General features: G+C 37.9%; 1 protein-coding gene across 1 annotated transcript; it reads right to left on the bottom strand.

Annotated features, from left to right (window-relative positions):
* Positions 1-8,887: 8,887 nt before the first annotated feature.
* Positions 8,888-99,907, bottom strand: LDAH (lipid droplet associated hydrolase). The gene is made up of 6 exons (XM_054383716.1): positions 99,749-99,907; positions 83,365-83,499; positions 65,498-65,667; positions 42,803-43,043; positions 21,981-22,063; positions 8,888-9,079 (listed from the first exon to the last, which is right to left on the bottom strand). Exons 1-6 carry the CDS (start codon positions 99,900-99,902, stop codon positions 8,888-8,890), a joined length of 975 nt encoding a protein of 324 aa, XP_054239691.1. The 5' UTR covers positions 99,903-99,907.
* Positions 99,908-125,683: the final 25,776 nt, after the last annotated feature.

Here is a 125,683-nt window from a genome sequence, read left to right as displayed (position 1 = left end):
ATCTGGAGCTCCTTTGATAAAACGAGCCTCTCTGCTGGTCAGTCATGGTTTTATTTATATGTTCTTTTCTTTGATTAGAAAGGAAAATATAAAAAAGAAAAAAAAAAGAAAAAAAAAAGAAAAAGAACTCATGTTTCCAGTAGCCATATCTGTAGTAGTTGTAATTTTTGAAGCAATACTCATATCCCTGTGTGTGCCTTCAAACTATCCATGTATTTGTTCTGCTTTTTCAGGTCTGAGTGGGTGAAATATCTCTAAAGAAGAGATCTCTGTAAGTGATGGTGTAAATGCATTGTTTGTATGTATTCTAAAGTTTAAATAGATTGTACATATGGGATTGTAAATGAACTGTAAACAGCAATCTATATTTTCCTGAATATATTATATAGCAGTATATATTTGTTAAATAAGTATTCTTGTATACTCTTCAATAACCTTTTTAATATTTTGTACAGATAAGTTTATTAAATATTTTATTGATAAATAGATCTCTGCAAGATTTTTTTTCTTTTGAAGACTTCTGTCTGTGTCCCAAAACCAGAAGACTCATTTCACAGAAACCTTTGAAAGTCACCTCTAATTCCTGGCCTACTTAAGATGTTAAAACAAAAAAACTTAAAAAGCCATTAGTTTTACACTGCCTTCCTTGGCAACCTCAGGTATTTTCCAAGAAAAAAAGTCACAGAACAGTGAGTGTTTGCCATGACTTTATCAGCAAAATAGACATCCCTTTTCTTTCCTGTGTTTCTCAAAACAGTTCATCTTTGACTAGTAGCTACCCAACTCCACCCAGCCAAAGAGGATTCTCTTAACTGACTTGAATAGGAAGCTTCAAAAGACTCAGAAACATTAAAATGAAAGGGTAATCATGAGAGCTGGAAGAATATTGTCTGCTCACATCATGCCTGTGACCATACAAGCATGGTCAATTTGACTTGAGCACAGCACTCTGCCCCTGTAGGTGCCTGGCTGCCTGCAGCCCCATTGAAGGGAGACCAAGGCAACGGCCTTCCAGCGGGGTGTGGGAGAGACAGGATTTGGTTAGGTTAGGTGAGAGAATTAGGAAGAAATTAGGAATTTCAAAATTTGGGAAGTGAAAACATACCTAGGAAAATGCAGTGGAGAGTTATATTCCCCCAAATCAGATCTGGTAGTTCCATTCCTATGATACATCTAATACTCGAGAGATTAGGCTATTGCTATTGCATCAAAATTATTATCACAGATTGCTTTTCATTGAATATTGTTTTTTATTCCATTACTCTCTTTTTCAAAGTTTTTTTTTTTTGTTTTTGTTTTTTTCTTTAATAGCTAAGGAAAGCACCGTGGGACATGAAATCCTTTGCATTCCTAGTAGGAAAACTTTAAAAGTGATGGAACATCCAGAAAGCAGAGAATCTGTAGCAACCTGATCTAGTGTGAGGTGTGAGGTGCCCATGGCAGGGAGGTTGGAACTAGATGATCCTTGAGGGCCCTTCCAACCCTAACCGTTCTATGATTTTATGGTTATCTTAATCATTTGGGGAGGAGCTGTCAAATAGTTCCTCAACTTTTTCTGATCTGCTTTTACTAGGATATTATAGTGGCAGAACCAGAAGTTTCAGGGATGGTCAGCTGCTTTAGCACGTTGCTTCTGCAATGAACATCACCAATACATCTTGCAGGCAGTGAGTGAAGGTAACAGGGTTAAAACTCCCTCTGTCACATCCCTGCCACATACAATGCCGTGAACATCTAGACCTGGAGTAGGGCACATGTGGAAGCACAGAAATTGTCTTCAAGGCATCAGGTTATGTGTTTAAGTCACAGCAAAGCAACCTCAGGTTTCAAGACCCAAGAGAAACACATGGAGAAATAACAAGAGGTTTGTCCCGAGGGCTTCACAATTAATTGGTCTCTTCTCCCAGGCAACCAGCAACAGAACGAGGGGATGCAGTCTCAAGCTGTGCCAGGGGAGGTATAGGCTGGATGTTAGTAGGAAGTTCTTCACAGAGAGGGTGACTGCCCATTGGAATGGGCTGCCCAGGGAGGTGGTGGAGTTGCCATCACTGGAGACGTTCAGGAGAAGACTGGATGAGGCACTTAGTGCCATGGTCTAGTAGATTGCTTAGGGCTGGGTGATTGGTTGGACTGGATGATCTTGGAGGTCTCTTCCAACCTGGTTGATTCTATGATTTGATGATTAATTCTTACAATTCTGGTATTTTCTAGGCTGTCCCTTTGTCTTAAGCACATCCAAAACCACATGGCTCAGCTGGAGTGAGGCATGGTGATTTCTATTCCCAGTGGCACATGGAGTGACATACCAAGCATGAACCACCTTTGAGGCAGTATCCTGCATCCTCATATGTTTATTGACAGCCTGGTTGGCTGAAGGGGCTCTATTGGCACAGGTTTTCTGGTTAGGACACCACACCCCGTCCCCTGTCAACTGAATATGCAGTTTTACAGGAAAGTATTTAGTTATTTTCAGAACATTGAGGGGCGAGAACAAATGGTTATTTGGAGGAATCCCATCATGTCTGCACTGAAATTAGTGGGAGTGGTGGGTTTGCTCTCAGTGGAGACAGGTCCGTAGTACTAACACAGCACTTCAGACCGCTCATTTGATTTACAGTAAGCTATTTAATGCTGATATATATTCTGAAAGCCAAGTATTGTCATGGCCAGTTTATATTTGAGTAAAATCAGAGATGTAGCAAAGACAGGTGAGATGCCCAAGGTCATACATGGATACAGCAGAAGAAAATGCAGAGTATTACTGAAAAAGGACAGTCGGACACCTCGTGACCTAACCCTAAAGCAAATGCTTGAGTCCCTTACTGTTTTGATTGGGGTTAAATTAACGAGGTAGGAATTACAAAAAGATAGTTATCTTTATTTTCCCAAAAACCCCACCCCAAAATTATGTACAAAACTGATTAATTTTTTTACAGGTTCTATTTGGTCACGAACTCTACAAGGATGCTTATGGGCAACTTTAATACCATTTAGAGAGTTCAGAGAATGGAAAAGGCTAAGGCACAAAATAACTTTACCCCACTTACAAAATCAGAGGCAAGCCAGGACCCTAGGGAAAGCTGAGAATGCCAGTTTTACTCATGAGGATGGAGCAGGAATTCGGAGATAGTCTCCAGGTCTCTCTTCGGTGGCAGGCTCCACAACTGCAAGTTTTGTAATCCGATTTGTGGATAGTGCAGCACAAATCCAAAGGAAAAGGGACCCGCCAAAATCAAAGTGCCCTTAGACACAGCTGCCATGAGGCAAAACTCATGCAGCAGCACTGAGCAGTGCAAGAGATGCTGCACTGAGCATTGCAAGAGAAGCCGCACTGAACAGTGCAAGAGATGCCGCACTGCAGGCCTGTTCCAGCCAACAGCCACAGTTTTTACGGCAAGCAAGGCCACTCCAGCAGCAGGCAGGGAGCAGGACCCCAGGGCAGGCAGGTCCGGGGAGAAGCCAGGTCCAAGTGCTGATTTCTCCAATTTCACCACAAGTCCAGAGTGAGAGCAGAGTGAGTCCAAAATGAGCACCAAAATGAGTGTGCCAAAAGGAGAGCGCCAAAACATGAGCCAAAAATGAGTGCGCAGACCGCTGCCTGATCACTCCTTCTAAGACCTTCCTAGACAATGTGTCCAGTGCCAATATATACTGGATAAGAAGAACCCAGCCAGTCACAGTTCCAAATCCCAGTGTGGGCTTCCCCCACAGGTGAATACATGTGAGGGACCTCAGCTCCCAGCGGGAAGAATGGGTGCCTTTTTACCTGTCCCCCAGCGGGAGGGGAATCTAATCCAAAATCCAGTGAAGTTAGTTTTAATGTCTAACTTTGTAGGCTTCAGACCAAGCTTTAGCACGTACTCAAGACTTACCTGAAGCATCTTATGTACCATTCCATGTTGTTTCCTGTAATGCAGATCAATTTAGAATATGCTTCAGGGTGATCACTGGGACGTGTTTGCCATGAAGCAAAATAGCATACCCCAAGTATTCTAGTATGAGAATTTTACCTTATTTTCAGTAGCTGATACTAGATGGACATGTTCTCATTACTGTGAAAATTTAAATCCTCATTACCCTAAAGTGCTAATTCCACAGGAATCTTGCTGTCTTGGACTGTCCTGTTTTGGTGCAAACTAATTGGAATACAAGGGTAAAAGGAAATACCTGTCTCCTTGCAGGTAATACTCTTGTATTGAAGCTCATTTTTCATGCCATGTCACCTCCTATTCTATTCTCAGTCATTCAGTCACTGGGGTGCAACGGTTTATTCAGGCTGCACTGGAGTTGTAATTGAAGTTATACACTCCAGTTCACTCTGGATGCTTAACATCCTAGCTTTTTTGTGGGTAAAAATAGAGATGAGTTGCAGTATCCCCTGCATGATGAGGGGGAACAATATTAACCCTGAAAAAAAAAAAGTCTGTTCTGCAAATGGTATTCCTGTTTCTAACAAGTTAGACTGGAACAGCTGGATCCTTGTCAGTTTTTACAGGTGCTCATTAAGGAAAAGGAGTAGCTTAGTCCTGACACTGTGAAAGCCTTTCCCCCTTAATTCCAAGCCATCACACACAAAAATGTATCTTAATATATGAAGCATAGTGTATTTTAGAGCTTGGGGGTTTCAAGGTGAGTTTATCGAGGATGTTCATAAACTGGGAGAGTGGGAGGCACACCCTGCTGCCTCTTTCATTGTGAATTGTTTCAAATAGGATGGCAAAAACTCTATGTCAGACTGGTAAACACTGTTGCCAGATACACAGTGAGTTGGATGTTTTAAACAACATTCTGCATTTTATTAGCTGCTGCAAACTACTGTCCACAACACAACTACTTTCTTGCAAGCATGTTCCTGCAATAGGTGGAATCAAAAAGCCTAGTCCATTTACTATCAGCTTAAACACTTGAAAACAGTCTTTAATTAGATCTGTCCCTGCCCATCCCATCTGAGCATGTGTCTTAGTCTGTTTCATAACTTCTGCATGATGCTACCAGGAGCAACAATCACTTCTGGCAGCTGGATTGTACTGTTACTGCTGTTACCTGCTGCTTGTACTCAAGCTCCATCAGCTGTTCCAGAAATATATGCTGGTTTAATAGTTCCTCGTCACTCAAACACTCTGGATTCTAATTTTGTGAATATGCCAGGAAAGAACATTTGCCTGTAAGTGAAGAGCCTCAGAAACTTATTGTAGTTGTGAATCTGAGTGTAACCTGTGACACGGGGTAAAACCAATCTCTTGGGTCTACAAAGTTTATCTAAACCCAGTAATAGGAGCCACTTTAATAATGATAACATTGAATGCCTTGTTTAAAGTCTTCGCTGGAAATTGGCTGGCCCAAAGAAAGGGACAGGAAGTAGATGTACATATAAACCCATTTTCTGTAAATTACATACGTAAATGATCTTCACTGCAAAGAGGATATATCTGTTGTGGCTCATGTATGCAATCTGTCCCCTGTGAGTCAAGAAACTGGTGTTTAGCTTGGATTCCAACTCCAAATTCTTCACCATAAACATTGGACAAACACTCATCAAGCTTCCTGGAGAGACAAACTTCACTAATCCACACACTTTATAGCTCATTCAAAGCAGCAAATATGGAGCTGAAGGGAGCAAGGGGAAACACTGATTATTTTGGAGTGGCTCTGGATAAAAATGCTTAAGTGAGTCAGGTGCTTACCACCCACTGATTTTATCTGTATTTAGCAGATGTCTACATCATATATGAAATTCGGGGTCTGGCAAGTATTTTTGTAAATTCTGTACGCATGAAGTAATGAAGAAGGTGAACTAAGACTAAAGGAGTTATCAAAATAAAGAATCGAGTTATATTTTACCATAAATGTCTTTATTTTTGTTATTGGAGTTGTGCACTTTTTCATAAAAGGTATCAGTCTAGCAAAACACTTGAACGTGAATCCAAGCCATTGAAACTAGCAAGATTACTTGCAAGGTGAGAATTAAGCACAAATGTGAATGACAGATTAGGTGCTACTGCACACAGTGAATTCATTTGTGGTATGTTCCCCAAGAATTCTAACATAGTCTAAAACAGGCAAGACCACGCTGTGTTTTCACGGCAAGTTGGCACGTTTGGACCATAAGAACTTTTGACACTCGGCCTGGGGTCATGGTGAACACTATGGGCTTTAGAGAAGCTGGATTCTCATTGTGTAAAATCAGCTCCTCTTAGGAAATACAGCTGTGAAAGCTAGACCCATGCTTTTCTGTGATGAATAGAGTAGCAAATTTTCAGATCTTAGCCTTACAATAACAGCTTCTAGGAGGAAGGTAGTAATTGAATCAATACGGGTTTTATAATCTTAGAGAAAATTCATTTAAGAAAATTGTAAGGCATTATTCTGCAGTATTCTCAGTTCAGGTCTTAATGCAGTCAGTAGCATTTCATATAGTGGATTAACATTTGTATAAAAGGCATACACAAGTCAAGTACAAGTATTGCTAAATTAATTCCTCATACAAAGTATACGAATAATGCACTGTAAACAACTGCTTCTCATAGGTGCTTCAGTTTCCAGGCTTTAATAGCTGCTTGTCATCTTTGGTTAATGCAAGATTTTTTCTGTCCTCAGGAGATCCACCACAACAGCAGAACTTTTACAAACCGAGTCCTTGCTTGATTACCTGATTCCATATACTTAGAAAACAAAATATTTGTTCAACCAGACCAATGTGTAAACCAAAACAACCAATGAAACTATTTTTCCTATGTTGTTAATACTCAAATGTGCATGTCTGTGTATATATACATCTACACACATGTACATATATATATCTCCACACAGGTGAACACCCCTACTCCCCAGTCCCACTCTGTCCCAGGGAGTACCAAGGCAACAGATGCATTTAGCATCTCCCATAAGGCCATCCAACATGAATGCATGCCAGCACCTGGTGGCTTTTTAAACACACCTGGACACACACAATTATGGTTTTCTAAAGTGAGCACAAGAATTATTTTGATCATGACTGAATATGGCCCTGTAGAAAGAAGAAATGGTTCTCCAGTACACATAATCAGTTGCACAGGCACAGGCCCTTCACCTTGAACCTATCTGGTTCCCCCTCATGCTGCTTTAACTGTGGTCTCAAAACTTCTGCCTCGAGCATCAGTATCTGCTTCACTACATGGCAGTATAATCTGAAAATATGCTGGCTAGTCTCAAAAGCTAAACCAATTTCTGATGCAAAGAAGGTCACTTAAATCCAGTCTTGTCTCCAGGTTTGAAAACTAGTCTGAAATATGCAGAAACTGAAGTCTATTACAAACGTTAGTGAAAGATTCAAGGGGGATTTAGGGAGAAGTGGAAGATGTGTATATAACTGTGTAAGAAAAGAAAGGAATTAATTCTGCATTACAGAGAACATTTTCCAGCACCATTCTCACCAGCACTACATTGAAAGTGTTAATAAACCATTAAGTAAGTTAGATATTCAATGCATCATCTCAATTCATGTATTTGCCAGGGCAGGACTTCCCCTGACTATATTCTGTACTGCACTGTTTATTTATAAATGACTCTGAACTCCATAGGGAAACTATTTCACAGGTTTATGGCTAGAAAGCTTTTCCTGATTACACTTGGCTCTGTTCCCCTTACTTACATTATTTTATTTCTAGCTATTTCTTGTAACTTACTCTGTTATCACAACTGATAGGATGTTTGTTTCTAGTTTTTTGCTGTCTGTAAAGGAGAAAGATGAACAAATGTGAGGAACAGAGTATTTGTCAGCAATCTGCTAAAGCAAGGATTTGATTCTCAATAGTAGCATTTCATACCTTTTCATGTTATTTCATGAGTGCAACCATGGCAAGAATAATAGACATTTTCTCATGGTGGGCTCACCTAATTTGTGGCTTGGAAGAAAATGTCATACTTCAGTCCTTAAAGAACTGAAATTCATGCATGCATCAGAACTGGTTTAATTCTTTAAAGCTGCTGAGCAAGCACTGTTCTCATGGACTTCATTAGAAGAGCTAGGCCACCTATAAGTAGTTATATACGGATTCTGCAATCCAATTTAACCTTTTAAATACTGGCATCTTTAACCAGTGTCCTTAACTTTCTCTATAGTCAATCAAAAAATGAAAGACTTGTAGCAGACAAGAGCTCCATATGGATTCCCTTGCTGAGCAGCTTCATTTACCTTATGGTATTTTCAATATCCTGTGGAGTCCTGGCAGCATCCTAAACCCCTCCTGAGAGTTTGAGAAAATTCGCATCTCTCCTACACATCTCCCTTGTACTCATCCTGAATTCAGCTTGACCTCTGATTGACCACCAACCTTACTTAACCTGGAGGAGATGTTAGGTTTGTCCTGGGACCTTGGGCTGTTCTGGTTGCCAGTGCACTGGAGTTACATAGACAGGTGAGACATGTTGAGAGGGCCAGGTCTTCCACAGCATACCAGGATCTGTTGCCAGGATCCATCCACAGGGAGATTTCTATCCATAGAGAAGAGCTTGGTATTTCTTTGTAAAGCAGGCCATCTGGGCTGCCCCAATCCTATCTGTGACAGTTCTCTAGCAGGTGAGTGAGGTGGTAGTAACTCAGGTACACCTGTAGCCAGTGAATCTAGTATCTAGCCAGTCATGCCTAGAGTGATATAGACAATAAATATTCTATCCTTTGCCAAGTCCTGCAGATTCCTGAAGACACAGGATGAAGGTACCTCACCACTGAATCAATAAAACTATTCTTTGGACCAGCCAGTCTCTCTTTAACTTCCTCTAAAACATCTCAATAGAAAACAAGCCATAATTTATAATAAACAGAAAAAAATATGACAGACTCTTTCACAAAATGTTACACTTTCACAAAATAATTACATCATTTTCTTGTTAGTTACTGAATTAATATTTATAACTTGGTCAGATCATCTTGTAACCAGTCGGTAATCATGGCAGCCATCTCCTTGCTGGCATCTAGCACAAAGGCGTGGCGGAGCCCTTTCTCACAAAGTCGAATGTCCCCGTCTGGAAAATCCATTTTGATCTCATCGTAGTAGTGCTGGGGACACCAGCTGTCCCCGGTTCCATAGTAAAAAATCAGCTAGAAATCAAAGCATATCAAACCATTAAATTGAAAGTTACCGATGAAGCAAGCAATATCCAAACAAAAAGCACTGAAGTGTTTGGAAATAAGCGACGCCTCATGACCCAAGATGTACTGAGAGGAATAGCAAATTGGTAGTGCTTGGTTGTTTCCAAGTCCGCAATTATAATGAAGACAATTAAATGCTCTGTGACTCAGTTTGCTCATCTGTAAAACTATGGAACATAATACAGGCTTAACTCTGAAAACAGATCTGCTGATGAAAGTCTGGCTGTCATAAGAAGTGTGTTATTATGAATCAAAACATCTAGTTGTTCATGGAGTCCACCTCTAACCAGGCAAGATACTGTGTTCTCCCTATTTATTAGCTATTTTCTCTGGTAGCTTTTTAGCTATCGAATCAAATAACAAAATTACCACTAAACTTGATGCTGTGTCCTAGCTGAAGGGGCTAACTGCTACAGATTTATTCAGGATATAAAATAACAGAATGCAGGAGGTTACTCCACATTTGTGAGTAGCTCAGTCTTACTGGTATCTGTTAGGTGTGATCTCAAACGCTCTGCCCAGCTGGGTCCTTAGGAAGAGAAGCACTTACTTTTCTTAACCTCAGTGCTAGATGTGAACTAGAGGTGATTCACTCAGCCATGTCTGAGTAACAGCAGTTATGGTCATTCTCAGAAGTAAAGCTTTATTTACTTGGAGAATTTTATAACCACAGAATCATAGACCTGTAGAATAGTTTGGGTTGGAACGGTCCTTTAAAGGTTATCTAGTCCAATCCCCCAACAATGAATATGGACATCTTCAGCTAGATCAGAGCCCTCAAATGTTTCCAAAGATGCGGCATGTACCTACCACCTCCCCGGGTAACTGATTCCAGTGTTTTGAATGACTCTCATTGTAAACCATTTCTTTATTTTGTATATCATCTGAATCTACTCTCTTTTATTTTAAAACCATTACCTCTTGTCCTATCTCAGCAAGCCCTGCTGAAAAAAAGCTATCCCCTTTTTTCTTATTGGCCCCTATTAAGTACTGAAAGGCAGCAATAAGGTCTCTCTAGAGCCTTCTTTTCTTCAGGCTGATTAATCCCAGTTTGTTATCTTATCTTTGTAATGTGCTTCCTATGTAGAGAAGCAGACACATTCCAGAATCCCATAAGCAACTTTCTTTTGGGTTGTAATATGGAAGTAAAATTCTACCAAAGTCCATGTTGCTTTGACTTTACCCTAATACATTAATAACCTCAATGACATACATGAAGCAGGTGCTAGAGGGCCCACCTAAATACAAAAATCCTAAATTCCAGTCCAATATCATATTTAATAAACTACCTTTTTCCTCTGTTAGAAACACTGAATGACGTTCTTTCCCAAGTCATTATTTCCCCGCATTTGCATCTCAGCTTTTAATGTTATAGCCATGGTTTTAAATTTCTAGAAAGTATTTGAAGGGAGAGTGGTTGTCTGAGAGAAAGTAAAAAATTTACAGATTTAAAACTATATAGGAGTAAGATTAATGACAAGGACTCTTTATACTAAAACTTTTGAATGCAGGTACCTGAAGGATGGTGATTGCTCAACATATCACACATAGCGCTTGGCCTAAATCCATTACTCTCATTTGTTTCATATTTCATTTTTGTACTGGAGTGAATAATTGAGCAATGCTAACATAAATTAGGGGACAAGAAGTTTTCCTTTCATCACAAAAATCCTCAATTCCATCATTTCTGTAGCCCTGTGGGATATAAACAAATGCACCCACTGGGGGAGAGTTGGGCTAAGAGCCTAGACTGCATTTCACAAAATGTTACAAGTTTTTGTCTAGCTTACTTCTCTCTCACTGAAGCATACCCAGATCTTAAGACATTACTGACTGTTGGGTGATCCAAAATACAGTTGCACGAACACCAACATAAATTACACTTTTACATATACACAAAGCATAGAACATAAACCATCCCATGATAATAAACATTGGTTTCTGTTGTCAGTCACTAATTGCTGGAAACAAGGTACGCCATTTGCTTTAGCAGAAAACTTCTTTTGATTGTGCCTTCAAATCGGAAATCACAGGATGTCACGGTAGCAAAAATTCTTCAGAAAAGCCAATGAAAAAATGCCAGCTGCATTCAGGCCTTTTGAAAGCCAAACATCTGACTGAATTATTTTTAACTCTGGGCTCAGTTACCAACAGATACAAAAACAAAGATTATGAAACTGAGGAAAAAAAGAAATGGAGTGACTCCAGTTTAATCGAGTAGTCCTTGGAATTACTAGACATTTTGATAGGCTCGTTGTAGAGTCTCATCAAGTGATCATTTAGGGAAAAAAAAAAAAGAAAAGTTTTAAATTTATGCTTCCAAAGGTGGCTAAAATACTTGGCTTAGTCTGCATGAACTGTGAAATGGGCTGTTCTCCAGGTAGGATTGCAAAGTTGAGAACACACAGATTTGGGAATGCCTAAACAAAAGATTTATGTGCATTCTTAGCTTGACTCTCATATATTTGCATTATGGTTTAATCTTCCACTGCGTGATCCAAAGGATCCTTGACACATTCAATCCACTGACAGAATGACATTCATCTGATGAGCTGCTCTTTGATAGTATTTTTTGTTTTAAATTGTGTGTGTGGTCTGAGGATTTATTTATTATGTATTTCATGGTTTACATACAGAATTTATTTCCTCGTGTGCATTCCTCTGGCACACATCACTACAGGATTTTCATGCTCACATTTATTAATTTAGTTTTGCAACACCTTAGTGGCCATTTTTTTTCCTCAGTTTTGCAGATGGGGAGCACAGAAATTGATGTCAAACTACATACATTAATTTGGAAGTATGTAGTGTAATCTGAAACACCTAGAGCTGGTCTTCCAATGTGTGTAGCATTACACAGCACTGACAATGCTCAAAGGACAGCACTGCTGGACTTCATTTCTGGGTAAAACATTGTCTATCTGTCTGTAAAACAGATTTCAAGGTCTTAAATGAAATACTTAGAAATGTGAGGGCAAACTGTGCCTGTCTATGAAAAATATTAATGACTTCACCAACAGCCTGTTCCAGATGGGAAGTTTAGGCACTTTTACTGTGAAGCCATCCATGGTTTTTTTTTTTTTTACTTCATATAGTTCCCTCTTTCTTTCAATACACATTTTACAGCTTCTGCTACAAATGAGGTAGGAGTTCTAGTCCTGCATTCTTGCCCTGCCAACTCCAAATTTTAGTCTTCTGGTTTCTCCATCCCATTCTGAGCCTCAATTCCAACCCTAGCTGCTTTTTATCCTGGCAATTTTCCACATCATTATCAGTCTAGAACCTCTATTCCTGGCCTTAATACTCAAATATCTCTCAAACTGTCAGTTGTTCCTAGTGCAAAGTTGAGTTCAGATCAGCATTAAAATATTTAAATACAGGTAACTGCATTGTTGTGTTTACATGTGTACCAAGCATCCAAATTCCTACAACACACTCAATAAAGCCATTGGTGCTTAGAAAGCTATGCTGAATCAGCAGGTATCTACTGTGAGGTGGGTGAAGCTGCACTTCAGATTCCACTAAGAACTCCACTGCCTAACTGTAGGTACCTACTGCCATTTGAGATGCTCTAAATACTTGAGGCATCTGCATGAGATTGGTAGGTATAACAGACTTTATAGGAGACCCACAAAGTTCTGGTGCACAGATGGAGCTATGTCACGGTGCCCAAAATTAAACCAGATGCCCATGTTTACAGGCTAAATTCTACCTTGACTTCTTAGATAGATTTCTACTGACTCTAACGGAGTCATCTGCACCTCTAATGCCTACTGCACCTATAGATTCCTACAAGAAAATTCATAAAGCATGATTCAGGTGCCCATACATAACTTAGGTTAACAGTTGTATTCGATGATCTTAAGGGTCTTCTCCAACCTGCATGATTCTATGATCTCATGCAACTTAAGATTTACATACTAGCATATCCTGTTTTGGTCTCCACTGCTGCTACAGGCAGCTCATGTGTCTCATACACCAGACTTGCTTGGATAGCTCAAATCTACCAACTCATAGCCTATCTTTTTCCAAAGAAATAGAGCCTTTGTTTCTTCCTCCCTTCTCCTCTCTGTTTACCCCTTAGTCAATAGTTCCTTCTATACTAGATCAGCACATATCTCCTTAGCACTGGAAGGAATAACTTCCTTCTTCAAGCCAGGAATTTTTGCCATGAGAAAAAAATACATTTTCCCCTGAGACTTATTTGTAGACATTGTAGAACCCTTTGGACTGAAATAAAAAATAAGCAATCAAGATAGGAGAGACACTTGTGTCATACTTACAGCTGAAGTTTGGGTATGTTATAACCCACTATCTAAGAACAGTTTTATAACAGGAAGACCTGGGGGACTTCTATGTGATGCTGCAGTTATTTTGTCTGCTTGAGTGCAGATGTTGATGTGTGCATTCTGTCTGTTTATGTGCAATGCTTGCTGAAACTTTATGTACATGTTTCTTAATTAGAAACTGCCTACGGAATTCAGAATTGTTTTCAAAATGCTTCCCTATTGCTGGATTATGCAATAAAACCTAAAAGCAGGATTGCAGTTAAGGTGTGCATTTTTTGTGATCCAGATGGTGGTATAGGGCCTAAAAAATGTGACAGATACTTGACCATCATTCATGGTGTTCAGGGTGTCCCTTTGGATGAAGAAATGTCTATGTTCTTCACCTGTGCCACATAGGCACAAAACAGACATATCATACAATCATAGAAAGGCTCAGGTTCGGAGAAACCTTAGAGATCATCTACTCCTCTGAACTAGACTCAAGGCCTCATCCAACCTGGCCTTGAACACCCCCAGGAAGGAGGCATCCACAATCCCAGCTGACTGCTGGCAGGTTGGATTACATGACCTTTGGAGCTCCCTTCCAGCCTGGACCATTCTATGATTCTATAATGTTCCCAGGCAGCCTATTTCAGAATCTCACCACCCTTGTACTGAAGAACTTCTTCCTAAGATCTCGTCTAAACCTGCTTTCCCTCAGCTTAAAACTATTCCCCGTTGTCCTGTAGCTAGCTACCCTTATGAAAAGATGTTGGGATGTTGCCAGTTTTCTGAATATATTAAGACAGACTGCTTTTAGACATATTTAGCAACAATTTCCAGAAGTCAAACGCTCTCTTCTTCATTCTAACATCAGGAGCTTTGCTACTGCAGCGTGCTGGCAGGCGTTGTTAACGAACTGTGTGTGTCCAGGGGCACATGGGATCGTCATTAATGGTAGGAAACACTGGCATGCACTGTGTGATTTGCATGGATTTACAGTACGTATTTTCCTATGGACTGTGCACGGCTGTAAAGATGGCTGAGTCAGCACAACCCCTGTACCAGCCATGGAAAACTGCTGTCACCCTAAGCATTCAAACATGATGAGTCAAGCCCCAAAAATATTGAAACTAGCTTAAAAATAAACAGATCTACAAAACAATAAATAGAAGATTCTTTCCGTTTTCCTCTAGGCATAAACTTTTCAATATCTCCATTTTTAAAACTTTTGTGCCATGAAGATGGGAGTATTTTTATTCTTTTGCAATACTGAATGTTGTGACTTTGAGGTATCCATGACTCAGAAGGGAATGGCAGCTACCACTGGACAAGGCAAAGACTTTATATGGTTCCTGATGCAATACCTGGCTTGTTACAAGTGTCTAAAACATGCCCTCTTTCAAGAGCTGATTATGAGGGCAGAGGAAAGGTGTTGTGGGATATCTCTGCCAGTCATTTCAATACCATGTTTGAAATAGTCATGCAAGTTCTAAGTTTCAAATAGCTTTACAATAACAACAATGTTCTCTTAAGCTGTTTAACCATTAAATTGCTCAAAAGTATTTTCAGCCTTAGCTTCTGTAAAATAAAACAAGAGGCAGACTAGGGGTCTCTTGATCTAGTACCCTGTAATATGGTATGTGTACTCAGACACTGCACAATGATGGCAGCTGCTAAGTAAACATCAGAAGAATCTGAGATTCGTATCAACAGGATGTTTACATTTGAAAGAGTTTCTAAGAAAATAATAAAGATTTCCTGCAGTTGACTCCACTGGCACTTGTTTTAGTGTGTATGACAGTTCACAGAAGTATAAATTACAGAAAGATTTCTTTTATGCCTCTTAGGCAGCTATCACAGGTCAGCACTGAAAAACAAATCCAAAAAGTTGAAAAATACTAATCGAGTTTCCTCTATCTCTCTGGAATTTCATATGTACTATAATAAGTTACGGATATTTTTACATGGGCAGGCACCACTCCAGCTGATGGCAAAGAGCAAAGGACTGATCTCTGTGGATATAAACTAGCAGCACACGTGCAATGGCAAGCAAGACTGTGCCAGTGTCCTTGTTGAAATACTTGTCTCTGATACATTAATGTTTTATCAGTATTACTCCCACTTGCACTCGCTGGTTGAGACAGAAGCTTCTCTCTGGGTGACATCTCTCCACAGTAACCAGTAAATAGTTTCATTTGCTCTTGGATGAAAACTAGTTCAAAAGGCATTAGCCCAGAATTAATTTTAGTTTCAATCAAGGTTTATAGAAAATGACTTAGCTTCTCTGGAATTATGACAGTGTCTCCACCTTATCCTGCCAAAAGAATAGTATAAACGACATGGGAACAGACTGGTTTGGGACACACTTTTGTTTTGGACTTGCTTCAGTTGTACTTTGGCTTTACTAATCAGTTTTTGAGAAGCAGTCAAAGAGCTGGCGTTGCCCTAGGAAGCCCTAAATGCTTCGGGATCTGGTTCTCCGAGATACCATCTCTCTCCCCTTGTGATCCTGCTGAGGCTGAGATCAGTCCGTTCAATGGCAAGGTCTTTGGAACTTGCATCTCAGCTTCTATTATCAGAACTGGGATTTCTCAACTTTCCAAGGGCAGCGTGAAGCCAATTTTTTTCCTGCTGGACTGTTCTGAGAAGAGGCAGTTGACAATCTGGAGTATGCAATGCTATTTTTAAATACTAACCTGTAGGGGTTGTAGTAAAAGTGTCGGGGATAGTTCAAGTATTTGTGGTGACTTTATTTAAAATAAGGAACACGGCCAGTTTTGTTAAACCAACATAAATAATAAACAAAACTAGCTCCCGTGTCTGGAAAGGGAACAGGGAGGCTTTTTATTTTCAGATAATTTTCAAAACCCTGAGGCACAGCCAGATGTAGTATCTAGTTTGCATGTGATCCAATATGTGTTACTCCTCTCCCGTGTGTCAAGTACAGTGTTCTACCAAACAGGCAGAATAGCATGCAGGCTCTGTTTTCATGCCTTTGTCAGTGTTAACTGGACATCAAGGAAAGGCAATGGGCTTCTCTTTAACTTTGCTATAGTTTATTAGCAATGCTACTGGCTTCTCTGCATGTAGACCCAAGAGATCAAGAAAGGCCACTTCTATTTCAATTTTCTCAGAGATAACGAAGGGTCAAACTCAATGCAAAGTAAAAATGTGTTTTTAAAAAAGGATGCACAGGATTTATCAACAAATCAGGGCGATTCACTTCTTTATACCATCTACGCTACTTTAGAAAAACTTTTAAAGCATTTCAAGGGTATATATTTAGATGTGTCAAGAACATGAATATTTCAGAAGTCAAGTTTGTATAAATACCAAGATAAAACCAAACAGACCTGAAACCACGCTATTACCAGGCCAGATTCTTCCAGTGGTATTTACTGGAAATGGTATTTCCCTCTGAATATCAGCCTGACACTGTCTTCATTCAGTGGGACTTGATCAAAGATGAATCAGCCAGATCTCTCCTGTAATAGCAGTATCACTATCTGGGTATAAATGGGAATTTTGTTCACTGCTGTGCAATAAGCTCCATGGCAGAGAGGGAAGGTGAGTGATTAAGGGGTAGTAAGAGTGGGATGGTAACTTCTTCAGTATTCTTCAGAAGGCTAGGGAAATACTGCTCTCTTTGCTCACTTAACCCGAAAATCCTGGAAATTCATGTCGTCACTTCTTTACTAGAATACACACAGCATGAATGATGGCAACAGCAGCTCAGTTACAGAAAAAGTCAAATATCATGGGTCTCTATTTTGTGGTACATTAAACTTTTTGAATGCTTACTGAGATCCTTTTCCACTGAAGAAAGAAACTGCTTATCCCTGATTAGGCATTCTGCGTGCTTCAAAGAGAAGGTTGTTCTTGTGATTAAATGACACAGGCACTAAAAGCCCCAAGCACATGTGCAACTTCCCTAACTTCAACTCTGCACCTCCAGGGAGTGTAGGCCAAAAAGGATGTGAGACTAGCCAAAAACGAGGTGTTCTTGGCTCAAGAGAGCACTTTGCACCTATTCAGAAGGAGTGTTTCGAAAGTTTTTCACAAATGTAGTCAAGCAATTCACTCAGGCTGTGGGCAGGCAAAGTATTTGTATTATTCTTTTAACCACTTATCTTCAGATCATGCTCCTCTCACTGGGAATAATTACTAAACCCCTGTGGGTATCTACAGAGACTCAAACAAAAACACTGGGCAACATCAAAAAGCTGTTTCAGGGGTCAAAATAGTTCTTGGTTGCATAGCTTAAGAAAATTTCTCTAGCAAAGACAATTTTTCAAAAGGAAAACCTAGCACTTTTCCGTGGAAAGACTTGCAATTTTCCTTCTAAATCTTTGCATCCCATTATTCATTTGACACTCTTGGAGAACAAATTGGTGTGATTGAAACTTGTATTACCTTGAATTCTAAACACATCAATGAAATAAGCAGGAAGTAGTAAACACATCCTTCATTCATTTACCTTTTTTTTTCCAAATTAAATTTCTTCACCTAACCATATATATTTAAGTGGTTATAAGCAACCCATAATACTTCCTCAATCTCAGTGAAAATAGGTTCCTGTGTCCATAAACTTCCAGTTTATCCTTTTTCCCAATTTGATTAAAAACTATTCCCCACAGAAAGGAGGTTTTTATTTTAATCTTTGTAACTCTATTTGAGATGTTTCCTGTCCTTTTCCCTGCACAATCAATGCATCTGCTACACCAGACCACTGGCAAAGCAAAACTCAAGGAACATATAAACCTTTCTTGGTTTAACATACTGACCAAGAGAATCACAATTTTCAGTTGCTGGAGGAGATGACTTATGGTCTTATGAACTACTACAGAAAGTTCACTGCCAAACTGATTCAAGGCTTCCTGAAGTCCATGGGAGCTCTTTTATCAATTTAGATGGGCTTTGGAACAGATCCTACACTTAAAAATAGGACTGCTGTGTATTACACTTGGAGTAATGAACAAAATATATTGCAGTAAATATAAAATCTGAGGGTGATTTTTTTAAAACCAAATTTCCTCTGTAAGCACCCTGGTTTTACTCTTTAATGCAGTATCATCTTGATTACAACAGGTTTGTAAGTTTACTTGACAGAGGAAGAGTCAATAGGACTAAGTCTAAATGTGGCATGATGTAGACTTAAAAAGCTAACTCCTGTATCCAAGACTCTAAATGGAAATACCTTTGTCCATTACAGACAGGCTAGTGAACACTATAACCATTTTCCCTTTCTTTTTAGAACTTTTATTGCATTTATAAATGCTCTGTGATGCTTAATGCTGATCCATCTTTTAAAAATACAGAATTACACCCACTTCCTTCTGCGCAAGAATTACAATAAACTTCCTCTAGCACAGTAGTATCTTTGCCTCCAGTTTCTGTTAGGAAAGGGAGTTGGTGTTATTACAGTGAAAGAACATAGCTTAGCTGGCTTAGACACAATCAGCTAATTAACCATGAAAGCTGAGCAAAGCTTATATTAGCATCCCCTACCTTATTTGGTTGGATTTTGTTATTTATCACAACCCCCTATATCACTGAGGTAAGAAGCCTACATTCACATACTGCTTGATCCAGACAAATATCTTTAGAGGCTATATTTTACATGCTCTATCATTCTCTTATTCTCTGTTAGAAGGCAGATCTCCATCCTCCTTATACAGTTCCACTGCTATTTACTGGGCATGGAGTCTGTCTTTAGTATATTGTAAGTGAAATGCCTCACTTCATTATCCAAACAATATTCCAGCTCCCATTCTTTCAACATAAATTTGAGTAATTAGCATTGCTAGACTAAGAATCTGAGGTCTGGAGACAGACTTTCTCCTGGTCCCCAAATAGTAATAATTATAGTTAAACCTGGGCATGGAAAGATCGGAATAATTTAGTGTCTCTTCTTCTTTCTTCTTCAGATCACAGAATGCAAATAAGATCCAGAAATAACTTTGCTATTCCATAGCAGCTGGCAAAGTCAGGTGTTAAGATTGGCTTTTAGCATATGATCACAGTGACTACTAAACAGCATATTTTTTTTGAAGTGACAGCTTGCCAGTTCTATAGCAACTTGGACTGTAGTTCCTGTTTTCATAAACTTCCAACCTTTACAAGTTAAGCTCATTTTTACTGTCAATACACTTCTAATTTAACACAATGCTAACTCATTTTTTTCTCCTAATTCTTACATTCCCAGAAATCACTAGAAGATGAAAAAAGAGAAGCATTTAACTTGATTTTTAGACTTGCTTTTTATCTTTAGTTTGCCAACTGCTTGTAAGCTCATTTCAACTTTTTGTTTTCTTGAGTATGTTTGCCACTTAAAAGTATGAGGACATAGAAGAATCAATAAAAGAAAGTTAACACAGGTTTAAAAAAGCTCCTGCCTGCCAAGGCCATGCTTAGACTGACAGAGTCAACAACAGCAGAGATGAAGCAGACTAGGACACCTGCAAGCTCTTAGTGTTGGCTATGGGCCTTCATTCAGTACAAGAAGTAAGTATTTTTGTAATGTGAAGCATCTGAGTAGACCATCTGAAGTCACTGGAACTGCAGCTGACTGTCACCACTATTATCCTCATCCAAGGAAGCTTTTGTGCTTGACTTCAAGCACATATGCTTGTGATTAAAATTTCCAAAAGCACCTGAAGTCTTGCTCCTGCCAACTCTTCACTTTTGTACCCTTACACAGTAGCCTGAAGTCTTACCCTCAGTTTGAGGGCACTAAGAGTCTTTCCTGGGATACCAACTCACATTCTCTGCCTATGGGTCCAAGGTCTCCATCTCTGTCTTTTACCTTTAATCTTTGCCTCTCAAGCTACATTTTAGGAATATGTGTCTTCAGCCCTGGCCCTGGAGCTGGTCCTGTGTCATAGACTGACACTGGCCCTACAATATACACGGCTTGTCCTGTGTGGGATTCTGGATGGACTCTACCTTGCAGCTCCTGTCATGTCTTTGGGTATGCCTCCTGCGTGGACTTTGGACCCTTGTAGCCTTGTCTATAGCCCTGTCTCTGGCCCTGTTTCCTTTTGCTCCAGACTGGACTCTGCTTGCTAATTGCCCTGCTTTTGTGCTGTGAGACTAGACCCTGCTTGGTGAGGGCACTGCCTATGCTGAGGTCACCCCTTGGCTCACAGCTCCCTTTCCTTTGGGGAACAGGCAGACCCTGCATCTGACACTTGAGAGGTGATTCAGTCAGCAAAATCAACCGTTTTCCTTGAATTCTTTGGGCTTTGGATCAACCCATGGAAAGTTTTGTTTAAAACAATAAGAACATTTGAAGTCTGCAAGATCAGCCCTTTAGTTTCTTCACTGAGGTTTCCCTCAAAGCGCTGGAGAACTTTGAATGCTCTGCAACAAAACCGTGAAAACCCAAACATGAGTAGTGCTGTGTAGAGTTCCTTGTTCATGTGTGCTATTTCAACCCCTTAAAAGAGCTAGAACTGAAACATCTGAACATATCTATCAAGGTACACAGAAGGAAAATGGGAAAAGTAAAAAAAAAAAAAAAAAAATCCATTTTCAGCCAAAAAAAGAAGACTGATTTATGAACCTTGTACCATATCTATTTATAAGACACAAAGTAATCATAAGGAGATTTAGGACCTCTGTCCTAGAAAATTCCATTCTCCAAGGAAAATCTCTACCAGTGCAAAGTGCTGGAATCATTCTTCCAGCAAAAAGGCAGGGATGATACAAAAAATGGAGGGAAGGAAGGAATATGTTATACTGATTATCTACTTATACAGAGGCTACACCAACAGGTGTTTACTAGATGTGAGTTTTCTCAGGGTGACCACATCAAAACTCCAATTACAAACAGTTGCTGCCCTGTGCTGAGCCCTGAACTGACTGGAAGAATGCAATCAGTCCAGACCAAAGCTGTACCAGGATCTCTTCAACAATAAATCTGTACAGACAAAAAAGTTCAGTGTAGGAGAAAGGTCGCTGAAAACTACTTCATTTATTTGTATAATAGTAGCTCCAGTCTCTGAGGAACATACTTTCTGTATTGTTCTCTTAGACTACAGTTGAATGGCTGAAACTCTGGAGCCATAATAATTTTGCTGACTTCTATTATGTTTTGCTGCCATGGAGAAATCAAGCCTGCAGAATCCCATGATATTAACTGAAATCACACAACACAGATGGTGCATGTTCTGCTTGACCTGTCCAGCAGCAAAGTCAGAGGATTTGGCCCATCAGCCTGCCTCGTGTCCTGGCTGGCCATCTGCTTGTCTGGTCAGAATCCAGGTAACTACTGGCCTAACTGGAAACCACATCTCAGGCTTAGCCAGAAGAAAAACTGTTTCTCTTCCACCAAGGAAAAACATATTAGATGGGATACTGCAGCTGATAGTGGTGAATGCTTACATCTACAAAGTTATGGATCAATGACATTGTAATGATCAATGACCCCTTTAATGGGTTCTCCAAAGTCAATGGAATGACACTAATACAAAAGCAGTATCAAGCCCATTGAAATTTTGGTTTTACAGAAATATAACTGGATGTAACCATTTCCTCATGCAAGTGGGCTTCTCATGAAAAATCTAAGAAATAGTTACCTTCTTTAAATTTTGCTTTATGGTTGTACTGTCTCTCTCTACGACCTTCATCATTTCTTGGCTTGCCATATATAAAATGTTGGCTGCAGAAAAAGAAACATGCAATAATGTAAGTAACAGACCAAATCTCTCAGAAAAAAACAATATAAGCCCAACCCTGCAAAAACATAAGGCAGCTAGAGCAGTCATCATCTTGACAATCCCAATGAAATAATCCCACTGGTAAAAAAGGTAAAACTTAACTCACCTAACTGAATCTTTGAAAAGGTATATAAACCAAATTAAGTCCTCTTCCATTAATTAGTTCCATAATTACTGGTGAGGAAAAATGTAACCTGGAATGTAACTCTACCCATCTATCTTATAGAATTCTGAATCAGCCCACGGTGATGACTGTCTTCCCTGACCAGAGAAGGAACTTTGATGACTAGCTTCCACTACATAATTTTAGAGAGGTAAATGTAAGTATGAGAAATCATGTATAAAGTGTTTGCAAGAATAGGCTTTTAAATACAAAGCATACATTAAAAATATCATCAATAAATACATTATTATTGACATTTTAATATGCAAGCAATTCAAATATTCAACAGAATAATAAAATACAATGAAAATAAAGGCAAAACTGAGTATCACTGAAAATCACAGTCTTGCATAGTATTGATGGTACTTACCCAGACAGGACTAGATTGGACATCAAATGTCTAAGCCTTACCTTTCTGGAATGTATCACAGTCTCACAGTATAACAGAGGTTGGAAGGGACCTCAAGAGATCATCAGGTCCAACCCCCCTGCCAAAGCAGGATAACCTAGGGTAGTCTGCACAGGAATGCATCCAGATGCGTTTTGAAAGTCTGTAGAGAAGGAGACTCCACAACCCCCCTGGTGAGCCTATTCCAGTGCTCCGTCACCCTCACTGTAAAGAAGTTTCTCCTCATGCTGAGGTGAAATCTTCTATGTCCTAGTTTGAATCCATTGTTCTTCATCCTATCTGTGTGCCACCAAAAAGAGCCTGGCCCAATCCTCCTGACACCCACCCCTCACATATTTATAGACACTGATCAGATCCCCTCTCAGTCTTCTTTTCTCGAGACTAAACAGCCCCAGGGCTCTCAGTCTCTCTTCATAGGGGAGATGCTCAAGTCCCCTAATCATCCTTGTGGCTCTCTGTTGGATTCTCTCCAGCAGGTCTCTGTCTCTCCTGAACTGGGGAGCCCAAAACTGGACACAGTATTCCAGGTGTGGTCTCACCAGGGCAGATTAGAGAGGTAGAAGAACTTCCCTAGACCTGCTGGACACACCTTTCTTGATACATCCCAGGATACCATTGGCTCTCTTGGCTACAAGAGCACATTGCTGTTCCATGGAGAACTTGCTGTCCACCAGCACTCTGAGGTCTTTCTCTGTGGCACTGCTTTCCAGCAAGGAGCCCCTAACCTGTACTGGTGTCTGTTGTTATTGCTCCCCAGATGCAGGACCTTGCACTTGTCCTTATTAAACTTCATGAGGTTTGCCTGCACCCAGGTCTCCAGCCTGTCCAGGTCACATTGGATGGCTCCACAGCCTGACAGGTGTCAGCCAACCCCCCCAGTTTTGTATCATCAGCCAGCTTGCTGAAGGTACTCTCAATGCCCTCATCAGGTCACTGATAAAGATATTGAACAAAACTGGACCCAGCACCGATCCCTGGGGGACACCACTTGCCACAGGCCTCCAAGTTGACTCTGTGCCATTGATGACAACCCTCAAGTTGACTCTGTGCCATTGATGACAACCCTCTGAACTCTGCTGTGGAGCCAGTTTGCAATCCACCTCACTGACCAACCATCTATGCCACATCTCCTGAGCTTTTCTATGAGGATGTTATGGGAGACTGTATCAAAAGCTTTACTGAAGTCAAGATATATGATATCCACAGCTCTTCCCTCATCTACCCACGTGGTCATAACTTCATAGAAGGCTATCAGGTTAGTTAGACAAGATTTCCCCTTGGTAAATCCATGTTGGCTACTCCTGATAACCTTCTTGTCTTCCAAGTGAAGTATTAAAAATAGCTCAGTGTAATTAATTGTGAGTTGGTCTAAAAGATATTGTCTCAGAGCCATAAATGATTGAGTCTAGTGTTTGGACATCTAATTAAATGCAGTTTAATCTTATGAAGCGTTGAGTTCTGGCAGGTCCCATGTATGTTAAACAGCTGTGGGAACCAAGCACTTTGGCACAGAAGGATCACACTGTGTCCATCTAGCCTGGCTTCTGTTACAGCAGAAGCTACAGAAGCTCAGCAGGAAATTTCAGTGCACAGTCCAAAACCTGGCTTTGAACAGACATACCTGCTAAGAGTTCTGCTGCTAGAATAAACCTTATGCATTCACCTGCAGAATCAAGACCTGATACAGGACCATCAATGCTGCAAATAATGAGAGGTCTTCCAAATGCTGTTCACTTACCCAGTTTTAATAGTGACTACCCATTTCTAACATCAGTACTGTACTGAAGAAATGTGCAGATATCACTGCCCAAAGAATCCACACTTCTTTTACCTTTTTCTCCTGCCCAGTCATCTTACTGTGCTACTAAGATGACCATGCCTTTTCTCCACTCACAATCTGAGGCTTCTATGCTTGTTGGAATGAAAGGCAATATTCTTCTCCTTTCTCACCAGTTTACAAAACAAATGGAAGACTCTGACTGGCTGAATTACCTTAAAACATTTCAGTTTTCAGGTCCTATAATGACTGAATGTATTCTAAAATACTAAATTCTCTCTCAAAGAACAAGAGAAAAGGGAAAGACTGACAGTTTTAAAAATCTGAACCAATGAAATTTTGTGCACAAATAGTTAATGACAGTGTTGGATCTGATATCACTCTGAGACAGGAGTAATACAGTCTCACAATGTGTGATAGGGAGGAAATGGCAATCACATAAGTCTTTGCTAGTGACCAAAACATGGAGTTGGCTGAATTCCAGCAGAGCCTTAAGGAAACAGAATGCCACCAGACAGATGAGTGATGGTTCCAGAGATCAAATGTTAAAAGACAAAAACAGTACTCTCAAGTGAGAAAAAAGAAAAAAACCCTAGAAAGTAGTATCTACTTCTAAGCCAGCCCAAGAAGATGCAATTCAGTTATGCCTGCAGAGCTCTCTTTTTCAATTGAATATTGAACACACTCAAATGCTGAGTGCAAGCCCTTCCTGTCCCGGACAAGACAAAAGGGTTGTAGATGTAATATCGTATAGACAATCCAGCAAATTTGCTGTTCCCATCTTTATTGTGCTGGGCAAAGGAGTGTCTGTTCAGCTTTGTGTCTAGCATCCCAGCCATCTGCTCCTGTGGTGCAGCAGGCCAAAGTCTGTCCACCTGCAGCATTGTCAGGTTTGTGCCCTGACATCGCTCTTCTTTTTCTCAATTCAGCTCCACACACGGATGCACTATACACCTTTGTTTTTAGAACACACATCTTAGAATGCACCTTCAAAAATTATCTAGCAAAATTTTAAATGAGAGGTATGAAAGCAGTGAGGAATCCCATAGGCATTTAATTAATTTCAGATTGGTTCTAATGTGATAGTGAAATGAATGAATGAATGAATGAATGAATGAATGAATGAATGAATGAATGAATGAAGCTATCAAAAACACTGTTCTGCGTCAGAAGGAAAGGCAGAACATGGACAGCAGCTGTTGCTAACCTAGGTACTGGTCTTTCAGGTGATGGATGTGGATTACTATGAATTTACAAGATGTCAGTACAAAGTCTAAAAGCCTGGATTTGGCAGGGTATCTGCAGCAATAGCTACTCATTGGCTCATGAGGATTTTAGTATATCAGGGATTTTATTTTCCATTCCAGAATAAGGTGGGTAGCCTATCCACAGTTAGCACTTCTGTGATGACCTTGCAGCATCTGCAGTGGATAGTAGGCAGGGATGAAAATACTGGTGGCCATCAGTGCAGAACCTGACATATACCAGTTCACTCAACATTACTGGGATTCTGCAGGCAGCTCTGTACCTCCAGTTCAGCCACACAGCAAACGTAGGAACAGTAAGTACTTCCCTGTTCGCCTTCTCCCATCTTAGTATTTTCTTTGTCCTACCTCTTGTTCCTTCTGAGTTCTGTTGATATTTCTGAGTTGCTTTTTGCAGTAAAAATTAAGAAATTGAGTGGAATTCATATACTTAGTAAACTTAGATTAGTCATAAAGATCCTAAAAGTAAAACTGTAAGACAGCAAAGGCTGTAATGACACTACTTTGAAAGGAATCATCTTTGAAAGGTTGTGTACTGTGCAAGAAAGGAACCAGGAAGGCAGGATTAAGCTAAACCAGATGAATGGCAAGGTTCAAGAGTCTATTTCAACCAAACAGAAATCCTTCAAATTTTGGAAACATGATCCTAGGGAAGCCAATAAACAGGAACTTAAACTTCAGCAGGCGTTAAGTAAGAGGAAATTGCAAAAAGCAAAAGTAGGTTTCCAAGAACAAACATGAAAAGATTTAAAAATAAACAATAAAATATTCCTTAGGTATATCAGAAACAAGAGGCTTATAACAGAATTTGTACAGGCTAAGGGAATAGTTAAAGAAGAGGTTTGGAAGCTAAATAACTCTCTTTTTTTTTTTTTTCCCCATCCAATTTGTTCAATATATTCAGAAACTTTCAGCTCTTTATATTCTTTTCCTGGCAATAACATTTTTTCTTTGAGTAATGATGTACCAAGAAGTAGTAACAATGGATAATACAGAATATATCAGGGCTAAAAGGTACATTTAAGAGTTTTAAAGAAGCTGAAATACAGAACTGCTGAGTTGATAACAATCCTGCTATGTAAGAATCACCCAGTCCTGTGGGGAGTACAAAATACTAATTACTACTGATTTTACAAAGGAGACCAGCATTTTATTAATATATAATTTCTTTAATATTTCAATAAACACAACCAGATAGCAAAAAATTACTGGTCTTCTAAAAAGTCTGTGTTACATTTCACACAGTAAACTTTGGTTGAAATTAAACAGCTGTAGAAGGAATGTGTTAAGAAATAGTCTGGAATCAAAGAAAAAAGATTAGGATTAGATTGGATTAGATTGGATTAGATTGGATTAGATTAGATTAGATTAGATTAGATTAGATTAGATTAGATTAGATTAGATTAGATTAGATTATCTGGCTTTCATCATAGCATGGAATAAGGTCTAGATTCATTGAAAACAAAAAAATAGTGATTATTACTAAAAATCTGTAAATAATCACTGAATAATAATCACAATAATCAATTGATTTGATAATTTCTGGGGTGGGTTGAATCATCTCTCAAGGTGACTGTCTTTTCAGTGATAAGGCTTTTAGACCTTAAGTGCCTAAAATGAGGTGCGATGAATCCCTGACCAAGATTGTCCAGCTTCATATTAAAATCATGGGCAGCTCATGATCTGGTCAATGAGTAAGCAGTTTATTAACAGGATTTGCTCAGGACACAGTGCTAGTCAGTTGTGAGGACCAAGCAATGAGAAGTGTGAGAGGCAGCTAAAGAGGAGAGACAAAAATCAACTCAGTAGCAAATGAAATCCAAATTGAAGAAATGGTAACCAACATACACACAGAAAAAAAGAATATTCTTTTCCCTTTAAGCTTCTAAATTAACTGAAAGAATGGAATCACAGACCAGAAGCTGCCAATATGACTGTTGTTCACTGTGCACCTTCACTCAAAATTCCAATAAAATCAGATATTATGTTTCATAAATAGTAGGAGGAGGAGGATGATACAGAATTCTATAGTAGCATTATAGAACTCCCATAACATGACCACACCTGAAGAACTGTATATGCTGACAGTCACAACCTCTGTGAAACACTGCAAAAGGTAGTAAAAACAGTTGAAGAACTAAAATTGAAGAGGGGTGATGCCATCATGTCCATGGGACTTCAGGACTTCATGACATGACACAAATCATTAACATACAAAACAATAAAAGGAAGTACTTTTAAATGTGATATGCAATTAACTATGAACCTTACTGCCACAGGAAACTCATAAGCATACATATTTGCCACATTCACATCTAAGAATGTTTCCCTGAGCTCCTCTGACTGTAAATATAGATCATACAATTAATCTTAGGGAAAATGCCTACAAAGGCCAAATAACTTACACTTCCAATGATCTCTCCTTTCAAGTACTATTCTCTAGGTCTGCTATTATTCATTCTTGCTTGGCTTCCTCTGGATATATCCAGTGGCTCATTTCTCTTTAATTTTACTGACACAGTATTTCAGCTCATGCTAGAGTGCCTCCCTCTTCAACACTTGAACTACAGCTCTTTCAGCCCTTGTACCTCTTCATATGGATGAAAATCATACCTCACAACATCACATGGGAACCCACATCAGATTGTGATTCCCAGGATTGTTTCCTGCAGAACTATTGCTTCACCAGTGATTTACCATCCTTGTACTTAATTTACATTCAGAAAAATTGTGTCTTTAGAAGGAATGACAGTATTTTCTTCTTGCCTCCCAACCACTTCTCTCAGCTTGTGAAGGCCATTTTGATCCAGTCCCTCTCCAGTGTATTTGCAGTATACTCCAGTGTGGTACAATCTGTAAACTCAGTAAAGGCACACTGTATTCCATCGTCACATCCTTAACACAACTACTGAACAGTAATGGAATGAAGATAAGACTGTTGCAAAGCTCTACTAGCTACTTCTGATTTTAAAGATTCTCCTGAATCCCATTTTCCAGTCAGGTACCTGTCTAGCATTTGCTTCAGGTCATATTTCTACTCTTTGCTATTAGAACATATTAGGAGACACTGTAAAAATCTTTATTAACATCAAAATTTCCTAAAGCTAGAGCTTCCCTCAAGTCCAGATTACACCATGGGATGTTTAATGGCTATAGAAAGCTATATGGAAGAGCAGGCAATAGAAAACTCTCCTCTTGCTGCTGTGTAATGACAAACTGGGCTTCTTCAGAAAAAGCTATTTTTCTCAAAAGGTTCAGGAAGAAATCTCTCTGCTATTTCCTAATGCTACACTCTGTTAACCTTGACATTTTTGTAATGTTTAGTTCCTTCCTTTAAAGAAAAAAAAAAGTTGTTTAAAGTTGTTTGGTTTCCTTATTTCATGAACATTGAACTGCTTTTTCAAAAGAAACAACTCAGAAGAATTCACTTGCTTTTTGCGTGTAATTAGAAAGCCATCTCAAAAGGTTCTCAGGGACTGTTCCCATGAGCATTTCAACAGCTCTGAAAATCAGGCTGTGAACTGGGCACAACCAGAAGCTTAGACATGCAAAACGAATGGCCTCTGAAATTTTTCGCTAGGCTATACAGAGGAAGGTCATCTTGTGACATCATCTTGTCAGTGCTTGCTACCTGATGTTACAGTCTCTGGAAAGATTTTCAACACTTGCTAATGCTTGCTTTAGCTTAAAATCTCTAAAGATTCCCAGAATCATTACAAAGACTCCTGGTTATTGGTTTTGATTATCATGATTTCAAGTACAATTTAAAATGCAGCCTAGTTTCTGAACTTCCCGAGTAATGATGCTGTCTCACTGAAATCTGCAGAATGAGACCTGGTACCTCCAGGACCCTGCAGGCATGGGGCTATGTGGAAGTTGTATTGGAATTACAACCCTGGAGTCCATGCTGAAGTTACAGTGAATGTGCAGCTGTAACCAGCTTGGCATTCACTATGGCATCTCACTACTTATTGAGGAGAAAAATATCTGGGGCTTAATAAAGACAAAATAAGAGCAAAATCAGTATTCTGAAAAATCATTACATGTGAAAGGTAAGACTGAATGTGGGATGAAAGGTCAGGAGGTCTGGAATTTTTCTTAAATATCAGGGAAGTCCTCTGAGACCCTGTGCAAATTACAAAATCTGTGTGTCTCAGTTTCCTCATTTTAAAAACACGCTTCAGGCTACTATGACAATTAAGTATTTTTTGTAGATTGTCTTAAAAATACTTGAAGTAAAAAGCATTGTGTAAACATAATGGCTATTACTTAGTTGTTGAAAAATATATTTCTTGAACAATAATGAAATTTACAGAACCAGACTGATCATGCCCATTTAGAATTGCCCACTGCTACCTTGAATGTTACATTGTACAGTGAACAAAAATCTTCAAAGCTATCCAACAAAGAATACATCTAAAACAGATCTAAGGGTTAGAAGTGTAAGTACCAAAGTCAAGATTTTCTCTGTGAGAAAATTGTACTTGTTGAAATACAAATCTTTCTCTAAACTGGCTCGGTGAAGTGAACTCAAAAGACTTGGAGGACACAATATTGCACACATACACTTTTGCACATACTCTGCTGCCTCTTTGCTTTTAATGGCAATGCTTAAAAAGAGATAATGTTAAATACCTGAAGGCTCAGAACTACTCTGTAGTTTGAACTAAAAATTCCTTCCACTAATCACTAACTGAGATTTGGTTCAATTGTAATAAGCTGATCTTGTCATAAAACACAGCTGTCTGCAGTGTTTGCATAAGCTTTATGAAAAGCTGTGCAGTTGGATCCAGTTTTCTACTGAATGCTACACCTGCTTGCTGAAGGATAGATTTAACCAGCAATAAATCCTGAAAACACTCAGTGTCTGAAGAACCACACCACAGCACAGTTACAATGAGATGAACACCAAATATATCAGTTCCTTTGGTAGTCTGGATATTCAGACCCCAAGGTGAGAAGGGAATTCTCATGGACATGAATGCGAGTACTTCAGAACTCCTGTCACAATCCCACACAATGACTTGTGAGCACTTTACTTGGTATGGATAGTTTGCAATATCAAGGCTGGAGCTTAATTCTAAATTCTAGCTTTCAGAGATTTGACTCAAGAAGCTACCTCCACTCACTGAGGATACATAAACCACGGTTCTCTCCTGAAAAGACTTTGGCAGAGAGCAACAAAGTTTATTCTTTTCTCATCCTTTGCTGCATGGCAAAAGCTCAGTACCTCTGCAGTCTTGATTCCCATCTAGGGAAACAGGCTCCTAAAGATTTCCTCTTGAATCAGCCTAGGATTTCTAGCAAAGGGATGTACAGAAAATCTTTAACTATTCCTGGCAATGTATTTTTGCTTATTCCATTTGTTTATCTAGTTTAATGGTCTAAAGCACATTTCAGTGGTGTTTTTTTCTTCATTTTTGTGGTCTAATCCCGTTCCTTCAAATCTTTTATTGCATATGCTGCAACATTATGAGTCAGTTTGGGTCAGTGGGATAATCCAAAGCACAGAAATTGAAGCATGGAACATGAAACTTTGCAGTATCGTGGCCTCTGTAAATATTTTCCTGTGAGTTTTGCACACAGCAACTAGGAATGGAATAGCTCTCTCAAAAGAAAAAAAAAAAGAAAAAGAAAAAGGTGGTTGCAAACCTACAGAAACTGGCCAACATACCTGGCAACAGCTGTAGAATCCCAAATCATTTTATTCCCTCTCAAATTGCTGATACCTCTTGTAATTAATAACCAGGCCAATAGTGTTTAATAAGGAAAAAAATTTGTATTGTTAATTACATAATTATCATTAAAAAAAGGCCTTAGATTTCAAAAGTTAAATCAAAGTTTTAACAGACAAACAGAATGTTTATCATGCTTTTAACACAGAAATACTTTCTTAAATATCCTAACTTTTTATATGCAGATGTTTAATATACACAAATATCCCAGGTCAGGCTTATGAAATTAACTGCCAACTTAGTTTCTCTCCATGATCCTGCCAATGACCTTTTTCCTGCCCTGGTAAAATCATTCCCTCTCCATGGATTAAAGGTGATTAAGTATCAGTGTCAGTTTAGTCTCATACACTTGCTAAGCAGAGACAACAAACTATGCCAAAACGTGTTTGATTTATTTGTGGTGGTTTTGTGATAGAGGAACCCTGATTGGGCTCAAATCAAGGATCTAGAAAAGAAAGGAGTGCTTTATGTCATTGGTAGCTCTTTAAGCCAAAGTGTCACAGCAAGGACTTATGCCCTTCAGCTAAATTATTAGTTTTCAGAAACAATAATGACTGAAATCAATCAAGCTTTTCAGTGCTTATTTAACCACCAATTCAATTAGACAGTTGCTGGATGAATACCTGTACCTGTTGAGCTGAACCTCAAACACATTGATATCTCCACTGTGCAGTCAAGCAAAGAGAATGGGAAACAGAAGTCTCCTGATTTTGAAGAAACACATCTAGCAGTGTTATTATTAATTTCTAAAGATTTTAGAGCTATATCCTAAACTAGTATGTTGTCAGTTGACTCTATGGATATCAACAGATCTAATGCTGGAACTTGGGAAGGCTGTGCTGATTTCAAGGAAGAAACATGATCTGAAGTTTCTCTTTATACTTGATTCTTGAAGTGATATAGAGATTTCTTGAACCAAAATATGTGTTTTTTTCTCAAGTCTTTAAACTTCTTCCTTGATTATTGAACATCCAAAGATCATTTGTTTGCTTACTTGCAAGAAAAAGAATAGATTAGAGCTAGATTTATCATAAATTCACATTAGAAACTGAGAAACCATGTTACTTGTGGAAATTCAAGATTAGGTGTAACTGTGTCTATATCGAAAGAAATCTTACGAAGAGAGACTTACACATGGTACACATAACCATAAAATATAAGAGTTTTAAGTATTTCAAACTTAACCCTGATAAACTTTGAGTGATTTACATGCCCTTGACTAATAAAAAAAAAAATCATCTCTGTGTTGTGGTGTCATGACTAGATTCTGCATGGTTTTCCTCTGTAGTCAGTATCTTAATTGCCTAAAACCAACATTGAATTCTTTGCTGGGCTAAGGAGATGAATTTACTGTGACAGAAAGAACTGAGAGAAAGACCTGCCATACTAATGAAACAACAGTGACACTAAGAGAGAAATAAAAGCTTCATTGGGTAATGAATTTCAGGAAATAATTCAGAATAGTTCCTTTTCCAACAAAAATTAGTGGCAGTGAAGATAGTCTCAATCTAGACACTTAATGGATGCACTCACACTCTTTAATAATTTGTTCATCAGACTAAAACAAATATAAGACTACAAATGGTCACCTAAGATCACTTCATTTCCCTACTGCTGTTGGCCTCAGATTATGTTGACTTTATCAACAAGATTGTGGCTGTAGGTGTAAATTTATTAAGTCACATACATCAAAATATTGCTCTGTTTTTGAAGTTAGTAGGAGCTATGCTCTGGAATGGGTACAGGTTAAAACATGATGCCAAATTTTTACTTCAGGGTCCAGATGCCACCATTTCAACAGGATTCATCTTGGAAGCATATACTATATAATTTTCCAGAGTGGACAAATCTAGAGGAAAAAGGAGAACACTGCCCTCCCTTCATCACGCTTCCCAAATGCCACTCCAATGCCACTACTCTTACCATATTTGACCAGCTGATCCCTAGAGCAGCTGAACATAGAGAGTGGAGAGATTTCTTATGCTGCTTTACTAAGGCCTTCATACACTAAGGTGTTGTCTTTTTTCAACAACAAACACATAAATTTTGTTTAGCTATAACTGGAGGAGTTTGTAAAACAGCAGTGATTCCCTTGTGATAATGCTGTAGACTGTGGATATTCCCTGTGCCTTACAGGGTATTCTGAGACCCTGCAGCATGGCAAGTTTTTATCACACCTCCTAACCTCCCTCACCTGTCCACTGCTTCTGGTTCTCTTCATTATATTCCCAACTTACTAAGTGTTTCAACCTTAATCACCTTTTCACGGTTAAGAAAGCCAAAGCCCCCATGACACTGGTCTGACTGTGCTCCAATCTGTACAGCCATGCATACTTGCAAATATTATTTTGAGGAGTACAGTGGTTTTAGTAATAATGTCTTATGTCCTGTGAGAAATAAGCAAACTCATTATGCTGTCATTAGTCTCTCACTCTCTACAGTTTGTTTCCATACATCTTCCATTCACACACTGACATTGCAGCTTCCCAGGACAGTTCTGATGCTCTGCCTTGAATTTTCTGTCAAATTTTTCACAGAACACATCTGCTATTTTACCATTTGCCTTTTAACTGCTATTATTGCTATTACTTTAGACTGTTTGTGTTGGCTAAGGACCACAGAAGGGACTGGGGACACATTTTGTCAGGTACTGGCAGCGGTGCATATAGAAATACCTGAAATAATGCTTTCTTCTGTCACATAAGGGACTCCCACAGAAACTCCTCAGATTCTTGGTCTGCTTCTCCCAGAAGGCTTCACTGATGCTTCCCTTTGTAAATCTGCCTGGCAGCAGGATAATTTCACAATAATCTGGTGTTATGAAATGTTTGAGAAGTATTTTAAAATTTGCAAAACATTAGCAAGTTCTAATTCTCATTTCTGGCCTCTGTAAAGCTAAACTGGATGATGTACAAGTAAATTGATAATTTGATGCAATTTTAGTAAAAGAGGAGTCCTAACTGATGCCTGATTGGATTTTTTTTTTTAACTAAGAAGGAGATATAGTATGTGGACTGCTAAAGCTCCTAGTCAAGAGATGGCTTCAGTATTGCAGAGGCTATTCAGAGAAACATAACTTCTGCTCCACAGTCTATTTCTAAATCCATGTCTGTTCAACACTGTATTGCAGGTATGCTTGCAGAGTTTTGCTCATTCTTCTGAGGGACTACAAGCAGAGGACAGAAGAAAATTTGACTTCAGTGGGATAATTATTGCCAAAGACGATTATTTTCACGTGCAGCAGAGCTCAGCTCTACTTTGACATGCTGTAATAAGATTTTTTCAAAAGTCTTCTAAACTCTAAAGCTAAATTGCTTAAATTGCAAAGTGACAAAACAGTTCAAGGCTGGATTCCCATGATAAATCAAAGTAGATTGAACTTCTGAAAATAAGCTTTCCTCAAGGAATGTACTACTATCTGGTCACGTTTTTTCTTGGTACGGCTGTCCTTAAGTTGAACCTTATTGAACCTACTGTAAGGTTTTTCAGTTTCCTTTCCAGTTTATCTGCTCTTGAGGAAGTAATTTCTGTCATTCTTCAGAAAGACTCAGAGAACAGTGGTAAGAACTAATAATACCAAACAGTAGTGTAATTTCCTATGGGGAAAACATATTTTCTACCACTAATTATTGCCAACAGCAATCTTGGAAATATCGCATAACTTATTGTTTAAAACATCAAACAGAAGGAACTGCTTAGTATCAAGGATGACTAATGTAGGAACATGTGCTTCCACACATGCACACACAGATAAAGTGTTGATGTTTAGAGGTTTACAGGATGTAAACATTGACTTTGGATTCTGCTTAAGTTTACACTTGAATAAAGAATGAAAACATACATAACATAAATAGGCAGAAATAGCTGCAATTGTTATAAGGGACTTCTCCAATCTGCTTGATACTATAGTCGCAGGATGATCAGAATTATGTAAGAAAATCAGTCAGCTGTGCTTGAGAAAGCATAGCAGACTGAAGGAAAAAAAAAAACAACTAAAAATTTATTCAATAATTATACCCAATAGCTGCTTTGTTGGTAAGTGTGAAAACCCCTTATTTAGTTTGTGTGATGAAGCATGTGAAGTGCAGTGTGTGCTGAAAACCAAAACGTCTATGGACTTAATCCTGCTCTAAGTTACTTTGGAACAACTCCCATCTTCAGGTGACAGAACTATCACTTAGCTGGAAAAATTCATCTCCAGTTTAAGATGGACATATCCTGGCACATAGCTGTGACGATGGGATTTCTCCTAGGGTCCAGATTTTGAGGTGGGGAAAGCGTCTGCTCTCTTACTCAGCAAGAGTGGCATAGAAGGGTCTGGTGGAGATGCTGCTCAGTCCATTGCTTGCAGCAGTGTAGCATCTGCACACTATAGTTGCTGCCTGAGCTCTACTGGAATTAATATGCTCTATTAGATAAGGCTTTATGCATGAGAGTAGCTATACAGTGGTCAGTTTCAGTGCTTTTCTGAACTGGGACCCGATGCTAACTCTTTCTTGAGGAACCTTAATGAAATTTAGCAACTGGACCAGCCCTCCTTCGAATGAGGTGAACTTCCTCTCACATGGAGTGACTTTGATTGGTGTGAAAAGTGAACTTTACACAACCCTTCATTAAACAGAAGACACTGTTTTTAAAGTTCATTTTAAATACGTCTGACCATTGCAGATGGGACTGTGTGATGGAAGAGTTCACTGAACCAAGCTAAATGCCCAACCAGTAAATACAAGTTATGACAGCCATGAGCTTTGCCTCAGGTATTCTTCAGGGGAGTTTAGATAGACATCTCTGAGACTAAAGGCATGAGCCTTCTGCAGAAGGCAATCCTTCCCCTGGATTCAGTGGGCTTTGTGTTGGGCCCAGAGAAAAGAAAGTACAAATTTGCAGATGACTACCTGGCACTGACTAACACAAACCAACTGCAGCTTCTAGCTCTTAACTGGTACATATTTATTTTCAGCATCCTCTCTGCTTTGTTGATGTTAGCCCTTCCTTTTTCATGCCATTTGCAACACATCATTAGACTTGCTGCAAATTTGTGGGAGTAAATCGAATCCCTCGGGATGAAACCCTATGAGAGGTGAATAAACAATCTCCTCTTCCCCAACCAAATCCCAACTTTGCCTCACATTTCATGGAAATGATCAGCAATTCCACTACCAAAACATTCACGCTTTATGAGTAATACTTATGATGGGAATTTTTTATGTTGGGTTTTCCCCCCAAGAAGAAAAAGAGGAATAATTAACAGAAATAAACCCAAAGAGAAATTTCCACATTATTACTATTATTTTCACAAGGCTTTCACAGGAAAGTAAAAGCTTTTGCAAGTAATAAAAGTCCTTGTTAAACATCTTTCTTTCTTTTTTTCTTTCTTTCTTTTGGAAATGGGGTAAATTATGAAGCAGATTGACTTTAAAAAATAAATAGGACTATAAATACATAAAAGTCATTGCTTTTAGTCATTGCTAGTTTAATATGAGCATCCGACTCTGAAATAAGGAAAAGTTTAGTTCACTCACAGAAAGAATAAAGCAGATGTGAGGTTTTTCCGTCAGCTTAAGTGCTGCCTTGGTAAGGTGAGTTGTCCGACTACATTAAACAAACATTTTAGTCAGGCATCACACAGGAAAATAAACAGTAGCAGAGGAAACATGAAAATATTAAAGACTGTTATTCTTTGGCCCCTTTTCCTGCAAAGCAGGTGATAAAATATTACTGTGTTTCCACAGGTAAGGAAACACGCTCTTAAACACTTTGCAGAAATACATATTACGATCATCACTTAAAATGTCAGAAGTGGATAGGACTCAACTGTGACAGCACACAGGAGCCTGCTGAGAAACTCTGCAGAAGCAGAGGATTTAGCACGCTGGCTCAAACTGCTGGGCTACCTAAAGCAGCCTTCTGGCCCTTGGCAATATCTGGCAGTGATGAATTTAGATATCAGCAAAAAAAACATCTTCTAAGAGACAGCTGTAGAGGTACCTGATTTCAGGAAAAAAAAAAAAGAAAAGAAAAAAGACTGCTCTTGAATTCTATGTAGTTAGATGCTAATAAGCAGCTAACAGAAGCTAGCGAGCTGTATAATTTTGACCTCTTTCTGCCCCACAGAGTTTCAAGAAATGCAGAGAGGAAGAAGAGAGAAGACCTGCTAAGCTTCATCCTTTTTATCCCACCTGTGATATATGATGCTACATTGTGCAGATGTAACATTATTTAGTTTACATAGAAGTCATTCACATATGATGTCAGTAATTTCTGTTCCTCAGAAATTTTGTATAGTCATGCCTGAAATTCTAAATAAATTTAATTATAAAAGCAGAAAAATACCTTTGAAACAATTTTCACAATACAGACAGAAGTTATGTAAAAGTTATGTTCATCAGAAGAAACAAAGCAGTAATTTTTCACTAACAGGGCTTTGATTTCAGTCAGCCTGGAAAATCAACTTGAAAATGTCCTGGTTTAGGTTCAAAGATCTGCACACTTGCCCAGCAAGGAAGGGAGAGGGAAAGACTTTTTTGTCCTGTCCACTGTGAAAAACAAGGTGTGAGACTGCAAAGTGCTATCCGAAATCCTTTGCAGTATCAGATTCTGCCTGTATTTTGCAGTAACAATTCTGTCTCTGGTTTAAAATACACAGCATACACATCAGTCCATCTAGCCAATATGGTTTGTGGAAGCTGCTCATGACAAACATACAGGCAAATATATCTCATGTTAAAGTAATGGTTAAGCAGGTTCAGCAGATAAACGGTTGCCCTGGTATATAGGTCTATGCTGCTGTTCAGATACATGATGCTACACAATATGCCACTGCTTGTCTTGAACATCAGATCCTTTTTTAAAATGTGCTAGTGTGGGGTTTGAAATAACAAAATGTAGATAAGAACATAATCTGCAGCTCTCCCTTCGCCTTGCATGTCTCAATGGAGATTTTTAGTACCATATAAAGGATTCAAAATTTAGAGGTGTTCATCGTATCTTCTGTTACTTTTAGGAATTAAATTTTAATTTCAGTGGAAGAAAAGAACAACACTTTAATTTAAAAACAATGAAAGGAAAGTTAACTAAACTTTACCTATGTGGTTACACAGCTTTTAAAAATACCCTTTAGGGAGGTGATTTCACTGTTTCAGATGAAATAGTTTATCAAATGCTTACCTGATACATTAAACACTGTTTTTGAACTCTGAAAAACAGGAGCAGAATAGACAGATGAGCTATTGAATACCATGAATACAACAGCATGCACTGTCTCTGCCCAAGTATTTCAATTAGGTATTTCTACAGCATTTTAGTCCCCAAAAAAGAATTCTCAAGAATATGGCCTGCTTACTTTTCGGGAAATGGAGAAGGAGATACAAAATGAATTTTCAAAGAAGGTGGGAAACAAACAAAAGGACTCTCACTAGAAACAAGCAGGCAACTGGAAGGCTACGTTTCATCAGGTTTTGATACAAATTTCTCTCTCTGATGCTGTTTGGTGGTTCTGCCCATTTTATCCCACAAGAAAGGTTTTGACTCTACGGCACTAAAGGGATGTAATTTTGCCATCCTGTACAGCTGAAGAGAGAAGTAGCTACTGCTCTGAGACAAACCTCAATACCACATTTGGGACTCTCTTGATTCTTGTGTAGTCCTGCAAGCATAGGAGTAGAGTGCCTGAAACTGCCTTAGCTCTTTCTTCTCTGTAAAATGAGAGAAATGCAAACACACCACATGAAATCTCAGTGTCTCCATGCTTGGAAGAAGATAAAATTTGAATACAGACTCTGATGTTTAATCTTAGTTCCTTGTCTTCTTACATCTCTTGGATGCTTAAAATAAACTGGAAATCTACTGCCACCAGCTTGCATTCATGTGACAGCCTAAACCCATCTGAAACTCTCCTTGCAGGTTTCTCGAGTTCCCTTCTTGCCAACCTGCCTGAACTGCACAAAGAAGACTTCCCACTGCCCTGGACCGCAGTGCTCCTCTGCTCCCAGAATAGGTTAAAAAAACAGGGGGATTCCTCCAGGGAAGTCACAGGTTCAAGATCACAAAGGACACACCATGTTTGGGCCAGTTGGAGGTTTTTCTTGCTATTGTGCTTATCAGTATCTTCACTGTCATCCAGGCATTAACCTCTGACCTGCAAGCCTGCTTCTTGCAAAAGCCTTGCAGTGTTTACCCATTATGTAATGTCTGTGCCTTTGTGGAAATTTCACAGAAACAAATGGAGGAAGTTTGCCAGTCAAATGGCTGGACAATAAATCCTGTTGCATGTAGATAGAATGGTTTACTGTCACTGTAAGTCTGCTACTGGGATCTGTCACTGAAAAAATGTTTACAAATCTCAATGTGCTGGAGAGCCAAAGTATTCCAGCATTGCAGGACTGTACATGATTTGTAGAACCACCACCACTGTGCCTGATAGGGGTAGCCTTGTTTTGCCAGCCTGAATAAACAGAGTGACAATGTTTCAGATAAGTCAAGGTCACTAATGTAAATTTTTCTGTCTATCCTATCTACTAGTTTCACGAACACAAGAACCTAAATTTTAGTTTGTTCATTGAAGTGTTTTTTCTGCCCCAAAACATCTTTGCTTGAAGTTTGATCCAGGCAGGCAAATTGCCTTCAGACCTGTTTGCTTATTTCTAATGGGTCCTTTATAATTTATACACTATGTTTTCCAACCCTTCCTTACCACGCCTGCTGTGTCATCACAATACCTTCTGTTGTATCATGTATCATCTATGTACTTATCATCAATCTTCTATGTACCATCGAAAGATGAGTTTGGGTAAGAAGCAGGAACAAACATAATTTGAACAGTGGGATAGATAGGTAATGCAATTCTTCCTTCACCCACTCTTTCAACCAAGGGCCTGATTCTGCTGCCACCGAATGGAGGTTTTTAGTCTCCATGTCACCAGGAGCCGCAGTTGGTCTTAAGAGTTCCGCTATGATTAAGTTTTCAAATCTCATTTCCTTTCAGAGGAGAGAAAACATTGTTGTGACTAAGCTTTGGATGTGGTAACAAATCCCTGGCAGGTTGGTTTGTTTGAACGGACGTATTAGTTTTAAGGAAACTTTTACCATCTTCTCTGCCCTTAATCACAGCTTTTATTACAATTACAGTAATGTAACAGATGTACATGCCAAAGGCAATATGTGTATTTTTAATGAGTTGACATGCAACCTTCCTGGAGAGGAGAAACAACTTTATTTGCTGAATGTTTGTGAACTGTATCTAGCAGTTTTAAGGGACAAGAAATCAGTCAGATTTACCACAAATTCAGAGGCTTGAGTAACTCACAGATGAGCAGTCCCATAAGACAGGCTTGGTTGTTGTGCTAGATTTAGTGAATCCTTGCTGACTAGTTACATTTTCTATTGTCCACAAACAATACAAGAGAAGGTTAGCAGGCAATATCCGGAAAGCCTTAAAATTATTAATCCACATATGTGGTCCTGAGTCACTGGGCTGTAAAACACCATCAGTTTCCAAAGATGAAACCAAAGGGGAATTCTGATTGAGAGAGATGGTATCACAAGCCCAAAGGAACTAACTGCATCAATAAGGTCTATTTATGTAAGTTTTACAGGACACTGGCTCACACAGGTTTTCTTTCTGGTATCATGAATTCAGTCAACAAACTGAACATAGGCAGAGGTTGGATCCTATGAGCACAAGAGCCTCCAGTCTGGTTTCTAGCCTCAATTTACCTTGCAGGCTGGACACAGATCAGAGACTTGTGCACACAGCAAATTACAACATGCAGACACACACACACTAGCCAGGCTCATTCACCTGGGGAGTAAAGAGCTCGGAAAGTCAGGTTCCAACAGCAGCACACAAAATCCATTCTGTTAGATTAGTCCTGCCACTGCTGTGGTCTGGGCCAAGCAGCCCTCACAAACAATGGCTTGCCACATTTTTTCTGGAGGTTAATGCAGGCCAAGGACCATTTCCAATACAATTTTGTGTGTGGATAATCTGTTTTGAGAGGTAAAAGTTTATCTGTAGGGACCAGAGAAAGTTTCCTGGCTTGTGGAGATGTGACCTCACAGACCTTCACATACCTTTCTCTGAGACCAAATTATCAAAGGAAGAAGCCTGAAAGGCTAGTGTACCTATGACCGCACACTTGCTTTCCCCTTGGTCATAATAAAACTGCCATAAGTTAAGAGGAACTGAAGCAACAAACCATAGGACTCTATCAGAAATTTACATCATCAACCAGAAGCCTGATTTTGTCAGGCATGGGGTACTGCAGCAGAGCAACTGTTATTATGCCAGGTTTGTACAACAGAAACGGGACTGTCTAGCTTTGGCACTAGGAACCCTCACTATCCATCCTGCTTTCAGTCTCCTCACAGTCCCACAGAGAACCTCAAACACAGACCAACCCATCTGCAGGTATCCATCAAAGGTTGTAGGACTTCCCTGCAATCACAGAGTTACTTTAGCACATCTGTTTCGATGATTAGTGGGTAAAATTTAACTGATAGAAGACAGAGCACAACTGGAAATGTAGGAATGTGTTTTTACAACTATTAATGCAATCAAAACTTCCTTCTCACTATTCTGACTATTAGCATGTCAATTCTATTCCAAATTCTTTTCAACTGCTACCTTACCAAAATACCTGGAGTACAGCACAATCTACATTCTGGTTTTCATTCTAAGCTTAACATAATTTATCTGAAATTATTCCCTTTCTTAAAGCTGTTCCTTTTGCTGGAATGTGCAAAATATGCATATAATATGCACTAGAGGAACATTAATCTTCTCTCTTTCTCCATATGCTCTAAAAACCTGCTGAAATCCTTTTGTGAATGAAGTAACTTCTACGTGTCTTTGCAGGCTGAAGGCCCTTTTCTGAATTTACCAATACTCCAATTTAGATGAAAAATCTATACAGATGGTTAAATCATAGCTTTAAAAGAACAGGTTCAAAGAATCATTTCTGAAACTGATTACTGGTTTATTTTCAACACCCAATATGACTGAAATGCAAAAGTAAGCAGTAACAGACTGCAAACCAGCACTTTAATTACACAAGATACTGTTAGTAGTATAGGTCAATTTTCTTAGGAAATTATATATAGCCTTTGGGAAAATATTTTCTTATTTTCCCCTTACGATTTTTTCTTTTAATTGACTCATTTGAGATTTTCCTGTACCTATGTTCTTAATTTGAGGAAAGATTAAATCTGTCCTTCTTCAAAACTTAGTCACGCTTTAGTATTAAGCTTTTGCCCACACCAACATTTACTAAATGTGAACAACGTGAAAGTTGGTGTAATAAAAAAAAAAAAAAGAAAAAAAAAAGGTGCTCACCAATGCAGTCCACGCTGAAGAGGTTTATGGAGGTTGTTATGGAAGATTCATCACAGGTCTTCATACCTCGCAGAGCAAAGCGCACCAGAGAGGCTTTGACTCCCTCTGGTAGGAAGGACAGCAGGTAGACGGGCATGTACAGAGCATAACGAAGTTTGCACAGCAAAGGGGTCATGAGCTTTCCCTGAGGGGACTGAGCCATCCGCTCTATCGTCGGGAAGAGCAGCACAGAGCGAAGAACCTGTCAGGCCATGAGAAAACAACCGTCAGCAAAGTCCTACAGCACTGGATCCCAGCCTAGGGGACCTCATTTCTAAACGAAGGCTGCTTGAAATGAAGTTGTGTTTCTAGGTGCACTGCAGGTCAGACACATAAGCAGGGCATGCTCAGATGGTTTTTTAAAAGCTAAAGCAAACAAGAGTGTGGTTATGAAATGTGAGTTCTATCAGCTCTGGCACAAGTGCCCAGGAGTGGAGCCTGGCCAGTTGCTCCAGGAGGCCAGGACCCCAGCAGAGGGCAGCAGCCAGGACCAGCAGGCCAGTCCAAGCCCAATCCAGCCCAGGAAGGGTTTATGTCAGCACAAGTACATCACCATTTATTTCACCAGGTATTCTCTAAGTAAACCAACCAAAGTCAGCACAAGTACATCACACCACTTATTTCACCAGGTATTCTCTAAGTAAACCAACCAAACACATTTAAACATGTCAGCCACCGTGATGGCAACTGCAGGATGACAACACATCAGGGTTTCAACTTGCAGTTCAGTGCAGGAAAACTTGGTCAAAACAAGCAACCCCTTCACCAAGATGTGTACAATGCTGTACTTTATTGCTTTTACAGATATATACAATATTTGGCAATTATTTTATATTATGATAATTGAATGCACTAAAACAGAATTAAATTAATTTAAAACGCATCTACACTAACCAAAAGTGAATTAATATACCTGCTGTTAATGGTATTTCAATGTAAAGATCAAATAAATATTCTAAAAGGATAGTTGCCACTTTTTTTTTTTTTTCTGAATAACATACTGAAAGAATTCATACAGGAGAAACCCTTAAAAGCACATGACTACAGTACCTAACAGAAGTACCAAGAAAGTAGAACAAGAGAGATTCTAGATACTGCATTTGGAGATAATTAGGTAAAAACTGCTGCCCTTTGTGGCGACTCAGCATAAATAAAATAGATGTAGTTATGTACGTTCACTTGCTGCACATATTATTCTATCTATTGTGCAAAATAGATGAACATTTTTGTAAAAAACTATTGTAAAGTAATTGTCTTTACTCTCAGGTAAGAGTCAGCTAATGTCAGCACCACTGGTCTCAGCAGCTACCAAATCAAAAGCAGGGCATGCCACCAAGAGAAGTTCACAAGATCTGGGTAATGTAACAAAGCAAACAGAAAAAATTCAGGAAATATCAGTAATTTGCCACATTGTACTTTCTACACTATTTTAAACCCAGACTTTGAAAGTATACTGAATATAGAACTATTTTAAGAAATGTTTCTACTTCCCAGCTGATGCTACTTTACTTTTAGACAAAGAAAAATACCTTCTCAGGGAAATCAATCCTGGGCTTCTTTTTATTAAAGGCAACCAGCAGCTGAAGTACAGGAATGCAGGACTTGTACTAAATTATATGGTAGTTTCGTGATATTTCAGCTAGGAGCTGAACTCAAACTGTTGTGATCTAAAGCAGATTTGACCTGCGTTCCCAGGCATGCATTAATCCTTTGACATTACAGTTTACAGACACAGGATTAGTTGCTTGGAGTGCTGTGCTAAGCACTGCAAAAAGTTGCTAAATCCTGGAGGAAAAAGGAGAAACCTAGAAAGCTGCTACAACGTCCTGTGCATGCCTGCATTTTTAATGGTATACAAATTAAAAGATGGTGGTAAAATGAAGGATACTTTTATTTAATTTATTTTAATTTTTCTTTTTTTGGCAGACATTAATAGATAAATGTAAAATTTGTATTTTTGAAACACTTGTCAACTACTTGTTTACTGATAGATTCCTGAGTCCAGATTTTGAAATGTACATTTGACCACAGAATTGCTTAAAAGATGTAGTTCAATGTCTTTGCAATACAACTGCAGATACAACAGATTTGACGTATTTTATTACAATGACACACACATTCATGAAAAATTGTATCATATTTGTGTCCTGAAACATGAAGCAGAAATATACAGGTAAAATGAAGTAAATAAATGAGATTCAAATGCTCAACACCAATAATTTTTTACTAGCAAAAATGATTTTTTTACTTCTCAAATGCCAGGATCTTTTCTATATGCAGTTTACACTAGTTGGAATCAAGGAGATGGCAAAGAACTATAAATTTCAGTATTATTCTAAGTTTGGTCATTCTGAAGATTGAGGACATTCTCTACCATAAACACCAGTTAGTGTCACACCCATGAATGCCACAGTATACACCATTAAATAATGTATAAAGGTTAATAATCCCTTTAGTCATGGAAACCCTTCTCATATTTAACAATGTTTTTTGTTGTAACAATCAGTCAAAATACAAAAAAATATCATACAGAATTAGAGAGAGGAATTCAGATTAACCCCCCAATTCAAAGTTCAGTTGTTAAGTACATGGAAAGGCAGAGATGGACAACTAGAGACACTAGCCTCAGGGACTCAAACAGATCTGGGGACTACTTAAAGTTGGCCAGTGCATCCACTGAAGGCAAACATGCCATGCGCCCACAGGCTGCTGAGGGCTGTTGGCATATCACCTAGCCTCGAGGTGCTTTGGGCAACCTACTAAAAACAGTCCATGTATTCTTACATCATACTGCAATTGTCATTGTTGATTGCTGTGACAATAAACTGTACTTATAAAGCTGCCATTCAACTTACTTAACAGTTACTTATTTAACATGCTTTTAAATTGCAAGATTTCAACACTCAGGATGATGTATACGCTGAAGTTCACTGAATAAGGGAGCTGCTTCTATTTTCATCATTAATTTTTAACTCTTTAAATTACATAGACCTCAAGACCAGCATGGTTCAAATGACTATAACACAATGCAGCATCCCTGAGGTTTTAAATACTGTCAACGTCTGCAAGCTTTTCACATAATTCTGCATGGGTTCCAAGGCAGCTCCTAGTCCCTAGTCAAGCAGTATATAGATCATAGAAAAATTGGATGAGGTATGGCCTAAGCACTCTAGAAGCCAAATATATGTTCTGCCTTTTATTCCTTCAACACACCCCACAGTAGGAAGGGGGGAACTTTCGGAGTTTCACTTTTGTCACTGCTTGTAAACTCTGGTATCCAGAGTGATTAGCCTGTCAGCTTTGTATATGTACGACCTGCACAGCAAATTTTACAACACAGAGGGAAGAGGAACCACTTATTTCAGAGGAAAGGTGAGCCCTTGAAGCAAAGAATATTAAATGCCCATTCCCCAAAAGCACGGCACTGAGATTTGTTTAGGCAAGATCCCAAAACTAATATGATTCACTTCGTGTGATCATTGCTTCATATATATATATATATATATATATATATATATATGTTAAACAAAGAATCCCTCCAAAGTACCTACATAAAGAACACATATATTCCTGTACACCTGGGCTTTTGACTCAGCATTTAATTTATCTAAAACAAGCTGACAAGATGACAACTGAGTACCTTCATGTCTTCTCTGTATAATGATTATGTCAACATATTTTTTGGATTTGCAGAAACTATTGGAAGTTTTTTGAAACTGTTTCTGTAAATCAAAGTAGCAAAAAAAAACAAACCAGAGTAATTAAGCAGCATTTTTTATAAAAGTTTGCATTTTTTTACCACACCATCATGGTGACTTAGTTCATTAATGGCTGCATAGCTCAAAAGAATCTTCTGTTACAATAACCTAAAGCCCCTTCCCAAGATTCCCTGTGAAACAGGGGCACATGTACTTAATTTCATACATTCAAATTAAATTTTCTACATTTCCCATTTATTAGTGCCCAAATTTTCATTTTGGAACCAGATTACTTTTTTCTGTTCCCTTCATTCTAGAGCTCCCATTACGTACATATAAATTATGATACTGACAGAAAAATGGATTTTTTAATCTATTTTCTAAGAAAACCTTTTGTATATGAGTAGCATAATTTTCTCCCTGCAGTGCTTAATTTATTTTCCAAATAAAAGCACAGTTAGTGTACCCAGCTCTGCAAAAATGCTGTTATAGCCTCAAATACTACACTTACATTTTCCCTGATGGGCTGAAGGAATTGTTGCTCCTAAGAAAAGCAAACTTTTTGAATGCAGCTAACAGCATCATGCCGGGTCAACTTTACGAATGAGTATTTGAGTTTTCATAATTTAGGAACAGATTGGATAAATACTTTTGATCACAGAACCTCATGGTAGAACTTTTACAGGCATACTGAAGATCCAGCTAGGTACTCAGTTATTCAAGGGAACTGACATATGCAGGGCTGTAAAGGCACTTGGAGGCTGTGCAGAAGTTCACAGGCAGAATTTTTCTCAATATTAGAAGAAATTATGGTTCAGTCAAGCCCTGTCAGCTTTTTTACATCAGTGAGAGCACAGTAGCATAAATACAACAGGATAAGAGCAGAGAGCAGAGAGTATTTAAAGATTAGCATTATTTTTAAACTCAGGAATTTTTTTCTTTTATACAGACACATGTGGATACAAACAACAGTGCCAGAGACACATAACATTAGTACGCAAACATGAAATGCACTAAGCATAAAAGCATGCAAGCAATTCATAAGATCCATTTACCAAATAAACTTTGGATTAAATTTTAAATTAAATTTTCCTTGCCATTTTCTATGTGGTTACTTCTCAGGCCTTAGGTCTAGGCATTGCCCTGGACACATAGCAAGCCCAACACATGCACACACACACACATGTACACATACCACCCAGGTACATGCTTCTAATACTTTGCTAAATAAATACAGCAAAACCTAGAGATGCCCATCCAGTACACTGGCTACATGAATATTAATGATGTCTTACACTAAAAGAGCAATTCAATTCTTAATTAAAAGAGCAAATGAATTCCTAATTAAACACAGTAAAGTAGGCTCATGTGCACAGAGCTGAGCTATGGTTAAAACAGGAATATAACAGTTTTCTTGAAGGCATCAGTACAGAAACAACCTAAGCCCTACTATTCTGTGACTGTGTGATAACAGAAGCAATGACCATTGACTGTTCTAAGTGATTTTTTCCCCTTGTATGCATTCCACAAATAGAAATAGGTAAAACTAGTAGAAACATTTTTATCACCTATGAGTGTAGTTTCCAGTTTGCATCATAGCATCCATACTGGCAAACTAAACTGGGCTAGGACGTAGGTGCCAGGACCAGAACTTTTTAGTATGTCCTCCAACATGATCTTGCCAAAACCAGCCAGCACATTCCCACACTATGTCTGGGCACAGGTTAGCGCAGGTCAGGAATTGTTCTTAATATATGGTGCAATCATGTACGGGGCTAGGGGAAAAGAGGGAAAAGAGTTTACATTGGAATATAAACTACATTTTGTGACCTGCTGTCAAGTGCCACAAGACGGGCCCTGATTTATTTTATAAAGAAAATAGCTTTAGCATATTTACCTCACTCAATCAGAAATACCTTGAACTTTGCAGATTAATTAAATAATTGATTTATTTAGGTAAGATTCCGAACACACTGCATGCCATCCCTGTAAATTACACACAGATCCTTTGGTTTTCAAGAGATTATTCATCAGATGCTCAGCAAAGAAAAAACGAGTCACTATCTCCTTGTGTATCTATCCATATATAAAAGGTAATGAAATCACACCATGAATCAGTGGGAAACGAATAAGAATAAACCTCTGCCCTTTTCAGAGTTCATTTTGGCTCACTTTCAGCAAGTCAACTGGCCTTTAACTGAGGTGTCAAAGTTAGGAGTTAAATTACCCAAGATTCCTAACTGAAGTCAGTCATGGAAAGATACTCAGAGGATATCAGATGAACAGAAAACACTGTCATTGAAACAGATTTGCTACATTATAACTTGCATATTGCTATTACTTTTTAGTCAAGCAATTTGTGCTAAAGCACCTCGCCATTAGTCTGCTTAGAAACTGGAAACGTATATCTGCTCAACGTTTGTAAATCTACTTTTCAAATTACAGACAGGCAGGGGAAGAAGAGAAGACAGAGGCATTTCATAATGACTGTTACTACCTCTCTTTTGCAGCTAGATCGTGTTTTCCAATGGATATAGTGCTTCAGTACATGCCAAACCAGCCCTCTGAGATCCAGTCTGGTACCTCCTTCACAACATTTTTCCAAAGCAGAAGTAAAACCAAACCGAAACCAAACAACAAAAAAAACCCCACCCAACTAATAAAACCAACCCCAAAATGGAAAGAAGTATTTTCTGTTAAATTAAATTTGGTCCTTTAATTACTCATCTCTCATAATCAACTGAGAAGACACCACCGTCTCCAAATGTGCCCAGGAAAAATAATCTGAAGTATGAATGATGAGGGAAAAAAATCTAGCAAGTAATACAGCTGCAAGGACACATGGGAGATGATAACAGCAAATGATAAGCAAGTTTGCAATACAACATGGGGCAGAATGCAAGAGAAGCACTGCGCTGGAACATTATATAATGAGGAAACACATCACAAATGCCAGAGGAAGCTGTCTCCTTGGGACACAATGTAGATTGCATTCTATGCTATAAATCTTTCTTAAAAGGGAAGACTGAAACCAGAACCCCGACACAAACGCAGCATAACATTAACGAAGGGCTTGGATGAGAACGTTTATGAAGAAAGTTATATGTATCAAGAAAGGAATATGAATAGCTTGGCAAAATGGGAGCAAAAAAGGCAACAGGGTGGAGAACTGTAACTCAAACTTTTAGGACTATAAATGCAAAGGAAGCAAAGCAATATTTTGGGTGGCACAAGTGATGCAAGTAGATGTGATAGGAAGAAATGAAAAAAATGCAAACGTTAAAGCAAGTATCAGAAGTCTGTGCTGATGCCAACGTTCATTCTGCACGGTCCCTGCTGTGTAACTGTTACCAACAGGAACAGTGCAAGAGAGAGGAATGTCACCTTACATGGATGTGACAGACACTCTGCATTTCCAAACCCAAATCATTAGATCAGGAAGCTGTAAAAATGTTAACTGATAATGTTTTGTACATATTCACTTCTCTCATGCAACTACATTGTCCTATGACAACAGCGTATTATATATCCTGACTAAACTAATAAACCAGGAAGAATGGGAAGTCAATGCATTGACATAAAATATTTGAGGTTGTTTGTTTTTTTTTACTTCTTTCCTCCTTTTGTGTAAATGGTTACCACATTAAAAATAAATTAATTTTAAAAATGAAAACTTGTTTCAATTACACAGCAAGCTGGCAGAAACTTTGCAGAGTGGTTATGCCCAGGAAAGGAACATACCCTTTCAGGAAAAAAACAAAACAAACAAAACAATCAAAGATTATTCAGAAAGTTTTTACACCTCCTCTAAAAAAAAAACAGAATGAAACATAGAATGAAGCACAGAAAAAAAAATTCACTCTAATTCAAAGAATGCTGTTAACAGAATGGACTTGTTAATAATCCAGCACAAGACTCCAAATCCACAACCATTCAGTATTTCCTTCACATCAAACTGTAGGAAATCCTACAGCATCCAATCACAGACTCTATGATGCCTTGGAAAAAGCTCCAAACACCCTAAAATGATGATCCAGCACAGGATGAGAAGATGGCAGACTAACAGCACTATATTGGCAGGTCTCCCTTTTCTGATATAGAAGTCATTGAACTAAAATATGCAAAAAATCCCAGGAAAGGATTCTTGTCAAGCAAAACAAAATGCTACCAAAACAAAACACAGAGATCAGTGCTAACAGACAATTCCTTTTTTATTTCAAATCTTTAATTAATTTTATTGTGAGCATGTAAACAAGACACGCCACTTGCTATCTAGAAGGTTTTCACTGTTTTGGGGAACACTGTCTATACTATCTGTGACCAGCCATTACTGTTTCTAATTATACATGGTGCAAAAATTACAGTAACCATAACAAATGTACTCTCTTACCTTATTTTACAGTCCTTTCCATTAACTGCTCACATTCACTAAAAACAATATAGTTTTCTTGCTGTCACATATTTGGATGATAACTTCAGATTTTTTCATGTCCAGAAAAAGAAGATAGATATAAGTAGATGTTACTTTTAGGTGTTCTTCAATGACAGGAAAACATGGAAAATGTCAGGATTCCCTTGTATAAATCAACAGAACTATGACCAATCTTTGCCAGCAGTGGAGTCTCCTAACTCAGCAGTGCATCTAGTACAGCTTAGCTCCTACACTATGTGGTAAAAAGAAAAATCTAGCAGGAAAAGAAGTTAGAAGGATGCCTTGAAAATAAAAGTTAATGTACCTGTTCAATACCATTAAAAAATTATACTTTCTCCCAGTCTGCCCCTCAATCACTCATACTAACAGTTTCTTACATGCAATATAGCCAGTATTACCATACAAATTACACCAACATCCAAACTTGACACACTGTGTTCAAGTATATATATAAACCACACATTTTTCAAATGAATGAAAACTTGGGTTTATTTTTTTACTACTTTCTTTCAGCTTTTACCTGATGATATAAATAGCATGCAATATTCTCATCTGTTTAAAATGCTCTACAGTGATCACAAGGGTTTTCCATGTCCTGAAACTTTCTTTATTTAACATACATTATCCAGTTTTATTTGAAGTACATCTTTAATGCCTCAGGCCTCCAGTGCTTCCTGGCAGTTCCACTTGGATGGAAACAAAATTCAAGACCAGCATTCCTTAAATGTATTTGTATTTCAAACTCCAGTCTTCAGTGTAACGACAAATACAGTGCTGGGGACAATGATTACATCCTTAGGTATGCAGACCTGAATGCCATTTGACCTAAGGTGTGTGACTAAATTTATGTGTATTTTAAGGCCACTTTCCACTGACTTAGCATAAATTTGATTCTGAGCTTTATACATTGGAATCCTGCATCCAAACTCATTGGACCAGCCATATGAAAAGTCCTTTTAGAACATGAATCACAATCAGGCTTCTACAGTAGTAACTTTGCTCTGCAGAGTTGAATTACAGAAGAACTAAAATGGGATGAAAGTAACTCAGAATACATCTTTCGGTAGCAAGACAGTAAGAGGCATGGAAATCTTGGTAGTATGTAACTTCAGCTGCTAGGAGTAAAAAAAGTTGCCTTTGCCAATATAGGTCACAAGCAGAGAAACTGAAAAGGTATGGCTCTAGTAAGACTGCAGCATGTCTAAAGCCTTATTCAATGGTTTTGGTTCTCTGTGATTCCACCCAGTGTTTGTCTGTGTGTGTGATCTTGCTCCTGTTGAATCTAACAGTAAAATTCCCATCAACACAATGGGCCTTAATTCTGTCCCATGAATAAACTCTGATTAGAAGATTTATTATTCAGTTATTAAGCATGACAGTCTAGAGTCAATGTAGATCTCACCAAAGTCACAATATTCTCAGTTTACCAAGTTACTTCATATTCTTTATATACTTTATATAATCTTTATATACTTATATTCTTGCTATACTTTATGTTCTTAGATACACAGATGAAGACAGTGGTTGCTGTAAAATACTTAGCTACAGAATAACCTCTTTCACAGTATCACAGTGTATCAGAGGTTGGAAGGGACCTCAAGAGATCATTGGGTCCAACCCCCCTACCAGAGCAGGATCACTTAGGGTAGTCCGCACAGGAATGCATCGAGGTGGTTTTGAAAGTGTCCAGAGAAGGAGACTCCACAACCTCCCTGGGCAGCCTGCTCCAGTGCTCTGTCACCCTCATTGAGAGGTAAAGGGAGATCTTTGACAATTCAATATATTTTGCAATCAATACATTTTCAATAACGTCTTTCGAAAGGCTGCAAGTATCTTCCATAATAACCAACTACCAATGCTGAAACCTGTTTGATGCAAAGAGCAGAGGGACCATCCATAACTCACCTTATAAGTGAGTCACAGTACAGTAAAAAATTATCTGTTGTTTCACGTTACTTGAAATATTTTCCAATAAGAAGTACTCCTAGAATTTTTCCAGATGAAGCCCAGAAATCTGCTAAGCATACAAAAGACTAGAAGGCAGAAGTGTTCTCTACCGACACTGCAAACGGCTTCTCTACAGGTCAGCTCTACGTACTGAACTATTTGTGAATTATTAAAAATACAAAAAATATTAAACACACAGACTGTTCATTACATTTACAAGTCTCACAGGACTGAAATGCAAATTACTCTGTACTACAAATATTTGCGTAACTGAAGACTTGCCCAAAATGTTTGAAAAAAAAAAAAAGAAAAAGAAAAAGCCTTTTTATGGGTTAAGGTAATAAGGAGAAAACTGTTCTCCCAAAAAATCTGTATCTTATTGTTGGACTGAGAATAGTTTAATAGAGAAAATATTCATTGACAGAGCAGTATTTTACAGGGAGAATTAAGCCCCATCAAAGTGGGCAATATCATTCCATCTACAAGGGAATTGCCAAAGAAGACAGCCAAAATTTGCAACGGTGTGATAATACCAACAGGGATGGATTTGTTGCTATTATGATTAAAGCATATAAACAGAAGAAGATTAGGAGGGGTGAGAGTGAAAAGAAAGGAAGAATAGTTTTTTGGTTGGAAGAAGGGCAGGGAGAAGCTTATGTTGGAATGCAGTGTCACAGTTACACACCATAAAGCTTTCAGTTGCTCCCATTACATGAATGTCAGAACGCAGCTGCCATTTTCCAGGAGAAATTCTTTCCATTTTCATTTTGGAGGTACAGGGTCGATATTTTTTTTCAGTGTAGCACTCCCATGAGATCATCGCATTGCATCGGCAGGTAGCCTTATGGTATACAGACTAGTAAATGTGGCCTTTGTAGACATAACCTGAGGCACTTACTGCTTTTGATGAACCAGTAACATGCTCTTTAAAGTAGAGAGATGGCTCAGACAAAAAGAAAGTATTAAGACTCAGATTTCCTGTTGTCCTGAACCATCTGCTTTCACAGTCAGCCATGTACAGCCAGATATACCAATAAATTTCGATGACCATGCAGTTCAAGGAAAACCAGCCTTATAATTAAAATCTCATTTTGCTGGTGAAAAGGGAAGACCATGATTTTCCACCACTGCCTCGAAATCCTTGGACTTCTATTTTTAAGTGCTCTACTTAAGACATTTGGAAAAGGTATGTTTCAGCACTCACTGAGGTCAGCTGTCAGAATGGCATCCAGTCAACCCAAGTCCATAACTCTACTTGGCTAGAAGATTTAGTAGACAGATAAAGAAATCTGAGCTGATATTTGACATTAGGAGTTCTGTCCATTTCCATTTTAACCATTTTAAGTGGTTTATTTAATGATGTACTGTGGAGGAAGAGGTGCACTGATGTCCTGACTTGTGACATCAGTGAAGAACAGAAGGATGATTGAGTCAGGATGTATAGACTGAGAAGAAATGAAACACAAAGCTGAACTTTGTAGTTTTGTCAAAGGAAGAAAAGAAACAAGCAATATTTGAGGTTCCAGATAGAACACATATCCCAAACTCTTGTCAGGGCACCAGAAGACAAGAAAAAGAGACAGGAGGCAGTGAGGAATTCTCTCAGCCACTTGTTCTTTCATCCCTGCATTGGCTTTCCCAGAATTGTATGCATTTTAAAAACACAAAACCCAAAACCACACAACCCCCAAAAGTTCCTTCATTTATAATACTACAGACTGCTCCTAGCTTTAATTATTATGACAAATGGAATATAGGCAGGAATCTGCTAAAAGACCAAAATTATCATATCTGATTTATCATGCAAAGAAAACTAGGCATCAGGTAGGAAGGCTTTTAGTGCAACTGAGAACAAGAATTTGGACAATATCTTTCAATTGTCAATGCCAGTTAAAAAGTCTGTACTCTGCCAGATTCCATTAAAGATCACAATTCAAATTATATTTATTGAGATCTGGAGTTGTACCTTTAATTTCAGTAAAATACACTTACAGTAGTCATCCTGCTGTTTTAAAATAGAGCAGCAGGAATTTAATGTTTTTTAGAAACAATTAGGACTCAATGAATTCCTCACCTTATATGCTTTGTTTTCATTTGAAATGGAGTGGAATACTCCTACAATTTCCCAGCGACTAGAAATGTTGTGACAATAACTGAATTTTCGTACAGGATTCCAAAGGTAGGAAGTTCCTCCAAAGGTAGGAAGTGGACTTCTATGTAATTTTAAAAATTATCTCAGTCATAAAAGCATGGAGAGTGATTCTTAAGTAGAATCTAGGGCTTAACATAGTCCTCTAAACATAGGTTTTGAGTTACTCTACACATCCTCAGGTACCTGAAAAGATCCATGGTAGCACTGGCAAATATTTCCTTAAAATAATCAGTAATCAAAGAAATACTAAAAAGAGAGCACACACACACAAAATCTCTAGTATTTATCAGATTTAATTCAATTATGCATTAGAATTGCCCTAAATGCAGGAAATGTGCCTCAGAGTTGGAGTCTTTTTTACGATTCCTTCCACTCCTGCAACGAACTCTTCAAATAGGGCACAGCCATGCTCTGTATGTAAGCTAATGCAGAGGAATAGTTTTTCAGTCTAGTCTAGAGAGCTAGCATCTCTAGACTTCACTGTAAACTGTGGAGAATGAACAAATTAACAATATGGTAGAATATATTTTTTAATTACAACACTTCATTCCAAGTAAGCTTTTCTAAGGAGAAGACATGTGTCAAGTCTCTCCTCACTGCTTGAGTAAATGTATCATATACAATGAGAGGCCAGAGCTGATGAAGCAGTTCAGTCTTTGCTGAAGGCTCTGGATTGCCAGCAAAATGACATTTTAGTGCAGAGCCCAAAGGAACAGATATCGGTTACCAGAGCTGTTCAAAGTTTCACTGTGTTTGCAAACCCTGCAATTTCCCTTCACACATTCCTTTCATGGACAGTTCTTCAATGCTCTAATTGATTGCTTTCCCTTTTTCTCAACTCAATTTTAAATCAGCATGGAAACTCCTGATTTCTAGTTGTTGCAGTAGGAAAACAACAAAATCATGCTATGTGCAACAGATCTTGATAATGATCTCTCCAAAGAGATGCACCTCTGATTTTCAAGTGCTACATGTACACATCTGCAGAGATAATTTCAACAGATCTCACACCATCCAACATCAAATGTTCTTTGGGAAATCTGGCTGTTGAAAAGGTGTTGAGCTCTTTGGAAAACATTTGTTATAAATGCTAATTGTTTTTTGAAATTTGCTTACCATTGCCTCATTTTCATACAATAATTTCACTTAGTTATTATAATATGAATCCAAATTTTTAGGGGATTCAAAATAACAGGATTTTATGAGAAAATCTGTAAAAATCCTGTTATTCTGCCATTTACCATTCTACCCATCTTTTTATTTTTAGAGCTTCATTTCCTCTTTGCTCTCATGTTTTACTTTGGATTCTTGATGAATGATCACAGATTCCGCTTCCAGTTTATTTTTCTTCCTTTTCTGTTTGTACATTTGGCTACTTTAATGTCTTTTAACTTCCTAGAAAAAATAATTTTTATAGGTTTATTTGACTTCTGACAACACACATCTGAAAAGAAATTGAATGTTTCATTACCTGTAAAATAAACACAATGTTATTTAAAAATTCAAATTTCTTGAAATCAAAATTATTTTTGTTATGTTTTCTTACTTTGAATCATCACAGACTAAAATCTTGGTTTTCACATTGTTTCTATATTCAGCTGAGGAGTAACCAAATACGTTAAACAGGATGCCAGAAGTTGAAGTCCTCAGAAAGTTTGGGGAATCAGTTTTTCCTCAGACCTTCTTGTCACAGAGTTATGATTTCAACATAATGAGATCATAATGAATGAATCCTCACTCTTAAAAATGTGATGTTAAAAACAGAAACTTGAATTCATATGCTCAGTAACAATGTCCTGATGGATATACTGCTGCTGATTCTGCCAGCTGTCTTTTAATGGAATTTGTACTTGTGCTTTTAATTATCACTCTACTATTTACCAGTTTCATCTGATCTTCAGCATTTTCTGACTATTGAATTATATGTTACCTAGTATTTCCCATAAGTTCTAGGACTGAGCAGGTGGTATTTACCTGCTTCATCCACTTCTATAACCACCCAAGCTATGCTACGTATACATACAGCAGCACCATTCAGAAAAGCATCATTTGTTTTCAAGATATATGAAAGGCAGTATTAAGAAAAAATTATATATATATAGTTCAAAAGTCTTTTCTAGAAGGCAAACCAGAACTTTAATATTTAATGTACCTTATCTATCTGGTATATCTCTGTTTTTAGGACAGACATTTAGGAATCAAGTAAGACAAACAGTGTATAGTCTTCAGTCTATATTAGGCAGACATAAAAAGAGTGGATTTAAGAATTCATTTTGTCTAGTCTGATGTATATTTCTTTCTTCTTGTTTGCTTTTTTTTTCCCTATTCTGGAGACTGTCATATTGCAATCTTTAAGCTTTTTGTTTCCTAAACTGAGTTTCTATATTGACACTCTTTCATAAGATTTCATAAGATTTCATAAGGTTGTAGTCAGGAGGGGTTTAGTCTCTTCTCCCAGGCAACCAGCACCAGAACAAGAGGGCATAGTCTCAAGCTGTGCCAGGGGAGGTTTAGGCTGGAGGTGAGGAGAAAGTTCTTCACAGAGAGAGTGGTTGGCCATTGGAATGGGCTGCCCAGGGAGGTGGTGGAGTCACCATCCCTGGAGGTGTTCAAGAGGGGATTGGACGTGGCACTTGGTGCCATGGTTTAGATAGGCATGAGGTGTAGGGTGACAGGTTGGACTCGATGATCCTTGAGGTCTCTTCCAGCCTTCTTGATTCTATGATTCTATAAGATACTGAACTCAACCAGGCAAATCCACCATTCAGCTAACCCACTTTCAGGTGTTGACAACACTATGAGAACTACACCTTCCATGTGGCTAACAAGAGTTGAACCATGGTGTATGAACAGTATTAACAGAAACAGGGCATGAAACACTAGTGAGCAGAATAAAATGAAGCAATTCAAATCAAGGTTAATTTCAAAAAGCTTTCTTTGAATCAGGTAATCAGGAATGAATTTTGGCCAAGTAGACTGACAAGCACCATAAGCCTCATCCAAACCTTCCATTTATGCTTCCTTGGTAAACGCCAGGTTTTGGGTTAGAAGTTCAAGATTTCAATAGCGATTAGAGAAGATTCTAAAAAGGTCATAGTGCAACAAGTAATCCTTCCCAACATGAAACTTTGAAAATTTTACATGTTCCTAATCCTGATGTTTTACACTGCCAAAAAAAAAAAATCAAGAATTTATCATCTTATGTTGATAACTTTCATTGTTTCTTTCTTGATAATCACAAAGTTAAAAGCAAGAACAAGTCTGGATTGTGGACAGGACAGAATACAGAGACTTCTGGAAATCTTACTTTTCAATCTCTCTCTCATTTGGAGGCAACAACTTCGAAGAATAAATCCTGTTATCTCATTTTAGAGGAAATTGGCTTGTTAACTAGCAGGCCAAGTAAGAGTCAGAAGATGGCACCATGTGTAACAGACTACACAATGATTACAAGATCATTTTGCAGCTGAAGAGAAACTAGCAGAAAACAGAAAAACAGACAGACATAAAACAGTAATGGTCAGCAAGAATGAAGACTATTCTCAAATAACTGATCATGTTTCAGTTCCTCATAGGTTTAGTTATTTGCTGATAATTGGTAGTTCATTCCACTTTGGCTTGAAGTCAATTTTCAGTGGCAAAAATTATATTCTTAATGTAGATAAAGATGCATGTCTCTCCCTGGTGAAAGCGAAAGACAAGAAGTTGGACTCCTCATTTAATTTTCCGTTAGACACTTGACATCAAAAAATCTGACTTTCAACAGTTTATTTCTCATTACAATTTTTCTGGTTTTTTTAAATATCCTTGAGATATTTCATATTCTTTTGTCCTCTGTATTACAAGGTGGGTCATTTGTCTATGAAGAGCAACCTCAGGCAGATCTATGCAGCACACAGTAATCTAGACATTGTCTCATCCTATTCTCAAATAGAATGTCCAGTGAGGATTACACAAAAAACCCATCTGCCTTTTGATTGCTCCAGTTTCTTAGAGTTTACATTTAAAAAAACTTTTTCTTGGTGAAGAGAGGCAGAAAAGAGTATGACTGGGATTGTTAGGATTAAAGTCTGTCATCAAGCCAGTGAAAATAAGGACTGCAAGTGGTCTCTTGGGTGAGCTGACACTCTCAACCCCATTCAACAGCTATCAGCCTTTCAGCAACAGTGCTCTGAAGTTCTCTTGAGCCAGTGGCCTTTTATGAGGGTCTCAGTCGTAAGTTAGTATCTCTCTTAAAATCTTTGTTTGCCATGAACTCATCCACTATCGCTCTTTGCTTTGCAGCCTCCCACACCAAAGAAAAAAAAGGTTTTATGTTTGTCTTAGGTTTTCATATGAAGGTTGTTTTCATTTCTTGCCTTAAGAAAAACCAAAATCCAACAAAAAACCCGAAGAAACCTCTCTATAAATCTTTGTAAAAATTTCCTTGATTCTTCAAAGATACAGCGTATTATTTATTTTATTTGGTCAGGTTTAGTAAATCATCTGCATTACCTCTCATTTTTTTCCAAGCAACACAGCTGTTCACATTGCTTTATTGGCTGTTTCACTAGGTTTACTTGATATTGCCTGAGGTGTCACTGAGGGAACATTGTCATCTGTTGCAAGGTGGATTATACAGACTCTGGAATGTGCATGCTGTCAACCAAAGCAAATTTTAGTCCAATTGTTGGCTCGGACCACCTGTGCTTCCTTGTGTATGCTCCCAAAGATCTGCTATCTATCAGCAACTGGTAGAGAGAACTCTCCCAAAATATATACACTATAGAAATAGTTGGTCAATTCAGTGACCAACTTAAAACATCTATTATGGTAACATGTCTCACTAAAGGCAGCTGAACTCATGACTAAATCTGTGCAAAGCTGCGTTCAAGTCTTTGGTTTTTGCTTCTTCAACACTTAAAAGGGGATGAAGATGACCGCGTATCAGCTCAACATTGTTTGCTTTATATTTAATATGTAGCTCTTCTGCCCAGACAAGACAGACTGAATAAGAAAAATACATCATACAGAGTTTGGTTTTATATCATGGCCTAGAAATTTGCAACTCTCCTTACAAGATATGCCTTTATTTGAAATGTGTAACAATTTCCTTGTGGAGTCTGCCAAGTTTACCCATCTATTTTTTTCCTGCATATTAATAATTTTGCAAATGCTGTCACTGGCTTTGTATTACTCTAAGCCTTGTACCCATTTTAGTGTTTATGAAGATTCTTTGCACTTTATAATATAAGTCTTAAAGTAACGTGAAATTCACACAAAAATAACGCTTATCCATTCTGTTTCTCCAGATCATGATCCTTTTTGCTAGACATAACCACGTATCTATATTTCACCATCACTAAAATCCATTAGGGAACCAAGAACAAATAGTTCCCAGCAAGGACAAATTAAAACAAAACTGTACAAAGCAAGGATATTTATTTGCAGATCTATTCCTGTAATGCAGATTACATTGCACCCTGGCACACAAGTATACAAAGTATAATCCTCTACATGACAGAAGACATCATCTGTCTTCAGAAATCTTCTGCAATTACTCTGTTTTATGTAGTCTCACAGTAACTCTTCAAAATATTTGAGATAAGCTTAATTTTTGGAGAGCATTCAAAGTGGTTAAAAATATATTTGCTCACTAAGCATATTTTAAACTTTATAATCATCATTGTGATGACCAAAAGTTAATTCATCTAGACAACAGCTGCCTAGTTTAGGTAATCAACATTTTAATCAGATGCTATTATGTTAAGTGGAACTTTCAAAAATTGAATAAAAATGTATCTTCCTGTTTATCTTAGGCATGTTTACATTTTCATCTTCTTTCTACTTTCAAAATGCACTAGAGGTTCTAAGGATGTCAGAATCTAGTGAGTTAGTGTCCTTTCAGAACTAAAAAAGAATTTCTGGATAGATGTTCACACATTATTAAAAGAACTTTCTTTCATTTCCTCTTTGAGTAATTTGCATTTGATGGTGCAAACTAAGACACATTGCAATGAAAACTATCTGTTGCCATTTTCACTCTTTTAGTAAAGCTTCTTTAAAACCAAATTACTTCTACATAAACAAGTAATTTCTCGCAGGCACTGAAAAGAAAAAAAATTCCCTGGCCAAGAGATGGGAAAGAAAAGAGCATTTCTGAGATTTCATATCCCAATTAATGCCTTTGTCATAAGAGGCATGCACAGAGATGTACATCCCACTAAGATGCCTTACAAAGGGCTGCTGGTAATTGGGAAGAAGACTTCCAGACAAGAGAAAACAAAAGCTAACAGAGTCATTCGGTTGTGCACCTGCAGGCCATCAATGTTTCCAAGCAAGCCATTCACAACAGATGGAATGTGGCCTTGAGTTCAAGTATGAAACCACAAAATAAGGACTACATGTGTCACACTAAAGGCGTGATTTACAGGAGCATAAAGGATAATAGAAACCTCCATTACTATCAGTGCAACAATAGACAATTATCAACTAAATTTTAAAAATTAGAAAATTTATTTCTGGCTTTTCCTAACATCAGAAGTTTTATAGATTACGTTTCACAGATAAAAGCTCCCTCACTTTTTTAACTAAATATTTTGGAAAAAAAAAATTGAAGAAACAAACAAAGCTACCATGCACATATAAGAGCATCATCTAAAATAATTATATTCCAGAAGTTTCAACAAAATACTTGGCATAGAGGTCATTCAATTCTTGTGACCACTAATAATGTGTGAGGGAATTTTTTTTCTACAGATTACAAACTGGCTAAACAGATAGAAAGGCACCAGCAGGTATAGCCAACTTCAGTAATTCAAAAGGTTAACAAAAAATTCCTGGTCCCTCCTGTTAGGCATGTTTAATGTATTTATAAGGGAATAAATAGTACCAACACTTTACACATTCCAAAATAATTTAGAATAGTCATCAATGAAGAAATGCTTCCTTAACTCAAGAAAGCCTGTCTAGTGGACAGCTCGATTTATGAAGAGTAAGGCAGAAACCTTCTAAGCTACCTATACTGCCAGATCCTGAACAAGTTGTTTCTCAAGAGCAAAATGTGAAGGCAATTCCTATACAGAAATAAGAAATTCCTGCATGACAATCAGATTATGCTAGCGTATAAATTTATGGAATCACTAAATGTTTCTCAGAACAAAGTACAGACCAGCAGCATTTTGTCTGGAAGAGAAGATAGTGAAAGAAAGGTAAGGCAGATGCACATGAACATGTGAACGGAAATGATGTGACAGGATCTCCAAGGTATGATCTTGTTTTAAATACAACCCTTTCAGCTTGTGTTTTCTTACCTGTTATTTATGCAATTAAGTTCTAGCAATATCCAATAGTCTTTTGCACCACTGAGACATAGTAGGAATGCATGGTCTTGAATTATACATTACATAAATTCTATTTCCTTAAACTGATACATATTCAGAGATTTTAAGCTCTTCCTCCTCAATGAATTTTACAGGAAGAGCAATGCTTACATAGTATGACAGTTTCTCTCATTAATAAGTGTCAGTTTATTATCATAAAGATGCTGGCACTTTAAAAGCATCATTGTGAATGAAAGACTAATGCTGTAAGAGCTTGAATTTTGTTAGCAAGGAAATTTGTCAATCTTCTGATTAAATTAATTACCAAAATGAGCATTTTAGGAAACACTCAGTAGTGTTGCCAGCAAAGCACAAGGAAATGCTCCAAGTAAGGATTTGTATTTTATAAAAGAATTCCTGGAGGGTGTACTATATTTATGAGTTAGGCTCAAGCTCCAACAACTGAGAAAATAATTTTGTCACTCAGCTTCATTTTTCAGTTCTGCTGGCTAAATGAAGAGCAAAGGAGATTACGAGGTTAAGATCAAGTGTCACTGTACACGATTGCACTTTTCCATCTCCACACAGTAAGGCTGATGAACATTTTTCCTTCTCATTGCCAAAATTTGTTAGCAGTTCAACAAACTCTGGATGCTTCACCTCCCAGGAAAAGGCAAATCTTGTTAAGATTTGATGCCCACTACCACAACTGAGAAGTGTTCACAGTCCCAGCACACAGACTGGCCAGAAACTCTTCCCTAGTTCTGCCACTGAACGTGATGGCATGGGGTGGTCTGTGTCCACATGGCTGAATTTTCTCCTGCCTCAAAATAGCACTTCTGCATCCAACCTTACTACTGGGAATGGCCATGGGCCTTTGTCAGGCCCATCTTGTTGTCTGGGAGTTGCTGACTGCTTTGGGCAAAAAAGTCTTATAAAGACTAGTTGAAAAATGTCACTGCGTAGCTGACCCAGTACTCAGGTCCATGCAATAGCCTCACTTAGTTACAAACATGGATGTAACCTGTGTGGCCCTTCTCTACTAATCAGACTTAGCAAAAGGCATCAACCTAACACAAAATTTGTGTTAAAGGGTCTCCTGGAGAAATCATTAATGGAAGCTTCCTTAAGAGTTAATTGGAAAATACGGATGAAGTCCAAAACTGAACTTATTCTGGGGTAAATTGAAAATTAGTTTTTAATTTCTCTTATAATGAAATAAGAAAGCATTATTTCACTGAAATTTAAGGAAAAATAAACACAATCCAGTGCAGAGCACAAGGACCTAAGAAATTATCAACATTCAAAACTGACAGCTGAAGAGCAAACAAGAAGAGATGAGATAGTGGTTCCTCCTTTTCATGCATGCTAGGTGAAATTAAGTTTCCTCATCATTGTACAAGAGAGGGACAATCTAGTCTGTATTTAGTGAGATTATAAAAGGGCTTTAAATCAAATCTGCTAAACATACACTCCAAACATAAATGTTCACTGAATTATTTGAACAATAAATACATTAACCTCTAGCTCAGAATAATAAACTGCAAGTAATCAAAGGATCTTAAAGCAGAGAATTTAAGACCAAAACCAAAACTCATGTAATAAAAGAATATCATAGAAGAACTACATAAAAATAAAATCAAATGATCCTGCTACTAAAATACACATATGTGCTTGAAATCTTGTGGGAATCAAATATGCCAGTAAAAATAAAGAGAGAGATGGAAACACAAGTTTCTTATTATCACACTTCATATGTTATAAAACCTAACAGTTAACTTATTTTTGGCAAAGTGACAAAGGTTGCACAACACTCTGGCTTACACAAATATTTTCTATTGTTAAATGCATCTTAAATGTAGCTTGTCATACATTAATTTCATGCACACAGTGCACCATGCAGTCTGAAAGTGTCCCAGAGATACCTACATTTCAAACCACTGATGAATGGCAAGCTGCCAGCAACCAGTGAGCCAGGTGTAAAAAAATTACTCAACAATTCATAGTTTAATTGAAACCAGATAAAATAATTTGTGCAATAAAAACTGTACAGATGTTGACCAAAGAGAAGTTGATATTTTTGGACAAATTACTGCATATGATATTTTCTAGAACACTCCCTCTTGAAAAGATAGAACAGTAATAAAAGTTCTCAAAAAAAAATCCCTTGTTTAGAATCACAAAATGAAATATGGCTGTAAAAATATATCAGGTTAAACTCATGTTTTACATTTTTACTTGCTGCTTCCTTTAAAGGAAAAAAAAAGTTAGATGTGCAGTGGAAATGGTTATGAAGAAGTGGAAGAACCTACTCATGCATATATAAAATACAGACTTACACTAACACTGCACTTCCTTCCACTGAAAATTTTATTATGTAAAGGAATAGTCAGTGATTTAGCAACAGTGAATATTTAAGAATAAAAATTAAGTATTCTGCATCATCCACTAGTAGAGTGAGTTCTTACTGAGAATTAAGTTTCCATTTCCAGAGTTGCAAGGACACAGTCTTGCCTCAGCCTTCTTACTGTTTCACAGTGACAAAAGAAAATGTTCAGATATACAAGAACATGCAGTAACACCTTGCACTCTACTGAATTACACCAACCAAAACTGAGTTGCAGAAGCAATGACATATGCATATGTAGTAAATTTTTAAACCAAGTCCTTCATAGTAGTAATCATCATAATTTCTATTACTATGCTTTTTCATATGTTTCCCCATGTAATCTGCTTGCCTTGAGATAAAAACTTGCTACTGAAATCATACCCAGTCTTAATTTTTGGTGTAGTAACATTATGATCAAATGTCTAGTGATCTATTTATAAATTATTTAAAGATGATAAGGCAACAAGAAGAAATATATATTTATCACTATGATTGATCGTTTATATTACAAAGGCATTTAAAGGTCTAAATTCAGAGTAATACCTTTATTTTATATCAAACTACTTTATGGTATGTTATTAGGACTAGTCTCATTATTTCATTTTAATGAGAACTAGGACTGAAAGTTTGTGCATAGCAGAATACAGCTTCTACAGGAAAGGCATGACATTACCCACAGGCTAGTATGTGTACTGCTTTGCTAATAATGCAACTCCCATTCTATAAGGTTAATGTACCTGAAGTTCTGATGCTCGCTTCATCATCTCCAGTGTGATGTAGCAACCAATAGAATGAGCAATCAGTACCAGCTTTATATCTTTTGATACATTCTTTTTGAGGAAGTTCAGCTTATGCTCTACTTGTCCATTAAGTCCAAAAACATCCTCTAGCTCTTTAATATCTGTGTCTGAAACATAGAAGAAAAAAGATACGGCTTTGTTTTAATGACAGAAATGTCAAGTATCTCAATTTTTTTTTCCTTTGAAAAAATCTCAAATAACTTAAAAAAAAAACTCAAAACAACCAACTTGTTAATTAGGAAAACAACCAACAAACTAGTAAATATAGACTGATGAATCACTTGTACAGCATGCGTAGCCTTATCTGTTGCTAGAAATCCAGAGAAAGATACAGAAACTTGTGGAACTTCATGGCACATCACCTAGCATGGTGTTCCCCTTCATTCAGAACAAGACCAGACTCAGGAACTGGGTCATCTTAAATCAATCCAACTTTACACAGAGAGCAGGATCTACAATAACAATATTGTCGAGAACAAGTGTTGCTTCACTCAATATAAACTAGTATGTATGTTGCCATGTATTAGGAACCTCCAGATATCCAAAATCTTCTGTCCCAACACAAAGACACAAAAATGTGCATACAATGAATAAAAATGTAAATACCCAGGTGTCCACATTCAACACTAGCACTTACATAAAGTACCCTTATTTATGTAGGTTCTTGTCAATCCAGCTACAAACAGGAAGATCAAGTTAGAGCTTGAAGGCTCTAGGTTATTGTGCAATTTCATTCTTGTTTTGCCAGGGACTTCCTTGAGGAGCTTGGGCAATCACTCTTGATGAGGACGTTGGTACTTGCTTCCTGGCCAGGCAACAACACAAGGATGCCTGTAACAATTTACAGCAATCTGGGCATCTCTAACTCTTGCTCATGAGGTAGGTGACTTGGCTCTCAAGTTTCCTAGTCTAAGGGGGTTCACAGCTCTTTCTTCTGCTAGAAAAGTGCTCTTCCCACTAAACCAAAAGCTACATTAAGGATACACTGTTCCAATTAAAGCTGGACTACTCAATAGGAAAGACTGTAAGAAGAAATACTGGGAAAAAAATTAAAGAAAAGAGATAGTATAAGGGAATGCCTACAGCTTATCTGAAATAGATGCACTGGTGCTAATATCACTTAATCTTTTAAATCCATGCTGTTACCTCAGGGCTCAATTTCATACTCCAGTTTAAATCCACTTCTTACATGTTGACTTGTACTGCAGCTGTAGTCTGAAATAAGCCAAATCTCCTTGCAACAAGGTTCAGACACATGATATGGACTAGTTCACTACTGAGCCATGGTACGGAGACAGCATATGGATTCCTGGCAAAAGTTATCCAGCTGACAGAGGAGGTTTACACACAGCCTGAACCAACCCACTAAGTACGATGTGCTTAATGTCCCACTTGGTTTCTTTGGGTGTCCAATGAATCAGTTCTCTATGTTAAAAACAGATGTGGAAGAAAGAATCCACGAGGCAGAGATACTGTAAAGACACATATATTAAAAGACTGACAGGCACTGAAAAACTCCTGCAAGAGAAAGCTACCAGCATAGATCCATTACAGATGTATTTGGTTTTGCACCTGCTTGCAGAATGGGATAACAAGAAGCCTTTCCTCCTTTGCCTGTGAACATAGTTCATCAAATTATAAAGGCTGGTCCTTTAATATACATGTAGTAAATTTAATAGCAATTGGTCAGCAACCTCAAATGCTAAAAACTACTAATACTACTGTAGTGAAGTTACCAGGGGCCTAACAGTGCTGGTATTAACTGATAGCCTATGAGGGCTGGTACTATATTGCCTTTATGATTATCTGTACAAAACATAACCTTTTGAAGAACAACAATTGCTAAAGCATGTGATCTGATTTCTTTTTTCTGAGCTTCAACTACTACCACAGAGGTCACAACAAAGAACTTCTTCACTTAAAGTAATATTTCAACTGAATCTACTAACGATCATATCCCAGCATAATTTATAGCAATTTACTCTAAATTAAAAAGGGGCTTACTGAAACACACGTAAGGAATGCAAAATTAGATGAAAAGTAGTATTTTGTTTTCTACAAGTAACAGAAAACACAGAGCTTGTTCTGTTTTCCATAGCCATAAATAAAACCTTCAGGCAAAAACATTGTTTTTAAACTTAGTTTCTGTGTTTAGCAAAAGCTGTCTCTCTTACTTCTTATTTATTTATACAGCTACGTAACCTCATTTAAGAGTGGGCTGTCTACATCACAAGACTAATTAAGAGTATATATAATGCATATAAACCAGAGAATATTAGAAATACAATGGCCCACTGGATACAGCAACAAGTGAGAGTATGTTACATTGAGTACATGTATATTACTGCATGTTGCCTTGAGATGGTCACTTTTCCCTTGTAAATACTTACTATCATTTCCCATACTGTTTTACTCAGGTACTGCCACCTGCAGTGATTTATCAGCACGTTTTTTAATGTTTGACATTCCATTCACAGCCTTAATTCTCGAAAACTGGTGATTTTTACATGCATTGCAGCTTATTCACAGGTTACAGCGAGGGGAAAGGAAGTAAAGCAGGTGTATAAATATTCTTGAGAATTTCTCGTGGTTCACAAAATCCCCAAAACCAAGCAGGAAATAAAATAAATTTTCATGTGTATTCTTCAATCTGATGAGGCTCATAGCTGCTTTTCACTAGACAAATTCAGTATCTGCTACAAGAGTTGCTGAATATTGCTGCAATGTAATTAATAAAAAATACAGCAAAGACATCCTAGCGCAGTTTCAATGTTTTCCAAGTTAAGGTAGATAACTATATTACACAAATACAGGTAATTAATTATTAAGATGTTAGACATCTAATTTAATACTTAGCCCCCTACTAAGTAGCAGCATAGTCTTTCAGGGCAGTATATTCACTGCTATAACTGATTTCATCAGAGATGTGCCAATTCAGAACCAGTTTCGCTGCCAAGGCAAGAACCTTGAGGAAGGGTAGGTGTGGAGATTAAGAGTAGAAAGAAAATAAGGGCTTTCTCCTCCTCACTGGACTGGAGCATACTCAGTTCAAGCCTGTGCACCAGTGTTTCCTTAAGGGAGCAGGGGAAAGCAGAGCTTGCAGAAGAGTTTTTTAATTGGATGGGTTAGTTATGATTGATGATGATCACAGGGACCTGTTCTACTGCACTGGGCCAAAGCACCCTCAGTGCAGCCCTGCTCAGCACCACTCAGAGCCAGGGTTCACAGATTCCCACGTCTGCTGGCCTATGTTACACAAATGTACAGTCTCTCTTAGACTGAAAGTGAGTCCTGACAGAAATGTTGACCCCAGAGAATTATTTCAGCTGTTTAACACAACTTTACCTTTTCTTCTGAAATACAAGTTTCTTGCCAAATCAAATCACATTGGCACTACTCCTAGAGAAGCCACACTGGATATGTGTGCAGTGTGGGATGTGATAATCCACACACAAAACTCTGCTTATCACCTACTGACCCTATACTCTCGTCAGGTGAAACTCCAATGTCACATAACCCTGCATTTAAGTTCTGGACAAATATAAGATTGCTCATGTCTTGTGTCAGTTCATGTTTCCCCAACACAAATGCAACAATTCGACTAGTCCAAAATACATGAAAGTTGGGCTGTGTCGCAGGTTTGGAAGACTGACTTATTTATTTTACAGAATAAAATCACCCAAGGATTATCCAAAATCAACATGAATTTCTTGGGTGGAAAAGCTTAAATAAATTCTTTGTATAAGCAAACGGACTTACACCAACACACTGGCAAGTCAGCTCTCCAATGGCTCTACATCAGAGAAGGGGCCAGAGTTACTTCACCTCAGGTGTGGAATAAATGGCATGGCTGAAGAAGAGCTCATTTAAGCAGTTTTCAGATAGCAGAAATTGTAAGACTTACGCCTTATGCTGCAAACACCCCATCTAGGCCAAGGCATGTGATTTTAAGACTTTATTTAGCTGAAATGTATTAAAGGAAATACAGAGTATTTTTTAATTTCTTTGGCAAAGTATTAATCTTCCGATGTGCTTTCAGAAAAACAAATGTGCCATCACTTTAATTAATCTTTTTCTGACCTCAGCTAAACCCACAGTCAGAAAACAATGACAGATTAAAATAAAGTGTTTGCTCTAAGATTAGTTGACAAGTTAATCTTGCTAGGAAAGTGGACTTTGGTTTTCAGTAAAATAACAAAGAATTGTGCTTGTTTGTTTTTCTGCTGTGTATGCAAGGAAAATTCCCAGGCAGAAAAAAATAAATAAAATCAGTTATATGAGCAGACTTTAGACTGGAAATGCATAAAATTCAGCCTTTCGTTTACAAATCTCCAAAAATCATAGGCTCCTGTTTACTGGATGACTCAAAAAGATACTGAAGTCCGTATTTTCCAACACCACCCTCAAATTTGTGCATATAATTTCTGCATGCCTCTGCTTGCTAATCCAAACTCCCACGTACCCTGGTCACAACAGATGACTGAGTAGCTGAAGTCACTGGAAAAGGACACTTAGCCACTTATCATGGAGTGACTTTAAAGTATGTCCCAGAATCTGCTCATACACAAGGCCTCCAAATTATGAATGATTAAGCAAGGAACTGTGTAAAAGGTGACATAATTATATGCCATGAAGGAAGGAGAGGTAAAAACCATTGTCCTACCAGCCCTGTATCTTCTTCCCTGAACCATGTATTGTAAGAAGAAACATCACATTACATAATGAACGAAATCTAATGAACAACCCATATAAATTCTCGTGTTCAAGAACTGTCAGAACTGGACCTTTTACAGGATAAAGACAAGTAAGTATCTGGAGACTGAACTAGGGAATGGAAAAAGATTTGCCTCTTCCTCTGAAAAGGCTGCTTACTTAAGCTGTGTACACATTGTTATACTGCTTAATATTAAGAGTGAGGAGAAATAAGTCTAAACATTGAAAAATGCAGTAACATCACAAGAAAATATTAAGAGCAAGAAAAGCAAAGAGGGAGAAGATACTGAAAGATGGTATCAAATTGTACAAAACTGGAAGGCACAAAATATCAAGTACAGCCAACCAAATAGTTCAGGAGAGCTAGTTCAGGGTCACATTAAGTTCACAGCATCTCCACCAAATACCGTAAGTGTAACCAGCTCATAGGGCCAAGTGTTTTAGACTTTATGCCCCACCTCCTTTTTCTGCTATAAATACACACAAATTCAGGTTGGGGGAGGAGCAGCTGTGACTGAGTAGCTACTGTTCAGATGGAGTAATCCTTGGAAAGCTTTATCCCTGCCTTCATGTAGTGGTAGGCAGAAATCAACCCCACAAGTAAATTAATTAGAAGGACTACCTGTGAAACTGGTGAGCATAGTTAGAAGTTTAATTCTGGAAATTAAATAAATAATTTGATTGTATGTGTTCCTATAGCAAAACACAATAGTTTTTTACAACTCATTTATGCCATCTGAAAATGTTTAAATACAAGTGTAAGCTTAAAAGCTTACATAGTATGGGCAAATGTGTTAGGAAATACATCCTCTAAAGATACAGCACTTAAAACCTGAATGCTTCACTCAATCTTACATTTGATTATTGAACCCTGGATAATTTGTATCAGGAAGTGATAAAATGACAAACAAATGGGATGGAAACCGTGAAAGAATGTTCAATAAATAGTGAAGAACTCCTTTTGACACCAGGAACCAGGTCTTAAAGCACTGTGTTTTAGATTAACCCTTAGACCTTAATCTGGCCCTAAATACCCTCAGGAACTGTTCATGCAACTTTTAAGATAAACAAACCACTCATTAGTGATTATTGGAGCAATTACTTTTTGTAAAGGTATCCTCTACAAATAAATTACCATTTACTCAAGATACTGAAGTGGTCATATGTATTATTTTCTTTATTAGAAAAATAACAAGACCTTAATTTACAAATTGAACTACTGATTTCCTTTGCTATCTAAATACCTATTGCTGGGACACTTGTTTAACACCTAATCTGTTTTTCAAAGGAAGCTGTAGTATAATTGAATTAGTACAAGCATAGTCTGACAGAATGAACTAATAAACATGACAAATACTAAAAGCTAAATTTTTATTAAAAGCATGCAGGAACAGATTGAATTTATTAAATTAAGATACTTCTAAGAGACTGGTTTTTATTTTGCATCTCCCAGTCTTGCTTCCTGCTGATTAGAGTAACTACTACCAAGGTGTGATGAGATAACAAAACAAACTTTGAAGTTGAATTTGTTGTTTGTCTCCAAATTTGGCAAGGCAAACATCGTTAAGCTCTGTTTTATTATACACTTCTACAACAATTTATGCCTCCAGAATCAGTTTAACATGCATAAAGCAAATTCCACATGGGCTTTTCACATAATATATATGGAAGTTTTCTGTACTTAAATGACTGTATTTTCCAGTTGGTAAGCTGAGTAACTACAGAAAATGCAATTTATATAAATTTTCTATACCATATTAATTTTTTAAATAAAAGTAAAACAAAACAAAACTTAGCTGTGTAGAGGTTAGAGAATCATCACTGTACAGGAGCAGATCTAAATTTCCATTGTAAAGTGACCTCAAGGATAAAAAGCAAAGAAGTCTGAGCCTATTGAAAGCTGACTGTTCATGTTACACTTGTTTCTGAACACAGTGAAGCCAAGTGTAAGGCTCTGTGAACTCCCTGAAATAGTTAGGACTACAATACAAGCAAACAGGTACCAAACGAAATCAACATCACCAGAGTAGTGGAAACTCCTGAACATGTTACTCTTCCTGGTGTGCTGAGGTCTCTGGGCATTCCAGAGTAACAGCAAAGACAAGCTACCAAAGCAGTGGTCAATATAACCAGTCTTCCCATACCAGCTGCACACTTCTCTAGTATTGCAAGGAGAGAAAAAAATAACATAAAAAGAGGAATTAGGAAGAAAGTAAAAAAGTAGACTTGCATCAGCAGAAACTTCATAAACAATGAGAAGAGCAGAGCTGAGGTACTCTACAACTACCTGAAAGGAAGTGGTAGCAAGGAGCACGTGTTGGTCTTGTCTATGTAATAAGGAATAGGATGACAGAAAAGTCTTAAATTGCACCAGGGGAGGTTTAGATTGGAAATTAGGAAAAACTTCTTCATTAAAGGGTCATCAAGCGTTGGAACAGGCTGCTCAGGGGAGTGGTTAAGTCACCTTCACTGGAGGAAATTAAAAAATGTGTAAATGTGGCACTTAGGGACATGGTTTAGTGGTGGACTCAGTAGTGCTAAGTTAACAGTTGGACACAACGACCTTATGGGTGTTTATCAACCCAAATGATTCTATGATACTACTTGAAAATCTGGTTACTGAGAAAATGATGTCAATGACAAGATCTTCAGGTAAAAGTGTGCAACTAGGTGTGCACTGCCACCTCAAGGGCTCTATGTTTAGTCTGAGCCTCTGGATGGGATCATTGTCTGTCCAAACAACACAGCAAAAATCTTACCATTTCTGTTACCTTGCTGATTTTCTGAGCACACATCACAATAAAAGGCTATGTTGCAAAAATCAATCCAGGCCCACCAAACCTCACTTTGCCTTTCCAAAAAACCTGTCTGCCTTGCTTTGCATGACTAGAAGGTGGCACTCCTGCAAATGTCTACCTCACATGTTTTCCTTATGAATAGTTATTTCACATATCATCTGCTTCACTGGTATTCGAATTATCTTGCACCATCAGCCCAACGTATGTAACCTTCAAGTCTCTCTAAGCATAACATTCACAGAGTTCCTTAAGGTAATTCTTTACTGAAAAGTGAACCAGTATCAAGATCTTTTCATGTTTGGCCACATTTAATGTCTTCCAATTTACCACAGGAAAAATTCAGTCTTGAAACTGAGGCGTAGAAATTTTTACCGAATTAAGCAACTAAAAGCAATTTCAGTAAATAGCACGCTTCAACAAAACTTGCATTTGTACAGTTTAACAAGAAGAAAAACAAATAGTTATATATTGCAGTAGGCAAGTCTAACAGTCATACCTATTGAAAAAAGCACTTCAAAACTTTGGGAAGTTTAAACAGATAGAAAGAGGGACTGAGAGCAAACAAGGGAAAGCCAAAGTTTGCAGCAAAGTAAGACAGCTGGCTAAGGAAGACAACCCATGTTATTCCACAGACAGGGTATAAAGAGAAGTATTTTAAAAGTAGAAGATGATAAGGAGCACCCCACAATGTTAAAGAGGGAAGAAAGGGAGGAAAGTAAGCAGCTGGAGTGTACCTGGAGGGCCAGTTATATAGCAGGCAAAAGTAACAATACAAAATTTGTACTTCATAGAGCCTGGACAAATTAATGGGTGACCTTCTCTGAAGTACCTGATGCTTCTACTGAACCCAAACTAAATTTTTTGTTACAAGCCAGTCTTGATTTCTCTTGAAAATCTGTGCCAAAATTTTATTTAGAACTGTGATATCAATCATTTGAATAAGCAAGACTTTTCAGAGAAACACTTAAATAACATCTGTCTTTAGCGGAACACTAACACTAATGCATTTCTAACTAACTAATGGCATTCAATATAACTTAATCCTTTCTCTTTACTCTTGCATATATTCATCTTGGATGGTATTATTTCAATGGAAGCATAAAGGAAACTGCAGTTTTCAGTCTTCATTTGTCCATGGCAATGTTAAATTTAATACACAGACTAACTACTTGCAGTAAACAGATCCAATTCATGTAACAACACCATCTAGTACCCTTTTTATTCTAAGGAGTGAATGACCCACTTAGGCAAACATTTTTGTATCATTCATCTGCACCCTTCAAAATTGATGAATTCCAAAAAGTTTTCACCATGATGCTGTAAACTGGTGCCATGCTGCTGACTGCAAAGAGCTGTGTCAGTTTACTCTATCACAGACTGTGACCCCAAGGTACCAGCACTGTGGGCTGTAGCACAGAACATATGCAAAATATTTTGCAATGGAGTGCGACCTCACAGCACTGAATCAATGCTTCTAATCACTACCTGTCTTGAAAAGCCTTGTAAGCATCTGCATGGGCTCCTCTTTGCAGAAGGTGTGCAAACTGACAGCAAAGGGAACCAGCTGTATCTCTGGAACTCCCAGCATTGATCCCTATCGGATGTCAAAGCAACAGCAGGTCTGCCGCTGGCTGGCATGACATGAGGTGAACCCAGCAGCTAGGAGAATCCAGTCTGAGCTCCAATGAGTTACACTTTCTGCTGTCATCAGAAATGGCTACAATTTTGATTGAGGAACACTCTATGCTCTGTCTTTTATTACCGTGCATAACATAAAGTAAAAGAGAATTGGACAAGACAGCATAAATAAAAGCCTGAATTATTACAATCAGTGGCAAAAATGAGGAGAGGAAATAGAATTCCACCTTGTACTTTCTTTATGTATAGCAGGTTTAGCAATTGCTATTGTGCTAAATAACCATCACTATGTGCTGTATAGTGAAATTTTATACCTTTAGGGATAAACCACATTTTTGTCAAATTGACCACTTTAAATTCTGATTTATATATTCTCCAGTGTTCTGTTACACTACTTAAAAACTAATTAGCAGATTTAGTCTCTATTACTAAGACAGCACTTTCCTTTTTAAACTTCCTGAAGAAAACGCTGAAGGTTTCATTCTTAGTCACCTAGCTGGGCTGCCTATCATAGCAAGTATGGCAACATGCCAAAAGTATCTGATGGCTTTGGGGTTTTTTTGAGTTTTACCTCACAGCTGAAACAGGGACTAAAGCACCACCACTACAAAACTGATGTGTCATTACAGGTGAATAAGGGAATATTTTCTTTTCTTTGGCACAGATGAGATGTGCCACAAAGAAAGCAAAATAATTCACCTGTGACCCACAAGCAGCAATGGAGTCATAGTTAAGCAAAGGCTGATTTTCCTATTTATTACATTAGCAGACATCAAAGCCACAGCTCACTACAAACTCTTTGAAACTGCCTGTGACTTTACAGTATAATTTACATTGAAGAAAGTAACTGAATTTAAGCTGCACTCTACATATAAACAGATCCAAATATGATCGTATAGAGTTTAATATATAAAGTACATTCAGAAATACTGCAACTGGTCTCTCCATGATTAATTGCTGGATAAAACTTTTTCCTCCAAATCATGTAAACACTATTACAGAAGTCAGTGGAGTTTCTGGGAGCAAAGACTCAGTGGTAGTATGTTTCAAACCACAATTCTGTTCTGAAAAAAATGACACTACAATGGCAATCTCACAAAATGTTAGGAGTCTGCTATAATACTTAACCCAATGGGGATTAATATGGCAACTAAATAGTCACTTAACCACATGAGTAATTTGATAGTTGTAGTAAATTAAATTATTTTAATAAATGTGTTAATGCACAAAACATAAAACTTGACTTTTAAAAAGGTGAGAACATGTCTATCTTAAAGCAAAAGAATAGTCCTATGCAGTATCAAAGGAGGAAAGAGGAAAAACATCCAAGAAGCAGCAAAATCACCTCATTAAACCTGAGTCCACAGTTCAGTATCATTCTGTTCTGTATCACTTTTCAAAGCACACAGCCTCTACTTGGATCTTTTTGAGAGATTTAAGTAGATTTACTAGAGATAAGAGTAATTCAGTAATGAAGCTGATTATCTAAGAATGAGGCCATTTGCAGTTACTTCTTCCTCCATATTCTGCCTTACACTTTTCTGCATTTCCCTCAAACATTTACACTGCTCCTTAAAGAAAGGAAAACTCCAAAACCCAAAGCAAACAGATGGACTTAAAGTTCCAAATCTGATTATTTTTAGAATCTGGAATCATGTTGTGCGTTGCTGATGGTTCCTTACTCTTACAACTGCACAGCACTGTGAATTAAAAACAAAATTGCCATTAAATGCTGGATTGACCCCATCTTTTGAGTATCAAAGTTAAATCAAAGGTCTATATCATAAACTCAAAATTGGTATTAAAAAATAAAACTATTGATCAGCTTTCTTCCTACAGCTAACCTATGCAGCGAATAAACTTTTTGACTCAACTATCAAAACAAATCCAGACCTGTTACACCTTCAGACTGAAGGGATTCTTCTCTGCTATGGAGATAGTTTGTTCTCATTCTGTTAGCAGATGTAAATATAGCTTTCAAAGTGACTTGGATTAAAAGATTTCTAAGCATTCTCCCCAGGGAAGATAATCGGAATCATCTCAACATTTTGTTTATAAAATTACTTTATTTTTTAATTTTCCCTACAATACTATGATAAACATTTAAATGAGTTACTCTGAAACATCACAGCACTGCTTATCTCAGAGAACAGTGATATCCCTTCTGAAGTCAAGACACCAAAAGATATACATGTTACCTTTTCATAGGGTTCACATTCTTGAGAACATGTTTTTTACCCCCACTAACCACCATCTGCATCTAATTAGAAGTGATGGTATCAGCTGGAGAACATACCTATGTCATGGGGTGAAAGGCAGAAAATGATCCATAAACAATCTCAAAACCTACACCCAAAGTTTCCCGGAATGCAGTAAAGACATTATGCCCTCCAATGAATGGATGTGATCGATCGATCGATCGATCGATCGATCTATCTATCTATTTAAATGCCTTGTTTTCTGGAGAAGGATCTAGAAGACTATCATATTTCAAAAGCCGTTACTTTAAAACACATCTTCAAGCACAGAATTACAGAATCCTTATTTGTCAACAGGGATTAAAAATTCTGGGGTTTTGGATTTGGTTTCTTTTTGTGTTTGGTTGGTTGGGTTTTTGTTTGGTTGGTTTGGTTGTTTTTTAACAGGGGAATTAATTGAAGCAAGTATCAGAATGGATTAGAAAGCTATTCATGACATTTTTTTAGTAATACGCCTACAGATACCATGTTGACAGACTCAGCAGAAAACCTCGAAAGACGGAAATGTAAATATCAATAAAAAATTGGTCACTGCTCCATCAAAGTCAATAGAATATAGAGATATTAGTGGTACCAGTATCAGCTTAATAGTGTTTAAGTGATCCTATAAATATATACATGGTTGTTAAGGTATGCTGTTATGAGCAGTTAAAATTGTTATCATTTTGGCTGGCCAGAAAACAAAACAACAGAGCAATTCTGAAATACTTCACACATGGCAAAATTTTATCTTCTTAGTTTTGATTTTGAATGGAACAAGATTTTTAAACACATGCTTGAAATTAAGCAGAAATGATAAAAGTCAATGCCAAATGCCAAGATTTCACTCAGAGGATGTATTTGCATAATTATGGGCATGATTAAGAAACCTCTATGAATTAGGTGAAAGAGGCTTAAAGGAAAGAAGTAAATGGAATACTGTAGCATCCCTAGGGCTGCTTACTTTTCACACATTTAGATTTATAACATTGCAGTGGGTTCATATAACATGAAATGATCATTTGTTTCCTTAAAATAGACATCTCTCCCTAAAACCATAGAGTAAAACAGAGGTCTTATTAAAGAACATCATGACCCTTGCCTTTCTCAGGCTATTATTTTAAGGTTTCTTCCTGCCAGCACAGCATACCATGATGGTAGAAATATTTCTGTCTGTTATTTGGAGGATAACGACTTAGCAATTAATGAGTTGATTAACTTGCTCAAGTATAAGTTTAGTTTTACCCAAATTATTTCAGCCTCCTTTTTTTTTTTTTTTGGAGATTTATATCACTTTAGCTAGAGGCAGAATCTCAATTATAGTCAATTCTGCAAGTTTATTAAAAGTCATTGGTCTAGAAAAGCAAATTGCTTTTGTAACAACAGCTAAGAAGCAAAATATCAAATAAATTCAAGCTAAACGTGGCTAACAAAATTTTTCCTCTAGCATAAGATTTTTGTTTTTTAATACAAAACTTCCTTACACTTTAAAACTTCACATTGATGGTACATGAACATTTTGGGATCACATAATCAACATCTTCATAGACAATTTAATATTTCTCCATCACTTCTAAAGATATAATTCAGTTTCAGAATGGTCTAAAGCCCCTACTTTCCCTGCATAAAAAGAAATCAATGGAAACACTCTTTTGAAGGACTATAAATCAGTCTTCATGTACCTCTTTTTATCATGGAAAATGAACTAAGGAAAGTTTAACAGATTTTAAGGACACACTGTTATCTTTTACAGTCCATGAGACGCAAAAGATCAAACCAGAATTTCACCTTGTAACTTGGCTACCAGGAATGTCACTCAAACTTCCCTGTCACTCGGAAGCTATCTCATACTGATCCAGAAAAAAACAACAGAAATTCAATAGATAATGTTCCAAAAGGACAAGCATTCCTTGTGAAATCAATAAAAAAAGGATTTGTGTTATGACTGTGTATAGCTCAATACTCATCTGTACAGTTTAGAGAGTTTAAAATAATTTATCATGCGACCAAATATTTTATCGTTAAGATATTGCTATGACTAACCATTTATTAGGTATATGATATTTGAATATATTGGTGGTGTCTCTTTAATCAGTTATGATATGAATCACACTATCCCATATTTCTATAGTACTTGACACGCATAGACTATTAACAAAAATTAATGCATCATTTAATTCTGATTTAGTTTTGGGTTTTTTTGTTACCTCTCAAAGTTGCTTTGATACAAAGTATCTTGGTGATCCTAAAAAACAAACAAAACCAAATCTGTGTTCTTCTATTCCTATTTTTTCCCAAAACATTGTATTTCTTATTTCTTACCAAAACACAAGAGATATTCACAAAATTAAAACCATTTTAACATATGGCTCTGTATGTACATGTGCTGTCTATACAGCTCTTACTGGTAAAAACCAACTAGGGTGCTAAATAGGGGGCGAGGGATGTGTTAGAGGGACAGTGTCAAGGGTTTCCCATCTAAATCTTCCACCCTCCACAGCTTGAAATGAAATTTTGGGTGACATCGAGTCCTTTAGTTCGTATTTTAAAGTGGGAAACTCATTGTACAGCACTCAAATTAGCAATGTGCGTAAAATTTAACAACTAATAAATTCAGGATTTGTTCACTGATATGTGTTAGTTTTAAATAGCAATTTGTTTGCTACTAAAAGTTAAAAGGCCGTGGAAAAGCTTACAACTGGTTACTATTCATTGCCATCAAAGGAGCTACTCCTGAACACGGGTCTTTAGTCCAGCAGTACCCATGCATTTGTGCTCAGCTGGATTTTATAACAAAGTACACAGCTTCAGTCTCTACAATTCACAATGTGTTATAATACCCCCACAAGCTGAGTAGCTATACTGGCACTTTGACAATTTGAATGTGAATAAGTATGGAATATTTGTCATCTTAATTTCATTTTCCAGTTTTACCTTTTTTAATTTTTTTTCATATCAAGGGATTTACAAAGTATTTAAGAATATCATCATTAGTACTTCTTCATTCTTTCATTCAACTGTTTTCTGTTTCTGTTTAAGGGAAATCATATGTTTAAAAAAAGAAGGATGCAACACAATTTATTTTCTTCTGATTTCACTACCTATAAAATGAAACATTCAGTGTTGGCTATATATCATGAAAACATGACCTGCCTTTAGTTTTATAACTAAGTCAAAAGACCACCCATTTAATCCGTAGAAAAATACTAATTTACCATTTCTAGCGTTCAGGCAGTAGTGTCTGTTTTGACAGTGAGGTCACTGAACTATAGTGTACTTCTAACACATTCATACAGGAAACAATAAGTTGCACTTTAAATCTCCGTGACACCTAATAAGTTGCTTGGATAGATGCCGGAGAATACCCTGTCAGATTAAAAATCTCAAAAGAAGTGTTAATGCAAATTCTTCAGTGGAGTGACACATTAAAAGAAGCTTCAGAGCTTCAAAAAATAAATTAACAGTGAGTAGTCTTGCCTGTTGTTTTTATTTGTAAAGAAAATTTGCCATATCTTAACTATGATCTATTTCTGCACATTTTTCCTTTCTTATGAACATATCGTTATATCGTAGAAATTAACCAAATCAAGTTCAAATGCCTACACCTTAAAAAGACTTAAAACACAATCAAAACATATTTGGCATGGTAAGTGCAGTTAGTAGGCAGGGATTTTGGTATTACAAAAGAACCTGTTCTTTGGTAACATCTGTTCAAAGGGCACGAACATCTTAATCACTAGGAAAACTATGAGAGAAAGTCTCAGTATCAGGCACTGAAAAGAAAAAAAACAACATTTTAAAGATTTTATAAGAGAGAGCTAGAAAACTACTCTCCTTTTTTAAAAATTTTGCCTACACTTAAGGATTGCTGTTGGCCTGTTTTACAGTCACAGAAGTGCTCAAAACTGGAGGAGAAGGATAAGGAAGTTCAAATTGAGGTATAATTTTTTTATTGTATTCACTGAGTAAAAATAAATTTCCAATCTTTTGGCATAGGAGCAGAGCTGCTAGGAACAGAACCATAGTAATGAAATGTTTAATTAATGTTGTGTGTCTCTGTGGAGCACGGCTTGCAAGAGTTCTGTGAATAGAAGGATAGAATACAGAAGTAAAAATGAAGGGTGTAGCTTTGTTCTGTTTTCAGATGTGACATGCCTTCTAGTAAATTAGGATGTAGTCAGTGATTTATGGCTGCTGTTGGAAAACTTGCATTAGTCCTTCTGAGACTTTCAAAATCTACTTCATCTAAATATAACCAGGCATATTATTCCACACAGTTTGCTTCATTTTAAACCATTTATTACTTTCCAGGCAGCATCATTTTTATGTTAAGTATACTATTTCAATGCTTGCATGCTCTTCAAAGTGGGGTGCATGCAGTGGGGTGTAGGAAGAAAATACTAGAAATGCAGAAGTACATGTATATAATTTATACTTTGAAAAAAGATATATTAGTAGGGTATACTCAATATATTTTTTACTGATAGAATTGTTTTACTCATAGTGCATGATCAAGCAAGTTTGTAGACCACTGTTCTAAAAGCATCACTATGAATTCTTCTGCCCCCCTTTTCTAAAAAATTAGTGCTTTGCTAGACTGTCTTTGTCAGTTTACGCTCTATCCCTCTTATAAAGAAATACTGAACTTCCTCACAGGACTTGCATGAGGCTATTTTAAATGAAAGATTACGAAGTGCCCAGCAGAGGCATGAAGGAATACAAGGAATTTTTACAGTAAGTTTCACGCACAGTTCTTTGCCAAGAGAACCCTTTCTCGGTTTATGCAGCATATTAATAACTGACACGGTTTTCAAAATCCTGTATAGTGGTTTTTGTTACAGGAACTTTCTCTAAGTAACTCAAAACTTAGAAGGTAACAAAGAGCTGCAGGAAACAGAATTGTCTGTCCCTATGCTGCGTGTGCTTCTGTTGGTCATTGAGGTTCTGGATTTTTTTGTTAGAATGCCACAAAATGTCAATTAAGGAATCCTGTGGGGAGCAGAACATGAGCAATGAGCCCATGACTCCCTACTCCTTTCAGTCAGTCACCTAGGACATCACACAGACATGCGATTTTTAGATCAGTGGGTTTGTGTGACCAGTAGGATGAGGGAGATGATTAAGAACACACAGAACACTTTAATGCATCAGGGAAGCACGTCTCCCAAGCTCTGCAGTGGCAAGAACAGATACTACTCAGTGAGAGAAACCAGGCCTGGCCGCTTTCTGCATCCTCACCTTGCGGCAAACCTCTCAGGCTCAAAACCCTGCCACAAGATGGCACTGGGACCAGGAGCAGCAAAAAACTGCGAGCAACAAAAAACTGAGGGGAAGGTCAGTGTCTAAAGCAGGAACTACAGTACACCTGCACAACCAAGAACCTGGCTCTTTCAGCAGCTGTTTGTGAACCAGTTGTCCATTAGGTTGGTTGTTAGGCTGCCAACATAATTTGCTCATAGTATAGTGCTTTGGCTGCTAGTTCCCTACATTCTTTTACCTGTCACATGAAAAGAAAATACATGGTTAAATTGTACCAGCAATAATGAAGCTAAGAATTTCTCATCTGTCAGGATAAAGCTGGTATCATTTCATAGTTTGTCATTGGAAGACAATGACTGGCAGAAATTTGATCAAAGAATTACAGGGTTTATGTTTCAGTTTCAAACTTGAGATTAAATAAACCAATAAAAAGGGTCTAAAAGCTTGAGTGCAAAGGTCAGGGATGGAAAGTTATGCCATACAGCTAAAACAGTTTCTTCTTCAGAATTTTCAGGTTGCTTCACAGGGTTGAACCCTTTGATCCTAAAGGGAATCAGTATGATTTACTGCTACACTACAGCAGCCTGATCAAATCCAAAGGTGTCCAGACAGTGAACAGTTTTCAGGATAGGATCCACTACTGGCTCTCCCCATTTTACAAGACTGTACAGCAAAAACATCCACTTCAAGTTGGCTATTATATCTTGCTGGCAATTTGCATGTCAGAAGACTTTTAACAGATAAACAAGCAACCTCACCCCTGCAAAACCCCCACATCTCAGTCTCAGAAAGATTTACTTGCTTCCTAGAAATTCAGAGAGAATTGTCTCCTAAAGCACTCAACCTCTGAATTGGACATTTCATTAAAAGATGTACTTTCCTCTAATCTACTCTTCTCAAAACACATTATAGACTTTCTTCTTCATAACCTCTCTAGAGACTGCCATCAGCAAACTCTTATTCTCTTAATAACACCTGACTAACAAATCTAATTTACCTAAAAATACCCCTTTCCTCAGTAACTTCTCGTATAACTGCTTCATGGAACTACAATGAAGACATTTAAAAAACATGTCATGCTGGTTTTAATAGGCACAAGTTCTGCTAGTGATACCAGAGAGGGTACAAATATTTGCATGTACAAGTTCCAGTATTGTACCTTCTATCATTTCCATACCACTAGGAGGTTTACAATGTCCGGCATGGCTCACAACCCAAACAGGATACTGCTGATTTAGTCCACAATATAAGGCCTGTATAAAGGTCCTGTAATAACCTGCCAGTCCAGGATTACCTGCCAAAAAACAAAACATACAAGTCAGTATTACACCTTCCAACAGCAAGCAAACTGCTTCAAAGCAAACTAAACAGCATCATAAACTAATCTGTTGATTTATTTTCTCTAGTGCATTTCCAACTTTTAGTTTCCCAATTTCGACCCCCCCCCAAAAAAAACTGAATAAAAAAACCCTCACAAAAAGACTCAAAACACCAATGACCCAGTACCATGGTATCAGTTACACATTATAAAACCTCTCTTTGTAAGTTTAACACTAAAGGAGATTTTTTTTGAGATAAAAACTTGTTGAATGTATAAACTCCAGAACGCATGATCAAATTCTCACAACCTGATTTCCAGAAAAATAAGGTGTGAGGTCACACATCCATACAAACACACTACATTTTCATACATCGAAAGCATAATATAGAGGGCCTCAGAGACAATAAAATCATATATAGACATCATCTGTCAAGCTCCTTGGATTGATGCTGCAATAGAGGAAACCTGTGTTTTGGCAAGGTTGAAGATGAAAGTAGCAGGAATCCAAAATAAAGTGTGTCTTTTGTAGTACAATGTTTTGGCACCACACTTAGCCCTGCTATATAATGCAGTTGGGTATTTTGAGATCAAGAAATCACTTCTTTCTTTTCATTCTTCTCTCCTTTAATAATGCAAAACAAGGAAAGAAATGGCAACAGCTGTCTTACAATATTTCAGTACTCTCTCCCATCATCATCATCCAGCTGAACCTAACATGTAAATATTTTGAGTCTCAGCTGAGAATACTGAGCTGTAAATAGTCATCAGCTGAAGAGTAGTGAGGAACTGCTTCTGAACAGTGAGGCTTTGCATCAAATACTACACAAAACTCAAGACACTAATACTTTTTTGAAGGAAAGAAGATTTTTTTAGCCTGTGATAAACGTGATATGTGTTTTAGGCAGATAAAAAAGAAAATACATGAATGCCAAAGAAAACCTCTTTCCCCATTCTTCATAAGCATCTCTTCATGGTAACACTCTGAGGGGGTCAGTTGTTAGAGCTGCTACTGATACTTTAAAATGCATTCAAAAGGTTTGAATGAGAACCACTTGCACAAATGGAAAGGAAAATCAACAAAGATTTTAACAGCAAAGACTTCAATAGAGATATCACCCTGTGTTAAGAAGCTGTATCTTTATTCCTTAGTGAACTTTCAATTTCAGTGGTCTTACTCCAGATTTGTCCTGACAAATAAATGATTATTAATGATTCTTGCTCTTGAAAGCTTGCATCCACAATATTTATAAGCAGAGAATGTTTACCTCCTTATACAGTTATGCATCTCTGCAGTCAGTCATTTTATATGTTTTTACTTCAGCTCCTGTCTGCCAAATACTTTAAGGAGAGCAAACAAAAAATGTGACTACATAAAGATTTTTTCCATACAACAACAGAGTTACAGTAACAGCTAATGGGGCTTAATACAGCAATCTGATCAACAACATTTTGGGCTCATCTGCAGTTGACTTTTTTTTTTAAACTAAATATAGAAAAATAACTACCAGGTTTACCCTAAAGGCACCCAGGCAATGCAATACTCAGTTGTGCATTTTAAGGATTTCGTAGTACATGGAACCCAAAATGCCTATGTTCTTTCACTCAGCAACCAAGTGTCAAAAAATAGAAACCATAAGTAAATGCAGTGTTAACCTCCATGATTTGAAGGTTACTCCAGTTACTTGAATGCCACATCAATCCTCAGACACCTCAGGGCACCTGAATCATTCATGCATGCCAGCAAATCTCAAATTGCAGTCATCTGAACCAAGAAGGAGATCTTAAGCAGTTACCTTCAACTGTGCTTAATTTTCAGTAGTGTTTGTGTTGTTTCAGAGGTATTTTAAACAATAGCTGTAAATGGTGACCACAGCAGAACATGACACTAAATTACAATACACTGTAAATTAAACTTAACTTGCAGAAGATTTCTAAACATGGGAAGAGTGTGGCAAATGGACAACTTACACGGTGAATTATAACACTGTGGGGCCACTTTATTTGGTGTACTTATAAGTTTCAATTACCGAAGGATTCCTACACAACATTTCATCCAGCTATTCTACACTGAGATCAAAATCTTTCTATTTTTAATTTGAAGACAGGAATCCACTTCTTCCTTTTCCAATCTGTTCCACCCACAACTAAAGCAAAATGATACATATCAACTGAATGTGCAGAGGTGTAACTTTGAGTGATATTAGAAGATAAATAAAATTCACTTCTATATTCTGCAGATACAGGTCTTCAAGAACTGGAACTACTACCTTTTAGTCATCTATATAGTCAAAAAACCCATAAAAATTACTTACAAACATGCATTTGCCTGCCTTCTAAACACTATTTGTCAATGCTATTTCCATCAAACCAAGATGTTGAATGCCAACCGCTTCCTTTTTCTGAATAGAGCTAGCAGTAGAGAACAGGATGTAGAGACTAAATACCAGCTCCAGGATATCACTGTTACAGAAAAACTTTGACCCTGATTTCACAAAATTTCCTATACAATGTGTTATAAACCCAAACTCGGCCTGCCTGAAAATGAAATGCAGCATTTAAGATGCTGCACTTGCAAAAAAGAAGTTATTCAGACTTGGGAAGTTTAAAATTAAATCCTGTATGTCACTAGCATAATGCAATCAGCTTAATTCTGCATGTAAAACAAGCATATAATGCTCACTTTAAAAGTTACAGGCCATAGCTACTCCCCACAAGCAATGACAGTTTTTGTGGCTTAAAAACTGTCAAGCATTTTGAATTCTGCAACAGAAAATATTAATGTGAAATGTAAAACTATAATTAAGAGAAAACTAGCATTAGATAACTGTGCAAAAATAATTACCAGGCTTATTGAAGAATGTACAATGTAAATCCCAACAGAAAAATGCTTCAGACTAGAAACAAAGACACACACCAAAACATACAGGAAAAGCCTTCTATCTAGAAACAGGTAGATCAAAAATGTATATAGCTTGCTTAAGTTAAATTGAGGCTAAAACATAAAATGCAAATAATTCTTAGCAGTTCTGGAAGGGATATCTAAATTGAAAAGGATTTATTTAAGCAGTCCATAGTAAGTGCTAAGAGTGGTAGGCAGTGAAGGAGATAAAATTTATGGATAGCTAAATCATCCCAAACAGCAACAAGGCTTCTTGCACCTTGTTCTGAAACAAGCTTTTTGGTTCTGTGCTCTGCCCTGCAAGATGCTCCCCAGTGTTTTCAGTTATGTCTCTGTAAGTCTGACCATCTGTGGGAGCAGAAGCTGGCACTCAGCTGTGGCGCTTCATATGCTTCTCTCTAGTAGATGCTTTTTGTCTGCTGTGGGACTTCAGCAGCACCATAAAAGCAGCTATATGAATAGAAGAAGGGAAATACATGGCCAGCAGTGGGTTTACAAACAACGCTGAAGAAATGGAAAATATGCCAGCAATTATGATGAGTTTAATTTTAGAAATAATCCCCAGTTTCAGAATTATGTATGCCACAGTATTTACACGATAATCTCCTGAAACAAAAACAAATGCAGACTTCTTTCTTTTTTTTTTTTTTTCCCCTAACAAAAGGAGAGCAACCATAAATCAGATCTGAAATCCAGGGGTGCACAGCAGGACCACACAAAAATTATTTCTGTGGCAGTGATTCTCACTGCCTTCTACATTGCTGCCAAAGCTCCCAGCTCCAGCTCGAAGAGCCTACATGACAAGTTCCTTGCTCAGGGAAACTTAATCTGCCTTTGGCGTCTGACCAGGCACTATGGAAGAAGATGCAACTCCCCTATGTTAATGAATGGAAAGCAGCCCACGCAGATGTCAGAAGGATTTAAATGGAGCATGTAAAAAACACAATAATGTTCTCACACTTGGGAGAAAACTGCAGAAACTGACACCATGGCTGATCACCAGGCCTTAAAAGGAAACACACAGGTTTCTCTGACGTGAAGGGTCAAGGGATTTCAAATAAAACATGTCAAATAACATTTGAATCATCATCATAAACTCATGTCAATTAAGCTTCCACCTGTTTGCACACCTAGGGGACTGGCATCTTTCATCCTGTACTTCATTTATAGTCCATATGCTAGGGGAGCAGCACCAGCCAAAAAACAAACAATTACAAGGACATTATACAGAAACACATGTGAAAACTCTGTTTGATCCTCTCTAACTCTGGAATCGTGAATTTGGCTGGAAAGCACCTTCATGCATTTGTTTGGGCTGTGAAAACAGGGAATCTCAGAAGGACTCAACCAGGTGCCAGGAACAGCTTATTAGAGAAGTTTTTCAAGAACACATTTTTTTTCTATGTATATACATACACAGGTTTTAGTTTAATACAGCTGTAAAACATAGAAAATTTTACAATACACATTCTTTACATGCACTTTGCAAAGCAAATAAGCTTGTCTGCTGTTCTCCAACGCTGTTTCCCCTTCAGGGCAAATATGGGTTCATTTACCTCTGAGGAAATCCCATGGACAGTCTGATAAACCTGAATTAGCATGATACAACTACCTTTGTCCAAGTGACAATCATGCCTGAAACCTGTGAATAAAAATTCCCAGCTAGAAATTATTGAACCACATGCCTGTTTTTTCATATGAATGATTAACAGCAGCAACCCAGGCAGATAAGATACAAAGTCTGAAAAGCTAGTTTTAGCCACTGAAAACTTACTGGACTTTGTGATTAAGTGACATTACAAGGGTTATAAAGTCCACAGATGTATTTCAATAGTTACTTCTAAAGTCTCAAGCAGGTAAAATAGGTACAAAAAAAAGTAAAACAAAACAAAACAAAACAAAGCCTTGATTTTATTGTTTGGGTGTTTTAACATGTCTGCAAAGTAATGGTTCTTGGAAGGCAGTTAAGATTGAGATATAAAACTGTAAAAAAAATTTCTAAGGGAATGGTGTATTTTTCACATCTTTTAAAGGTAGAAACCAGCATTTTCTGGTGCTTACAACTAAACATCTTTTGTTCCATTTTATCCACATGAAGTGATAAATTAACACGTTCAGTACCTGCATGTACACAGTCTCTTAAGAATCTGCTTAGGCAAACGAAGGCAGATTTAACTACTTTTAACACCCTCGATGTGGTTCGTCTGCCTGATCCAATCCATCTTACAAACCAGTGCTGCCAGAGAGGCTACAGTGAGCTCTGCGCTAGGTCTGGAATTCCCAGTGGGAATTTTTCAGTCAGCTTCAGGGCCTGAAGCAGAATTGGACCATCAGAAAACAAATCTCCTTCTGAAAGAAAAGGGGAGAACAAAGGAAGTGTGCAAAGAGGAACATGAGACTTGATGTCAAACGGGTTCACAAGAATGCCTATGAAACATCTGAATAACACAACCCCAAAGAGACAACATCAGCAGGAAGAAGACAAATACAAGAAAAATAAACAATTCAGAACCAAGATAACCACAAATTATTTGTTTTGTACAGATAAATGGCTCTGCAGATTTGACCACTAGTGAATAATATACGAGGAGGAAGCAAACAATACAGTCAAAAGACACCAGAAAGTACATTTTCAAATCAGAGATTTCCCTAAGCTGTACCATTGGTCAGAGCTACACAAAAGAGAAGCACAGATTTGAAGGCTTTGAGGTTATTAGGCTTTGGTTTTTTAAGATGTTTTTTACAGTAAGATGATAAATGGGAAACAAATAGCAATGGAGAACACAAAGAGAATTGATTTCAGAACAAAAAAGACTGAAAATGTATTTCTGCACTTTTTTTTCTTTGTGTATCAAGACTATCAAGGCAATGTAATATTTGAAATGAACAGTCTAGGGTGATTTTGCAACCAAATTTTGTATTTGCATTTATTACCAGTCTTCAGAAATACAAGACCAAAGAACAAACCAAACAAACTGTTCTGCATTTGAATAATCCATGGTTTACCAATCCACAGTGTTGGAAAAAAATTCTGTACATTGACACTACTGTATCTGATTGAGGGAAAAGGCCTTGTAATTAGCATAGTAGTACAGGTCCCAAGTAGATACTCTGGTGAAAATTTCAACCTAAACACTTCATGCAGGCAAACAGTTGCACCACTCATAAACACAAGTCGCTTCATAAGCACAATTTTTAGCCACTTAAGACCTACTGCAAAGAGCTTTTGCCCCTTAAGAAAAGATTCCAGATATAAAAGATCTAAAACTTAAAGGTGGAAGGCAGTTATCTAAATCTGTAGGATTTTTTAAAATCTAGTAAAGAATACCCAAGATTGATTCAAAAAATGGAAATCAGGACAACGGCCAAAATCTTCCATCAAGCCTGTAAGAGGAAAACAAGAGCAAGAGCTATGACTTACTTAATTTTTGGCTATACTGTTTTACATAATCTAGATACAGAACATAATAGGTCAAATTTATTTCTAATGTAGCTTCAGTGGTCCATAGGAGTTACTATTGGGAGAGAAATAAGGTCATATGTCAAAATGTCAAAGGGGCTATTTGTTGTTTATTATTTTCAGAGATAATTAGGTCAAAATATTTAAGATCAAGGTAAATCCTTATCAGCTCAGGTAATTCTGATAGCAGATGCCAGTTAGGAAACAGGACATTATATACTGGTGCTGAGGCTTTAAACATTTTAATTGCATTATTTGTACACCATGAACATGGAAATACTGGATTTCCTTCATAGGTACACCCTTCAGTAAGTAATTTCTTTTCCTCCCGCCTCAGACACCACATGAATAGACACTCATCCTTTTAAAATGGTCAAATCAAGCAAATTACCATAGAACACAGCTTCTCTGTAACTCTGGACAACTTCAGCCTCTGCATGCTGCAGGAGCAGGATCACTTCCTCCCTTGATTATGTTGCACACAGGCAGGCAGGAAAGATCCATGCTGAAAACAACGCTGCATTAGCAGGGAGAGGACACCAATAGAAGACTGTGGATTGAGAAATTTCAGTAAGTCATTTGAGTAAGTCACATCTGCCACCCAGATTTAGTGGAGGGAAATACTGTCAAGCACAGCTGGATGTTCAACCATCCTGTCATTACTCTGCCTCCTCAAACTTAACAAGCTCAAATGTGCCAAGTCCCCACCAGAGGTACTTATGGTACACTGGGAAATTCAACAAAAGTGGCTTATTTCAGGCCTAGATCTGACATAAAGGTTCCTTTCTGCATGAGGAGGTTTTACTTTAATTAAACATATTTTTTTCTTTTCTGAAGAAAATGAAATCTCGTAGGCTGACCAAGTAAAGAAAGCAAAACTGTCAGCATATTTTAAAATATTTGTCACAAACAAGCAGTCCATAAGCAGCAAAAATAATGAAGAGCAGTGTACTAGAACTGACTTTTCAAATTTATATAATGGGATAGAACACACTTAACACCTTTCTTCAGGGCGTTGTCTACAAGCATTCATGTCTTCTAGCCAAATTTTGTGTGTATTGAGTCCTCTATCCCTCAGAAAAATGTGAAGGAAAATGACTTATGTATTCAAACTTTTATGTAGGTTAAAAGTAGCAATCAAATAGTTACTGACAAATTACTGTTATCCCCCAAGAATCATGTTATCAGTAAGTCCAAGTATTTAGCTTAGTGAAATAAAGGGTAGAGCCCTCACAGTACCTTGGTGTGAGCTGAGACAGCACAACCCATTGACAAGTCCTCATGTGCCTGATGTTATTCTCATTTTATGAGAAATAAATAGATCAAATAATCTATGCAGGAAAATTATAGCATTACTAACCACTAAAAACTCCACTAGTTAACAATACCTTATATGCATTGACATCCGAGTAAATACATGGTCATCTGAAAATAAGATTGATCTCATAGCTAAGCTGTGAATATTAATACAAGAAATAAAGAAGTGGCTACAGAAGTTGGAAGAAATGGCAGAAAGACATCAGTTGGAGGATTTTGTGTGCGGTTTTTTGCTCTCGTTCAATTGCAAATTCAAAAAGCATGTCTATGTATAACACATACCCCATGCAAATGTGAATCAAAAGTGTTCTGCTGTGTTAATGTGTCACTGGAACAGAAAGCTGTGTGCTTACTACCTTATCTGCTAAGCTCACCTGTCATCACAGGGAAAAGAGAACTTATGTTATCTTGCTTCTACCTGGTACACTACACAAACCTTTAACTCTGCAGTGTAGTCTGTTCTCACTGATTCCTTTTGCACTATGTATACTAATGACTGGAAAGAAAACTCCTTTCCCACCAATTTCTTGTATTCAGAAAAAAAAGTCAAAGCAATGTAAAATACAAATTCTCCACATCAAAATCTGAGAACTCAGGGTCGAATGTGAAGAGCTGGCAGCTTCATCTGGAGCTGCAGTGCAAATAAAGGCAGAAGCCACAAGGGAGAGGCATTCTCAGCGAATCACTACCACCTGGTATGACTGGTGGGGTACCAACTCCTTCCAGATTTGCCTCAAGACTGAGCATGGGAACTCACATATATGTGCTGCACGTTGTGAACTGACACCACAATTTAACAAGAAGATCTGCAGCAAGTCCCACCTTCTCCCTTGACTGTCATCCCCATCCCCCTACCATGGCTCACCAGCCCTTGAATCACATTGGCACAACTTTGTGGGGCCATGCTGTGAACCCAAAGAGGGAACTGTTCCAGCTTCAAGAAAGACCCCAGAAATAAACGTATGTATTTATTCAATTCACAGCATGAACTCTTTAACTATTGTTCTGGCATAACCAAGGGGTGGATTGACACAATGTGGTGGGAACAGGAGTACCTATGCCAGTATTGTTGACAAACATTTTGGATTCTGAAGTAATGGCATTATGAAGTTTTCTAAGTGCTCCAAGCACTAACTCTCATATTTCCAGTGCCTGGTGGGTCTTAGTATATACTCTACAAACAGTTTCTAACTTCCACACTACTTTAGGCTCAGCAACAACTGCTTTATACGTTACTTGATGGTTCTAAAAGTTACTTGAACACAGGGGCTATATGAATTGCCCAGTCCTTCCAATCAGTCTCCTTACAGGCTGCCCAAATCCAAAGAAGGGTTCTAAGACTTAAGTATCACCTACAAATAAAGTAGACAACTGCAGAGACTTTGCAGGTGGGCTCTTACTACATGATGTTGATCATATAAAGGCCCTAATATAGGCAGCTGGGATAAAGGGAAAAATGTTCTTGGAAATTTTAGGCACACCAGTTAGCTTTCCGAAAATGTGTCTGAAAAGCATCCCAGCAGGCAAGTAATACACCCAAAGCATCAAGTGGTTGCTTCAAGTTGTATTTTGTAGCTGTGCAGGAGAGACTGCAGAGTTTCTCTTCCTCTCCTGGCTAACTTGCAGTCAAATGTGATGTTCTACAATGAAATTTTCTGCTCAAACGTAGTATCTTCAGGAGTAAGTTTAATTTCAAGTACTGCAAATACCACAGAACAGGTAAATGCTGCTGATAAGCTAATACATAAAAAGGAACTCTATATACAGTGAGTATCTGTCTCACTTCTCCCAACGCAAGTAAAAGTCATTTTAACGATCCTCAAAAATCAACAGAACCAATTAATCATTGTCACGTGAACAATCTTATAAAACTACTGACTTTTTGGTGACATGTACACAGTGCAGAAACAGTCAAGGCTTACCCATGCATTCAGATGAGAGCCTGAAGCCTGCTAGTGCATAGCATAGCTGGCTACTACAGCAATAAGCTTTCCAAAACCGCTTATGCTAATCTTTAAAAGAGCTCCCTCTCCTGGCACACTCTTCCATATTATGTCTAAGTACTACAGTCTTTACCATTTTTCAGTTCTTTTTTGTTCCTAATATTCAAAGAACCCAATTTCCATGTTAAAACACTACATGTTAAAAGCACAAAACAGTGGAAAACGCCAAAGAAAATATTATTTGTAAGCATATAGTGACTGAGGGTGGAGATTCAGTGCCTGTGCTGCCTTTTACACTGGGAAGGCATGGAGACATACTCTTCCACTGACTGGGCCTGCGGGCTCATTCCTCCACTGACCACCCGCACAATGGCCTGAGTGCTTGTGGAACTGATAAGGGAATAGTGGTTTGACCACAGTCCCACCCTCCACAGTCTACACAATAGTAGATGCAAGGTGTAAATATTGTCCTGGTTTTGTATCTGTAGTAGGGATGACAATTTCTAGGCCAAACAACAGAAGGGACACCTTTAGGGTAAGAGTCTCAACCTCAGCTGTGCCTGAGTTATTCCCCAGGAGGTTTTAAACTTGTAACTATGAAGACAGCTTTAGAGCTATCTACCTAGGTTGTACTTCAGAGTAATTACTGCCAGCAACTGTAAAGACTCTGTGCATGTTGCATGCAGGCAAACTGTCCTATGCGTGCACCCAGCTGCTTCTTTTGAATGTAGCTGGACCTACAGCAGACCAGCTGTTCCTGTGTCTGGTGTCAGGCCTATAGTGTTAATATTAAACTGGCATATCTATTAAGAGGTAAATCTAGCCACATCAGCCCCTCTAAGGACCAGCTAGAACACATGAAGACTCATCTCTCACTACATTTACCCTCCGCTAAATGCAACACTACGCAGCATGGCTGTGAAGAAAATGAGAAGGAACCTTAAAATGCACCTCCTGAAAGATTGGGTAATTTTAATCAAGTATTTCTTTAATATTATCCGTATACTGATTTTTTACTACCTTTTGAAGATACTCCAATCCAGATCAGAATCCACTCCTGGACAAGAAGCCTGGATAGCCAGTCCCTGGGTCACACCTCCAGGATCACTGAAGCCAGAAGGGATCACCCAAAAGCTCCTAACCTACCCTCTGCTCATGTAGGGTTAAGCTAGAGCAGGTTGCCCAGTCAAGTTTTGATGATCTCCACCGCTGAAGACTTCACAACATCTCAGGCTAACCTAACCTCTCATCAGGCAGAAATGCTCACAGCAGTGTCCATCTCTAGCTACTGATTATATGAAGCACCTAGGAATTTATGATCTAATCTGTCTTCTATTGATTTAATGATACATTATTTACCAAGATTCACTTAAAGGATTCTGGATTAAAATCTGGCCAAGGCTGCTAGAAAAAACATGCTGCAACCTAATCTGCCTATACTATGAGTCCTTACTAGATTTAGTGCAGCTCTTGTAGACAAATCATAGAATCGTTACAGTTGGAGAAGACATCTTAAATCCAAGAGATCATTAAAGAAGATCATTAAATCCAACTGTCAACCTAACACCACCATACCCAGTGAACCGTAACCCAAAGTGCCATGTCTAAATGTTTTTGAAGATCTTCAGGGATGGTGATTCCACCATTTCCCTGGGCAGCCTATTCCAATACTTGACACTCCTTCAGTAAGGAAATTGTTCCTAGTATCTAATCTAACTTTCCCCTGGTGCAACTTGAGGCCATTTCCTCAATGTTTATAACATAGAGATCGCACATCGACAAGCACATTTAATCACAATTTTTGTTTAAATCAAAACACATCCTAAAACCAACCTGAAGAGAACTGGAATGCTTGACAGTTTGTAGAATAAGGAAATAGATTTGTTTTTTATTATTAAGCAAAGCCCTTATTCTCTGTGCTGACAGTTAAACATCTGAAAAACTATTCATTCCAGCGACTGCTGAGCAAAGTGAATGATTAACAACTTTTAAAAAGCTGCAATAGTGGGAGCCAAAACCCCAAAACACAAAGGAACTAAGCTTCAGGGCCATACAATTAGTTTTAGTACAAAGTCTTATTATATAGTGATTTTTAATAGAACTTTTCTTATGCAAATGCTGAGGGTGGTGATTACTAAATACCAAAACAGCAAGTGAAGACAAAGCCTTATAATGTATTGAAAGCTTTTCAGAGTCTCTACATTGCAGTCAAAAATAGAGTTTCAAAGACTTTAAAGCTAACAGGAAGTCTCACTTCAAGGAAGAACACATTAAAGACTTGTTATAATCCAGGCAAATTGTTTGCACTGTTTTCACTAATGAGAAACAGTTGTCTTCAAGCTACAATGTTCTTGTTGATGTAAGTGCATGCAACTACTCCTAGGAGAAAATCAGAATCCAAACCCTCACTTCCTATTGTGTGCAGAAGCCCATAAGCAGCTCTTCACTCTGAGGATTAGCTCAGGAGATTAAATCTTTATACTTTAAAATAAAGTGTCTGGTTAAGTTCTCATAGGCCTTAAATATCACAGAGTCACTGCATGAATTGGTAAAACAGCAAGAAGATCCAACAATCCAGCAGCAATCCAAGTGCAAGCAGGCAGATCAAGAAACTTGGCAAGCATAGAGCTCTCTGCATGCATGCCAAAGAACCAAATTCTGAAATTATTTCTGTATATTAATAAATGAAAGTTGTGTAGCATGCTTTACCACACAAAAAAAAAATATTTACATTATACATTTTCAACCATGAAGTATGTTTCCTGAGTACAAGATTGCAAATATCAAAATTGCCTAGTTTACAGCAATGGTAACAAAAATTATGAACCCTGGAATGAAGAGCTTGCAATGCACTCCTGCAATGAAATGCAAGAAAAACTTGATGAAAGGCAAAACTTCATGAGCTAAACAGCATGGTGCTTTTAAAACTCTGTACTGCATTTATTTACAAAGCTAAACATTTCATAAATACACAGACAAACAGACAGATGCTCTTAAAGCAGTAAAAAAATATCCCATTACACTTTGTGGATCCTGGTTTTCAATGAACCCAAGCAATGTTAAATATTGTTGCAGTACATTTTATACTTCACTGCTAATTTTACACTAAACAAACACTGCAAATACAAAAATAGACCTTTATTACACAGGAGGAAAAAGTAATTCCTGTCCTTTCCCCAACACCTACATTTCCAGAAAACCATGGACTGATCCTCTAACTGTACACATTTTGATGAGTAAATTTCATTGATTTTAATAGAAAAGTATTCACATTAAGGCAAGCAAGTATACACATATATTCTGGACTGAGCAAAAATGGTGCCTTTTACACACTAATTACTTCAGTAAACACATTATTACTCCTATACAGATGTTTTTGTTTACAGGAGGAAATAAAAAAGTGCATACTAAAAATGTCAATATAGTAAAACTTTATTAAAATCCTAACTGTACAGAGACTTCTATTAATAAAAACATTATCTTGTTGCAGTGGAATGAGACTGAACTCCACTGAACATTCTTGATTGCAACTGCTTCAAGCACAGTGACCTATCATTCCTCAGGAGGTAGAATCCTGCCTCATTTAAAATCAGCAGGAATTTTGCCATTAATTTCAGAGTACAACATTTTAGAGTCATCTCTCTCCTGCCTCCTCCTTTTTTTTTTTTAAATAAGGCAGTTCAGAGTTAAGTCCTCCCCATTAAGAAGAAATCTGAATGAAAATAAGCCAAACCAAAAATAATTACAAAGGATTTATTTTCAAATCTCTGGCAACAATTTGATTCCAGCAGAGGTCGAGAACTTTATCATCATTCTCACCCCCAAGCCCATTTTGTTTGATTACTTATAAACAAAATCATATGCATGAATTTCATTAGGACTGGAAATGTACCAGATCAGTGTAATATGCAGAACAATGTATCACATGCAGTAGGACTAATTGTGTTTAGTTTTGATCACTGAGCACTCAGCTGGGCATACTCTCCTTTTTGAGTGAGAGCTGCCCTTGACTGGACATTTCCTTTCTTGACCTGTACCAAGCTATTCTTTTGCCCCTCTTTATTTCATTCCTTAAAAAAAATCTCAACTAAGGATACATGCCTTTCAAGTGTGAAAATTGCTGGACTCCAGGAAGGCTCCACATTTCATACTTGGGAAGTTACAAAAGCATGAAGGGAATGCTATCTAATCCTAACTGTTTAGGTACACGAACATGTTGCCAGATGACCCAAATGTCCGGATCTGTCCTAAGGCTGTGTTTTTTGTGTTGGCAGATAGAATTTCCCTTGAAGGCTAAAAATGAGACATAAACCAGTAGGAAAAAAACATCTGATTTATGAGAATCAAATCTGCATTATGTTATGCCAGGTCCTAGGCAGTTCCCTGCCAACCACAGCAATGAACTTGGGTTACAATTCACTACTGAATTTGGGTATCTAATATAAGATAGCATTATTGTGGTTGCTGTATTTTGTAATTGTTTTCTCAGTGAGGAAACTTCCAGGTTTTTAACCAACATAATTCTGAAATAAGAGTAAAGCCATAAATCAGCTGCTGCAAAGTTTGCAGGCCGTGACAGAAGCACTCTGAATATTACACTGATACCCATTTCTGGATACACATCTACTTAATGTAAGATGTTATTAAGGAGTCTTCACAGAACTGCTCTGCAGAAAAGAAGCTCCATGTAGTCCTGCCACTACATTTTCTTGCACAAAAAGTTTCCTGTGATGAATTTAGAACCCATACAGTCTCTGAGGCTCCTTTTTTTTTTTTTTTAAGCAGAATAACTTACATGCCTTGCAGAGGCACCTTACCATGACTGCTAATATTTGACTTTTGTGCTCTTCACCTAAAAATCTTTCTACCAATTTAAGTTTGCTTCACAGATTTACCCTAGTTACAGGCTCTACTACCAACACAAACACAAGAATATCACAACCTGAAAAGAGGTGAAAGATTCAGAACTTGTTGGAAAAGAAACATTTAGCTGTTCATTTAAGCCTTCCAGAAATGTCTTAACTGGAAGAAAGTAGCAATTCAAAAGCACCTGATCAAGCTTGTACCTCCAGAAAACTGTTTGACTACTTGGATCCATAGATAGTCTTTTACTAAAGAGTTACACTATGCAGTATCTGACTTAAAAAGTTCCCACAAAGCTTATTTCTTCTCTTCAGTTAAGAAAAAAAAATAAACTTCACTGTCACTGGATTAAAAGTTAGACTATTATTCAGCACCAGGAAGCAAAGTCATAAAGTCATTGTGTCCAGAGAAAATAACATGAAATACTCCATGGGGCTTCAAAAACCTTTCCAAAAAAATGGAAAATTGAACCTGTGCTCTCTTCCACCATTAAATAAGAACCAACCCATACACTGGCCTATTACAAGCCACAGAGTATATTCTAACAAAAACAGCAAGTCAAAGATTGAGTAATTAGAAAAGTCATTATTTGCACCATTAATCCTTGAAGAAGTAACAATAGCACCAGATACATTCAAGTAAACTACAGGAAGCATTAGAAATCTGCACACTCTATGGCAGTGAAAGAGTCACAGTATCTGTGTTTGAACAGGCTCAAGCTCTGCTTTTGTTAATGACAGAACTACAGTTCATTGTCTTCTCCATTAATTTTCATGTATGCTTAATGAAAGTTCAGTTAGAGCTTCAATTTTAAGATGACCAGATTTAAATATTACCTGTAACTATACAATGCTCACTGAGTTTGAGAGGCTTATCATAAAAATTCATGTGTAAAAATCTTAAGCTAAAAATAATTTACTATAAAAAACTCAAAACTTTAAAAGAAATAATGGATCCAGAATTTTCCTTCAAATATCTTTTTCAGTTGGTACATAGCTGATACTGCAGTATGACTTCAACATGCTGGAAATAAATGGAAGGAGAACAATGTCAAAAACCCACAATACTGTTAGTAAAACACCATCATTGAGTAAATGAATGAGACATCCTAATTTCTCAGTTTTAACTTATGGCACCATTATGAACACAGACAACAGTAGTAATCAAAGGCAACAGAAATTTCACCACTGTAGTACTACAGATGTTTTGGCCATATACAGGGGCCAGTTCAAGAGGGAGAGTGATATACTACAGAGAGTTCAATGAAGGGCTAAGAGGATGACTAAGGGACTGGAACACCTGTCTTATGAGGAAAGGCTGAGAGACCGAGAGCTGTTTAGTTTGGAGAAAAAAAAAAAACAGAGAAGACTAAGAGGAGATCTTATTAATGTTTACAAATACTTGAAGAATAGGTGTCAAGAAGAAGGTGCCGGTCTTTTTTCAACGGTGTCCTGTGACTGGACAAGGGGCAATGGATACAGACTGGAACACAGTATGTTCCACCTCAACATGAGGTGACAGAGCACTCAACAGGCTGGCCAGAGAGGTTGTGGAGTCTCTAGAGACTTTCTAGACCCGTCCGGATGCACTCCTGTGTGATCCTGCTTTGGCAGGGGGGTTGGACTTGATCTACAGAGATCCCTTCCAACCCCTACCATTCCATGATTCTAGGATTTTTGAAACTGAACATCCTTTTTCCAATCATCACATATCCATACGAACACAAGAAAAGACCCTTACCAGGAATAATCATGAATAAAAGCCTAGGTAGATTTTTGCTTTCATCTTTTGAAAGGTCCTTCCATGGCCCACACTTCAAGACATGGGTAGCAGCTCCACAACAGTAGATAAATTCTTCATGTAATGGGACTGGCTCTTCTGAAGCCGACTTCATGTTTGCTATTGGACAGAGTAAGATACTGTTACAATACATCAGTAGATATTTACATTGCTGACTCTCTGCTATTACATCTTCCTATGGAATAACTGCAAAAACTCTCAAGCTGTGTTCCCCAAACTGCTGTCATCTCCAAGAAACAAAGGCTCAATTTGGTACTTAATGTTTGAATATACAGCAGAAGTTGATATACATATTATTACTATACAAGAAAAAGCATCTTTCAATTGTTGTCACAGAAATGTATGGTGATGAATTGGACAATAAGGTCTATCCTACCTTAAAGGCAAATAATTTAAAATTTCTTAGTCACACTATCCACTAAAAAATTCAGCTGAAACCTATTTGAAAGCAAAAAAGAATAAATACCAAACAAACAGAACTTTTTTCGCAGGTTCTCTGTGCCTCAGCTACGTGACCACAACATCACTTGAAAACAACAAAAAACCCAACAACCATCAAACAAACAAGCCCCCTGAAAAATGAGAATAAATCCCTAAAGGAACACACTAATTGCTAAATTGCCTTCCAGCACCAGGAGAGCTCCTCGTTTAAAACTCAATCTAACTTACTTTTCCAGAAATTTTCAATGGATTAAAGGCAGAGCCTTTGTCAGTTAAATCTAATCAAGATACAATCAATTCAGGCAAATATTTTTGCTCACCATTGTAACTTTTCTTAAATGATCTGTTTATTTGATTGCAGTGATCAGAAATAAAACTGCATGCTGCCAAACAAGACATGTTCATCAGTTCATGTATTTTATTATTTATGAAATCTTCATTAGACCGTCACTTTGGAACTGGATGATTAACCAAACTCTTGTATTTTTCCTTCAGTAAACAAGCTACTACCTGAGGTCACTACATATGAATTAAAATGTGCTCAAGATGAATGATGACATATACAAGCATCTGCCTATTCAAGCTCTAGAGAATATCTCCAATCTTGTAAGAACCATATTGCAGGCTTCTGAAGCAAGAGATCTGGCTTAAACAGACTTTAAAAACTTACAGGAATTAAAACACATTCTTTATCCAATAAATGACAGTCTATAATGGGAAAGGCAGTCCAACTTCAGTGTTTCTGCTATCATTAAATGGTAATTCAAGTCACACACAAGGAAAGAAAAAAGATTAAGTCTAGTGGCTAATCTAAGAGATAGGTCTTTAGTATCTCTGTCTAGTATGCCGTGAAAGTCGATTGAACTATATAAAGAAAAAAAACGTAAGCAAAACATCCCAAGATTGTAGGCCAGCAATTCTCAAAAGGAACTCTCAAGGACTTCACATGCAGCCACTGTAGGAAAACTGTTTGGTAAATCTCATCTTGAAATTAACAAATAAAAGTGCAATTGCTTTTAATGGTGTTTTCCCAAGTTCAAAAGCCACTATATTGTGTATAAATTATATAGCAGAATCCATCAGCGCATGGAATTCGGATAAGTAATTCAAACAAAACGAGAATAGGGTCAAATAAGATCCAAAAAAATTATAATAAAACTGGATATTGTTACATAGCACCAAGACCTTGGTAACAGCAAAAACATCTAGTTAAGGATAACATTAGGCCTTTCATATGTTTTTGCTTAGTGAAAAAGCATGATTCACTTTTGAGTACAAGGTTCCAAATTTTATTTCCTATTCAGTTGATGAAGCTTTAGGCATATAACTGAACACTAAAATCTACAACATTCACTGGACCATGTGGTGGGGGGAACACTACTTTCACAGTCACTGGAAAATTCTCAGCACTACACAACTTGAAAGGAATGGATCTGAATGAATCTGTAAGTAATAATACTCGACTACCTTAAAAAAGCAATCTTGTAAAAACAACATTTCCTTACCTCCCCCAGTTTTAATCTGAGGCTTTGAAATGTTGAAGTTAAACATCAGGCAATGCAGAAAAGACAGGTAGTGCTTTATTTTCAATTAACAAGTACCAGCTTAAAAAAAAATGAGTATAACACAAACAGAAAGTGTATGGAGAGAACACAGGATACATAGATCTTCCAAAGGATTTCTTTGGACAAACTATAAACAGTGGATGTCAAATTTTCTACATCAAACCAGCAAACGTAGGCCAAAGACTTTAGAAGCTGTTATGACATCAGTCACATACCTTGACCAACTGTGTAAGAAAAGCAGCAACAGCATCAGCACATAAAACTGGATGATTAAATAACAACTGTTTGGTGTTATTAGTAAAAATGAGCAAAGCTAAAAATTAATACCATGGAGACATCAAATGAAGCAGTTCAGTTACATGAAATAACCAAATAATACCCAAACATCTATACCTACAGCAGTTCAGAGCAGCAGGCTGCTGCTAAAACAAATAAAGTATCTAGGCAGCTTTATTTCCTGGGATCACACAGTGACCCAGTAATCTGATGCCTTCGATTTGTTTTGTCCCTGAGTCATTCCCTCCATTCCCTGCCCTCATGCAGAAAAACAGAAGAATTTTGCTGATGACTGTGCAAAAATATCTGTGAGATAAGTGGAAAAGGGGTGTAGCTTACTCATGCTTACAGCTGTAATGAGAAAAAGAGAAAGTGCAGAATGAAAACTGCTCTCAGTTTATTTTTGAATATTGCACAGAGACACAATACAGGGGACTATGGACAGGCCTATGCAGGAAGATACTTGGTTTTAAGAACTGGACCTAGAGTATCATCACAAAATTTGTGTTTCATTACCACTAGTAACCACGAAGCAATTACCAAGAATGTGTGTGCTGTCCTGGTGGAAGAGAAGTAGGGAAAATAACTTCTGAATACCAATCCTGTATTTGACAAGTGGTCCCTTGTGAGTGCCAAACATAACAAAACCAGTTAGAGAGATGGCTCTTCAGCAGAGTAGCATAGGACTCACAAACTGAGTGTTATCTTCAGATTTTGTGGATTCAAATCAGGAACAGATGCATCCCTCATCAACCTGTTCCAACAAACTGCTTTACTCTGCTATGAAAAAACTTTAAAGAGCTTTATAGGGGATGAATCAAGAAATCAGGAAACATTTGCAGATCTCACAATGATACATGTCTACATTGATTTGGTATAAAATTATTCAGCAGATGGTTAAAACCCTGGGAAGGATTAGGAAGGCCCACCATGAATTTTAACCAATCTTTACCTCTCACTGAGAGTTTTGGCTTTAAAAAGTTCAACATGCACTACTACTCAAGTGGATGGAACAGCAAATGAAAGAATTTGAGGGGAATGTGGTATAATGGCAACCTTTACAAAAGCAGTCATGAGGTTGAGACCATCAACTGCTGGTCTACAGTACTCAGTTGGCAAGGGCATTGGATGTTTCATTGCAGTTCTTGGAACACGACGCTAAGTTTTGTCTAATTTCCTTTTCTCTTTTAACAATAATATATCTGGTTTTGTTTGTGCTGACACTCCTTTAAAAGTCTCAGAAAACTAGTTATGCTTGCTCAGTGCTCAAATGTCAAAGTCCATGTCCCTTGTTACTACATAGATGATAAAGGTCCTCTATTTGCCACTGCAACTTTAACATCCAGAAACCTGTAGCTTTGGAGTCATAACAAGCACAAGCAAATCCTGAGAAGTTACCTTGGGGTGGCTGAGGGTCCCCTGAGGCTTCACACAATACCAGCAGCTATAAATATAACTAAAAGAAACATGACATTCTAAAAGTGGAATATGTTTTATTGAACACATGTCAGCATACAGTGAAAGGTCCTACACATCATGTCCTGTCAATCTATTGAATCATACCTGGATGGTAACTCACTTTTTCTAAGGAGCTAAAGCATCACAAACTGTGAACTATTCAAAGTGACCAACTATCAAATGACCTCAAATGAGTGTGTTTTTGCTTTGGCTTGTTTTTTCTTAAACATAATGAACATAATTAAGGTAGGGATTCCCAAAGATTACAAGAAAGGGGAAGCAATTGATTCCCCCATATGCAAGCCTAATGGTAGATGACCTAAAAAGAAATTTAAGAAATCCATTGTTTAAATAAATGAGTTCAATTAATGAAGTAATGATAGTTTCATTTGCATGAAAATGAATAGGATGTTTTAATTTGGTATAACATGGAGTATTTTACAGAACAAAAAAAATAGAATTCGGTGAAACTTTTTAGTCACAACAGAAGAAAAAGTTGTTCATTTGTACATAGCACTGAGATCTACTGGACAAAAGAAGGTAGCTTTTGAAGCCAGCTTTCCCACCAAATACTGCACTAAAATACTGGATCCAGAGGAAGATCTTGGGGAGTTTAAAAATGAAATCTCACATAGAAATAAACAGAAGGTGGTGGGCATGAATAACAGGTGAGAATACTAAAACTTTAAATATGTGTTCTGAGATTAGACTCCAACGTTAGCAAAACCTCAGTCAAGTAAAGAGAGAATTTCTATGTGAGAGAATGAAAAAATCTGCTGCTGAATTACAATATCCTCATGGTAAAGAATGTTTCCAGGGAAAAAACCATGCCAGGTCTCTTCTGACCATCAAATTTCACAAAAACAGCAGACTCATATCAAGGCATTCTTGCAAATGAACTTTCCTAGCTGCCTGCAGGGAAACTAAGCAAAAAAGCAAGAATTTTACATTAGAAAATCAAAAGGAAAACCAAAAGTTCAGAATGCATAGCATGAGAAGAGAGTCACAAGTACAGGAAAGTCTGCAAAGTATACATTTTGTATAATTGTTTATTTGAATGTGGACTATGTTGAATATCAGTATTCTGGGAACCACTGGGCTAAACTTACATGTAATACCATGATTACAGACTAGGTTAAAATCATATTACACTTCATGAACAAGAACCAATCACACTTGTGTGTGAATACAGAAAGAAGTATTAGTGGCTTTCAAAGCTCAGCACATATCACCACCCAAAACAGCATGTTCAAAATTGAACAGGTATGTGAATTATGCGGGAGAAGAGTTGCCAGCCTTTCACAGAGTATTGCTTCAATAAGAGAGAAACAGCAGAATGTATTACAAAAAAAAGTGAAAGAGCAGATAATGATGACATATGCACAAGATGAAATTTTAAGTGGTATTAAGAGAAAACATGCAAGTTTGCTTATGGTCTAGACCTTTGGAAAAATTGCTAAAAGATGATGCTACTCTGCCTTTTGATTTGATTCCTACTATCTAGTAAAAAGGATAGCTCTGTACCTTAAAAAAAAAAAAAAGAAATATTTGGCTCTGTAACCACATGCTCTATAGTCTTTATTTCTTTTTCTTCTACATCAAAAAAAAAAAAAAAGCCTCACATTTGTGTTGGACAACACTTTAAGTCATACAGATAATATAGACAACATATAGATAATATAGACTTAAAGTACCGGTAACCTATATATGCATGCATTTAAATCACAGCATGCACTAGTTAAGTGTCTGAAGAAACTTAGTCTTTCAGCAGCAATGACAGGCAAAACCACTAAAAAGCAACTGCTATTTCACCTTATGCTAAATAATTCATTTTCCACTTCCTATCAGAATAAGATTCACTATTTAATGGACAGTGCTATTCTCTTTGTTCTTGCTAAGTAAGGCAAAGCTCAAAGAGCATAATGAATAACAGCAAGGAGCAGATATCAAAGCAAAAAGTCTGTAAACCAATCCAATTAGTATCATGCTGTCCTTGATTTGGCTTCCCTCATCCTTCAATGTGCTGTTCAGCATGAATCTCCCTATGGAGCTATCACTTACATCTATACGTTTCTTCCATATTTCCACGTAAGTCGTTCTTCCTTAGCCTAAGATATGCTCCAAATTCAAAACACCTAACACGTTTTTTTTTCTTTTCTGCCCATTTTAATATTTCACCTTAAATGTGTCCTTATATCATGTTTACCTCACCTTCAAATCAACTCTCCAGCTACTGTCAGTTTTATTGCTTTCTAATAAGGACAGAAAAGAATTAGTCAAAATACTGTCTATTCACCAATTTACTAGTCATAACAGCATTCTCCAGTAATCTCTCAACCTGTGTTTGTTGCTTACCACCTCCTTCTTACATTTACTGCAGCTGTTGTACATTCCAATATTCATTTACTAACCTAAATAGGTTAGGAAGGCACTGCTAGCAGAGAAAGAAAATACACTGGATGCAGGTCTGTATAAAGAACAAGGGAAACCGGAGAACTAATGAACAAGAGAGATAAATAAGAGCCAAATAGAATAATACCAGATAGCATTAGCTCCCAGAGTCATTACAGTAATATAATTTTCTACACTACTAATAGGAGGCCTGGATTCCTAAGTCCTTCGCAGTAAGAAGCAACAGTGATGTTCACCATTCTGCTGATCAGGTGGGCAGGACAGGTACTTGAACAGGCTGGAGAAAGTGATGAAACAGCCAAAACAGTGTCTCTACAAGCAATGCTGCAGGGGTGCTGACATGCCACTGCTCCAACATACATGCCTACAGTTCGAGTAGCAAGAGGATTCAAGTCAATTCACCATGCTGGATACACTGCTAGATTTGTTTCTCAAAACAAGAATAACCCTTGAACTATCACCCAGCTCCTCCCATCAAAATAATCCTGCCAAACCCTGCCAACGCATGCTTATGGAAAAATACAAACGTAAACAAAGCCTGTGTTCATCTGAGGTGCAAATAATAATGCACGTATTAGTTGCTACTCTTTTTGTTTCTAGTTAGTGCCACAATTTCTTTTGAGGTAAAATTTGAGGGATCAGATTTTCAACAAGTTTATATCAGTTACTTTTTTCTTGAAATGAGAAATCTGAGTAAAGGGCCTGTCTAAACAAATGACAAGAGGAACAGGATTGAAATGGAAGAGATGAGACAAAAACATGGAGAGAACCAAAAGAACATCATGGTTAATGTCAGCAGTAGGTAGAAGAAAGGGTACTGCTGAAAGAAATCCTGCCATACTTGAAGTTGTGGCGTCTCTGGTTAGACATTGTTCTGGCACATCAGGATTACCTAACAAGGCAATTATTTCATAATGCACTGCTATACTAGCTGGTTGTGCAATCCAAGCTAGGTAAATAAACAGTTCTTCCATTCATTTTACTAGTTTACTATGTACGTAGCCTAGTATTCCAGATTTGGTTTAAGCTGAAGGCTCTGTTCAGACTTTTCACATTACAAATTTGTTTCCTATTATAAATATTCTTTTATCAGAATGACTTACTTCCTCCGGTGATCTGTTTACAAACCTCAGTGGATGTCTACATATTACAACTCAAAGTATAAAATGGAATGAAATTTAGTTGAGACCATTTGCAGTATTACACAGTGATTTGTAAAGAGAAAAAAAAAACAATTATTCCACTGTTAAGAGCATGCTCCATTCAAATAAGAACTACCTGTCCTTCATATGCTGCATGAATGTTGTCTGTGCAAATGCATGCACAACACCACTAAAGCTTAAACACTGAAATTCTCCTCCTTGATAAATACAGCCTAAATATCAAAATGTGGGTCATCCCTTTTTCCAGACAAGGTACCACATGATAATAAATCACAATAATTGAAAAAAAGAAATGTAATGCAGAGGAAACCAAATCTATCAATATCAAAAAACAAACCAGTAAGCTTTAGAGCAAATCTTGCCAAATTTACTGGTAAGTTCTTCGGTTTGGCAGTCATATTGGAAAATGTGTTTTACCATTAACAATACAGAATTTATTTTGATTGTATTTGTGAATCACAGGAAGTAGATAAATAGGTAATAACCCATCAGTGTCTCTTCTAATGTGAAAAGTAGGAAATATCACATAGAATTAGGAGAAAACATGGTCAAAACCAAGAGAAGTGCTTCCTGAGGTAGTGGGTATTTGACCCACGGAAGTACTTGAGGCTGGATGTCACAACCACTATAGCTCCAAGCAGGTTAAAGGCAAGGTGTAAGTCGCTGGAGAAGAAATCCTCTATGGAACTTTTAGTCTTTGGTACATCTGTTCCAGAAAGTTCCTGGGAGGTACTCCGTTGCAGGTTGAGTGGATACTTACAGAGTGGGACTATGTAAAGAAGAATCATCTGCTTAATGCATTGTCAAAGATTCTTGAAAAACTCACTGACTTCAATTGTTTTTATACAATCCTTGTAAGAATTCCATGATGAAATATATGTTACTGCTATCGCTTAACCAGTTCTGCAAACATGTAACGATTTCCCTTGTAACATGAAATAATTTCATAGTTTTTGAAAACACACAGCTTTAACACACCTTTCATGCTTTAACAACACTTGATCACCTTAATTAATGTCATTAACTATACATTTCCATACCAGCATTTACACTGCTTCTGGAACCTGCTCTTGTCTCCTATCTGCCCCAGACAATTCTCTTTTGTAGCAGCTACCATGTAGCCTGTATTTGCTAGCGATGATGCTCTGAGAGCTGTACTAGTAACAAACCTGACAGAGGGCTCCTGAAGGGCTGTGTGTACACCTGCAAGACTCTGCTTTTCCAAATTAATTTGTCCTTCTATTAAAAAATACTTATTTCCACTTATAAATCTCATCTCATCTTTTAATTTCTACATAACTATAATCTTATTTTACTCATTTATAGGCCCTTTAGGCTATGGACTTTTTCTTCTTCTGTTTTATACCTTTCCACTTAAGACAGTAAACATCTGTCAATTCCAAGAGATGCTCCACAGGAACAAGTAGTGACATAGAAAAAGCACCACAAGTAGCATCACTGCAGTTATTTTCTAGAAAAGGAGACACTGCTTAGGACTTGCTTCTTGAAGTCTTCTGATCCAAGAAAAAGGAGACAAGAGAGCACACACAGAGCACTGCTTACTGCACGGGATGTGTTACCGCACCCTTAACCTTACGTCTAGAAGTCACCAACACCACTTAACAGATTCTATGAACCTGACTTCTGCACAGCAGTTACGTAAGGGCTGGGGGACACTCCAGTGCTCAGCGACACACCGTGTTAACCCTGCGGGAGGATCGCCAGCTGCCGCAACACACGGCAGCAGCACTAGATGTCCGGCAACCGGCGAGGCGAGGCCCAGGGGGCACGGCCGCTCGCCGAACTGCTTCCGAACCCGACACAGCCCGCCGAACAAGCGAAAGGAGGGCAGGACCCGCCCGGCAGCCCGCGAAGCACCCGGCCGGCCCCCGCCTCCCCCTGGCAAAGGCGCAGCCCCTCCGCGCTGCCCCCGCCCCCCGCGGCGCCGCAGGGCGGCTGAGAGCGGAATCACGGAATCACAGAATTTCAGGCGATACCGCCGCGCCGCTGATGCACGTACCTTCCCACTTTGTAGGCTCCCCAACACCTAGCATAGCGGTAGCAGTGGCGAGGGACCAGCCGGCACCAGCGACGTCTGCCGAAACCGGGCGGAAGCAGCCGGCGAGGCCGCGCAGGGCGGCGGCGGGAGGGGGCGGGAGCGGCTGAATCGCTCCTTCCGCCTGTGCTACGCGGGTTGGGTTCAGGGCGACCCCGCCCCGCCTTCCGCCGCTGCTGTCCTGGTCTGCTCCAGCAGGGCGGCGGCAGGAGGAGCCTCGCCGAAACGAGCGGTAGGCCAGCTGTTCCGAAACAGCAGCCCAGGGTAGTGCTTTCTCTGCGCTGCCCCTGGGGCGGCAGGGCCGTTCCTGCTGCCGGTGCGGTCGCCGGTGGGGTCAGCCCCAGCCCAAGTCGAAGCGCCTAGCCAGGGCCAGCGTCTTTCCCCCCGCTACGGAAAGGAGGGAGAAGGCTCTAAATTCGGGGGTTCTTTTGGTTTCTGTCATTCACGCGTGTTCAAACCCCACAGTTTCCGTGGGGAGTCTGGGAAAGCCACAAGAAAACAAATAAGCAAAAACCAACAACCAAACAACCGAAATGAAAAGACAACAGAACCAAAGGTAGTCGTGAGCGAGCAAGATAACTTGAGATCCTTAAACCAAAAGGCAGAGAACGGAGTAGCAGAAACACATACTAAATGAGAACCTGGACACCTGGAATATATGGCCACGGTAAAACAGTCCCTCTCCCGCGCCCCTAAAAAAATTTTTTTTTGAGGATCAGCTTGCAAAAGACAAAATCTACAGTAAATCCTTTCCCAACCTATCAGGATCATGCCACTGAGTCTGCATGTCTGCTAAACAAGGTGTGAAAGGAGCTCAGGGAATAGAAGGCTGTAACAAGAAAACTAAATCCCACGTTTGTCATAGAGGAGCTTTTTGTGTGGAATCATCACACGATGATAGGGATTGGAAGGGACCTCAGGAGATCATATAGTCCAACCCCACTGCCAGAGCAGGTTCGCCTAGGGCAGGTTGCAAAGGATGGCATCCAGGAAGGTTTTGGATGACTTCAGAGATGGAGAATCTGCCACGTCTTTGGGCAACCTGAAATGCTGCTTTATGGAGAAACTGCTTTCCTATTTTTTTCCACAGTTTTGTGGAGAAAAGTGTTAAAGGAGCTGTTTCCAGCTGGAAGTTGTGGTAGAAGGTGAAAGGAAAATGAATAATAGGAAATTAACAAGATCATCTGATCACCCGGTGTTTGTCCAGGAGTTAGAAGGAATCAGGCATGAAACAGTCAGACTGTTGAGCTTGCAGTGTAACCATGTGCTGCAGTCAGCATTAAAGACCAGGGAGTGCCACCTGTAGCCAAAACGTGAATAACTCCAAGAAGACCTCCTGACATTGATACGCATGCTTACCAAATCAGTGAAAAGAATAACAAAGGAAAGAGTGAGTGTCACAGGAGTAAATACAGTGCACAAGAGAACTAGCAGTATAAGTTTTTATGGTGGGATATTGTGCCTTGGAAATGTGGGGGAGTCTTTGGAGGACCGAAGTGGCCACACTTGGCCAAGACAAGCCAGGATGATGAACTAGGACTTCCAAAAGGCATTTGGGCAAGAGCTTTCATCAAAGGTCCTTAGAAGACTTGGGAACCCAGTGAAAAGACAGGAAAGAAAAAGTAGTAATCAATTATGGTCTGTTTCAATGGACTGGCATTAACAGGTAAGGTCATACTGGAATTTGTGTAAAGATGAGGACTATGCAACAGATCGTAAAATAGCCTAGAAAAGGGGGCGGATAGTGAAGTATCTAAATCTGTTGTTCATACTGAGTTATTTGGGTTAGTAAAAATAATTATCAGGTTACAGAAGGAGCATTGAATTCCTGCTGAGGGCAGTAAAATTATAAGATATATCTTGATGTGTGAAATAAAACTGTGTTTAGATAGAATAAAAGGCTCTTAAGTTATTGCTGTTCATGAGCAAGATCTTGGAGTTGCAACAGGTGCTCTATGAAATCTCAGTGCTTTCTGCTTGTGGTCTAAACCAAGTAAGATTTAATAACCATTTGGAAGTGGATGCCATAATTGTGCTCACTGCTTGGAGAGAGTCTGCAGGTCTTCTAGTTTCTGCCTCTCATAAAGTGTAGTTTAAAGCTTCAGTGAAATACTTCGAGTTTGTAGAAGAGTGAAACCATTTGCCCTGGTCTGTTCTGAATGGACATCCAAAGGAATCAGAATTCTTCATCTCTGTATTGGATTTTACACATAAATTTCTGTTCTTGCAGAGGATTTTTTATTTATATACAGTCTTCTATTTTTGTATTTTGGTTTGGTTTGGTTTGTGATTGGTGGGGTTTTTTATTACTATCTATTTATTTATTTGTTTTTAAAGTTTCTTCAGTTAGCTAGTTCAGTGTGAACACACACTGCAGTAGGTAAACGGAAACCTTTCACTCCACTGGGAAGGCAAAAATAGATTGCAACATTCAGATCCTGGATAGATTTTCAGTAGAACTACTCAGTCTCTCAGAATTAAGTATCTCAAACCTCTGTATAACCAAGATCTTAAAATTAAGAATATGAAAATATACAAGGTTCATATAAATATTTAGATTGCTTGTGGAAGTAGATTTCACATTGAACTGTTCAGCTTTCACACTAAACAGTTCAGCTATTGTGTACATGCTTATTTTGTCTGAAGAGATTTTTTTTTCAGAAGTATGTAAAAGAAATTCTTTGTTGTTTTAAAATACAGGGGTGGGGGTTGTGTGCGTGTTTATTACCAAGCAGTTGGAAATGCATGTATTTTAAAATTATGAGTTGGAATCAATGTCCTAGAGACAGTGAAATGTTTCAAAGAGTAGTTGCATCATCAGTTTCCAAAACAACTGAAACAGAGATTGCAAATGAATAAAGTTCTTTCAAGAACAAAACTGTCTTTACAGGTAGTTAGTGTAAGAAAGGGAAACTTTAAGTAGGAAAAGATTATGATTCCACAGCTCTATGGGAAAAAAAGTGGACTTGACAGCAATAATGTTTTAGTGTATATTCCTATAAGACTGGAAAGGCTAACTGCAAACATTTGGAAATGGAAGTAAATTGGAGGTTGTAGATTTTTATGTATTGCATAGAAAGGATTGCTCTCATGTGATTCTTTTTTCAAGTATATAATGTTCACAGAATGATAGAATCGTTTCAGTTGGAAAAGACCTTTAAGATCTTTGATTCCAACCATTATCTATCAAGTCCAGTGCTAAACCTTGTCCCTTAAGACTAAGTCTATGCATCTTTTAAACGCTTCCAGGGATTGTGATTCAACCACCTCCCTGGTGAGGCTATTCCAGTCTTTGACCCTTTCAGTGAAAAAGTTTCTTCTAATATCCAATAGACCTCTTCTGAGGCAACTTGACACTTCCGCTCATCCTATTATTTGTTTCTAGGGAAAAGAGACCAACACCCACCTCCCTACAACCTCCTTTCAGGGAGTTGTAGAGATCAAGGTCTCCTCTCAGTCTCCTTTTCTCCAGACTAAACAACCCCAGTTCCCTAAGCTGCTCCTCAGAAGACTTTTTCTTCAGACCCTTCACCAGCTTCTCTAGGCCCACTCCAGGACCTCAATGCCTTTCTTATAGTGAGGGCCCCAAAACCAAACACAATACTCAAGGTATGGCCTCACTAGAGCTGACTGCAGGAGGACTCAGCTGGAGTACTGCAAACACAAAATGTTGGGCATGTGAATGGTCTTACACAAGGCAATGGTCCCAGAGTTTCTGAGCATGCATAGACTTTACTCATACAAGCAGCTCCCCTTGAAAACAGTGAGCTTGAAGCAGCTCATATGCATGAAGATTTTACTAGGTCAGGGTGCAATAGCATAAGTCTATTTAAGAGTCAGTTTAACCCAGGGATAGGAAAATAAAAAAGAATTTATGTCATGAAAACTTGGGCTTTATAAGCTCAAATCTTCCTGAATATTTTGCATGACTTCCCTGGTTCTGTTTTTGCTACAGAACCGGGGAGTGTTCTTCAGTGCTGGGCCACTGATTGTCCAGCCTGGTTAACTAGTTTGGGCCCGAGAAGCACTCTTGTGAACAGCCATGGGCACAGTTTAGGGTACAGGCTTGCACCAGAAGCCATGCTCAGAAGTTAGGATGGACAAGTCTGTTCCAAACGTTGTGTTCTCCGCCTTGCCTGTTCTACCAGGATTTGCACTTTTCAACCATCACATACACTCGTGCTGCGTACAGTCTAGATTTCATGAAATGGAGAAATCACAGTGGAGGGCTGCAATACAATCTTTCTATTTTTCAGGCACTTATAAATGAAAAAAAAAACTTAGACATATAACGGTTAGACCTAATGGCCACAGTGGTACCACCTGGGTCCAAAAGAAGACTTGGGCCAAGTACTTAGAAGTGCAGATGTGGCCAGACTGTGGCCTCTTGTCTAGTTAGGGGTCCCTGGTGCTGTTTAATTTAACTGCAGTGGCATGGCCTCTGAAAAGGCCCAAGTATAAATGTTTCATCTAGCCAGGTACCATAAGGCCTTGAGAAATATTAGTGTTGAAACAAACAAGCCTGAAATATTTTTGCTGGCAACAAACGAGAGGCACAATGACATTCAAATGGGTTTGAGAAGTTAGTTGGTAGTATCTCCGAACACCAAATAAATCTGCAGGAGATAGGTTCTTCTGGCCAGGGCCCTGGAGGCCATCTGCTGCGTACTTGTTTAGTAATGTAAATAACACAATAATTGCTATGACCTATATATTTAAGGCTATTTTCATAGTTGAGTTTAAAATATTTAATCCAAAGAAAGCACAATTAATGTCCAATCAAAATATAAAATACCCTTTACATGTCAACGGTTATATGATAGCAAATCCTGTTGAGGAACAGATGGTAATGTCCGTGTTAATCTTGCCCCACAGATGCGTGGAAATTAGTTTTCAGGCAGCAGAGGTGGGGAAAAAAAAGCACATATATGTGGAAAGTAACATACAGAACTAGCTAGAACTGTGTAAATAAATGAAAAAAAATGCTGGTAAAACTTCCTGAAGAGGCATTTGGTTCTTTAAAGTACCCACTAGTGTAAAATGTATTTGTAGTTAGCTGTTAATGCAGCTGTGTGTACTGGAACAACTCACACAGCAACTGCCTCACATTTAATAGCTGCAACCTGTAATATGAAATAAAACATTAGATTTCATGAAAGTAAATTCCATTTATAAGTACATTTGAGAACTAGTCAAATAATATTTCATGTTTTTTTCCTTACCTTCCCCTATTGCTATCTAAAACTGACCATGAGAACTGTTGTAAATCACACCAGGGTTTGGCCAAGAGTCATCATCAGAGATGTTTTGGTGTTTCAGAGGGTGCAGATTTCAGCTCAGGTACAGAATTCTGTCTGTTACAAAAAATCACATCTAGCCCTATCCATTGCCTAAGCCCCATGAAACACTTTTCTGCTTAGCCTTTGCAGAATAGTGAGTTTTATTTGGAGCTGTTATTTATGACTGACTCTATGTGGCCTCCCACTGAGCAATCGTAGACCTGTATGAGAGTTAGAGGGGGACATCTAAACCACTAGCAAGCAGTGAACTTTCCAAACACCTTTCTACACTTTTTTGTTCTTGTTATTGATGTAACCAACTACTTTTCTCTTGAGGTCAATATGCACCAAAGACCTGCTGTGGTAATGTTTTGGTTTTAGTCCCTCATCAGATAGTAAATTAAAATTCTTTCTGCTTTAGCCTCTTTTACAAGAGGTTTTGCACAGGTTTAGCTACATTAAATGCCCTGAAAATCTATGTTGTGTCTGTATCCTTGGTAATAATTCAAGATTCTTCATGTTCTAAAACTCCATTCTGTTGGTGAAAAAAATCCAATACTGTGACCACTGCCTTTTAAGTTAGTGTTTTTCTTATAGTATTCACTTAATATATGTCAGTGTTACATGGAAGAAAGTTTTAACATTTCCTTCCTTGCCTATTGCAGGTACAACCACCCTGACAAACACAAAAGCCTGATAAAGGGCCAAAGCTTCCTAAGAGCTGATGAAGGTCAGCACCACTCAGCTCTCACCCTGCTTTTCTGTGGTTCCATGGTCTCAACCCTCCAACTAATAACTGACTGCAGTACACTCTTGACTTAGGGTATAAATAGAGTCCTACAACATTTAGAGTTGGTCTCCATGCAGCAAGCATTCTGGCAGTGAGGTTCTTTCCCTTTAGAATGAGACGCCATCTAAGGATACTTCTGTAGATTGAGTGAGTCCTGACCCTCCCTTTTGTGAGTGTGCTGAGTGTATATTTTGGGTACCCTTGAGTGCAATATTTTTCTTTTATGAGTGTGTTAACATTTTGGTTCATCTTTCTAGAAAGAATATTCTTTAAAGCTCAATGTTAAAGGTTAACTGGCTGTGCAGTAATATATTCCTGACTGACATCCTTTCCTGAAATTTAGTGTCAGAAGGAGTGCTGAGTAATTTCGATTACAATAAATCCACAATTTTGGGTGGCTGTTGCCAGTGCTTTATAGGGCAGAGTAGGTGATGATGAGTAGAAGAGAAGGACCACCATTCTCAACTTGCTGGCTGGACCTCTGTTTTCTGCAGGGGGACAGCCTGCCTCACCATGGTCTTCACTGTGAGCTGCAAAGGAATCTCTGCTCTGGTGCCTGGAGCACTTCCTCACCCCTCTTTTTTCACTAACCTCAGTGTCTGCAGACTTGTTTCTCTCACATATTTTCACTCTTTTCTCCAATTGCAGGTTGCACAGGGTTTTGGTCTTTTTTTTTCCCTGATCTGAAATGTGTTCTTACAAACAAGTGTTCTACCACTGTCACCAATGCGATTGGCAAGCAGCAGGTCTCTCAGTGTGGCTGGCTTTGGCTCTCTTGTACACAGGGAAAGCTTCTAGAAGTTTCTTACAGAAGCTACTTCTGTCCCACTACCAAAACCTTGCCATACAAACCCAACACAGTTGTTGATATTTTGCCATGGTTTTTGGCAGTTTTCCAATATACAGTGCATCAAATTTCTTACTGTTTGTGTGACAGGGCCTATAGTGACTCATCCCTTATTCTCAGATAAATTATTCTGCCTTTTCCTTGTACCTGCTTGTGGCTTCACAGGACATCTTTTTCCCCTGTTCAGAAGAAGGGAAGCTCATTCTGGCCGATTTATCTTTTCTGTCATTTAACTAGCAGAGAAACTTTCCCTGTGTGCCTCCCTCCAGAATGCTGTATTGGACACAGACTTCTCATACTCTCCATCTTTCTCTGTGTAACATTACTCCACTTTGACAAAATTCTAAAAGATTGTAGAGTTTCCTTCTGGCTTATAAGCAGATCCACCTCTCCAGTTTCTACTGTAAAAAATGGTTTTATCATTCACCTCCAAGGCAGGTGCTTTTACTACATAATTTGGGGAACAGGAGGTGGGGAGACCAGGGCTTGTGTTCTTTGTGTTTTCCTCTGGGATACTTACCTCTTACAGAAAACAATAACAATGATGCAAATGTTAATCTGTGGCTTATTGACACAAAAGAAAGTTTTAACATTTTCAAATCCTTGTTCTACCTTCCCGTCCTTCCCCCTAACACACTGCTGTTAAGTTACAAGGTATATTGAGATAGTAGAAAACCAGATAATTCTGTTTCAGTGATACGCTGAAGTGTTCTACAGTTGTTTTCTAGAGAAGCCTTTTGGGGGCATTTTGCAGGAGAGGTATATTTCCAGTAGTTGCTGTTTTCAGGGCAATGATTTTGTAATTAAGCAGTAGATAGGCAAGGTTAGGCTCCTACCACAGCTACTGAGCTTTCATCTCTTTTTGCTGTTGTGGCAGTTCTGCTGTTCATTCTGTTTGGAAGTCATTGGAAACTGGATTCAGCTGCCTAAAACTAGGCATACAGTGCTATTTGAAATGTTCTTGTGCATGTAAGACATCTGCAGGGGTCTGGAACAGATGAAACAGGAGCTATCAGGCACTTCCTGGTCTGGCAGCTGGTGTCCGAACATCTCAGAACACAGCGACACTAGGACATCTTGGCTAGCACTTTTACATATGTTTATGCAACCGAGTCCTATCTTGGCAGTCAGCCATCGAGTGAATTCCAGTGAGCAGCACCACGTTACCGGCTGAATTTAAAAAGCCTTTAGAATTAACAGTTCCCAAGCTGCCAACAAGTTCACCAAGTTACTATGGCTGGAAGAGAGCAGAAGACACATATCTGCATACTGATGTATCTGCTCACTGCTGCCTGTACATGCATTGGGTTGGGATTTTTTTGAGAAGACTATTAAAAGGTTTTTAATAAAATTATGTAAAGCAGAAATAAAGAAAGACTGAATATTTAATCAAGAAAACAAGTACATTTACAAGCGGGGAAGGACACACACTAGACAATGTCCTGGTTTGAGTTTGAACAGAACTAATTCTGTTCAGTGACTGTACTTTTTAGCCAACTCTCTCCTAAGTAATTTCACTTTCTGGAAGTGCAAGAAGCAGCTTTTTCTTACATTTGATGTATTTCTAGAAGTTATTAATAACCTATATTACAAAAATGGCATTATTTTACTGAATTTGAAAGTGTTAAGTAGCCTCAGCATAAATGTATGTTAGAGCTGCCCTTGTTATGCCTGAAGTGGAGCTGGGGGCATTGTACTAATGTTAAGTGCTGAACTTTCTCTTCTAATTTCTGGGCAGGAGCCCTGTAACCCTCTGGGAAGATGTTTTGACAGTGCGTTTCATTGCTGAAAGCTGTGCTGAAAGGAATTTCCTGACTGAGATTTCAGAGGTCTATTGGAATTGCTTGCCTTACTGAGTAGACTGACTCTTCAGCAGGCAGGAGGGAGATGATTATGGTAAGGCAAGCCTTGCTCCATGAAACTTGGCCTTGCTGCAGCTTCCAAGAAAAAGAATGGAAATTGGTCACTTCTTTCTTCAGACTCAGAAGTCGGCAGCTTGAGCTACCATAGCCTCATTCTGCGTTTTCCAATCTTTTCCCCTTACCTCGTATTTCTCATGTGCCATCTGTATCGTTCAAACAGAAGAAGTGTGCTCAAGAATTTGGCGTCAGCTTTTTCTAGGATACATTTCTGAAGCCCTCACAAACATCATGCTGCAATTTGCCAAAAAAAATTAACATAAGATAAAGTGAAATTCCCGTATATGGCTGGAATAAGTTCAAGTGAGTACTGCGTGTAAATAATCAGACGTTCAGCTTCTGCCCTTTACAAAAGGTGTTTCCTTTGTTGCAACCATTACTTTATTGTTTGAATATCTCATGCCATTATTTTGATCACTAAATTCTCTATTGCACCTAACTTCTTCCTTTCTCAAAAGAAACAGAAAAAAACATACGTTTTTCTAAAACATACCGGATTTTTTTGCAGGGCTTCATATTAATTAAACTTGCAGTATCTTTTGTTTATTTTAAATCTTACATTGCTGTCAAATAACAAATAAAATTATAATTAACACTTTTTTTTTAACTGCTGAAATTCAAATTCAGCTAAATATAAACATTTAAGATTTTTTTTTCCCCTTGAAACTGATATCATAAGCAGGCAACCAAATCTTACCCAACTTCAGCTGACTAAATCTAGCTACAGATTTATTTTAAGCACATAACCTTGTTCTTATGAATCTTTTATATGTTTATCTTCACCATATCCTTGTGAATGTAGGAATTGCTTATTGGTTTCATTAGATATAGAAACAAATTTAATATCCAGCCTGACTAGAAAGCCCAAGTTTTTATATGCAGCTAACTTCTTGCATGAGTTTTCCAAGATGAATTTGAATTATTTTTAAATATCAAAGTTCTCTAATTTTCTCAGATATAGAAAAAAATCTGAATTCACATTATCATGAGTTAGTTAATTCTTTCATCAAAAGCAGAACAATGCTGTGAAAAAATACTTTAGCACTGAACGGAATTTCTCAGAATAGTTTTCCCCAGTTTGGGGGACATATAATTGTAAATCTGAGAAGGAAGGTCTGTCTTCCCAAGCTGCCATGTTCTGTGGATACTCAGGCTACAAGCAATCTCTAATTTCTTTTCCTGTCTGTACTTGGCTGGCAGATGATGAGCCCTAGCAAGTTAGTTAACTGCAATCTCTTATTTGTTACGTTAACCCCAATGCTGCCATGTATCTGATAGAATAGAAAATGAGTTTGATTTATAGAGCATTTTGTTATACTTTACAAGTTGTTATAAAGTTTTGAATCAGCACCACAAGCTTCTCATGGCTTATCTTATACTCCTCACTTTGTATGCCGAGAACACAAATAAGCAAAATAAGAGGTTTCAGATGGTTTGGGGGAGTCTTGTGTTTCAGAGGTTGCCTTTTCTTTTGCTTTTTAGAAAAAAATAATTAAGCTTAAATATTCTGGATACATTTTTTAAAGTGTAGTCTATGTTTATATTATTTGTCTAATAGTATTTGTGTGAAATGGCCACCACCTGCATTTCATTTATCTAATGGCATGTCTTTCCTGCCTTGATCTGAAATTCTTCAGAACACAGAAGAAATTACTATTTTCTGCTTGGACTTTCCTGGCTAGCTCTAGTTTGATTGTTGTGGGCCTCATAGAGCCTAAACAGATAACGTAAGCTCAGTACACGGGTTTTTAACTAATTACTAATGTTCCTAGAGCACTTTGAAGAGAAAAAGTGCAGTACATGTGTTAATTATTATTAAGAACCTAGCTTTGAACATCATGTTCTGCTATGAAAAATGTTTAGTAAGTCCTCACCAAATCGTAGCATTATAAATGAATTTCATTAAGAGATCATTAAGACATTAAAAGACTTCATTATTAATCTATACATGATCTAAGCTTGGCAAACCTCTGTAATCCAGAATCATTATATTAGCATGAGTGCCTTTCCGGCCAAAAAAGTGCTGAGATTTTGCATGGTAGCGTTTCCATTTATCAACGATATTACAGAAGAAATAAAAACTCTGATTTTTGGAAAATCTCCCTTTCTAGTCCTATTACTTTTTCCTGGGCTTGATGTAGTGCAGTTGTTGTTTCTGGCATTAATGCCTTTTAGGTTCAACATTGCACACATTATTTGAATTGAGTACTCTTATACATGAAGTGCAAAAGATCTTCAACAGGCTCTATCCAGGGGTTTCTTGGATGTGCATCAGTGGATTTTGTGGGAGAAAAAAAATCCTTCTGGTAAATAAGAATAATACGTGTTCTCTGATAATGTGCTCTTGAGGAACTGTTCATTTTTCTACATTACTAATTGTGATGTGTAGCACAATAAATAAACTGGGGAAAAAAATCACAGTAATTTTATAAACTCCTCAAAGAAATCTGCTAAAAAAAAAAAACAAACAAACAAACCCCCAAAAAACTAATAGGCTGTCTTTTCACTTTTGCTGCTAGCTTTTATCTGTCATTTTTAAGTGAACAGGTTTCTTTTTAATTAGAGCCTTTCTGCTTTGAAAACTAATAAGTGTCCAGCCATGGATATGCAAACAATAATCTCAAATTCTTTTTATTGTGATTAATTACTCTAAAACATGACAAGTAAAATGAAATATCTTCTTAAAATGTAAAAGCAATTTTTCTAAATAAATTTGATGCTTCTAAATGTGGCCATGCAATTTCTGGTCTAATTTGATGTATTATAAAAAAAGGGTTAACAAATTTGGAAAAATATATTAAATCAGTCTAGGAGAATATGTACCAATTTAATGTAATGGCTAAGATACACAAAATCTCTTTTGCATGTAATTGCACCCTATTGTAATGGTACTGTACCACCATCACATCAATATTCTTGCTTACAAATTCTGAAGTATTTCACCAAAATCATCTACTCCTGTCAATGTATTTCCTTTACTATAAAATCAATTTTATTCAGAATAATGCATGACATTTTATAGTCCTATGCTTGCAGACTCCAATATTAGGTCACTTGAATTCATCACTTAATATCCTGAAGGTCCAAAGAGCCATAGATATGCAACACTGGAGGTTTCAAGGCTTCCAAGTATCTAGTTCTAAATAGAGATTTTACCACTGATTTCCTTTAAGCTTTTTACTTAAAATTCTGTTTAATATGCTGGCTTGGAAAATAATTTCTTTTCAGTTTTGGAAATTTATACTTAATATTAGGTGCTAGGTCAAAACTCCTGTAGGGATTTAGATTGAGATTCAGATGCAGACTTCTAAAATGAAGTGTCTACAGTCTAGGTATCTATGTATGACCTGGCTAAGTAAACAAAATATGTGATCTTGATTCAGTTATCCACACTTAAGTGTCTGTTGCCACTTGAGATGCAACTGAGCATTTGAGACAATAACTTCTGATTGGAGATGTGATGCAGAATCTCCTCGGCCTCCTTGGCAGATGGACAGAGCCAGGCATTTACAATGCCCTGAGCATTGTAAATGGAGCCTGTACCTACCTGTCTGCTGTAAGGTGAGACTACCCTAGGCTGCAGTGGCTCTGTTGAGTAGATCTCCACTGGCTATAGTGGGAGCTTAGACATCTCTGTCACTTGTAGATACTTTACATGGTAGATATCCAAGTTGAGATGTCTGAATCTGAATCCCATTGCTTGGGCTCTGTTCAGTTGTCTACAAATGTTTACATGCTTTACAATATCTGAGACATCTACATTGAGCTGGTGGATGAAACATAGTGTATGGGGGGGAAAAGTGCCTTACTCAAGCAGTATCTACATGCTAGACAGTAAATCCTGTTTCATCTAAAAGACATGAGCAGCTTATGTGTGTGTAACTGAGTGCAGCTCCTTGTATTTGTAACAGATGCTTTCTTTTTCTTTGTCATCCAAACACTTCCAGTTCGCAGACAAAAGTGCAAAGTCTTCCTTCCCTAAAAAGCTGAGCATAGTGTGAAAGGTTACTTCTAAGGAAGCAGTGAAAAGTCTCGCATACAAAGAGAAATAGTTGAGGTACTCAGGAGACCATGTCGTGATGATACTATTTAGACTGAGTGAGTTATACTGGAAGCTGTGAAATTTCTCTGTTCCTCCAGTAGCGTAACAGGCCTATCAAGCACAGAATTTGATACCACCAGTATAGTCTTGCAATGTAAAAAGAAAATCCTCTAGAGGCTCTAGTAATGCAGACCAAGTGAGTTTAGTCCTGTTTTCCAAGGTGACATAGCACTTTTAGGTAAGGTTTTGTCAATGTTACACAGTGCTCTATTAGAGATTCCTGAGTTGTTTCCAAATAAGCTGGCAGGCCCGTACACCACAGAACCTTTGAAAACTGATACCCTTGGCCTTGTGACTTTAGGCAGACACATTCTGACAAATATTCTTGAGTAAGGAAAATTTGACAACTGAAAGAGAGAAATATTTTCTATAAAATCCTATGCTACCAGAAGATTAGTGGTACCTACAAAACAGAAATTGGGAAATGGATTCTTCTTTTTTGTTTTACTTTCCCATTTGTAAAGAATATTAACTGTACAAAAATATTATCACAATAATATTCTTTATTATTCTTAAGAATTATTTTATGATGTAATGTTAACATTTTCTACCAGAAGTGTGACGCTTTGTATAGAAAAAGACCTTGCTCACCATAAATAAGGGAATGTATAAGACCAGCTGTGGCTGCACTTTTTGGTTGTCACAAACTGACTGACTGAGCCATTTATTCCAATCGGATCAGTCGAGTTGTAGCTCAGTGTTACAGAATGCTCTCTCAGGTTGAGTATCAGATAGCAAACTAATATACTGCAGATTACACTAATCTTACTTCTTATCTTTTCCTCTTTGTCCATTCTTTCCCATTTTTTGTGGTTTTGATTCTCTGTTTGTTTTCACTGTTCCATGACACGGGTTATCTTTACAGGACACAAGCTATAATTATGTGCACACGTATTTCCTATATAATTTACTTATGACTGGTGTTTGAACTCTTTGTTTCTTTGCTGTATTATATACATTTACTAAAGAATAATTTTTAAACCCCCCCAAACCTTAACTGATTTATAAACTTTTATGCTTATCACTCAGAAAAAAGCTCTTAAGCGTTTGGCTATGATGTTAAACATGTGGTTATGGTCGAATTAAGACTTCCTTAGTATCTCAAGCCCCTGTGCAGCAACCAATGGAACAGTGGCAGTGTCTTTTGTGTAGAAGTTGTAGGAGTTTACATTTAAGATATTTACCTAACAAATAGGATTGAAGGGACTTGAAAGTTATAGAATTGTTTCACTTGGAAAAAAACCCTTCAGATCATCGAGTCCAACTGTCAACCCAACACCACCATCGCCTTTAAACCACACATTCATGAACACCTCTTGGGATGGCGACTCCATCACCTCCCAGGGCAGCCTATTCCAATGCCTGACCACCCTTTCAGTAATTTTTTTTCCTCCCTAATATCCAACCTATCCTTCCCTGGCACAACTTATGCCCATTTCCTCTCATCCTATTGCTAATTATTTGGGAGAAGAGACCAACACCTACCTCACTACAACCTCCTTTCAGGTAGCTGTGGGGAGCAATGAAGTCTCCCTTCAGCCTTCTCTTCCCCAGACTAAATGATCCCAGTTCCTTCAGCAGCTCCTCATTAGACATGTTCTCCAGACTCTTTGCCAGCTTTGTTGCCCTTCTCTGGACCCACTGCAGCAACTCAATGTCCTTCTTATAGTCTAAGAAAGTAACCACCAAGCTCTCTGGCAGCTGAAGAGAGAAGGAAGATGGTTCATACCTTACCTCTGCTGGTGAAGTTAAAACTTTGTGCACGTGTGAATGAGGAAGTTCTGGTGTCTGGAAGGAGAGGAAGCATGAGGAAGCTCGACTTCAGTTTGTAAGATGACCAAATGTTCTACTGCTGTAGTTTTTGGAAAACATTTGTCCATATCTTATTTCAACTTCAGCAGTGAGGAGTCAGGTTTCATACTCAAGGACTCACACAATGGCTGAGATTGTTAGAGATCTTAAGAGACTGCTTAGTCCAACCCACCTGCTCAAAGTAGGGCCAATTAGATCCACTTGCTTTGTGTCCAGTTGGATTTTCAACATCTCCAGGAATGGAAACTCCACAAGTTTTCTGGGTAACCTATTCCAACATTTGATTACCTTTGCAGTATAAAAAAAGGTTTTCCTTTTTTTTTTTTTTGTTTTGAAATGGAATCATGTGTTTCAAGGCTTCTCACCCTGTCAGTGGGTGACACTGAAAAGAGTCGGGCTCCATCTTTTTCACTCCTTCCCATTCCAAGTCTTTGAGCTAATGAATGGAATAAGCTTTAGTACTATAAACTTTACAGCACACTTTTAGATACTAAGCTTATTAAAAAGTCATTGTAGTTCTGCTCAAATAGAAACACTTAACTTTTCAAAAAGGCACAGCCAAATGTTTGAGAAAAATCTTGAGCAAAGTCTTACAAAAAGTCATAGCTTGTCCCAAATGTGAGTAAAAATAGCTGAAGAATCCTAGAATGGAAAATATCACTGATTCCTTACTATTGATAGACTTGAATGTTTGAATCTGTTTGTTCTAATGTCAAGCCACACAAGTAAGCTGGACTGTTATAATGGTTTATAAAGAGAGGCAATGTCTTTCAGTTTTATATGACCAAAGTCAAAGTGGTTTTGTATATTCAGAAGCCACTACCATCTGTTCCTTCCAGAAACAGTAATGAACCAGAGGATAGAGACAAAAAAAAGAGATAAAACCAAAAAACAGCAACAAAAAGCCCCCCAAACAAACAAAAAAACACCAAAAAAATCCCCAAACCCACAAAGATTGAATTTTCCCTTGACTGAGTGGATTCCCAAAGGAACAATATTCATTAGTACAGAAAAAAAATTATTGACATTTCCAATAAAATCCACAGACACATGGAGAATCAGAATGTAATACAAGAAAGAAAATACTTGACTTGCTTGAAACACTGCAGTTTGAGTCGTATGTCTTTAAGAAAAATTAGCCCAATCTGGAAACATAGTCATGGTAATAAGATGAGACTGATCAGATACAGAGCATTCTAAATAGATAGCTTGGAATTTGTTGGGTTGTTTTTTTGTCTTCTCTGTGGCTTGTTAAATTGTTTGAATCAGTGCTTATAAATATCTAAAGGAGGGGTGTCAAGAGGATGGGACTAGTCTCTTTTAAGTGGTGCACTGTGGCAGGACAAGGGGCAATGGGCGCAAACTTGAACGTGGGAAGTTCCACCTGTATATAAAGAAAAACTTCTTTGTTTTCAGGGTGAAAGAGCAATGAAGCAGGCTTCCCAGAGAGGTTGTGGAGTCTCCTCTTGAGACTTTCAAAACCCATCTGTACATGTTCCTGTGCAACCTGATCTAGATGAACATGTTTTGGTTCATGTAGATCAGAGGGTTGGAGTAGATGAAGCCCCTTCCAACTTCCACCATTCTGTGATTCTGAGTAAAGAAAGCATAATTGCTATCTCTAGCTGTTTCAAGAGTGATATGAAGAGGGAAAAGAGCTAATTAAACTAAAGAATAGCATAAGAACATAAGCATAAGTATAGCACAAGGACTCCTGGATCCAAACAAGCTATGACTAATTTAGATTGGGCATTA

The sequence above is a fragment of the Indicator indicator genome, chromosome 9 (assembly GCF_027791375.1).
Source record: "Indicator indicator isolate 239-I01 chromosome 9, UM_Iind_1.1, whole genome shotgun sequence".
NCBI classification, from domain to species: Eukaryota; Metazoa; Chordata; class Aves; order Piciformes; family Indicatoridae; genus Indicator; species Indicator indicator.
This window is presented reverse-complemented; position numbering and strand designations above follow the sequence as displayed.

What these genes read in the sequence shown, in the direction of transcription:
- LDAH (XM_054383716.1), bottom strand. Translation starts at nt 99,902, where the DNA reads ATGAAGTCGGCTTCAGAAGAGCCAGTCCCATTACATGAAGAATTTATC. An exon ending in TGGTATGGAAATGATAGAAG is followed by an intron (nt 65,668 to 83,364) that starts GTACAATACTGG and finishes TCTATGTTTCAG; the next exon opens with ACACAGATATTAAAGAGCTA. An exon ending in CTTCAGCGTGGACTGCATTG is followed by an intron (nt 22,064 to 42,802) that starts GTGAGCACCTTT and finishes CTTTTTCTGCAG; the next exon opens with CCAACATTTTATATATGGCA.